The sequence below is a fragment of the Trichoplax adhaerens genome, genomic scaffold (assembly GCF_000150275.1).
Source record: "Trichoplax adhaerens TRIADscaffold_3 genomic scaffold, whole genome shotgun sequence".
Classification (NCBI taxonomy): domain Eukaryota; kingdom Metazoa; phylum Placozoa; class Uniplacotomia; order Trichoplacea; family Trichoplacidae; genus Trichoplax; species Trichoplax adhaerens.
Window position 1 is genome coordinate 944,379 of NW_002060945.1, and position 121,896 is coordinate 1,066,274.

The window sequence follows — 121,896 nt, forward strand, 5'->3', positions numbered from 1 at the left end:
ATTAGAGACTCATGGCCCATTAAGTTGAATGTTTTATCTTAGCTTTTCATGGGTACCACAGTCATTCAGAAAAGAATAATGAAGATATTGCTTATGATCGACATTTTAATTTGTTTGAGGTTTACTATCCTAAACCCACGGCCAAAGATTGCTTTTATCTTAGCTTACTTGACTGAGTTATAGATTCAAAGGTGTCATCGTGAACAAACGACTATAAAATTGGATATCTTTAATCTTAGACCGTATGAATGTGACTATCATAACTGCTAAAGAAGAAAAACATGATCTTCATTTCTTGAAGTAATATTTTAAAATATTACGGTAATTATATCGCCATAATGCGAATTTTAGTTTGTGTGAGTCTATCTTGTGTGAACGTTATTTAGAAAACACCACTCTGCTATATCATGAGTTGGAAGTTTTACTTTATTTTATGGGAAAATTAAACATTGAAAGAAAAGAATGGAAAGACTGTTCTATAAAAGAATGATTCCATATTATTTCGTACGGTTAAAGAATTAGCTTGAAGCCGTCCATAGAATAGCATCCAAATGGGTATTCTTGTTTTATTTTATGCTGGCATTTTGGTCAAAGAAAAATGAGTATATTGCTTTAAAAGTAGATATTCTGATATCAGAAAGTGAATAACGGGTAATAAAAAATCCCTGCATATCAATTCTATTATGGATTTATTGTACAATTCTAGAATGGGTTAATACTTAGGGGTGAACTAGTTACTCTTCTATTGATTAACTAAGTTGGCAAGGTCTGTATCAAGTGGCAAGCGGTCCTCTTTTTTGGCTTGGATAGTCAATATGAATTAATGTACGAGTACAGTCATGGCTGGAAAAAGAAACTATCTCGTGACTATAAATATAGCCGTTTCCGCCTAGAGATATATAAATCAGGTATAGACTATTTGTTCATTAAGCATTGATACGATGTACTATGTTAGTATTGAAGTAGATATTTTTGTAGCCTTCTTTTCGTATTAAAAAGAGGCGGCAAACCTTGAAGCCACCGCTTACGCAATCAATGATTTGATGTGAAGATTTTAGAAAATAAGCCATCAAATGTGCCTTTTAATAGCCATTTTAATCCTTTATTAAGTTGGAATTGGTTATTTCTACCCTATAGAAAGGACCTATTAAACTTATACTTTCTTTAACTCTATTTATTAATTATCAATCTTCTCTAAATTCAATCTTTAAGTTTATGCTTGTAACTAAGACAAGTGCTATGAGTAAATTAATTAAGTTTACCTTAATCGAGAGATCAATTGTTCCTACTAGGGCAATTGATCTTTCATATTACTGTAATGTCGTAATTGTCCATCTGACATCAACATCCAAGAACTATTGATTTAGTTGTATAATACAATTCCTACTATTGATTCGTATATTTTATACAGTAGTAAAATACATTGCAGCTAAGAGCGATTGAAATAGTTAACAATTTGATATTAGTTTTACATAGAAGGTAGCAATTTGGTCATTGATCCATTTATACAATCGACAATAGATTGATTCTTACTTAGCTAAAAATGGATACCAGTCTATTAAGTCACCAATAGATGCATTTTTTCTCTCCTTGAGAACTGTCTATACTGTAGTATTGAACTGAACTAACGTTAGAAAATAATATTTTTACCTTAATAATACCGTTAATGATACTTTTAAGGAGGAAAAATAGACTTGGATGGAGACAACGTTGTGGAAAAATTTAGGGGAAACACGGCTGATGAATATTTTTCAATCTTTAATTCTACTAAAATAACGGTGCTTCTATTGATTGACGACGCTTTAGAAGATTAGATGTTGATTATAGTATACTAACATGGGTATAAGCATATGGAATTCATTTCTTCTAATAGCGCCATTTCAACCAAAGTAGGACTATAGGAGGAATAGTAATAAGGCCTAATTGATGTATAAGTAATACAATTGCTATTCTAGACCATCAGATCAAATTGATCATCATCCGTAGAATATATAAACTACTTGTGGAGAAAAGCAGAGGGTAAAATGACTAATCAAGATGGTAAGGCTTTGAAGAAAAACACTTTATTGTGTAATAGCGGTAAGAAAAGAGAAACCAGGAAAGAACAGCAGTATCGACACCACCATTTATAAGCGACATTTGATAAAGCCATTGCTGAATCGTATCAGAAGACGATAAAGAAATTTGAATGTCTTAATAATAACAGTGGAAAATGATTGATGACTGTAGTTGGATTATAATGCCATTAATCCAATCAATTATATATAACCCATCTACTAAGAGAAAACTCCTTTTGGACAGAAAACTTTATTAAGCTAGGCTACAGCAATACGATGCTATAAAATTAAAGTTGAAATCATTATCTGATTTACAAATAGACTGAAAGGGATACGAGTGATTTTCGTTTAACTTTCAGAAAAATAAATGTGGAAAAATTCAAATATAGATCATGGATGAGTCAAAATTCTTTGTGGTTTAATAGGAAATCTCCTGTTCAATAGCTGTATAGACCAAGCGAAATTCATGTAATAAGGCAACATTAAACAGTCAAAGTTCATAGTGATTCAATAAGAAATTCTCCTGTTCAGTAGTTACTTCGATCAAGTAAAATCCATGTAATAAGGTAATGTTTAACCGTAGCTGAAGTGATGACTCGGTTAGCTAATAATTTTGTAATAATAGAGATACAAATTGGTATAAATAGGATTAAAAAGAAACGAAGAAACAGATAGAGGGTTGACTGATTCTCCTTTCCTTCCCCCGGAATTTCTAGATGATTTCATAGGAAGAATCCTTTAGATCGATATTTGCTATGTATTAAAAATATGTTTAAAGTTCTATTGCAGTACTATACTATAATTAGAAATAGAATTCAATTTACTAATAGATCTAAAAGCGTATAAGTATTCAATCTCCACGATAAGAAAGTTAGGGAGAAAATAGAAGATAAGATAATGCCACTGAATGCTAATAAAATTTCACATGGTTTACGGTTAAGCTCTTTCAAGATAGCTGCGTCATATTTCCACATTATACTGTTGTTCTAGTCATAGCCCCATCTATTAATGGAATGGCAAGGAGTAAATGTCTAATATAAATAAGCATGCAATCATAAAGAAGTAAAGAAAAGTAGATGATAGGTGATGTCATTGGCTAGCAAAGGATTATTCGAATGTTTTCTCCATCATACTTTCAATAATAAAACCGGATAATCGAGTAAAAATCAATCTAGTCAATACATAAAAAAAATAAATTATAATTTTCTAGCGTGAATATGAGAGAAAATAACTATCATATTTTGATAATCATACAGATAAAAAAATTGGCCACCAATTGAGTTACTCTTTGAAAGTGCCAAAAGGCGATGATAGAAGTAGCACAGCTTGGACAGATGGCAATATATTACGGCTAGTAAAACTGCAATAGAGTCTTACAATATTAGAGGACGTTGCTATTGCCGATATTGATTTTAAGGATAGGTAAATCAATATTCCTAGCATTTACAGATGGATATAACAGCATCAGAAAGTGATGGAGAAAGTAAGATGTCTTACGATATCGTGAATCTTCAATAAAAGCTAAATCAGATAGCTTTAATTTTGAAGTAGCGACAAGGGAAAAAATAGGAAACTGCTTTCAATAATATTGAGTTGAGTATGAGAAGATCACTAAATGTGTATTATTCACAGTTATTGGGAATGGACTTTTTTTATGCAGATTAATCCATCATCAATTAGATTTATCCTACATCTAAAATGAATCAAATAGATTTCCAGCCAAGACTACTGTAGTAGCACCGTATCCCTTGACTGGAGAGAGCCTATACCCAATCTGTCGATTGATTTTATTTTTAAGTCAGAGTATGGCGCATAGTATATAGAACAATCAATAATTATTGGCGATTAGAGTAACAAGGAAGATCCAGATAAAAAAAATAATGGAAAGATAGAAAATTGAATTTTGTTAAAATTTTGTTCATTTTATAACTAGTTTATATCATAGTGGGAACTGAGCTTCGAGTTAAGATCTTTTAATTTACCTATGCTGGCGTTTCATCATGTTTAGATCAAATTGAAGCAATCTGAGTCATGAACCAATTAAATATTCACCCAATAATACCTCGATTCACCTTGGCAGCGAGCCACTTCTAGAAGAAGAATTTTCAAATATCTAGCGGATATAGCCCAAGAAAGGATCGACGTATAACTAGCTAAAAAATAGTCAAACAGCTTCAGTTTAATAGAATACCAATGGAATTGAAGATCAATGCCAAGATGATAAAGATCGATAGACTAAAATGTGTCAATACTTGCCCCTGAATGTTCCTATTGAATGTGCTTAAATTTCTTTTCTCTTGACTACTTTACCCTTCAAGCCTTTTCTTTTTTACCCTGCAGTTGGTTATAAACTTGATGTAATACTAGGCCTTGCGACGCAATCCTGTTGGTAGATATAATAACCTTCGGTCAATAGCATCAACAAAATTTGTTCCGTTATTCACTTGATGATGGCTTTGTTCTATTCTAATTATATTGTTCAAATGATGTTGGAATAGTGTATAGAATAGCGTGGATATCAATAAACAACAAGATCATATAGAAATCATGATAATAATGGATATTTTCTTCAACTGTATTTTCAGTTCTTTTCATCATGGTCGTATCTATTCATCAAGCAGTTGTCAATATTGTAAAGAAATTGGGAAATATATTCATTGATAAGTGAAAAATACCAGTAGCCCCTAAGGATACGATCCAGCCTTCATATCCTCTATCGATGCACTTTTAAATGGCCCAGTTATGTGCTACAAAATGATACTGAATGGCTGAATATTGAGAACAAAGTCATTTGATTATGGATGATTTTTTTCTCACCATCTCCTAATTCAATTCAATTTCCTTCCAACCAAGTAAATAAAGTCGTTTCTCAGAATTACTATCATATTAATTATAATTTGTCCATGCAATCACAGATAATTCATAGTATTGGAGCACTTGGCTATCCGTTAACCTATTATAATCAACAATCATTTATTCCAGTAAAACTTCAAAAGCACATTGATAACTATCGTCTTTGCGTCGTACAATTTGATAATCTATGATCATCTTCATTGACTATATTATTAATCTTATACATTGACCGCTTATATTAGCTAAAATGGAGCTAGTATACAGGCTAAAAGCTGTGTAGAAAACGCACATTTTTTTCTTATGATTGATAATTATACTGTAATAGTTATTCTCCAAGACAGATAAGGTGTCTTTGCATTACTGACAACTTACTATTGAGATCAAGAAAAGAATTAACTTAGATATCCTTCAAATATTCACTGATTATGCCTATTATAGACAGAGCTACAAGATGTGCAATAATAAATGATCCTAATGACTTTAAAAATCCAATCTTCTTATATTGTGTAAATGCGTTATTTTTGATGATTTATGAACACTAAATTACATTGTTAGTAAATGCCTTTTCCAATTAAGTAAAAAATTAATTATAAAAGATTAACTGTGATATGGTCCTACTAAACATTTGCTGCTTATGACGATTAAAATGTAGTTACTAAATGCAATTTGCTCATGGTCTAAAAAAGTTTTCCAATATTTACGTTACTGTAAGGAAAGCAATCATTTCTTCAAAGTCTGCAACAATTCCTCTTACAATTCGTATTCATAGGCTTCCGGAATACGTAAGGAAATAAACAATCGATATGCAATCAATTCTAATATCACTCCCTTAGACCCACCTTTTATGTCTACTAGCATACAGTGGCTTTTGTTTCACTAAAATCCAAACATTTGTTCTACTCGTCTAAGAAATTGCTGTTGTGCAGGATTTGTACAACATTATCTTTCAGCTCAAGTAAAGAATCGATAGACTTTATTCATTTCATCTCTGCTCTATTATTATCAGTAAACGGAAGATACCCTTATATTAGACTATAACCATGTAAATCAGTAAGTTTCAAATGGATCGATATCATGAAGGTTATTATGTCATAATCTCAATTTCCATTAGCTGCAATATGTGCCGTAATCTACAAATGAATTTGAATAAAAAGATGGATGTTACTCAATTTTTCCACTAGTCATAGAATATTATTCTGTTTGTTATTAAGTTAACCGATAAATTGAGGGTATGAGCCCCTTTCAGAAATAAAATAGTTCTTGCTTTGCATCCTTGAGCTACAGTGGATACCGCATAGTATCATTATGATCGATTTTTATTCAAATTGTCTACTATTTATATGCATTTAACTATAGCCATAAAGCGAAGGCAGTCTGGATGGGAAATTGTTTTATGATATTAAAAACAGATTACACTTAGGTAATATTACAGCGATCATTTCAATTTTTATCCACTAGCTATAAATTTCACGTTTATGCCTAACCCGAGCGATAGAGAATTTTGATAAGCGTATTTCTAAGAATCGTTAAACACCCATTTTGGTGTACATAACGGACACTATTTGACTAGAATAACATCAATTTACTCCATTTTAGTCGTTCTATACTGTATTTAATTAAGCATCCAGTATTTGTGCAATTATGTGTCTACCTAAATGACTATGACCTTAATTTTTCCCATATCGGGATAAAACGCTACTTTTGCACGACCAAGGATACTGAGGTATACTTTTACGAATCCTAAAACCCGGACGTAATCATGTTAAATCAATTATTTTTCACTTTCTCATTTAAGGTGAAATAATGCAGTTCGGCTGTTATTTCAATGACCGTATGATATCTTCTAAAAGTTATGATGGTAATTGTCTAGATAGGTAATAAGTATTCGATTGCATATTCGGAGAAATTATGACTGATCTCATTTCGATATAAGAAGTAACCCATAAAAGCTAAAAATTACCTTATTATTCAGGTTTTACCTTCGAATTAATAAAGAATCAATTCTTTAAACTTTGAAGTAATTTCTTGCTCGATTTTCAGAAAGGCGAAGACAACAATTGACAGACGATGATACAGTTGATGCAATTATGAAAATACCGCTACTCTATCTTAACAACTGTTATAAAGATAATTAGATTATAACAAACATCTTATGAGCGAAATATAGCAGCCAATTTTGCAAACGGTCATTTTAATTCATAATAAGATCAATTCTATAACTATTATCAATTTTGACCAACCAATAGTGCTATTAAATTAAATATTACTGACTAGTTAGCGCCCACACGTTATAGTCTGTTGCATAGTTCTGGATAATAATTGTCTGATATAGAAGCCTTATCATCATTATGTAGAGAATACGCTTGATGATTATAATATTAAAGGATAGTATATCCATCTTAATAATCGACCGTCAAGATTTCATTATTCCTGCGCGTCTATCCAAGATAGCATTTCTTGTATAGATATTCAATACAGAAATATAGATACCAAGAAATTGGTAAAAATTTCTTGAAGTAAGAATAGGTTAGAGCTAATTGATACTTATCCTTTCAAACAATCATCGAGTAGCTTGGACAATGTTATGAAAGGCCAGCTGCAATTTAGTGTTTACTTACTAATTAAATATCGTATTGTTAGTTATGGAATCCTTACACTTTTGTTGCTAAGCAATAGGGTGGATATTTCTGGTGTTCAGACAGATATATTTGAAATTCAATTAACAAAAAATCTCATTTTTTATCATACCGTCCATCATTTATTTCATGCTATAGTTCCTGACCATGCTGATATTGAGCTTGTTAGTAAAATTATTCAGTATGACATTATTTTAAATTCATGGCATCATACAATATATAGCGTAGTATTTGTCATAGTTGCAATGCAAAATGCTGGATATTCGATAAATAAAAGTCAAAAGGTTGACCGAAAGAGATTAATAAACGGTGGAATATTAATTAAATGTCATTCAATAGGAGCAAATATTACTCGTTAGGATAATTATTTATTCGATATTTTAGTTCGATATTTGCTACTAATTCATTAATTATGAAAAGATTATATCAGATAGTCTAGATATTTTCTGGATCAAGTAATATTGAATCACATCGAGTTTTAGCTACATACATCATAGCAAATTTAAAATTGTCGTAGATTAGAGAAGAAATTGAATATCCAGATACGATCTACACACTGGTTGTTTGTAGAATATTTCAATGTTGCATTTTTTATTGCTATAACATATTCTGCGTTTAGTAATTTATAAAATCCTTTCAATATATAAAGCGCCACGTCATATATATGTTTAATTATTAATATAATAATAGACTCTTATTATATATATTATATTTATGTTTTTCCCAGTATCATGTTATATGGTTTTTAAAGGAAGTGATTTCATAAAATTATATTTCTTTAGCATATAACATTGATTTGGATATGAAACTTGAAAGGTTAGGGATAAAGTTTAAGCTTTAAAAAGTTAGATTATGAAATGAATCTTATAAAAAAATGCCCGTAGTGCCTAATGAACTAGCAAGTAGAATAAGTAGCTAAGTCCTACAAATGATTTTAATGTTAGTTGTTCTGGATCAAATAGTATTAGGGTCGAATGCTATAGCTGTTGCCTGATAGTTTTTCTTCCTGCAATCGAATACTAGATGTACTCGTATACATTACGCCACTACCATGGGTAACATGATACGATTTTAAAGAAACATTTTACATATTTCTTTCATCCCAAATACAATAAGGTAATTGTTAATTTAAAATAAAAATAAGCTTAATTTTACTGTTGGATAAATGTAGGTTATAACAATTAGGCTCAGCGTAATGATCCTGAAGGCCATATTAAAATTAATTCGATTGAATAGACAGCATTGTTAGATGTTGTGACCAAAATTTTGTTATTTTAAGTTACGCAAATTACAATCTATCACTTTGGAATAGTATCACTGATCAGTCTCTTGCCCATTCCAAATCTAAATATAATGATGAAAACTATTGCACCATCAGAGTAATAAAAACTTAATATGAGATGAGATTCTTATATCATTAACAATAATAATGCTAAATCATAGCTCTATTTTAGCCTTTGCTGCAGAGAAATTGCTAATATCAATACTTCGACGAAATTAATATAATATCTATGAGATATTCTGTCCAATAATTTACCATGATTATTCAGTATAGTAATTTATGGAAATGATATTGTGTGAAATCTTACAGATCCAATAGATTTAAATTTAATATATTCGTATATTACAGGACGATACAGTACCATGCAATCCCTAACATCGAACAATCATTAATCAACTGATTTTGCATTTTAAATTAATATCGCTTTCTGATGTACTGTATAATTTGTTTCTATTGTAAAGGGATTGGCTAAATGAAATAAATACAATTAGCAGGCAGAAGGTGACTTTATCTACATGATGGTTAGCAGAACTTGTGAATGATAGCTTTTATGTACATTAAATCCATAATTGCTGAAAGGCTATTTCTTCTTGTTTCAGAAATATTTTATACGCATACGTTCAATTCCCCATTTTTATGTTATTTTTTTGGTGGAAGAAGGCTTTAATAAGACTACTATCTAATATAGAGTACACTCTTCCTTATTCGTACATTCATGCAGAAGTGCTTGAAAGTTCTTGGTTATTTCATTCCGTCTAATACTAAGAAAAATTAAATTGGGGTGGCGATGATAGGATAACGTAAATAATTATTTTTAATTAGCCATGTTGTGATTAGTGCATCAAAATATCATCTTACTAGGCCTTAGTTGATGTTGATTACATTTACAATCTTAGAGTATCTCCAAGAGGTATATGAAAGAAAAAACAATCAAAATTTACTGACTGTTTATAATGAAAATGGATATCGTTAATAGTAAATGAAGAATAATATCAAATCGTTGCTTTGTTAAAATTTGTTTACATGAACATCTGCCATGGTATTAATTAAATTAATCTCTCTTAATGTAATAGACAAGATAATATTGGTTTTATATTTTACATTTTTAAGGCTTACTTTTGAGTAGGATGCACTAACATTTATTTCATTGCATACTTGATATGTACTTTGTAATATATATTAGGTCCTTGTACTAAGTGTCCTGAATGCCTTAAATATTTTTCAATTTTTCACTTCCTGTCATAAAATTGTTAAGATATTTATGCTGTATAACAACTTTGCTAATAGAGTTTGACTACAGGGTAAATTGACTCTAGGTTAGTGCATGCTGTAATTCTGGCTATGATATTGATAGAATGACAGCATGAACAAACTCAAACCGAATTATGTTGATAAGTAGCTTGAAGTGATAGGCAATAGATTAATAGAGGAATGTAGTATAGTATATAGATATTACTTATTTGTAGTATTGTGATATTTTAAATACGTTACCGGTAATTATTTTATAGCCTAGAGTAAGATATATGATCGCTATAAGCCTGGACATTCTTTACATAGTTCTTCTAAACCCGGCATGGGAAATTTGTTTTGATAACTATTATGTATAGTACTCATGGGTATATGCATATATGGAATATTGTGATATAAGCGACTATCAATTGTGGATTAGTGGACAGTATTCCATATACCTATAGCATAGTTAACTATATTTTACGTAATGTGACAGATTACATGAAATAATAATGATATAAGAAATAGATTCTATAGCAACGTATATATCTCTGATGATAAATAGTAAGATAACGGTACCAGTCGCAGATGAGTCTAGTAGTATCAAAGGTGTTACATTTAGGCACTAGGATAGTCGAATCCTACTAGTAAGTAATTTAGAGACGAAAGCTATAGCCTTAAGTGTGAATAGAAGACGCTTCGATAGCCGATATCAGCAGGTATTATTAACTAACGTCTGATGGGTCCAGAGTGAGGGATGGTGATCAAACCTGACTTAGGATCTCTCACTCTAACATACCATACTAAATGTAAGAGTTGAGATAAGGGAATCTATAAGATAGATTTCGATTATGGTCTACGAGAAATTAACTAGGTTAGCTTGGTTAATATGTTGCTATGAAAGATATAAATGACTGACTCCTTTATAAAGGAGTTCAGTCTAAGAACTAGCAGAGCATCAGTTACGTTATCTAAGTTTTACTACTGTAATATACGACAACAATTCTGATATAATATACTGCCTTGGACTACTAGATGTAATTTAGCTGTCCATGATGCTGCTTCATCAGCTATGACCGCAATCATAGTGCAACTTAGCAATAATGCTGAATTATTATAACTGGTTTGATTGCCTTTCTTGGTACGAGATGCTGTGTTAATTTTAGGTATAATATCTGACTGAATAACAGGAATAAATAGCTAAAATAATTTATTTATGCTTTAAGTCTGTTGTAGAGTGCAATGTAATGTATAGACATTTTCATCACCAAGTATAAAGCACTGTTTTAAAATCAGATATCTCTCACATTTATACGAACAATTGCTGATACCTAATTTGATTTAGACATATTACCGTCCGTTAACATCTAAACGAGAATTTCTCGTTTGCATTTTGCACGTATGAGGGAAGAGTAGAAAGAAAACAGTACCTACAGTTTATATACATTTGTCGGTAATATTGATTAATTAAACAAATTTATTTTTAATAGTATGCGTATGATCCTATATTAATATATCATTATACAATAAGCACTTGCGTATGATCGCTGGGCATCGATTAAGCAAGCAGCTTTTATTATCGTTCTATCTACACGTCTATATAATGTGATAAGGTGAGAACGTTTTAGAATTGTCACAATATAGATCACCAGATTGGGAAAGAATTTTATAAACTTAAAACTGTACGCAATTATTAGATTTAACCGAATTCGCTAGTAGTAAATATAGTTTTTGTCGTTTGTTTTTTGATCGGGTGCTGAATAGGTGTTTATAATAGTAGAATTTTATGACGATATTTTGTTTTTGAAAATATAGGAAAGACTCAATTTTCTACCGTATGACCTGCTAATTGGATACGGTAAGCTGAAATTGGACTAATCAATTGCTAGTACTTAGCATAAACGGTAGATGGACTAATCGAAGATAATAAAAAACACTTTTAAAGATTCCTTTAAAATCAACAAGACGATGTCATACTATCACGGAGTCGGAAATGTCGTAAAATGTGACTGTGTACTAATTAGTACGTAAGTCAATCTAGTTGTCAAATCGTATACCGATATTTTTAAATCTATATCATTTTTGGCAGTAAATTGTAATGAAACTATCATAGACTTATCGTTGTACTGGATTATTCAATAGTAGTTGTTGTTATAATAATAAATAGTCTAGACAAAGTCATATACTAAATTCGATGCTTAGTATTGATCCTATAGCTACTGATGTGGTATTTGTAATAATATAACTAGCCGAAATCATAGCCACTTACAAACTTGCTTTAGATCGTAAAATGTGCTAAGGAAAGAGAAAATTAGTTTGCTCCTAAAGAAAGGATAAAATTAATAGCTGATGGCGAAGAACTACGAAAACTCGAAGTATTAAGGTATTTATGCCATAATTGCATATATACTAATTTGCACAGTTTACGGAATATTAGTTTATCACTAGTTAACATCGGGATTAAATGTAGAAATCTATGTGAGTCCATCTAATTTTAAAATAAAGTATCAGTTGCTTAATTTCTTCACGAATCTTTACCGTAAATATGGATTCTTAGGAAATTAGGGCCAATAATTAATAGATCTAGGTGATTGTATGAATCAGAAACGAGCATGATTGCAGTAAGATACTAATCAAATTTGATCAATTTCAAACTTTAAACTTACCAGATTTAAAATAGTACGGTACGTTTTACAGATTACTCCGTAGGAGAATGTAGTTTTCCAGTTGAAATTTTTCGTTAGTACTAAATCTAACGTAAAATCGAATAATTTTAGATCGATTGCTCAGAATTGATGTTCCATGGGAAAATCTATTAATTTACCGTAGAAATAATATGGAATTATTTCATAGACATTAAAGTTTAAAGGAGTGAACTAAACTATCGTGAGACCCTGAATAAGGCATTTTGGCTTCGTTGTCATCTATGCTTGGATAACGTAATGCGAAATAATATTATCGTTGTAATAGCCACTAGATAATAGGTCTAATAGTAAATTATTCAATTTTCAACATGAAAAATGGCTATGACTTTATAAATAGGATAATAGAACGGCTATACAGTCCCAAATTACATATAGCATCGTTCTGTAGCATTGACATCTGATACTCAGTCTGTGACAGGTGCGATATTATACACGACGGGTAGAATTCAGATACATCTACATAAATATATCATATTACAAGCATCGAACTTGACAATGTAATCGATGAAAATTATATACTTCAAGCACAGCTGGGTTGCTAATCCGGCTGATAATTTACTAAAATAATAATTATACTGTATGCAGTCACGCTTTAAAAAAATTAAAACTCTATTTATGCTGCAGAATCTTGAAAAAAATCGATTTCCGATTTTTTCCAGATTTTCTTCGTATAAAGCACCGCCTACTCGTTAGCTAGAGATCTTTAAAGAAAGAGTAACATCTCTATACCGGATTACTTGGTAAACTGTAATTTTAGACTAAATTTGAAACACTAATGCTGTAGGAGTGGTGTTATAGCGACAGTGATAAGGTGGAATTACTTTCTCGCATTGTCTTAATCTCGACAAATCTTCTAGTTCGCAATACATAGCGCTCATAATGCATCGTCAGGCATAGGAATAGCATACACTGCACCAATAGGTATACATTATTTATTAGCGAGATACTGCATTATTTGTTTGCATACTATCGCATAGTACAAAGACCAGTAATATTATAAGATATGCAGTAAGCAATGATTGAGATTAGTAAATTAATTATGGATTTATTTTATTTACATAAAGGATAAGTTAATATGCTTACTTTAATTGCTACATTGTCATGACTCATAACTTAAAAAGTTACTAGGTCAAAGTGAATGGTTGAAATTTGTATATACGAGCAATAGTTAAGAAATCAAGTATGATACTTTGTAACGGAACCTGGGGAGAGGCTACTTAAACGGCTCTTAAATAGGGGTGTAATAATTCATAAATGCGATAAAGATTAATTTTTTTATTTTATTTAATTAAAGTCTGTTTTTATTTGCTATTTTTTTACAAATCAAACTATGATCTTCAGGAGCGAAGATTTAAGCGATAATTTAAATAGCTTATGTATTAATTATTCAGATAATAGCTGTGATGATTAATAGATACTATAAAGAATTATTCTTGCTGCATTCTATTTCATTAAAAGATGACCCCTTACACTCAATTTGACTGCTGTTATATTATATACCCAAAGTCGATACTTTTAACAATAACACCTTAAGAGATAATTTAAAGATAAAATAATATTTGGTAATATGCAGCAGCTGCTGTATATGCTGTGAAATAATTGATTAAACATTGTTAGAAAACGAAGGTGGATATTATGAGTTGATTTATGCTAGCGTAAGTGTTGGCAGGGCTACATTGATCAGGATAACAAATCACGTAAAGTTCAGATCATAATTATTATTAGACTTTGCTTCACTATTTACAATAGTTAAAATATTAATAGCTGAATAGAGTATTGTTTATTTATTTTTTTTGATTTCTATTCGATTTTTAGTATCACCGAAATATGCTGGCTAATTATAATTGTTCTGTCGATTATCTTTCGAAGCAAAAAATTGATCTTAAATGGAACTTAGTTAATAACTACGTATGGCATTTTTGTTGTTTTGTTAATTTTTACTTGTATAGGTACACCTATACTGTGGAGCCAAATAGGAAATAATAGAAATAAAAATTATAATTGTTGTGGATCTCCAGGCTATCAGTTACTCTGCTGTTATGTAAAATGTTGATAAAAACTAAAGTGTACGGACAATAGTAATTGTATAGCTTTGGCGATAAATTAAAGTTCACTAAGAATATTCTATTCTATGCTCTCATAGGGTTACGACTTTTCCTGTATAATATTATACTCGTACAAGTTGGGTGCTAGATTAAGAGTTCGGAGCTTTAGTCACTGATATTACTGTTTTGATATTGTCTTTTATTGCATTCATTCTATTATCTGTCGGATATACAATACGTACTGTAGATGAATCTTCTATGTCTAGTCATTAACTATGATAAGGTCCAATAGTTTGCATTATTTAATTTAGTGATGGTGTAACGGGCTAATTTCTTGGCCGTAATAAAGTAAACACATGATAGATGGACTAACTAATGTTTTAACGACTGTGAAGATTATTTAATTCAAATTTAATAGTAATAGACATAACTAAAATAACAGTAGATTGGAATTCTAATTTCAGATGAAGAATAATTATTAATTATTAATTATTAATTATTAATTAATCGTAAGAATCATTAATCTAGCGACGATTATATTGTATCTTATTATTATATTAGCAACCATTGCATCATAATAGGCAAATTATGGTGGTGGAAAATCTCTTTGTCAGATTTAATTATAGGTAGATTTACATAATTTGGTATAAATTACTATAGCAAAATATCGCAATGATTGCACCATCAAAGTACCGTACTAGATACGAAAGGAAATGAAATATTTCATTGAAAAAGTTATTGGATATAAGTTGCACACTAGACCAATGTCATTCAGGCCACTAAAGTAATTCAATAGGCTTAATTATTACAAGCTAGATAAAACAGCATATTTTTCGATTGTGATAATATCCTTACTGTTAGTGGGATGTCTTAGGAGTAGTACACCGTACTGTACCTTATCGCTATTTTAATTTGACTTAGTTAGTTGACATAAGTATTGCAGTCAAAGCTAGCACAATGATCATATTGACCAAATGACTAGATTAATTTTATTACAGTTTTGTGTATATCTTGGGTACGAGGTTTTTTGCCTTCAATAATCCATTTGAATGTATCTTTTATTATAGTACTTGTATGTTAAAATATATCGCGTTATGAAAAATAATTTATACTCAACAATTTATTATTTCAAGTATATAATGAAAATACTTTGTCGTCTGATAGTAAACGGTTATAGATATTTATGCAGTACATAATTACAGTCTATATACAGTATCATTTAGTGTAATAGTAAATTAATTGTATTTTACATATTTTTTGACAAATAGCAGATAATTTTGAAGCCTACGTATACGTATATGACCTTTAGTATTCGATAATCAATCACTCTATCGCAATAGTAAGTAGTTGTGGGTTAATGTTCCAGAATACTTGTCTTTTGGTACAATTAATTATAATATTTACATGGTATTGGGCTACGTTGTATACGGGTATACGAATATACTGTAGCTTAGGAAAAGATTTATTCAATTTTTAATATATATTCGGCACATGTTTGAGCTCTCTATACATGATTTCGGTGATAAAATGACAACGGTATATCACGATAGCCTATAATTTTGAGTTTAATCCGCATCTTTATGCTCTATGTCATGAGGATATCTGAAAGTAAGCCCTAATTCTACGTATGTAGGAGTATATATGTACAATTATGGTCTTACTGTCTTTGATTTCGATAATACGTTGCATTTTTAGTTGGAAAGTAGTTAATTTCTGCTAACGAGCATAATACTTATAATCTAATTTCATGCACTCTTTTGTATATTGATTTATTTGTCACGGATACATTTCTCTCTTCTTTTGTACTGTAGTTGGTGCTCTCGGAAATGATTCATATTTTAGATGCGCAGATATATATAATGTAGACGACTTTAATACCAAGAGTGATACGACGTAATAGGAAATGAAGTCATGTTAGTGGATTTATTTTTAAAAAATGAGTCATAGGAATAAGAAAGAGGCAACAGTCGCATTCTACGAGGATCTAACGATTTTATTCTTTTAAACCAAGTAGACAATTTAATATGGAAGGATTAAGGATATGTGTTAAGAAATACAAAGGTTGTTGCCTAGTCTGTTAATAGTATTATCGTATGCGTAACCTTCGTGAAAGTAAGAAAGGATTAATTAGATATTACCCAAGTCAAAACTTTATAGGGGATCATAATTATCGTGAGAGTGAATGATTCACATGTGAGTCATTACTGTACAATTGTTTATTGGAATCTTTCTAAGGTGATGATTTTAATCTCAATCACTAAGAATTACAATGCGACTGTACAGTAGATAAAATAAATATGAACGATGTCGATAGGACGATACGTTCTTTTATTTAGGCTTGTAATAAAGTCATTTGTTAGCTCCGAAAGATTGGATTTTGAATTGTTCTTTTATAGCTTGAAGAACTTTTAGCTTTTGAATTCGTATTCTACCCAGTTGTCACATAGTAATCGTGCCAATATGTCTGTTCGATCCTAAAGGTGGAACTGATTGGATCCAATTTATTCATCATGAAAGATATTCTACTGCACGCATACCTACAGTTTAATCGATTTAATTTGATGACATGTACTGTATGTGTATAACTATAATTGTATTTGAGAAGTTACCACACACTCGTATTTCCAGTTTTATACTTAAAACTAGCCGAACCAGTACACAAATATAGAAGTATAACAATTTATGCACCATCTTCATTTCATATTGTAGTCAGTCCAAGTTTTACAATATGCAGTAACGTATATTCTACGACGATATAAATCGCCACATAATTGATACAAGCTGTAACTGAATTCTTCTGGTAAGAATGCTTTGTTGATATTACTTTAGTCATTGATTTATGAGAGTGGGCGGTTAGGGTTAGGCACCAACAGGTAAAAAAAGTTAAGGTTTCTGTAACTTATGCATCGTACCGACTGAGAAGGCCAGTTAATAAACTAAATTAATGTCCCGTATCTAATGAATTAGTTTTTATTTAATTTACTGTAAATAGATGTAATCGTAGACATCATTCTATATTCGTATAACAAAATCTGTTCTACTAACTCTACTCAGCGTATAGATCACCTAGAAAATTTTATACGGTAATAATCGACTTTATTACTGATTCTTTAACGATTGAAATACGATAGAGATACTATATAATGGTATAAAAAGTTCTACGGATAAGAAAAAACTTCTTACAACAGTAGATCTTAGAAAAGAATGAATAAGAACAATCACAACAGCAAAACGTAGCTACTTAAAATAAGCTACTTAACTTATTTACAACATAAAGGTTACGAAACAAGTTCACTCATATGCTTAAATTATCATAAACATTACTCATAGGAGCGTATACCTAATACTGTCAACAGCCTTTATTTGGTGTTATTTTTAAGTTATATCTAATAATTTACTTCTACATAACACGTTGATAACAATAAGTTGTACTGTATAACAGTTTCACTATAATTCGTGATGACTAACCTATTTCCGTGTTTATTTAGACAGGACCAACTGAGAGTTGGCGTATGGCGCAGTTTTCGAGATAGAAAGAAGAATCCTTTGAATCGTTTGATGGATGTTTATCAATTCCCTTTATACACGTATAGGTCTTTTTGGCTATTAATATCTGTTCTAATAGTCACGCATCTATAATTACTAATAAAAAGTCAAATGCATCAGAGAGAAATGTTGGCAATAGCCTTGCTTTGCTTTCTGCTTCGTTTAGTCATATTCCATCGAATAGTGATCATTAATTCACTGATTGATGCGCAGCTTGGTGTTCTACTATTGTCAACAGTAGTGATTTTAGTCATTTGATTTCCATGTCGTATTCAATTTTGGGCTACGTATTATATGAGAATATAACATATATATATTGGCATACATGGCCGATAACATATATATTATTATACGTTTCAATTTTCAATATTTTATTGAGTATGAGGCGGAGTCTAGCGGACAATTTCAGATTAAATTCTTTCTTTTATTTCTAAATAGAAAAAAGTGGTAGTGGCGCACTTTCGATTTAATTTTACATCAAATTTATTTAGAATATACGGGTATAGTAATGGTTAGAAAAAGTGGACTATAAAACTTCATCATTTTTAAAATCAGTGACCTACAGTACCTGCGATTTCGTTTACTGCATTATTAGCAAATAAAATTGTGAAATTTGATAACTTCTGAATCAATACTATTATTGCTATAATAGTATTCGATTCTGGTTGAAATTTATGCTCTGTGCTGCGTTCATATCATGAAACAGGCTGTACTGTACTACATATACCTTTGGCAAGAACAGAAATTACTGTTGATGCTCAGGCGTTGGACTTTGCTTCAACGCTTAACAATAATACAATGTGATCAATACTACACTCAATCAATTTCAATTTTATGCTAACAAATATAGCAGCAGATGGTGATGCCAATGGTAAAATTTCGATTTTAGTCAATTGCTGGAGAAAAAATAATGCCTTGCCCTGATCTTCTTTCTATACTAAGTTATGAATGACATAAGGGCTCTCTTTTTGTCAACATCGTGACTCTAGCATGTCCCATGTTCCGTGTCTGTCATTGTTTTTCAATAGTATTTACAAAAGGCATACTACTAGAATAGAAGTTATTTTTCTAGTAATTTATCGTTACAAATTAACAATAAAATCGGCTAGTGTAACTCGATTCTGCAAAAATAATTTCTTTTTCCTCTTCCTACGTATTGTAAATATACGCCCGAGGTTTGCACAACAGTCACGTTCAGTACAGTAGTAACCATATGATAATAACGCACTCTTGAAAGCGGACAGTCTAGTCCATTACGCCAACTGTCTACTGTACTGGTAGTCTAGTGCTATGTACTACAAAGAGGAGCAACTTTCAGGCTTTAAATAGTCGCTGAGTATCAGCATCCTGGATTATTATAACGTCCGCGTACAAATAGAACTACGTTTACAAGATGGCAGCTAGAATGAGTAGTCGATTGATGCGATCAGTTTTAGTTGGTGAAAAAGGATCATTAACTATCGTTAATGATACTCCATTACCATCACTTAAAACTGGCCAAATCTTAATTAAGGTAAGATATCAAGTTTTTCGATACTGATATGAAATGATCTGAGACAAGGTAAGCATACGATGTCATGTGTTGTCTTGTCATGCAATCTCCTTGGTTATGGCCAATTTACGCTAGGTAGACGAAGTTCAATATGATATCGATCATGGTTCAACAAGATATTGATCATATCATTGACAGTATGAAGATCAAATTATTATCATAGCATTATTATATCCCTCTTGAAATAGACTCGTAGTAATGACGATCTCCCTATAGGATACGGCTGAGGCAGTAGTTTGAAAGAGTGTCGAAATTTGGAACTAAAAAGGAATCACATTTCATCATCAGTCACCCTCATACTGTCTACTGGACTTTTTTTTGCATAGGTTGCAGCTTGTGGTGTCAATCGGATGGATTTATTGCAAAGATATAATAAGTATCCTGTTCCCGTTGGAGAGAGTGAAATCTTAGGTGTTGAAGGTAAAAATAACGTAAAATTGAACATTAAAATTGAGATAGATTGATTGAGAATGAGTTAATGTTGCATGCAAAGTCGCTGCATGATTCATTTCTGTAGCACAAAGGTGACGAAAAGATAAATTCCTCATTGACTTACTCCATTGATTTGCTTATTTAGATTAAGTTTTTACGGAGCTTGTTTGTCATTTTTTCCCCACTTGTACTATAATATGGCATCTCCAGTAAGATATCGTGATACTTAGATAACATATAAACCATCACTGCACTGAAAGGCGAGTAGGTTGCGTGACAACCCAACGGCTTCCGTGTTGTTAGATAGGGGGTGTTATATTGTGCTGACTTCATCTTCTGTTTTATAGCTTGGCGATGTTAATTTTTTTCTTTTTCTGCTGCTAGTTAACTAATTCTAGGCCTTAGTACGAGAATTATTTTTATGATACGTATCTTTTAGTTTGAAATATTGTTCATTGCAAACGCTTTGAAATGTACTTGATATTTTCAATACTAAAAAATTGAAATGAGGATATCTACGAATCCTTAAATAGTTATATATATATATATTGACAAGCAGTTTATTACAGCTAATTATAATTATGGCACACTTTTATGTCTGTAGTGGCCGGTACCATTGCTGAGATGGACGAGGAGGCTTTACATCATTCCAATTTCAAGGTTGGCGATCGCGTGTGTGCATTAGTTGGAGGAGGTGGATATGCAGGTGATCCAATTGCAACGCGATTATACTGTACTTGTCATTTATTTTGAGGAAATTCTTAATAGAATTAGAATTAATAACAGCACCTTTGTTATACTGTATACATCTACAGCGAACGGTTGTGTATTAGTACTTAGTATATGTATATACATCTTTATACGTATCATTTATTTTTTGATTAAATACTTAAATAGAGTTAGAATGAATAACAACATCTTTCCTATACTGCATGCGACTGATGCAAACGATTGTACAGTAGTACCTAGTATACGCGTACATCTTGCTATCTGTATGATATTCTACATTATTCAAGTTACAGTCTTCCTCATCGAAATTAGTGTTTGCATGCTTCTCATGAATTACAATTTCTATTTGCTACTACAAATCTTTTTAATTCTTCTTATTTCCTAAATTTCTATCATAGATTTTTGTGCGTCTCCTCATCAAACAGTGATGCCGATACCTAGATCCATGAGCTTTGTTGAAGCTTCCGCAATACGTTAGTAAAAAAATGCTAATATTTATAAATTCTTTCTTAGGTATTGTTGTCCTTCTTAAAATTAGATAGACAACAACTTTGTTATCTTAAAATTAGATTGATAGCATTCCCTCTTTATGTACTAACATAATTGTGTTTTCAACAGCTGAAGCTTTTTTAACTGCTTATGCTGCTATGTTCCTCAGTGCTAAATTAAAGAAAGATGAGTCTATACTTATTCATGCTGTAAGGCTAATATATTGTAACGTAAATTACAGTGTGTAATAACATAGATGTAAGCGTTATCATGTAGATTGTTTTTTCAAGTAGCAATTTAGGTGCCTAATTTCGCTTTTATCTACTTATCATTAGCTTTCAATTTATATATTGTAAAGTTATTAATAGAATGTAATAATAATATCGATACATGCAAATACGACGCCTGATATTATCTTGTTAATTAATAAAAATAAAATGCTTTTGTAGGGTGCCAGTGGTGTTGGCACTGCCGCCATACAACTCGCTAAAGAATTTGGTAACAAAGACATTTTCGTTACTGCAGGTAGAAATTAGTTCAATATTGTTCTAGTGAATTGTTAGGATTATCTTTTCTCGTGATATGAATATGGTAGTTATTTCGCTTAACTTTATACTGTATCCAATCAGATACCATAACTTTTTAGAGGATTAAATTATCTTTCTCGTACGGACGTAGGATAACTTTTCTCGTAATATTACTTAGGCTAAAGCATAAGAATATATTTTTATTTATATAGGATCCGAGAAAAAGCTAGCAATGTGCCGAGAACTTGGTGCAACTACATTAATTAATTATAAAACACATGACTTTGCCGAAGTTGTTAGACATACTACTAATAAAAGGGGTTTGTATTGCTTCGGAAATTATTAAACGTCAGATCATTAAGTCTAAAAATATTTAGGAGCATCCGTTACTCACATTTTGTAGCCTGTTTGAAATGTGTAACATATAAAAGTATTTAACATCAAAATTTTATGCCCACAACATTCTCTTCATACTCATTTAAGGTGTTGATGTAGTCGTTGATTTTATTGGCGCTTCTTACTGGGAAAGGAATATTAAATCCTTAGCTTTGGATGGCCGTTTAGTTCTACTAGGCTTGGTATTGCTATTGTTTACATATAGTTGTGGCATATTTTATAACTGTGATATCAAATTAAGTTAACAGTTACACGAACTGACACTTATTGGTGTTTCTTTTTTGCAAAGCTTGGAAATACTGCAACTGATGGCATCCACTGTAATACTGGCTTAATATTGGCCAAACGATTAACAATTATTGGATCAACTCTAAGGAATCGAGATATAAATTACAAAAGCAATCTTATTCTTGATGTATGTGTATTCCAACTACTCTACTTACATTGATTATGGTAGATATACGTGTAATGACTGTATTGAACCAGATATTTAAGTTTTCATTTCAAATTTTTTGACAGTTTACACGTAGTACAGTGGATGGCTTTCAAAAAGGCAGATTAAAGCCAGTTCTAGATAGCACTTATACAATTGAAGAGGTGGAAGCTGCTCATGACCGGATGCTGCGAAATCTAAACAGTGGAAAAATTGTACTTACTATGTAGCATAGATTACTTCATGAAAATTTATGGTTGAGAGTAGAAATTAAAGTAGAGCATATTCTCTATTTCTGTTGTTGAAGATGTATATATGCAGTAAAAGCTTTAACTAATATCTTGTTACAGTATATTCATTACTATAATTGAAGACATACATATTTTTGCATTGGACTCAGAACTTTTAAGTATTATATAGTCTGCATAATTATCGTAAGATTTGAAATGTAAAACATAAAGTAATTACAGCTAGAGTGATGAATAGTGATGTTGACGAGATATTCCCATAGACTCTATCAACCATTCCATATCTATGTAACTAGATATTTTAAGCGATCACCTGCTCAAATATCAATTTGAAATTTTTTCCTAATCGTGCATGATAGCGGATACGATGCATTCGTAGCACCTATATATAGGCTTACGTCAGTTTTAATGCTGTACACTGGATAGCTATCAAAAAGCTATTACTATCTGTAAAAGATGTACGATTATGTGTTGCTACCAATGATTAAAATAACAATTAATTTGAGTATTGTCATGATCATACTAACAAAATAAAATATGAAAATTTTGCTTTAGTATTTAATGTAGTAAGCTTATGCAAGGGTTATAAACTGAGTGTACTTTAACTGTAACGTATTTTGTCGTCGAACTTGAGCAAAGAATTTAAGTGATATACGATATACTGTATGTCTTAAGGCGTTAAATTGTAAAGTATTGTATGTTCAATTTCTAGTTATATGCTTCGTGAAAAAACTGACAATACAGTAGTTATTATATTGGTACCAATTGGACATACCGATATTCTAAATTTGCTGTCTCACAATTTGCTAAAATACCATACTTTTATTATAGTAGTTAGATTGAAATTTTGTAAGTAGGTCGTTTTTAATTTGTAAATGAATGAATGTAATAACATTAAACAGTACAGCATAGTAATTGGCTTACGATAATGTTGATTCTAATATCTTTAATTGCGAAATAATTATTTATCTGATGAGTGTGAATTAACGTCGATTATCTTAGTTTAGTAAGTATACATATTTACAATAGTAATAACAAGCTTGTTTCATTATGATTTTTCTCTTCGTGTTAACTGTCATTGGGAATTATTTCGATAAAATTTCACAGAGTACAAAACATGAACTAGTTCTATGATCTCTTTATCGTTATTTTCCTAGCATGACTAATAGCTGCAGTGATTATATCTTTAACATGACCATACCATAAAATTGTAACGATTTCGACCAATTATTAGTTTTCGCTAATGATTGAAATTAGAGATTAAAATCAACGTCAATTCAGTTAGGGAGCATCAAATCAGCATAGCTTGCGCTCGATATCTCTTATTCATATCAACATGTGTATTAAGCATATATTTATAGTATATAACATGCCCATATAGTGTATGTCTATATATCGGCAGTGTTTCAATATTTTATTATAAAACTAGATGAAAAATTCACTATTTCATTGATTGAAATATGTTTACTATTGAACTATGACCTATTTACCATGTCAATTCGCTTCACCAGTTACGGTGTGGTCTAAATTTTGGACATTGAAAATTTTTTAAGTTAATATTAATCCTTTCACTGTATGTAATCGTAACTCTTCAATCTTATGTAACAGATCTCCTTCAAGTATTTTTTGCTTGGTTTCTAACATTGTACGCATTGTAGCTAAGTTATCATGAGTTGCATCGAATCCTTCTCTACATTCTTGGCGAAACTTATCTATTAATGTGTTTTGCTCTTTTTTGAAATGTTGAACTTGTTGCTGGGCAAATTGAGTTTGCTGTTCTTGTAATTGCTTTATTAATTGTTTAACTTCTTTTTCTAATCCTTTAGCTATTTGAACCATCTGATGTTCTAATTCGTTTTGTCGTAATTCTGATCGGTTGGAGATGACTTCAGCTTGGCGAATAAATTCCATAACTTGATTAGCTTCTGTTGTCATCCAACGCTTAATGTGATCAGTTTGATCTTTAGCTTCTTGCCTTATAACAGTATATTTTTCTTCCCATTGGGTGTCTAAATGTTTCAGAGTATCGTCTAAGGAATCTTTCTCGCCTAGCTGTTGGGATAGCTGTTGAATAGTGGTCTTTTTCTCTGTTAAGTTTTGGCGGCAAACATTCATTTCATCTTCTAACTTACTTAGTCGCTGATTTACATGATTTTGATTTGTCGATTGATTCTGTCTTATCGCATCAATTTGTCTACCTTGATTTTCTAATTCATCTTTCAAACGCCTAACTTGACTTTGTAATTCTTCTCTTTGGTCGTGTCCATTGTGAACTTTAGTTCCAATGATATCTAGTTCTTCTTTAATTTGCTGATGACTACGTATGAGATTATCAACTCTAAATGTATCTTTTTGGGTATTTAATTGTAAATTACTTATTTTATGTTGTTGTGTTCGAACAAAATTATTATAATGTTTGACTAAAGGCTCTATAGTATTGCTTAAGCGTTTGACAATAGTAGCAATGGCTTGAATGAAATCTTTTAACCACGTTCTAGCAGATTTGCTATTCTGGTGAGTAGCTTGTATAAGATTTAGCTGATTGACGAGATCTTCTTGAACATCAAGGGCAAAATCAATTAGTTCTGATGTTGTTTTTTCATGTTCTTCTATACGACTATCTAGTGATATTACTGGATTATGATTATAATTATTTGGTAAACTCTGCGATACTAGTGCATCGGCGTTATTAGCAAATACTGGTGGTAATCGATTAGAAGTCGATGCATATAACCGATTTTGTTTATGGCTATTGTTTGCTTTTAGTAGTGATTGTTTCTGTAACAATCGTGCGAATCTATCTCGTTTTTGTTGGCCATGATTATCTTTTAGCTCTGTGAAGGCCATACTTTGATCAGTAGGTAAGCTTAAATTTTTGAAATCTTCGTTTATCAATTCTATCATGAATATAAAAGTGATTGGGAAAAGTAAGTAACTCTGTTGTTCTACATTTAAGCAATAATAATGGATATAAATCAAAAAAATTCAAATAATAAAGTAAAAAATAGATAAGAATTAAATATTACAGCTATTCTATTACTATATAAGTAATCTTTTGTAGTAATTAATGTTATCAAACAAATAAGATGTGCTTCGATCCGCTACATTTATCAGATTAAATTGATTTCATGAAGCATGGCATTAAAAATGACAGCCTAAGTAGATAAAAATATGGCGGTCATGAGTTTCTTACTATTGATCGAATAAAATTGGATTAAACCATATTTAATAATAGTACATTTTTCAAGACTGTCGAACGGTAGTTTATTGCTAGGTAACATTTTGATAAATCATTACCTTAAGGCTTGCATTAATTATGGTTTTATTAAATGAAAAATGAGCGATGATTGTAGATTTTTAGCAGCATTTGAATAAAATAATTACCGTTGTGATTTCATTTGATCGTGTAGTATTTCTTATTCGATTGTAAGTCCAGCAATTTTGATTGTGGTCAATGTAGGATATATGCTTATATTAATTTTTTAGGGGGTAGTTTTTTACTATCAAATTACGATTTGGACACTTGAATATACTATTTAGGCAAAATTGCATTGCAAGAAAAGTCGAAATAGTCCAGTGAGATTGATGGATCATGAAGCCTACTACAGTAGCATTAGGCTCAATAATGATAATAAATGGCAAGGTTGTTTAGATTAAGCCTATCAACTGGAAGTTGTAGACTACTGTAAACTATCCCGGCATGAATTTTTACTGTATCATGATATGACTCAAGAGGCGTATCAGTAATACGTAATAAAGTAGCTGTCGATCAACTTCTATGTATATATAGTGTATATGCCACCTACAGATTTGGCACAAGTGGATTCTATGAAGTGAATGTACAGTGAGATTTTGGATAAATTAGTCGCCAGTGTTACTATGGCAACAAGGCCTCTACTACTTTTTACGGACGCTGTATCGTATTTGTTATGTATATCACTATCTAGAGTTAATGTAAGACTTACTACTGTATTAAAAGCATTTGAAGATTAGCTCTACTCTCAATTAGCATCTATTATAATAGTAAATATATCGCATTAGGTACACGATTGAATAAATAACATCAGACCGGCTAAATTTCCTAGATGCAAGTATGGCTACTAGAAAAAGAGCGAGTCAATTTCTGTGATCTATTCGGCACCCCTGGTGTAGTGTGCGTACACTCGTACCGTACTCTACAGTAGTAAGTAGCGTCGTCCAGAAGGGTCCGGAACATACAGTACAGTACAGTACAGTACCACTAACCCTAGTACTGTACATAATTTAGATAGTACTGTAGGGTCCTGTCACCCATGTGGACAAACTTATGAGCACTATACTGTACAGTGTGCAGTAGAGCCGCAATTTAGTAGTCCATTCGCAAAATACTGTACTGTACTGTACAGTGCGCAATCAGGTTGACCATAATTGGCAAAAGCAGTCCGATAACGCCGATCACTTCTCTAGTGGCAAAACAGTAAACTGAACAGTACTATACTATACTGTATAGTAAAGCTTATACTACACTTACTATACATTCTGTGAGATATGCTGTAGTATCCTTCTACCGTCCTAAATCGAATGACGATAATATGTTGTGAATTATTTTTCATTCACATTAAAGTAATGACTAATATTGTAAGTCTTGCATTAGTAGTCAAAGCAGTCCGATAACGTCAATCACTTCTCTATCGGCAATACATTATACTGTACACTGTACAGTACTGTATAGTAAAGCTTATACTACAGTACTTACTGTACCTGCTGTACTGGAACTGTGAGATACTGTACAGTATACTGTACAGTACTGTACTGTACTGTACAGCGTACAGTAGTATCCTTCTACTGTCCGAAATCGAATGGCGATAACGTTTCACTATGTTGTGAATTATTTTTCGTTCATATTAGAGTAATGACTCATATTGTAAGCCTTGCATTAGTAGTCACAGCATTTAGCACCTGTTGTAGTACACTCAATGAGCATGGTATCGTCGATAGACTAAGGACCAATGACACTTTAGAGCATACTTTGGGGGTACTTAAGTACTTTAGAGTGAGTCTTTTATTCCATTGGGGTTGAAAAATTCTCAACGACTTACAGTACAGTACAGTACGACTGTAAAATGAGTGGACTGTAGTAAGTCGTTTACTACCACAAGAAGGCAATAGGGGCTAGACCTGAATTTTACTGTACTGTACACTGTACACTGTACAGCATACCGTCCACGTCCTTTGTGGTACAGTACTGTACGGTGTGAAATGAGCCAATGAACCTTAAGCAAATGGGGACCCACAATTTGAAATGCAGTCCAATACGGTACTGTAAGAACACGTAATTAGTACAGCTGGAAGTCCCATAGTGGACATACGTTCAGACTTCATACCGAGATTCAAAATTTTTAAAATAATATTTACACGATCGCTATTTTTTTTTCCAGTTTCTACAGCACAAATTAGAGGATGGCGCAAATCGGTAGGGGTGAAGTACAAATGAGGCTACGGGAAAAAGACGTCCTTGATCCAGCATTAACGCGACGGGAAATCTCAGGTTGACTGACATATTGATCATTTGGATTCCACTGTAATCCAGGCCTATCTCGACGTGTGACCTCCATCCAAATATCACATTGTACTGTAGTGCCTTTTTTTTTTTTTTTCCTCTTGGCTTATTTCAGTCAAATGAATTTAGAATTGAGGATATTGACTGCCCACCAATTCTGAATGATAATGATATGCAAATGGTGGAGACATCTTTTACGCTATCTCTCCATCAGTTTATTCCTATTTATACTACTATGGGAGATACGCCTTCAACTGATCTTCTACTTACATCTTGATTTTTTTCTTGTACAGTACAGTATAGTAAAATGCAGTCCATCTCCTAGACTTGATAACGTGCAATACTGTACTCTGGACAGCATTGCATCGGACATTGCAGTCGTAGTTGCTTTTTTTTTTTTCCACTATCATGATGAGTATGGCTGTCATTTTATTGTAGTGTTATAAAGTGGTCTAATTAAATTGAATATAGACATCATTTGACTGGATTACAAGTCTAGCATTAGCTTACTATAGGTCTGAATTGTCCAACATTTTCTTCTTTTGTCATTGAAAAACCATCCTTTAAATGAGGTATTGTAAACGTTGATTACACCCATTACTAACACTTATTTTTGATTAATTACGATAGGCTTACGTTCTCGTGTCCAAGCAGCAGAAATTATGGATGAAGAACGGCAAAAACTCATTGCTTACCAGTACCTTTGTCGCTTAGCAGAAGCGAAAGAGTAAGTAAATCTGTACTATACCATCATTCTTTGTCATCCATGGGAATAGTCGGCAATGTAATTAGGCTGACTGCTGTCATCATAATTGCTACGCTGCCAATTGCTTATTCGAGTATGGATAGGCTGTACAACATTGGTATTGCGTCGAAAATCGACACTGTTGCATGTTTTAAATCATTGTAGGATAATTTTGTGATGAGTAGTTTTTTTAAACTGAATCAAAACAGAATTACACTTATCATCTGCTATATGTACTGTAATACTGCAACAGTGTAGTCCACAAAGTAGCTTTTGATAAAAAAGGCTTTATAGTCAAACACTAGAATGAAGTACTTTCGTCCGATATAGAGTACGCATACGAGCTACGCTGTCACCAATCAAACCCATTATACTCTCCTACTCGTATACATAAAGTAGCTGCAATGCGGTTGCGATAGTGGCAGTTTGAAATAAATACAACTTTCCTATGTACCATGATCTAAAGTTGAAGAATACTGTAAAAGTGGGATTACAATCGATCGTGGCAGTAAAGTACTGGTACATAGAATATATTTTACAGCATACCAAACACAAAGGTATATTGCTGTATGAATACATCGAATGATTCTATTTATATTTGCCGTATTATTACAGCTGGATTGAGCGATGTATTAGTGAAAACATTCCGGTATCAATTAGCGAGTTTGAGAATACTCTACGAAATGGCATATTGTTGGCAAAGCTTAGCCACTCGTTTGCTACTGATGTGGTCCCGCTGAAGAGGATCTACGATGTAGATGAAGCAAAATATAAAGTAAGCAATCTTGCATGATATTTGTTGACTTATTAACCTAAAGTTCAAGTTATATTATTGATTCGCAATCTGTTTCGAAAAGTGTAAAGGTTTACTGCTTTCCTTGAACGACTTATGATAGTACCTTAATCTTTTCTGGCATTCTAGTAGTCCTTGATCTTGCATATGTATGCTGATCGAGTAGTCATACGATGCATGTATATAATACAGTTGACTTTTTTTAATGACTGTGTTAGATTGCCATGATTGTATTATAATTTGTGATAATTGATTGAATAGTGCAAGAAATTAACGTAGCGAACTTTTAATGTACCATCGTTAACTATATTTATACTGATATTAGGTTAAAGGATTACATTTTAAGCATACGCAAAACTTTAATTACTGGATCGAAGCATTGGACAGTATCAAATTTCCTAAGGTACAGTTAAGATATTCCAGTATAGAATTTACATTAATCTTTAGTCTAGTCGTAATAATTTCTCGTCAATAATAGCCTACACGTTTAAAGTTTGCTAACATGGAGGCATGACCATTGATTAAGTTAAAAATAGGATAGGACAGTTTAGTGTAAATTTATAATTAGTAGACGTCTTAAGGCTATAATTGATGGTGTAGTGTGGTTTTGTATTAAAAGAAAAAGATATAGAAACCAATTTTATGATCTCTATCAACTTGTAGGAATTATTTAAATCACATATATTTCTTATCAAGAGTTGGATCATATTATCGCTCGCTATTTGTACTATATAACTTATTATATCGATTAATCCCTTGTAAATTAATGCTCTTACGATTAAAGCTTGGATTTTCTTCGATATAACTAATGTATCACATACAATATGCCACGTACAATATGATCAGTTACTATACCATTTAAGAACGAATGTTTCTATTTTGAAAATGGATTGATGAAGATTGTGATCGGCAAAAAAATATAGCGGATCGAAATCTTAATACCGAGGACATTTTTACATGATATGTCATAGATGGTATTGGTAGATTACGGTACTATACTTTCTCTCATTAGTTTAGGTGAAATTATCACAATGGTGTGAGAATTAAATATCTGTGCGCTGGGCTATATGGAGATGTTATTTTAGTTCCCGTTATACCATGATTAATACGCATAGATGCAGTTGAAATGTATTTCGTCTGTAGCTACTGTTGTAACGTTGAGTAACTTTGATCATTACAGATTTTTCATCCTGAAACTGTCGACTTATACGATCAGAAAAATATGCCCAAAGTAATCTACTGCATTCATGCCGTTGCGTAAGTTGTTCGTCAAATATTATTCTATTTAGCTTAACAAGATCGTTTATTATATCAATTCTTGGATCTTTAAAGATTACTTACCATGTTCAATGATTAGATTATACTGTTACAAGCTTGGTAAATCACCTGCTATTACTAGCCTTAGTGGTAAAGTTACTTTTACAGGTATGCATTCTTTTCAATTTGTAAAATATTTTAAAAGTTACAGAATGGAATCAAATATTAAGTATAGAAAGATAAGTAGTGCTGATATCGGTTATTCTACGTTAAATTGCGATTCATGTATGTCTGTGTGAGTAACTTTCATTGTACAAGGAAGCAACAAACTTTAATTCTCTTTATTACGTAAACTAGATGAAGAAATTTTAGAAAAGAGCGTTGAACTAAAAAGCCGTGGTGTGAAGATTCCGATGTTCAATCGTATTGGCGGGATTTTAACAAAAGAGGTATACCTATCTAGATTATAGCTATCCGTAAAGGATGTACGAGTATTAAATTTTTTCTCTTATTATTATCGCTAGCAATTTATTCAATATCATTATCCTATTCGACTATTTTATTTCTAGATAAAAGTAGACGATGAAACTTGTAAGGAGATAGCATTTTCATTTCCTATCAGAGCTGTCAACGTTATAACATTATAGAAGACATTGTAATAATTATAAACTGTTTAGTTTTCAAGGCAATTGTAGCAGTAAATCGCGCAATAGATGATGAAGACGCGCCACAAACTGTAGTTGCAATGAATCATATCGCTGCAAGATTGGTTGACATAGATCCAGATTATGCTGATTACTATCAAAAAAAATTATTTACGGCTAAAAATATCAAAGTATCAGAAGCGGCTACAGATGAAATGGAAGATAATACAGAGGTTAGCTAGTGTTTTAGTTTTTGTTGTTCATACATAGATTTGATACTGTTATTGATATATCTTTATTCTCCATATGTAGCTTACTGAAGAAGATTATTATAAGACAAATCTAAAGCATGACCAGATTCAGAGTATTGTCAGTGAAGTTAACGAAGAAAGAAAAGATTTCGAAAGTAAGTTTATAGCGCAAAAATTTATAGTATTAATGGTCAGTGAATGGTTAAATTTTTTTTCTGTTGTATTTATTACAATCAAGTGAATATGGCATTGCAAGCAGTTATCGACTCCATCGAAGATGGAGATTTGTTAAGGGCTCTTAAAAATCCGCTTCTACTGTTTTCGGGAGTTGATTCCTCAATCATACATATATACAGAAATCATCTTATGACTCTGAAGGCAAAGGTATGTCTTTTAAGTAGTATTAATTTTAGTTGATATAGTGTAACTATCAGCCATTATTAATTAAATGTCAGGAAGAAATTGTTTAATTATATTTTAATGTTACTATTCTAGCGTAATCAGGAAGATGCACAGATCACTTACGATGACATTCAACTTACAATTAAGAATGCTAATGCAGAGATAAAGAAAATGAATTACCAACAGTCTATTTTGCAGATTCTTAACAACTTACTTGACAGTAATCCTGTAAATTGTGCAAAATTAAAGGAATGCCTGGAAAATGAATATTTCGAATTTAGCAATCTTAATCCTGCATTCATTGAACAGTATAGTATTGTAATGAGGCGTGGTCGTTTAGAAAAAGTTGTCATAAATGGCTATGGGGAAGAAGGTTTGTTAACATCTGACGAAATACAGAGTTTAATTAATCAGGCTAATCTTTTGCGCGAATTAAACGATGCTCTGGATCGAGAGCCAACCGATAATCAAAAATTGGAAGAATGTCTAGGATCGGACATACTTGGATTGCGTGACGTGGATTTCGTATGGCTGGAAGTTTATTCGATCTGCTTGAAAAACAGAAGAATGGAGAAGTTAAAAATTTATGGTAACGGTAATAAAAGTCTTTTATACCTGGATGAACTTCAACGTCTGATATTGCAGACTAACTGGTTGATCATCTTAAATGAGGCTCTGGATAAGAATCCTTCTGATGAAAAGAAGATTAATGAGTGTTTATTGTCTGAATATATAGATGTAGATGATGTTAACTCTGATAATATAATGCAATACATTACGATGCTTAAGTTACGTAAGAAAGAAAAATCGGCTACTAGCAATGATTTTAAAGAAGTAATGTTGACTGTTAAAGACATTCAGGTTATTATTTCTCGTGAAAATGCGCTCTTGACTTTGGATCGAGCGTTGCAAGCAGAACCGATTGAAATTGCGAAGCTGAGAGAGTCTTTAAGATCGAAGGTGTTAAATTTTGCAAATTTACGTATGGAGATATCCTCAATGTATGCTGCTTCGTTGAAGGAGGGACGTGATAAAAAAGGCGTAATTAGTGACGACATTCTTCGTGAGAATGAGATACAGTGTTGTATTGATGAAGTGAATGCATTAATTGCTTTAAATGAGTGTATCATTGAAGATCCCGTTAATATGGAGAAATTGAAAGGGTATCTATGTGATGATGTGCTTAATTTATCGGATGTAAACGTGGAAAATTTATTTTTATACGCACCCTCATTAACAACGAAGAGAAAACAAAAAATGAAGGATTATATTGATCCCATTAAAAATCTTTTAAGTAAAAGCGAGGTGAATCTAGTTATTCATTTTTCAAATATCATTGTTGCTATCAACGAGGGTTTAGAAAACTATCCTTCCAACAAAGAACAGTTTAGTAGCTGGATACTAGATGAAACATTAGCGTTCGATGGATCACAGTCTCATCTGGTTACGCTGTACGTCGAAATATTAAAAAGAACGCAAAAGGAGAGATTAGGTAGTGATGAAAGTTTCTTGAATTATTTGGATATCCAGAACTGTATTACTCTTGGGAATGAAATTCACGATGCAAATGTCGCGCTAATTAAATGTGTTGCCAAAGTTAATGCAACAGTCGAAGCGGAAGACCATGAAGCTGTATTATTGGCTTTGCAGAGTGAAATTCTGTCGTTAAAGGAAGTAAATCCGGAACAAAGCACTGGCTATTTGACATCGCTGAAGGCGGCCAAAGACGAGAAAATTTCCGATTGTCAAAATGGTTGGGTCAAGCACGAGATCGAAATTGGCGGTCACATATATTATAACTTATCTACTGAAGATTTTATGTATGATGCTCCTGAAGGTTACGTATCAAATGGAAGGTTTCTGACTAAAATTGAAATTGAGGTCAGCGCTTCTATAATTAATTTTTAGAGAATTTACTGCAGTATTATAATTGTAAATTTTTATTCTCATTTCAGCAAGCACTTATAGCTGAAAATGAGCGCTACAACTTATACGACAGGCAACTACCGCAAATTATTGCTATTCAAGTAAGATCTATAGTGGCTTCTATTCCGGTATTGAAGGTGATTGAAACAGGTCTCTTCTAATTTACTTAGGCTCTTGCACGTGGCTATCTTGCCCGGAAAGTTATCAAAGAAAGAAACTATGAGCTAAAATGCTTGCTACCGGCTGTAATTCAGGTATACTTTGAAGAAAACGTCTTACTGTACTTAATTACATAGATTTAGTAATATAGATCGTATTTAGAAATTTACATCAGCTAAATATCTCTTTCTTACTTTTAATAGATTCAGGCTGCTTGTAGGGGATATCAACAAAGACGCGCCTATTTAAATAGACTAAAGTATTATGCAATAAATGTAAGTATTGTTTATATAATATAAAAATGTTAGCCTTTGACTTTTTAAAATTTTGATAAAAATTACTATTGACTTCTAGGAAAAGGCAATCATAAAAATGCAAAGCGTATTTAGATGCTTAAAAGTTCGGAAATACTATGAAGGACTAAGTAAATTTTATTTTGTTATAATTAAAATTTTAAAAAGTTTAGGAATATATAATATCATCTTACTTATCGACATTGCTATTTTTTTATGACACATTGCTAGAATCACTCGATGTCCCGTTTGCAGCAATTAGCATGTTCGTTTACTTACTTGACGAAACTCAGAAAGATTTTAACGAGGAGCTTGGTACGTTATTAAATTATGATGAGATTAAATTTTGTGATACTATGCAATAATACCGCTTATATTCTGTAATCTGTATTAGAATTACAAAAATTGAGGTCTCACATTGTGACAAGTATTCGAGCCAACTTGAAGCTAGAAAAAGACTTAAGTTCAATGGATGTGAAGATCGGTTTACTTGTCAAGAATCGAATCACATTGCAGGTATAATCACTAGAGTTGTATTATAGTGAAGCTTTTAAAAGTAACATACGTATGTATATATATCAAAGGAAATCTCTTTTAAATTGAAATTTTGTAGATGATCAGTAATTATACAAACGATTTTATTACAGGACGTAGTCCATCAAAATAGAGCACTTAAGAAAATTAATAAAGATGTTACAAATGTGAATGGGATCGATGTATTGATAAAGGAGAGAACGCACCAATTAGAGGTAGCACAATTATCTGATCAAGTCATTACATTGTATTTCATTAATTAATTATACAAGTATTACTGTACTAACAGACAATTTATCATTTCGTTAAGGGATATCAAAGTTTGTTTTATCTATTGCAAACTGAGCCGAAATATCTAGCAAAGTTAATATTTGAAATGCCTCAGAGTCGTAGCAATAGATTCGTCGAAACAGCCATCTTAACCATATTTAATTACGCTGCAAATACCCGAGAAGAATTCTTACTTATTAAATTGTTTAACACGTCCTTACAAGAAGAAGTATTGTAAGCACAATTACTTCTATATAATTGTGATAAAGAATGATATCATAATAACCTTGGCTATTATTTCTTATAGGAATCGTGTTAATTCAATTGAAGATATTGTTGAAAATAATCCTTTAGTTGTTAAGTTGGCCGTCCAGTTTAATAGGTTGATTTTGTGAATAATTAATATATTAAAACTAATTTTATGACCATTCTTATAGTCCTAATGCATATGAATTTATCAAGTAACTGATTATTATGTTAGAGGAAATCGAAGCCAGAATTGCCTAAAAGAAATTTTTGGCTCCGTAATTCAGCCTGTCATTAACAGCAAGGATAGTTATGATCTAGACCCAATGAATATTTACAAGGCCTGGCTTCACCATTTAGAGTCAATTTCGGGAGAAGCTAGGTATTATACTTTATACTTTAGCAATCCCCATATCTTTTATTTTGTAACATGGTTAGTGATCATTCTATTTTAGTCAATTGCCTCATAATATTAATACGGAACAAGCACTTAAGTATCCTGAAGTTAAAAAGAAACTTGCAGAATGTATTAACAAATTAAAAGCCTTAATTGCCGATATTGTAGGAGCAATTGTACCTGCAGCCGCAAAGCTACCGTAAGAAATTATTTTATCAGATTGTACATTACCATCTGGTCTTTTAACGCGCTGTGATGAAGTTATACTGTTCTAATCTTTGATTTATGCAATGTTTTCTACATTCCGACTTGCGATTGTAATCGATAATTTTAGATATGCGTTGCGCTGTGTTGCAATGACTCTCAGGAAATGTCTAGAAAAGAAATTTCCAAACGATAAAGACATTGCCTTAAAAGTTAGCATCTTGGGATAGATCTTTTAATTCCAATGCTTTACAGATAAATACTTAAAAGTAAATACGTAACTGTTTAATTATAGGCTGTAGGACATTTCATAATATGTCGTTATATGCATCCTGCTTTAATTGCTCCTGATGCTTTTGACGTTATTCCATTCAATGTGGAAAACCCTTTAACTACTCATCAAGTAGGTTTATACCTGTTCATGGTACTGTTATTATTAAATTGTTATAGCTTTTACTCGTTTACTTAAATTATTGTACTTTCAGAGACATTGTCTTGCTTCTGTTGCAAGTCTTTTACAACGAGCAGCAATAAATAATACGGTAGGCACTTTTATATCTGCTATTATGGCTGTGTACAACAGTTGGATTAAATAATTATTGATCTTTTTACTATGGCGTAAAAAAGTTTGGTAACGAGAGTCCATACTTAAGTTCAATAGATGATACTATATCAGAATCATTTGCGAAACTACGGTAAGTGTTTTTAGATTTTGTTCTTAAAGTTTAAATTGCCTTTAGTACCGTAGCAATCGTACTTATGACAACTATAAATATAGTATCATGCCTCTGTCTTTATTAGAACATTTTTGTGCGAAGCATCGACTGTGGAAGAGCCAGGGGAACGCTTTCAATTAGATCAATACAGTGAATATGCAATGCTTAGAAAACCAACTATTTACATTTCTATCAGAGAGATTTGTAACATTCATAAGGTTGTGATACAGATGCCGAATTACCTCATTCTAGTATGTAATAAGTTTTGAAAAAGATTAATTCCGATTGTTACAGTTGGTAGCCGACTTTGAAAATGAAATTGCACCAAACACCGATGATCCACTTCGTGAAGTTTTATCTGACCTAGGCTCACCTTTATCTGAATCTGAGTTAATCGGTTAGTCGTCAATGATTTATCTTGTTGTTAATGTATTGAGTTACCAAATGAGTTCTTTCATAGATGTGCCATCGGATACAAATGATCCAATTGCTATTGATGCTGTTAGAGAAGATTTGGCCAAGACTGAAGTTTGCTTGACATTAACTAATAGATTTGATATTAAAGGGGATAATAGGACGTCCGATGTATCATCCCTATTTAACGGGTTAGTTAGATAAAACAATGCTAAAAGATAATGAATTATAGATGGCTATTTATTATTTATTATAAATGATGATATATCCATGTTGGCTATAGGACTAAAAATTTAACAGCGGACGTGATCCGCGTTCAACGAGGATCAACCCTGGCTAGTATACTGGATACACCTTCGTCGAAGGAAGAAGTTAGATACAAGAATAGATTTTTATTTATTCTTTTAAATTATTATGAAAATAATATATCCATACGTTAACAATTTCAGTCTGAGAAATATAAAGCCATCATCAGCAATCGAGCTAGTAAGATTGCTTTAATCAGCCAGGTAACACAAAGTCAAGTGAAAGGCACGCAAAAGAAAGAACCAGGACCTGAAAAACAGTACGTCCTGTTTTGTTTATATATCTGTGATTCTTTAAACATATAATTTGAAGCAGTTTATTACAGTATAATGATCGTTATTGTATTATGACTTGCTTTATTCGTAAATTCTATTTTATTGATTTTTTAGTGCGTCACTGGAGAAAGTTAAGATTAGAATTAAAGAAGGTTTGCAAGTACTTGAAGAAAAAGGTCTTACCTCTTCTAAGAATGGATACGGATCTGTATTAAGGGAAATTGCAAAGGTAGTACGGGAGCTTAGATTAATTTGAACGGAATACAATTATCATCATGCACCAATAAGAAAAATGGGTCATCATCTTTTTATCCAGGATATACTTAATAGACGGTTATATCGAAAAAATCGTAAGATTGAAATATTAAGACTGCGTGAGGCTCAGGTAGTCTTGGATGACAAGATCAAAGATTATGTTGAACAAATGGATTATTATAATAAGTATATTAAGACTTGCATCGAAAATATGGCCTTGTCTAGTAAAAAGTTAGTAAATATTTTAACTAGAAGCTACTTACGCTATTAATTCAATTTTTAATGGGCATATTTTTTTTCGTCTTTTATCAGGAAAAAGGATAAAAAATCTTCTGCCTTAAAGTATACCGCAGCACGATTGCACGAAAAAAATATAGTTTTATCGATCGCCGGTTTACAATCACACCAGTGAGTACATGATGAGATTTTCTATCAAAACACAAATATACTCAAAGGTAAATTGTTGTTTGTAGATATAAAAATGTAACGATTGAGATTGCATCTACTGACGATTCATCGAAGTTTAAAATCCATGCCAAGATCATTGGAACAACAATGGATTCGATTTTGCTTGATTTTGAGGTATGACCTAAGACGTCAGTTCCGATATCTTGATAATATAACGTGTAAGTTACTCGGAAAGTAGAAGCTAACCATTGTCTTTATTGGTTATTTATTTTATATTTACAGCATTTGCTAGAACTGCAATATGAAGGTATTCCCTCAATTAAAGTATTTAATGCTGTTATGTTTGATGTAAACTCTTTAATCGGTCTCTTAAATAGAAAATTTTATGGTAAAGATTAGTATTTTTTCGTATCGGTACTGGTGTGCTTATTGAACTTGTACGTTACTTTATAAAATTTTAATTGGTAGACATTTTATTTTCTGCCTCTGAATTACTGATTACGCTAATTTCGTTATGCCCACCAATCTAAAATTGCAAGCGATAAAGTATTTAAATGAGATTACTTAGTTTCCTTAGTGAAATAATTTTAATAAATTTAGATCGTGCATTTTCTGATATCACCGTTATGCGCAAAAGTTTGCCTTCATTTAATTGGATTCATTTATACTCAATATTCAGTTATAAATCAATCTTTGATTGATAATAACTATTATCACATTTAGCCAAAGTTTTATTGCAGATTTTTTGCACCTTATTTATTTACATTTATTCTTAATGTGATCAATGGGTTTTTCTGTAGAGGTCACAAAATATTTTCAATTAAATAATATGATTGCGTGATGAATAAAAGAAAGGTAGAACACTACTCTCATTGATGTTGTAAAGTATAAATTTGCAGTATAATCATGTGCGTATATGCACGCATACTGTAGTTAGTGGGAATCCCAATTTTCCAAGGTAGGTAGCTGTATAAAAGTATGCCCGTGATAAAGTCTTCCAAATGAATAGTGCGACAAGAGCTCTGGTTTCTTATTGATTAAATTTAACTTTTGTTATATAAATCTATCAATAGACATGCACAATTTTACTTCTATCTACTATCTAGATATCAGTATGATCTATCTAGGAGACTGCACTAACTTGCCTATATTCGAAGTGCAGCCTATTATTGTAATCCATGAAATAATCACCCTTGTGGTATTCAATCTATGGCATATAGAATCACATCAATTAGATTATCACAGATTTGCAGAATTGGAATACGGAATGTCAGGCATGCATTTTATAAGTTAGCGTTTACTATAAAAATGTCAGACTAGACAATTTTGCAAATCGTATACTGTACAATATCCAGGAAAATGTCCTTCCTGTATATGGTAAAAAGTGGTTGTCCATGCTAGCAGCCGAGTCATTTCGCACCTTTTACCGTCCAAGTGTTTTTTAATACGATAACGAAACTACTGTGTGATACATTAGATTATGATAGATAATTATGGATTTTTTCTGAAAGGCTGAGGCGTTTTCTTTCTGCAGTATACAGCAGTACTGTACAGTATAGTACAGTGCAATATGCGTATATTGACTGCATCCTTCAACAAACGTTTGCCGGTGTTGATGATGCAATTGTACATGAGGTATCTAGTCGTTGCTGCTCTCAGAAAGGAAGCGAATACACAGTATGATGTCCTGTTTTAACTGTTGAGTCGTACACACTAAGTAGGTAGCAAAGTATCGTCGATGGCGACATTATTATGGTGCGAAATGAGAGTGATTGGTCAGGTATATGAGCATACTTATTGTAATTACTCACTGTCATCCATGTGTCTTACAGTATACGCCTACCTATTGCTGGATTGTACTACACAGACTGCTAAGAAAAAGTGGATAGTAAACAAAAGTGACAAGAGAATTGGCATGAAAAATTACGTCGGCAAAGTACTATAGCATTTCACTGCATGTGCGCTAAAAAATGATTCCATTTCAATGTCGGTAGTGTACTACATGTCCGCGTGGACTCTGTGGTGCAATGTAAAATGTAAACAAATAAAAACAACAATAATAATAATCTGAATGCTGTGCCACTGGATTCATTTTATCAACAGGGAAGCAGGCAGAAAATGGTTTACCATGAACTAAAAGGGGAAAATGAATGGTAAAACACTGTAGTCAATAACATTGGAAACGCCGAAAATGTTCATTGATGACGAATTGTGATTTCTGAGTTCCTTAAATCTACCGTTTGTACTGACTGTAAAATCAATCAATCCCCCCAAAAGAGTAAAAGCAGTTTTTGACCTAGTCCCACAGTACTACACAACGGCCTGCGTTACCATTGTGCCTACTGTACAGTGTACAGTATGTTGCGCAATGTGCATTTTACATACTGTACACTGTACAGTACTGTACGTACTTGCCACTCACGGACTACTAGAATGTCCTCTTCCAAGTAGTTGGAACACTTGGAGTACAGTGTACAGTACAACGGCACAGACTGTAGCCAGTGTACTGTACATTGTAAGTAGAAAGAGACCCGTACAGTGTACAGTACGCTGGTACAATGCAATACTGTACTGTAGTGTAGTCGCTACTCACCAAAGGAATGAAGAAAAATCACTTTGAGCGATGGCACTCGCTCACGCTTGACGTGCTGTGCTGTTCTACATTGAAGGCACGGTCATATTGTAGCAACCAAGTCAAATAATCGAGGTTTAAATGAGATATGTGAGGTCTTACTTGTTTTGCCTGCAGGTCAAATTTGACAAAAATTACCTGTAGACTGTAGTGTAAATAGTGTACTGTACAGTACAGTATTTTACAGTCAAGTACAGTACTGTACTGTACACTGTAAAGTACAGCGTACTGTACTGTGTACAGTAGACTTCTGCATACAGTACACAGATCTTTTTTCCCTTCAAGACAATCATCAGGATACTGGTACTTACAGTACTTTTCACTGTACAGCACTGTACCACGCCGTACTGTAGGTAGACCTGATCATGACGATCTCCAAGTGGACGATTACAGCGTGGTACTGTATAGGCCAACTGTAGTGTACAGTACCGTGTAGTGTACAGTACCGTGTATTCCGCTGACAGATATCCCACCTCAAATACGGTTGTGGACAAAAAAAGCATCTCCAAAATAAAATGGCGAATAACCGTAGATTTGTTGACAGAATTGCCTTTCACCAGACACGACAGGCCGAAGAAACGGCTGAATTTGAACAAGTGATGCGCGAAGTTAAGACTACCAAAGATACCGCTACAAGGGTACGATTTCAATTACTTTATCTACTATCACCAAAGGGTTCTTTTTTCCTATTTCTTTTCTATTTTTTGCGGGGGGGAAATAATGCTACAACAACTTCATCAGTGGGTTAGCATACTGTATCAACGTGGTGGTACAGTACTACTCTAGCGACTGGTGTATTTACAGTACACAACGGAGTAAAAGGCGATCACGCATCTCCGTGATATTTCATGATCGAGCGTTATTTTTACAGTATAGTATTAAAATATCAGCCAGTTCTTCATCGTCGATGACTGCATCATGTTAGAATAAGATCACTTTCTTTCTGGTAGATTGCCACAAGCTCTTGTCTCAAGTATTACTTTGAAGGGGATTTTGATTATCTTGATGCCTTCTTTCTACTTGTGCTTGCGGTAGCAATCGTTTTCGTTTGGTCCTTTCTATGGGTTGTTAATGTCAACCTTAAGTGATTATCAATCTTTTCCAAAGTAGATGTACAAATTGTGTTATTTTTACCTTACACAATATATCAAGTTGAGTTACCGTTGATGTTACAGCGAGCAAAGTTGGATATTACGTGTACAATTATCCTTTCTATGGGCTATGAATTATAGTTTGTACCCGCAGACGTTATTTTAAAAATTTTCCATCAGCATAAGACAAGTAGGAACTCACCATTACTCTAGTAGGTAATCCACTTTTCATACGATAACTGCTTGCTTGTACAGTTAGCGCATTCTAATATCCACTTTTTGTCAGCACAGTTGAACGTTCAAAGTTTTAGAAGCAGCAGTCATCCCGAATTTCATAATTTTATATAGACTGGACGTATATGGATAGATAGACTTGGTTAGTCGACATCACTAGAGTGGATGCAGCCTAGTAATAATTATACAGATTGAAGTCGAAACGATCTATAAAGGACTGTAATGTACAGTAGTTGACTGGATAGTAAAGTAATAATAATATTGATGATAGCGATAGCGTGCTCCTCGTTATTACTTAGCATTCTTGATCCTAACTCTGTGTAGTACAGTAGTGTTTGTATTGTCTAGTAATGATTTTGAGTCTTATTCCATAGGTGAGGATAATTGTTACGTTTACCATAATCTGCCAACTGCCTAAGTGTTATTAGTGTATCATCGATTCGATTGAAGTTTTATGCGCATTTTAAAATAGATCCAATCCAGCTGCAATGCACCATACTTGTAGATGCGGTATTAGAGGGACTAATATCTACTACCTAATTATTGACTGCATTCTTTTTGAGATTTGAGTTCAAAAGTATTGGTAATCTTAATGAATTGTGCTCTGCATCATATACGGCGTTATTGACGATTGTACAGCACTCTTATATCTTTCCATTATAATTGATAAAGTAATACCTAGTTTAGAGAAATGAACTACAGTCAGTATTGTATTTTACACTCAGATTCAACCGCTATAGTTGGTGTACTGGGGTCAAAAGAAGAAATGGCAAATTGTAGCTGATTTGCTAAAACAGTTTTGGATATTTATAAAAAGTGATTAAAAAGCTCTTATGCTAGAAGAATGTACGTACAATACGAATAGTAGAGAATTACTATTGGAGTGGACATAAGCTAGACTGATCACTATATCCTATCACCTATTTTTTCTACACTTATTGTCATCCTTTATACAGTGTATCTTGCTTCGTACTTGACCTTAGCCGTTGTACATTGATTGAATTTTGTGATCAGGTTGATCGCTAACGAGTGGAATAAGCACTAGACGTTGATCGATTAATTAATTATCATTGCTACGTTGTATCTGCAACACTTCATGATATCCTTGTCCTGTCATAGTACATTGTGAACGAGTTATCCAGTAAGTTTGCGCTCTGTTTGTAAACTTATACCTCTCATAGAAAAGGAATTTGCTATCAACCACATCTCTCGTCTCACTTAATCCTCGATTTATGTAATACTTTGGAAGCCAGTAATATTCTAATGAGATGATACTTAAAGAAGGGAGATGGGTGTCGTCGATTGATGTATTTACTGTATAGAGTATCTTTTGACTTGTTAATCAATCTACGTAAACGTGCAATTTTTATAGGCTATTACTCATCCTTTACAGTACTATACGGTTAAATTGATGCACGATGATAGTAGCATAATCCGAGTAAAATTGAATGTTGTGCATACGGTGATGCAGTTTTATTTTTTTGTTCCTCTCATTTAATTTTGACGTTATTTTTCCCTTTTAAGATGGGTATCTATACACATTAATTCCTCTTGCCATTGTCTGTTTTTGCTTCCTACACTTATAATGAGTTTTCTTTTCAACAGTTACATCCACCATATAGACAACCTATCATTAACAATTGCTACAGAAGTGAATCGCTACCGAATATTGGCGGTGAAAACAATACTATCGATTTACAGGTAAAGCCTTTTCTATTTGATACAAGAAAATAGAATATTAACCAATTTATTACATCCAGTATACTTGTACCATCTCCATTGCCCTATGATACGATATCACTGACGGTGACTGAATATTGCGGGTTGTATCAAGTCATGACCAGGGACTCCTAAAGACAAAATGCAGGATTTTGTCTAAAAGTCCCTGTCATGACTCCGAGACTACTTCCATTCTACTGTACAGTACTATGTTGGGAGGATGAACGAGTTTGAGTAGACATTTTTGTTGAATTCAATTGATCGATACTGTAGCTCGTGAAATAGAAGGCTAAAAGTGATGTAAGTCAGCAAGAAATGTCTGGGCAATAAATTGATGATGGATGATAAATGATGAATTGCTGATTATTAATTATAATTATTATTGTATACTCTTTTACCCTCCTGCTTAGCGCTTAGTCGCTTATACTATGCAGTTGATGGAGACGACATGCCGTGCTATCGTTTTGTTATCGTCAATTGAACTGGTTACGATATTTCTACATTGAAAAAATGGTTGAAAAAGTTTTTAGCATAAAGTCAGTTATTGAAAATGATGTTCTTCTAAAAAGCGATAGAGTACTGTACTTGCTGTACTTGTTTACATCACCAAAAAGGCATCATTTTTATGCATGTTGTCAGCAATGGACGTTAACTTGAGAAATAACCTGGATAGCTGTCGTCAAGTCTTTGTGGGATAAAATTAATCTACTGATCAAACGAGTTGGCCATTCATGACGGACCTGCTATTTATTTATTTTACATTATTTTCTAAATAAATTTTACTATACAGTAGTACGTAGATATTTTTCATTTTTGAGTCGTCTATGATAGTATCTTTGAACTCTACTCTAGTCCAATTTCTACCATTAGTGTGCTTTTTGCAGAGGCGTCTTTGGCTTCTTCATTCTCCTACTGTTGCTACGGCTATGCGTTGTACCTGTATCGTAGCGATAGACTGTAGTATGCAACGAATGGAAGCGGCTTGAATTGTACGAGTGATTTTTTCCTCCATCAATCCACTACTGTACTCTTCTATTGCAGTATGAAGTTTGATATAGGCCAATTGATCGTGGATAGTTTCCTTTCTATGTAGAAATAAATCAATTTCAATTTTGGACCATAGAAAATTGATGGGCGAAAAAATTTCACTGGCTGCTGGCAAAATATTGCACGCCATTGTACTGCATGTTGTACGATCTACCCCCCCATCACCCTACTCTACTCTACTCTACTGTGACGCAAAACGTACCGTATACTGTAGTGTAGTGACTTCCTCATGAAAGACTTGGACGGCCAATACTAGTCTTGGCCGTCCCTGATACCGTACGTACTACAGTACGCAGCTACAGTACACATGGATGCCTTGTACTGTACACTGTACACTGTATAAGGAGGGTGGTTACTGTATCAAGTGAGACTTGACACCACAGCCATTTCTAGCGTATGGCTGCTGCCATAGGCGTGAAACTGCGTCCAAATCCCAAGCCACTTTGCGCTTGGGTTCCTTATGAAAAAAAAAAAAATCAATGTCCAAAATTGTCTTTCAAAATGGAGTTGAATGATACAATTTAGCTGATCTTAAATTGAATTACTACGTTAAATCAATGACAGTATTAGCTTACTACCCATTATAGCTACGTCATCAATTTTAAATTGCTCTGTAGCAATGATCACTCTGGAGAATCAACCTACCGTAGGTAGGCAGGAGTTTGATAGCAAAGGCAAAATTCATGTTGTGCCTATTTGCTTTCTGTCGTAATGGATTCATTAGATTGCTATTAATCGACAGTATACAATAGTCATCATTCGATAGGCTAAGAAAATACTGCTGTAATATTGTATGAGATTCGATTGGTGAAAAAAAATCGGGACATCGGACCTACTCGACCATCATGACTGACGATTGTAGCGATTGACTTGGATTGATTGCCAATGGAAGATCTTCTTTCTCTCCCTTTCTTAGAATCGACAGTATAATAGTATAGAATCTACTGTTAAGTTAATAGTGTACAGTATTTGCAAAAGTCGCGACCTCTACCTATGCCAATGTACATGATGAAGAGTGGAATATAATACAGTACCATACGCTAACACCTTGCATGAATAATTAATAAATATTGCTATGCGTAGGCAGTAAACTACAGCTACGATACGCTAATCGAGTTTATTTGCAATGGACGTCTCTCGATACGACTGCTACAATTCAATCGATTGCGGACGGATAGACATTATTACTCTATTCAAATTGAATTTAATCTACTCTGCAAATGGACATAGTCTACGACCGTGTTTATTTGTGTGATGATCGATAACTGCAAAGTATTGCTGTCAACATGAAGAAAAACATCAAAATTGACTTTGATGACTATTCAAATGAATATAACAGTAAAAATGAACAATTTTAAATTCATTATATAGTACTGTATCCTACTGTATACCATAGCTGCTTGTCCCTATGTTTGCGTCAGATGTTTTTTGTTAAGATTGTATCTAATCGTTGTAGATATAAAGACTTAAATTAAATGAACTTAAAAGAAAAAAAAATGATTAGCCAAGACACGATCTATGTCTTGTTAGTAGTATGCAATACAGCCAGCGAGCGTTTTAGATGATAGGATACAAGTTGACTTTCTACAGTAAAGTACCAGAAAAGGACTCTACTGACTATTGGACAACATCGGCATTTCTTTTACTTCTTCCCCTATCATTACATACAATGAATTATAAGGCTGTATGTAGAATGCAATGATAAAAGTTGCCGTCATTTCACTCTTGTTTTACTTGTAATCCTTTGATCGAGATACGACACCCATTTTGGCATGAATATCAGACCCCTCGAGCATGTGGCATATGCTTGATTCTATATTCTTACTATCGACAGCAATGGGCTAGGATTAGCGTATCTACTACAGTAATACACTGTTAAATTATCCGATAGACTACATCAATCGTTATGTTATTTCCAATTGATAATTAAGGTGTTGTATGTTTGGGGTTACATTTCTATTATTTTAATTAATAATCTTACCCTTTTTTCCTTCTATATGATGAATAGGGAGCCTTAGATAATTTAAATCATTTAAGAGCAGGACATTCCAGTGAATTATTGTTTGACAAAAGGGACAGACCACGCAGTACAAGTCCACGTCGGTCAATTTTAAATGATCGTCCTCGAATAGTATCCTATATTAATTCTTTTTAAAGTTGTATTCATTTGCTAGGGTACCATGACTATACGGTAATCATAATATAGAAGAAATGATGAAATGTAAAGACGGAATTTTATACGCAAGTGCTTATACAGATTCCATTATTCTAAGTTATTATTCACTTTGGATTACAATATCCTTGGTATTGATTCCATTTTCTTACTCTACATTATTTTCATCAATAAAATAATATCGAACTATGCTTGACTTGGATCATCGATAGAAACGATATCTACTACTTCATAGTCATTACTTATATTGTTTGTATAGTATTGGTATAGCGGATTTCGTCATTCTCTACTTACTTTAGAGGATTAAACAAAAAACCAGTCGACTCTGTCTTATTCTTACAGTATACAGTTAATTGCAGTATCTACCGGATATTAGCGATCATGAATGTTTTGTGCCATTTTTAAAGGATAGAAAAAAGATTTTTGCAATACTGAATTTTACTTATTATACCTTGTGTTCATTTTGGACACGCACCATCTATTTTGTAGTAGCTTCTATTAGTGTTGTGTATCAACCATTTATGATTGTTATACTGTATTATAATATTTCATCGTGTTAATGGAATTTTAACCAATAGTATGCTTCAATCATCTCGAATATTTTTTTTAATATTGATTCATAGTATTGCAATTATAGCCGCACTGATCGTACATTGTAACGTATGTACAAAATGAGTTACTATTATAGTAATTTGGATTTATGCCGTTCTATGTTAGCAATTTTATAAAAATTCTATACGTATAAGATAACGGTAAATAGAAGCATTTTGCTTTGCAAAATTTTCCTTAACCAAAGACAAATAGAACGATTTAAATTCTCCTTATCCGCTATATTTGTCGCCGCCTGCAGAATCTAGTTGGAGAAGGTAAGTTTGAAGAATTGTATAGAAGAATGCAATAGTTAAAAAGAATAATTCCAAATGTCTCATATTTCTGCGTTATGTTATTTATAGAAAATGTAGAGGTAACAATAGTATAGTGCGTATTTAATTGAAAAATTGCATTCTTAGAAATTTTATTATACTCTAATGACAATATATTATTGAGTAAAAGTTATTTAAAAGTTTTATTGGACAACGACGTTATAATTGACATTTTACTGTATAGTATTGATCCTAGTCTTAATACCGACATCTTACTAATGACGTTTTTGTTCATAATATGAACAATATTTTATGTTTTTACCATCAATTCATTTTATTATATCATTATACTTTCTCCGTATCCAATTAATCGTGTTGATAAGTGATATAATTTCAGTCTTTAGTAACCTTATGCCTACAAAGTGATAATCTATACATCTATAACGGATGAACTTTGGCGAGATTAATATACAGTAGTTTACCATAATATGTTGCATTATTAATAACAAGTAGCTCGATATTAAAACATAATTTATCCTCGTTGTACTCTAGTAACTTCATTTCTATTGTTTTTGGACACCAAAATTTAGTTTTTCTACGATTGTTGTAACAATTTTTAAGATTAATTGAGTCAATTAGCTGAAACAACGAAAAATTGGAGCGTATATATTCGTACTAAAAGTACCAATACCTTTGTAGTGACAATTAGTAACTATCAATGTTATCAATATTGTGCACTCAAAGATATTTTTACGAGTACTTGTATAATTTGGATAATTTTTATTGCTTGACTTAAGAGGACTACGTGGGATTAGAATTAACATGTTTTATCTAGCAGTTACATACAAAATATTACTTAACAATTTTTGTTATAGAATACAGTACTTAGCATGTTGATGATTATTTGATTTCCTATTAATAACCCAATAATGTACAAACTTAAAGTAAAAATTTAAATTTTAAAGAGCGCTATTTCAATATTTTAAGTATAAAAGGCTTTAAAACACAGGAATATACAGTATACTGTAGTATTATTGAGTGCAGTCTCCCTAACATTAATACTAACTTAGAAAATGCTTCTGGTAACGAAATTCAGTTTTCTCATACGCCAACTGAAGTATTTGCGTAGGTAGATCAAATACAAATAACTTAGCAACCTAATTACTTATTGATAAACAGTAAAATTCTTGCTATTCTTAATATTCCTTCCCACGTTTATCTATATTTGTTATTGTGATTAAGTCAACTCGGAAATACAGTACAAATAGTAACGCTGCTAAAATACTACCCTAACTCTTTATAAGGACTGCAATTGTAATTAATACATTACTATACTTGCTTGCTTAAATGTTAATATGCAAATTAATACAGCACAAGTTTTTATATTACTCATACGCGACTCGAAAATTACATGATTTTTACAACATGCGTGTTAAACTTCTTCTCTATTATACCATCTTTCCAGAGCAATTGTATTATTGATTATGAATTTTTTGATCATTAAGTTAGTGACTGTTAAACTATTGGTTATACTATAATGATAAGCCTACAATACATATCATTAGTATGTAACGTATAATTTATCACCATTTCGAAAAATGATTTCATTGACATATCAAGAATTTTAATGTATGCAGTATATACGAATATACGATTGCATGTTATAATAGATAGCGCATCAGGATAGTGATTATAATTATCGATATCATCTGTTAACATTCTGTTATTATTCAGTAGTGATACTTCTCTTTTACTGTCGCTGTTTATTGTAAGATGTGATTGATATAATTTTTCTCTGTGCCCCTCTAGTTTTAGTTCTAGCTCACATGGAACAATCACCGTTTGCATTTTGTAATTTGTCAACGTACTTTATTTTGATCACGGTATCTGAGACAATATGACGCTCACATTTTAAGCACAATTTTTTACTTAAACACTTTCAATTTTACTCAAAATACTTTTACCAGCTAATAATGTTCTTATATATTGTTGATTTCACTGAAGTATTGCTAAAAATAAGTTTTGTTATCCTTGATCTACGCCATCGCTATGCCATTTTTTGGTTATCTGATGTTGTTTTAATAGTCTCATACGATGATTCGATGTTATAAAATATAAAAAATAAAACTTTATGATATATAAAGTATCGCTTTGCCTTTGCTCGTATATAATTTATTGACTTTTTAATTGTTGCTTACTTCTGTATGTACTAATCATTGCAATAACTTATTGACAATGGATATATTTCAGAACGATTTCAGATTCTGCTTTGCATAGGAGCGCTATGTCACCAATGTCTGACAATGGATATCCACCAGATAATAATCAAGGTAGTAAAGTTATCCATCACCCAGTTATTAATTCATAGCGCTCCAAAGTAGTACAGTACTGTTAAGTAATTTTGAATAAGATCCTAACTTGTGAACAATTTGGTTTTTTGATATATTACTAGATTAACGTAGAAAATATATTAAATGCCTTAGAGCTATTATTTTTCTAAGGCAATACAATCTGTCAGTTAGTATGCTAACGTGATAAGATTATACCTCGTCTTTAAATTAGTTTAAAGGTCTTGCAGTTATTTATCTACGTACCAGTTATATGTAAATTTGATATGTATCTATCACTCTTGCTATAATTTTAGTGAGCTAATGAACTAAAAAATCTATTTAGCGGTTACTAATTCTGTGTGATTTTTTATAGTACCAAATTTATTCTACTAGTTGTAATTTGTCGAAGATGCTTTCTATACTGTACTGATTGATGATCTAATATTTCTTTTCATTGCCCTTTAAAGCAATGACAGGATCTCCAACTCCATCGATAGAGCTATCGCAGCAACTTTGGAAACAGGTCTGTTACCAGCTTGGATAATAAATAATCGTTGAACAGATCACTTACTGACTATTGATAATGATTAAGATGTATTATTTATGACATGCGAAGATACTGTCATTTTTTAGGGAATTATAGTTCTTTTCTTTTCGTTGCAAGTAATAAAAGAATTACTATCATTTTTGAATCATAATGCAACAACTATTCTTCGTAAACTCGGTCAATAATTAATTAAGATAACTATTTTATTATAGTCTAATAAGAGGTAAAATTTAGTACCTAGTGTGATAGATCAAGTCTTACGATATTAGTATAAGAAGTTAAAATACTTATTGAGTACTTTATTTTTGCTATATTTTTTACTTTTTATATACAATGGCCTAAAATAATATTATTTCTGTTGATTGTATTATATTATATAGCAGCAACCAGTGGCTTCAGGCAATATGAAAAGGTATATTAATTGATATAATAAACCTAGTGTAAATAGTAAAAGTAATATATAAATTAGATAGTACGATATGACTGAATTTTCTTTACGTTGTAATTGTTGTTATTAGCCTTCCACCTAAGATGGCACCAGCTGCTGCTCTAGAAATGCAGCAAATGGGATCGGCGAATACTGGCTCCCTCCCAGATTTGTCTAGCCTTCAGTTCTGCTCGCCGTTAAAAACTCCATTAGATCCACCGACTGATCCGGATGACAGCGTGGGTAATCTGCGACCAAGCGGAGCGCTTCGTTCTCGTGCAGTTCGTCAAAGTTTACAACGTCGCCATACTCATAGCGGACCAAGTCCGCTGGTTGGACAACCCCGTCATAACATGCAACAGCTAAATGCTGTTTCAGGAGAGCCTGTGAAACAAGAAAAATATAATCAGCAGTATGCACATTATCAACTTCCAAGGCAAATGCCTCCAATGATGTATCGACAGATACAGCAGCAACAGCAGTCTCCAACTACTCAACAACCAGTAGAATTCACTTTACAATACAGTGGTAATAACCCTGTTAACTCTATCAGCCCATCGACTACTATGCAATCGATGGGATCTACTAGACCATCTATGTCCGCTTCGAATAACAATTACTATCAGCAGCGGCAACAACAAGTAGTATTCACCAATTCCATGCAGTCGCAACTAGAGCCAGGCGGTTATAATAATTCCGTGGGCAATAATTTATCTCAGGTAAGTCCTTTATCTTGATCTAAATTCTTCTTCTCTTCGACTTATTCACACTTTTTTGCTAATAATTTTACTAATAGAGACCCTTTTAGCATTTCTAATAAATATTTTTTATTACCGTAAAATACAGCAACAAAGGACAGCAAGCAATCCTAATCTTTCTAATGGCTATAACATGATGCCTCGGTCAAATGTAGCCAGGGATACCGGTAGCCATATACCTAATATTATTTTAACTGGAGAAATTGATGCAAACCAAAACTCTAATTACTTGTCGAATGAAATGGATAAGGAAGATGATGTACTTGTTTCCGATGCTAATATGGGTACAGATCTATTTAATTTCCATGATCTCGATTCCATTGATTACGCTAACTTACAGCTATTGGATAATCCCGAGTTTATCGCTGACTCAGCTGCAGAGGCTGTATTTCGGTCAGATAGACTAGGATGATCCTATTTATCAAGTTACCAAGCTAAAGAGAAACTTGTACAGCATGATCAGTATGACAATTAAGTTAGTTTGCGACAATGTACATATATGTAATGGTAACAAATGTTGTTGTAATAGATAAATCGATGATTGCAGAAGTTCTTTGTTACACACTGCATAGCGCTGCATGGATGCATGAATATTATTACTATTGTATCACTTTTGCAATAACTAGTAAGTTACTATAATGCTACTATACCCTATCGCTGCTCTAAATTGTTGTCTTAGCTCAATTTCGACCGTCAAGTCCTATACTTCGTATTGTAAATAATGTACAGATGTATGCAGTTTAGGCAGATACGCCACAACATTTGTATTCCTAAGTAGATCTGTTGTGTCTCTTTGCTCTTTTTTAATCACATCAAAGAGAATGGGGTATCTGGTGGTCTATAGATTTTAAAAGTAAATATGAAAGTTAAATTATTTTCCTTAATTAAGACACTTTTCTTATCTACCGATATTATGATTGTAATGAAAAAATTAGCTTCAGCGCTGCCGTACTTATCAACTTTGCTAACTACTCTATCTATTGTATATGCAATTAGAATTTATGTGGTTATTGCATGTCACCATATTGAATAAGGTGTGTGTGTAAATGCGGTTTTACTACATACTACTAGTAGTTAGATTCTTCTTTTGTAAAGCCTATAGATAAATTTGATACCTTCTACATTATTAATTATAAACGTAGTAGTTTCAGGCTAACATGTATGCGTAATTTTAATTGATTGCAGTTATGATTTTACTGATTTATAGTCAATTGCAAGCTAGAGTATTGTACACCATATTATAGACAGATATCGATTGAAATTGACTTTGCTTTTCAATATAGACTGTCGTTATACCATGCTAAGAGTATCCTATAAACTTTTCACATGTTGAAAGTTTCACTACGCAAAAACTTTATTATTACTATATACCAAATCACTTTATAGGTACTGTTTTTGCAACTATTTGATGTATTATATCTGTATAGTGTATTGTATTGGTTATGTGATCAATTTTACATCCAAATTTAAATTAAAGTAAATGGAACGTTGTAAGACCAAATTTATAACCTATATCATCATTCATTAAAATCTATGAACGATTAGAACCTAATATCGCAGTATTTTAGTTCTTGTAAGTGATGTAAGATGCATCAAGAAGTAGTATAATATTACTCCACAAGGCCATAATGCGATGTACCGAGGTATTTACCGCAGAGACTTACAGTAGCAATTTAATAAATTCATATGATAGTACAATTCGACAATTTCGTAAATTAATTTATAGTTTGTATTTATTTATATTATTGCACTATGTAGGTATGTAGTAAGCTGTAGCATGATTTCACAGATATATTAACGGGAAACGAATATTTCTGGCAGTCAATGATGATACACTAATTGAACTATTGCAGAACACCATGTATTTCTTTTACTGTCACATTCATAATTAATAATTTACTTCAAGTGTGCATTACAGTATATACGCACGTTCCCTATGAAATATCACCAAATTTCCTGTAACTGATAACTAACTCATTGGATTTGTTGTGAAAGTTACCTTAGGGAGAACTCTTTATCACTTATCATCGTATACAGTAGTTGCACACCCTTATTTCGTTCCTTAACTGAAGTATTACAGTATGAGATGCCTTTCTTTAGAGCTAGACATGAAATAGTATACGTACTGGATATGTGTATATAGTAGTGAACCATGCTATACATTTAAAAATAATAAAGGGTGTCCTGTATATTTACTATTGATTCACGGCTTTAGAGATAGATAGTTGGTTCGGAATATCATACACTCCATCATATCGGTCAATTTTGTTTAACTTGGGCTCTACTGTGTAATTGCATGTTTATCATAGTAGTAAACTTCCGCCCTACAATACCTGCGTACTTCTTATATTTTATTTTACATTAATGGCTAGTCGTTCAAATACTACTAATTTTTTCATTAATTGTTTGATCTTCATCAGTACATTAGATCTTAGTTGCAAGTCTAGCAATGAAGATTGTTCAATAACTTTTAGAATTTCCTTTCTTAACATCATCTTCGAATCTTCAAACTGCTACCAGAAGCCAAGTAGAACAAATTGTAATGATATTTCATAGATTTATCATGCATACACGTATGATTAATTTTACCAAAAAGATGCCATTTTACGAATATAAACATATATAAATTATCAATGTTGAACAATGCCTGAAACAGAGAATCAAGGTAATGAATATAACGTTTTATTTTTTACTCAAGTAATGTTGCAATAACAGGTTATTATTAACAATTGACATAACGAAACGATGTAATTAATTAAGTATCGTAGTATCCTTTACAGTAAGTTTCATTTAAATTAATTATAAATCTTTTTTGATAGTAACATTATGTAAATTAGGTGATACAGTAATTAATTAAACATTCCAACACATAGTAACTCTCATGCTACATAAGGTTAAGCGTATAAGTGCATATTACTAATAACAGAAGTGATATTCACAGCAATATGCTTTTCACATAGATAATTACTACAATGGATAATGGTGTAGGTCATATCGTGGAATAAAAACAGCGGTATTAGTTAAAGAGCTAAAATCTGGAAGTAAACTTCATAAGGTCTGTACAAGCAAATAAAAATTTACTAAATTGTTGATTAAAATACACACAATTGTAACTAAATACAATAGACAGAATATACTCAGTAACTTAAGCAATTATAGTTATTCACAGTCGCTCGAATCATATTTAAATTGGTAATTGATTCTTGAATAAATAGCATTTGCACGTATATTATACTGCAATGATAGTCAAACTGTAGGACTTGGAATACGAAAATTTGATCCTGTTTATAGTAATTTTATTAGATAAGGTCCTCACATTACAGTAAATAAATAAACACGCAATTTTTTCTTATCCTTCAGATTTTGGAGGAGTATACCATCCTTTATGAGCAATTACATAATGCAAGCACAAAATTCTTAGTAATCCAGTGGGAATCAAAATTATGCTATTGTTTCAATACAAAGAATTAAAATTTTTATCGTTAATTTAAACTAATTTATAACGTACCGTTCTTCCCATGCAATTTAACCATGGATTGGAAAGAACTTTGCGCTCTAAAATAGCTATAGGAATTCTGATATCGAAAAAATGTAGAATTCAAGTTAATTTCCTACACAAAAGGGAAATTTAAAGATTCACAAGAATATAAATGAAATGCTGCATTTACCGCCGGGGCTGAAAAATCAATGCGAGCTTTGCCTTGCACCAGCGTCGCAGCAATCTGTATAATAATGGCATCAACTGTATAGACGCTGCTCCATCCCTAGACATAAGCAAAAGGTGAATGGTCGCAACAATAGTTTGGGGAAGGGCAGCATAGTTTTATATTTTATATTTGTCGTATGTAACACACTTAAGGTGATTTAGAATATATAGCGTGAGTATAAATAGTGCATTTAATATTCATCTGCAAACCTGCGGTGTAAGAAGTTCCATACAAATTGCTCCACCGGTCATAACGTACCTGATAGTGTAGGAAAAATAAGATTCGATGTTTAAGAATTTATCTATTTACAATGTAAATACAGTACTCTTATCAGTCGTATGTTAACGTTTTACTAACCCTCCAGTAACTATAGGCTCGACCACACGAACAAATGGAGGATGAAGCGGGTAAGAGTCCTAAAGGTAAATTTGAGTTAAGTTAGTCACAATTATTGTACTTGAAGCAAACTATCATCGAAAATAGATCACTATCAAACCTTAAAGGTAAAATTTAATAAAATATGGGAGTACTTCAGCTTTTTCTTTAACTTCTTCAAGTCGCTACATAAATGGCTATCTGGGTCAACTCTACATTTAAGATCGTAAATTCATAGAATAGATTATTATGATGGTAAAAAGCTAGATAAATTCTGTTAGCTCGTAAAAATGAAGAATACAAAATAGAAATAACCTTAGAATCTTAACATTCCACTCATACAAGCTATCATTAACAAGTTCTAGAGTGTACGTTCCTGTATAAAATTATAAGCAAAAACGGATCTTAAAGGTTGATACAATGTAAATTCTTAACAGATCATTCTGCAAGTTATAATTTATAGCTATTAACCATTTTTATATGCAGCTGACTGGTAAACATCTTTTAATTCTTTCATTAGCCGATCAGAAGCCGTTACTGATCCAGATACTGTTCCCTAGTATAACAGATAACGAATTCGGTAAATATAATATCTGATGCATGTAAAAGTTTACGATTGATTTTGTAACAAAAATGTGAATTGATCTAAAATAATTTATATCAATATAATACTGTTAAATTGTATATAAATCAGAGTACATTGCTATTGCCTTAAATATTCTTTTTTATCAGCTACTATAACTTATTTTACTGACGGCATCTTCGTAACATAATGTATTATCTTATGAGCAAATATTCAAAATGGTGCGTAGTACGAAAATATCTTCGAAACAAATTTTAAACCTTCAAGTAATCATCCATTTGTGTCTTTTTAATCTTTTTAAGTGTTTCTAATTCTCGGCTAGATAAGCTCTCATTTTCTTTCTTATCCATAGAATAACTACATTTTGATGCAATAAATAGGTAACGGAAAATGACAAAAGTTAAAATAATCGATAACATTTTTTAGAAGTTGTACAAAGTACATCTATGGCGTAAACAGTCTACAATATGACACAAAAATAGCTCCATTTATTTCATGTAATATCTATCAGCTATAGCTATACGTACTCGTCATCGTTCATATCTACAATGAAGCGTTCGGTATCCTGCTTTTTGATCAAATATAGTAGATGCAGTTTAATAACATCATTTAAGATTACATATTAAAATATTATATTGTACGGATAGTAAAATTACATCATCATCATCTTCGAATTCGCTAGCATCGCTAGAGTCTTCCTCAGCAGTGTTATGGCTATGTCTGGTCTGCACAACTTTACTAGCCCCTTTCACTCGTCCCGAATCCTAAATGTAAATTCGTAGATCAAAGTAACTGGATCATCTGAATTACCTTCTAACCATAATGTAGTAATAGCTATTAAATTTCTAGAACATTATCGTACGTTATTATACCTGTACTAATAATTTCTTCACATTCTCATTGATAACAACGTCAAAAGATTGACATAACTTGCTGCACAATTCATAAATCATTTGCAGTAGCTAAAATAAAATAAAAGAATTATAAATAAAGGTAAAAACTGTCATAAGGGATAAGCGATCGGAGATTAGTATTTTCGGATTATCTTTTATCGATAGTAAGCATTTAACGATTATTAATTATGACTGAATGGTTATTCTATATAGATTGCGACGAAAACATTCAAATCAGGATTGACTTAAGGTTTGATATATAAGCACTTTGTAAAGAAACTTATTGAAAAAAAAGCATGACAGTTCTCTACAATTTGTTATTAGGCAGCAAATTCGAAAAAATAATAATCATAGTCTTACTACTATTTTCGAATTTTGGATAATATAAATACAAATATAACTAAACAAAATGTGACAACGGTATGAAGATAAAGACAAAAGTTTTAGAGGTACAATATACGATAGCAAGTTCAGATTTACGAAGCAACCTTTCAGTAATTTTTTACTACTACAGTATTAAAATGTCTCACAATGCAGTTACAAAAATTCTTCTTCTTCACAGTAGTAGTAAATGACTGCTAATCTGTGGGTTTAAAATAAATTGAAAAATGATATCAGATTAGTACTACAAACCAAATTATTTCCATTACTATCAGCCTTTCCATTAATGTCGCAAATGCATTCTAGTATTTTAGGATCCTCGGTATCGCAAGACCAGATCGGGGGATTGTTCGGATAATTATTCTATTAGAATAGATATTCACATAATTAGCTCTCAATAGCAATGAGACACTTAAAGCTTAGTATAATGTAGCAACTTTAATATTAATCGTGTAGATAATTTATAGTACGAATTAGATTGCACGTTTACTTATTATATCTTTTTATATGACTATATAGCAATTGTCCAGTCCGACGTTAATGTAGCATTAATTTATTAGGATGAAAAATTGATTGCATAAGATTGAGCTTTCATAAATACGCTATATTTTTTAGCTTGAGATCAAATTATAATAACAATATCGCATTTTTTTTGACAATGTCAACATAGCTATGTTCACTCGTAATAGTCTAAGTCGTAAAGTTAAATAACATAATTAATACTCTATTTGTGAGCAAAAACATCGAGTCGATGTTCGTGAAAATGTATTTTAATGTTGGAGAATGGTTTCATTAATAAACTAGTAACTGTAATACAAGCATGATAGTTGAAAAATTGGTAGTATCGTACCATCCGCAATTTTATGATAGGAACAGGAGTGATTTATAGTTGAAAACTACATTATCTCTCTTACTGTATGAATGTTCTATTAGTAATTATTACAGAAAACATTTATTCATTATTCTTTTTATGAGCTGAAATAATTAAAAAAAATTTGGTTTTTATCGATATACTTACAGGTATATTGCACGTTAAGATATATTTTTTATCTTTTCCAGGCATAAATTTGACAGCAATTTCATCACTATTAACCCTTACTACTTGAAAATTAGAATCAACTTTGTACAATGTCGACTTAATACGTTCAAGTTCACTTTTCAAACTTAGACACCCAACGGCCATTGTCACTTTCTAAAAGAATGAAATATTCCTGATTAAGAGGACAATCATAAGTTGCAGCTTTTAGTCATATACACATAATATTGTCTGTACCACTGGTATAATAAGTAATCGGTCATTTATGTTTTCTACAGCGACCAATACGCTAATATAAAATTACTAATAATTGCAAATGTAAATTCGAATCGATCAACATGGTTATTATTTAAATTGCAGTCCCTTCTTTTTGATATGTGGTATGTTAATTCTATCGACAGTTTACAGTTTAACTACAGTATAAGACAGAATGGCGTTGAGATTTTAACAGACTTTCAACTTCAGCTAGGGTGTAATCTCCTGATTTTATTTTAGTTCCTGTTACAATGGGACATCTTTCTTTATTATTTTTCGAAACTACAATATGATCAACGAGTAAATGGAAAAACAGATATTGTAGAGGTGTTTATTGCACATACTATGTATTATTTTCCCTTTCTGACTCCAACTATAGAGGCTGTTTGGGGTGTAACATAATCATTTACATTACAGATAATAACTTAGCATGGTACGGTTAATCGAAAAATTGCAATTTTATACTTTAGTTGAATTAATTCACTTGACTACCGTAAAATCACCAGGAAGAATTAGTGATGATATGCTTTGATTGTGAAGTTATGATCTATATCTTACTTGAAGACGGAACAGCGAAAGCATTCATGTTTACCGACAATTTTAATCAGAACTACTATATTGTAAAAGTTTACTGGGATTATCGACGATTGTATTATGTTTATATGTGCGATAATGGACAGGTATTGGTTTGTCCAGGTAATATGAAAGAATGGAATATTTGTAATAGGGAACAAATTTAACATGTTGTAAACGTAATAAGGTTACAACAATATATAAATTTAATCATTTACACACATGCGGAACTAGTAGGTTGAATGCTTTAGTCAAAAATGATTATCTTGTACGAGAACTATTGCTATTATCCTGTTTTAACTGGAAAGTTTGTAAGAGATCAATCATGTTGTCAAATACGGTAGTAATGCAAAATCCTATAACAAGAGGCAGTATATTTTCTTGGCGTATGCTTTGATAGCTAATATAGTACTCATAAGAGGTATAATAAGCTGCACTGGTCTTTCTTTCTCCAAAAAGTAAAAGATATTAATACTGCCATTGGCAAAAGTATAGATTATAGATTTGAAAGAGCAAAATAATAATGTACTTTAGGAAAATTAGCCAAATGATGTACGTCACCTACAGAATCTACTTAATGGTATGATTGCATTCCATTTAGGCATTGATACATCTTGAAAAATGTAATACATATCACGTAAAATTACTGTAGTTAATGCGTTCTAAGATAGGAATAATATATATATATATAAAATGTTCATTGATCACTTTTAAAGGTTCATGACTAGCTATTCGACTCTTCCGTGTTATAATAATGAAATAATTCACCAAGAATAAGGTATACGTATGTAGTATGTTATTTACCTTGAATGTACACGATATTATTTTTAAAATAAGATATAGTGCATTCAAGTGGCCGTAAGATATATCGCATAGAATTGCGTTGTTCACTTACTATACTGCTATTACTTCTTTAAAGGTAACAACTAGTAATAAAATTCGATCATGGTCTTGCAAAAGAGTTAACCAAGGATAGGGAGTACAAATAGTATCTTCAGGGAATACGGCTTGATACTTATGAGATATTTTAAGGTACGAGAGTAGTGTATGTATAAGTTAATTCTATTTTATTATTGCTGGTCAATTTGCGAGACGTGATCATTTTCTAGCCGGAACGTAACGTAGTTAGCAGTTAGTAATTTTATCGACACATGATCTAGAAAGATCTTGTTGACGTATTAGAAGGGTGACAACGAGCATTTTCAAAATCTCTGTTGAAAATATGAACGTAGGTATAGATATCGTTTATCTTAAAATAAAGTGGATACCGCAGAAGAGATTAATGTAATTTAAGAATATGGATAAAGTGCAATATGTATCCGATGCATTTTATGATCGAAAACGATGAAACATAGACGTACTATTAGTAGACTATATAAGAGTATCCTTGCCACTTCATAAAGGTATACAGTATACATCCTATTTACAGTACTACCAACATAAAGCTTTCATATTCATCAGGAAAATTGAGCGAGAGTAATAAACACTATAGGCATAGAGATGTAGTATTGTATTTACCTTCAAATGGACGGAATCTTCTATGAAGACAGTGTTTGTTTCAGCTTGAATGTTTCCTTTTTAGCAATGGATTTGCTATCTTCTGTAAAGAAAAATTCAATACCGCTATATCAATACATATTACGGATTTCAAAGAGGATTGAAGTGGATAAAAGGATAAGATAGAAATGGCAATACGTCGAGATTACAAGAATGATATTCTTCTTCCTATATGATGCTATTTGAGTATTACAGTATACTTGTATGAAAAGGATAGCGTGGCAAAAAGTTAGGATAGACGATCACTTCAATCATTGATCGCTAAAAGAGAGGAGGCCAATGTATAGAAAGTAGGCAAGGTAACGAAAATGAAATGAATGATATCAAAGTTAGTCCATGTGCTTTTAATGTCGTTCTTACTATCAATGAATAGTATCCAATTTTGTTAATCCATACTGATGGAAGGAGAACTTTGTTATTACTCCATACTGCAAGGACAATATTTTTATCACAAGACGAATAATAACAACAAGTACATATATATGATGGACCACTTGCACTGGAGGCAACAACACCAATCGATTCAATTCAATAGGATACAGTACATGCAAGCGCTATTCTATCGATATTAGATCATACATTGGCTGGATATTTGTCGAAGTGCCTTGATACTGTACGTAGCACTATAGTACTGAAACTGAAGCGACTTTTCCCCTTTGACCGGGTCGTCTTCAATGGGACAGTAATGTAGTTTTGGCATTTTTCTACAAATTGAAAATGGGACAAAGTGAGGACTAGACTACATGTATAGTATACCATGACTTCAGCGCTATTACTATCAATGCCATTGGAAAATGTCGCTGACTAATAAACATGAATAAAAGAGTCTATCAATGATAGACTCAAAAGAAATGTCATTTTTTTCAAAGATTGAAAAGGACCTTTCTTAAAGCCACCGTTCTTTTCACTGACAGGATTTGACTGGATCACTGAGGAGATTCTTGAACTTTCGATTCGTTGGCATCAAGCGTTCCAACCCATTAAGTTAATGCTAACAGCTTTAACACTACCAAATAAACTTTCACTCTTGATTTGTCGCAATCTGCTTCCACTCAATGAACTAAATCTAGTCAATAATGAGAAATCCAATCATGCAGGAATGGCTTACTCAAACACATTAGCGACTAATGAAGAGATGTGGATCTCCTCTGCTTGGTTGACGTCGGAGTGAGTGGATTTCCACCAGCTACATACGCTTACAGTACACTGTCTACAGTACAGTACAGTACAATCTTTTACAGTACATGTACTGTACCTACAGTACTGTACAACATGTACATACTGTAGACAAACCAGCACGGGTGTTACGTGTTGGACGAGACGTGACTGCTGGCATCGCTTTGTATTATTACGTACCACTTGGTACAGCCATTGTACTGCTGTATGGTAGTGTAAACGGTAGGAGAAGTCGATGCCTGTCAACGTTTTCAGTCGTGTGAAAAATGACGTACCGTACCGTGCCGTGCCGTACAGACGGTACGTTTCAACACAAAGCGCATCGGCGACAGCTGGACGCTCAGTCAAGTCACTGGTTCAATCCATTGCTATACAGCTTACATATTGCGGAGGAGGCTAAAGTCGAGTTACGATAGTGACGTTGCTCAAGCAACAAAGATTTCCAAAAATGATGTCACCCGTGACAATGACTTTGATGTGTGACATCTTTTTGGCTGACGATGCTGTCTGATGAAGTAGTGGCACTCCAGTGTAGGTATAGAAAAAGACGACTATGGATTGGAGAGTCGAATTGGGTAAACTGCATGAATTCACTTTGGATTTCACAGGGAAGAAGAAGAAGTTGCAAGGCACTGCCATGGACTACTAGAAATTACGTGTAGTCCATGACTAAAGCAGAAACTCTTACTGTACAGCAGAGAATTTCTCTTGCAAGGAGAATCGTGTAGTTCTATTGTATCCTTTGCAAAAATAATGTCGCTATGATGTACCTGTGACAATGACTTTGATGGGGTGACATTTTTTTGGCCGACGATGCTGTCTGATGGAGTGGAGGAACTCCAGTGTAGGTACAGAAAAAGACGACTATGGATTGGAGAGTCGAATTGGGTGAACTGAATGAATTCACTTTGGATTTCACAGGGAAGAAGAAAGAAGTTGCAAGGCACTGCCATGGAAATTACGTGTAGTCCATGACTAAAGCAGAAACTCCTACTATACACTACAGTAGAGAATTTCTCTTGCAAGGAGAATGGTGTAGTTCTATTGTATCATTTGCAAAAATAATGTCGCTATGATGTACCGTGGGACTAGTGAACACGACTCGAGAGCGACAATAGCAATGTGACATCCTTTTTGAGACGGGTGAATCTCATTGCTGTCACCATGGAACTAGGCGAAACATTTTAGTGCAGTCTACGATGACACGGTCACTAACTTACTGGCCCTAGTCATCTATTAGTTCAAAAGAGCTCGAAAATGATCTAAAATTAAAAACACTTTGTAAAATTGGCTCAGTATGAAAGACTAGCAGAAATTAGCCATCAAGTCTACAGTATTTTACCCAGAAATCAGTACCGACCAAATAAATACTGTACAGTACATAAACAAAACAAAATATACAGTACTGTACAGTAATATCAAAAGCATCCACAATAAATACTGCACAATGCCAATCTAGTTGTGAGTCAACTTGCGACTCTGAGTGACGAAGCCATGATTTACAGCCGTCCACTGGCTCCTTAGAAGCATCGCCCGACAAGTTACCAGTCTATCCTGTATTCTTAAAGTCATTGCAATCGAGCTGATCGCCTAAAAGCAAACGATTAAAACTACTATTTTAAACCGTGTTCATTCAACTCGGTGGCCAATCATCAAGAATATTCTATACTATAGTCTGTAAGACACTATGTGGCATGTATCTGTACGGAAGTACGGACAGACTGTATGGCTAATGCGCTATGCTGTACTGACTGTATCCAGGGACTTGGAAGAATTCCCTGAGTCAGTAGTGAATAAGGCAAGATTAGTACGGTACGGTACAGTATAGATCAAGCTGGTCGTCAAGGATTAACTACGCATGCTTGCAACGTTGTTACCTACTGTACTCATTACTAGCAATAATTACAGTGTTCTTGCCTCACACCACTGTGGCCACCGATCGACCGACATCTTGGATTTTACCTTGGAGTATGTTCAAGACGCTCAAGCATTAAAAAATACTTTATTGGATGTGGCAAAGAATTGAATATATTAAACATTTTCAACGTAAAGAAGTGAAATTTGGAGTCAGATTATAGTTTATCCAATAAATCATGTCTACAGGACAGGTTGATGAATTATACGATGTTCGAAATGGTTTCTACTTAGGAGCTTATTCTCAATGTATAAAAGATGCTCAAAAACTACAGGTAATGTCAAAGATGGCTTTCGTATCGTACACTTTGCTACTCTATGGTTACAATGAATTACTACTTTCATTATCATGGACAAGATCTCAGTATACATCTGTGTTATGAGTGTGTTTCGCAAAGTGCATTAAACTTGATAACGATGACATGTAATCCAGTATGGTGGCTAGATAGAATTGGCAAGACTGTTGCATTATTTCTCCAGTATTGATCTCAATGTATCTGATCGGAAATAATGTTCCATTTCTCTATATCAACTTAAACTAAAATTTGCTGTTGAACAGTATAGTTGGAAGGTAAGGCAGTAATGTACTGTATATCCAAGAGTAATCGATCTGAGTAATATTCAATTTCTCCATATCAATTTGAAGTTTATTGCTGCTATACAGTATTGCACTATACCATGACTGTAGTGTACTGTACACTCTCAAGTAAGATGGCGATGTCCATACATACGAGTAGGAGGTCCAGGTACTTATGAATAGCATCGTTGCTGTCTTTCATAATCGAGATTAGAGAGTAGAGAATTAGCGGTGCTGACATTTCTGTATTTTTTCCTATGGATTGTTAAGTTCAGCTGGGTAAAATATAGGAATAAGTGTGAAGATACCGTATATGAACTGTAAAATAAGAATAGCTCTACCTTCTACAGTACAATATATACGCGTATACATACGAGGTTATACTGCGGGTTCGTCTAGCAATAAGGAATCTGCCATTTCATTTTCTACAAACTACAGGTATTTGATAGGAAGTGTGAGTCAAATTGCTTTACAATATCAACGTAAAAGAGAGAGAAATTAGACAGATTGTTGTGCCATAGAGGGAATAAAATAAACGGTGTAATAATTAGAATTGATTTTCTACGTTACTACTTCTTGACTTTATAATTGATCGGAATTGACTGTATAATTTCACTGTATTAAAAGTAGACAAGTTCTGTACTCACTTATTCTTTCATTCTGTATGAACTTGCATGAATGTTTTCAACCATCCAGCATTTTCATTCTTACTATTCTGACAGCACCAATATAGTATTTTACAATTATATTTCGTTTATTAACTTTGATTTATTACTGTAAATGCTCCTGAAGCCATACTTATATGTCCTATGTGATTTAACAGTAATACAGTATCATACTACATACGTTTCTAGAATTGAATGCGGTGCAACAGCTACAATTTTTACGCTGTGTAGATCATGTCTTAGTTAGTTTTCCATTCTGAAAATTTGACTTAACTAGATACCACCTTTACGATATGTATTACAGCGCACTATCCGATTGAGTTACTTGCGAATTGTTGACTTGAATAGTAAATGCGCACTTATTTTACAGTAATAAAGTCCATGTTCACAAAAATATTCCCATGACATGTTTCTATGTATAAAAGTCTGCGGTTTTTCTATTTTTACTAGCTGTCAAATCCACAATTGGCCGTCCAGCGAGACTTCTTTGTTTACAGAGCTTACACAGCACAGGTAGGTACAACGAAGCTATGTAAAGGACAGATTTACCACCGTTGACGAATTGTTGCTAAATATTTGCTCTAGTTTATTTTACAAGTTTCGATATTTGGAACTAAAAAATAAATTTCCAGTGAAATAATCATATTCTAATGTATGGATAGTTCTAATAGTGGATGTTACAAATTACGATCGCTTCAATTAAACGTTGTAAGGTTAATTTTATTACGGCGACTAGAAAGTAGAAGGACTTATTGAACCACTGTGTAATATATCTCCTAATTTACGTACAGCAATAACTCTTAGTTTACAATACTCGTAAGTGTACTGTATTCTTGAAGTAACTCTTGTAATTATGCCTTTTAATTACCAGCGGAAATATGCTGTTGTACTGGATGAAGTCAAGCCCTCATCACCTTTAGAATTGCTAGGTGTGCGCTATTTAGCTATGTACCTATCAGCAACTAGCGAAGCCGAAAGGTGATTTAACTACACACAAAAAATGATTCATCACCATTGACTACAACATATGATGTATTGATGTCGATTTGTAATTGATTTCTTTCGTAAGCTAGTAGCTGCGAAAGTAAGGTATTAAACAATCGGTGATTTATCTTACAAAATGTATGATATTGAATTTCACATAGAGAAAGGACTATCAAAGCTGTAGAAGATAAAATAAAGGATGGTTTACAAGAAGGCAGTGACTCTTTCTTACTGATGACAGCTACCATGTACCTTCACAAACATGTACGTACTGCATACTCATTGTACTTTATAACCTATAAACTGATAGCATCTTATTAATTATATGCTCATTATTTCTAACTTTCTCATACAGGATTATGATAATGCTTTAAGATATTTAAATCAAGTCGAATGCTTAGAAGGGTAAATTTTTACAAAGTTTTCAATTAGATCTCGCAAGCGTCTTATAGCCTATATAAAGTAAATAAGAATAATTAAGTACAGTATTTTATCAGACTAATAATGGTAATTATTTGACTATGTAGATCTTCCTTAGCAATCCAAGCGTATCTAAAGATAGATAGAGTGGATCTAGCCAAGTATGTCAGCCATAAGTTACATTTAAACATCATGATTTTTAGCAATTAAAATGGAATCAATTTTATCTTTAGGTTGAAACGTAAACTTTAAGGATATTGTTTCAATAAATCTTTTATTTGATTCACTCAGGAAAGATTTAAAGAAGATGCAGGATGAAGATGAGGATGCCACTTTAACTCAACTCGCCCTTGCTTGGTTCAATTTAGCTATTGTAAATACTATTTTAGGCTTGATATTTGTGTCCGCGCCTTTATCAATTTACGATCGTACATTCTCTCGATCCAAACGAGCTAGTGCCATTGTTTTGATAATTTATTATATTTGTAAATGATGTTAATTAAGGGCGGTGATAAACTTCAAGATGCCTTCTACATCTTCCAAGAAATGGCTGACAAACACGGAGCAACTGTTTCATTATTAAATAGTCAAGCATGTTGTCACATCTTGCAAGGAAAATATGATGAAGCTGAAACATTGCTACAAGAAGCTTTTGATAAGGTATTATAATATAAATACTACTGTTTAATTGTTAAGTTTTAAAAAATCAATTCGTTAAATTTTGTATTAATCCATGATTAATCGCGCCTATTATTATTGTACCAAACAATAGGATAGTAATGATCCTGAGACATTAGTAAACTTGGCAATGATTTCTCAGCATCTAGAAAAAGCTCCGGAGGTTATATAAATAACGTTCTATTTTAAGTATCAGTAATCGTCAGTATACTATATGGACTGAACTACAGTACATGCTAATGCAGAGAACATATTGATATTAAGCGTGTATACATTTTTTCGTTTTCAGATATTTAACCGGTATTTGTCCCAAATTAAAGACGCCCATTCTGATCATGAATTTGTTAAAGATTTGGCAGCTAAGGTATAACCACCACACATAACAGCTTACTGTATATTTGTGTAGTGATGCTGACAGTGATAATTAAGACTGGAAACTAAACTGCTATCTTGTAATTTATAGGAAAAAGAATTTGATATTATGCTCGAACATACACGATCATCCTACACTAGGTGAAATGTGTATTGGTTGCATTGATTTATTCTGAATATTAAGGAAATGATAAATAAAATAAAACAGTTATCAAAATATATTACAATGCTGCCATGACGACTATTCTCTGTGCTCGAATATCTAAGAATATCGCATTTTCTTTCAGAGATATTCTTTAGTACTGAGTATAATGTTAAGCCACCTCTCTATTTCAGGCTGTAAATATTTCTAATATATGTAGACGAAAGGACGGGATACAGTACCTAGGTCATTGTCTGTTACCAATTTACTAGCTGTGGCTGTCTACACCTTCCAACAATTAGTTAGCACTCGTAATCGTTTCTTACTTAATTTACCAGGTTTTACTTTTGCTAACGTTGAAGAGACGAAATGTACGAAAACGATTTTAACGTCATTTATCGACTGTAGTATTAGAAGTTGATAAATCGCGAGATCTAGTTATATGCACGTGGGCTTTACTATAATATTTTTAAACTTTATTTACTGTTAATTACTATTAATTGGAGAAGCAATTTTACATTTTGTTAAAGGTATTGCCTTGGAAGTATAGCAATTATCACAAATCCATTCGGCATTCTCTTCACTAGTTAAGTAGCCGTACGCAGACTGACTTAGGCCAGTGCAAGCGCGGTGAAACCAAACATCACAGCCACTCTCGCATAAAATAGCATCATCGTTATCATTGACTTCTTTGCCGCATGCCCCACATGGATAAGACGGTTCGTCAGGCTCCTAATTAATACGTATCAATACGTATTTTAATTCAAGATGTACTAACATTACTAAATAACATTTAGCAACATAAAAGTTTTTGTTTTCGAAAGTGGTAGCTGACGACAGCCTTATTAGAAATAGAAAGAATAAGGCAAATACCTGCTGAGGCGGTGATTCAAGTGGTTTATCTTGCTTACGGTTTTGCTTTTTGCTCCGCTTATTACTTTGATTTCCTGTGGATAGAAAAGTTTATTACGGAGTTGCTGATTTAGTTCTGTACAGTAGTATGATAAGCTTCTGAGTTACACTTCTGAGAGGTACTATTGTATCTCCTACAGTACAAGGAGATTGTTGTTGTTATTAATAGTTCAGCTCGAACAATTTTTGCATGCCATAAATACACAATTGGTGTTACATTACTGTGCTGTATCTACAGTACATGTCGATACTCGTGTAAATGAAGTTGAGGTATTGATCAATTTTGGCATTTACTGCAGTTGATCTGTCTTAAATTGAGAATTTAAAAAATTTTTCACCTTTGAATGTATCTAGTACTGTAAATTAGCGGTAAAAATATTTACAAATGCTCTAAGAATTACGAAAGAGGCATTTATCTACATAAGCAAAGTTGATACTTGGTACTTTTAAACAAGAGCAACTTGTGTCCAAAATTCTGACGCATAAGCGCAGTCAAATACAGTATATGTACATCATTTATGGTAAATCGATGTCATGTTCAGTAAAAATTTATTTGTCTAGAAAGGATAATTGTATAGTTTTCATCGTTTCTTAGCGCACAGTAGATTTTACGCCATACAGATCTAAATTACGAATGTAAAACATTAATAATTGGAACGATTTCGAATTCATTCATATGCTGTGCTGGGTCGTCTGAACGTTCGTACTGCCATCATGTTTGCTATTTACCATGTTGCAATACTGTACAGAAAAGTTGCCCCACTTTCAAACGTAGGACGCAAAACTACTCGTTAGTCAATTAAAACTGACAAACAGACTTGATTGAGCACTGTTATCGTGTTTCGATCTTACGCGTTTTTACGGTGAGTTACTGTAACGGTATAAATTGATTTACCATCTCGAGTCCTATTTTAAAGGCTAGACCAAGATGAATCATTAGACTATCTTTACACAAGGCTATGGCTAAGTGTTAATCGTCTAAAGCCTTTTACGAATACGATATACACTACTAATGGACTAGTTTGCTGTAATTCTATCATAATAGATAATAGGCTTCAATCACTTCAATGAAGGTATTACTATTCAGTTTAATCAATTTTCATTATGGTAAACTGTAAATTTAATGTCACCATGCTATTTCTGAAAATGATCAATCAATCTAGACATAGAGAGATTAACAAGCATTATGCGCTGGAAACATTCCAGAGGGCCACTACAGTATCGAAAAGTGTTGACTTACGAGTGCTTTGATTTTGTGAACGCGTTCCTTCTCTAGGCATCTCGATTAGGTGTTCAATAAATAAGATAAAAAGAGAGATTCCACTTAAAGTATATAGAAAAATATTTTACTATTGCCAATATTAAAAGGATGTCGAATAGTAGACACAAGAGTAATGTAAAAAGAAAGTCTTGCAACTCTTTCAGGCTTTGTCTACTGGCATCACTTTGTCAACTTTCGCATTTGTTGCTTAACACAGTCAAGTGGAGTGAATGCGCCTGTGCAGTGTGTCATGATGCAAAGCACGGACGTTGGGATGGAAGTACACTGGTTGTAGAGTACAAGTACTGTACTCTACCGTACCGTACGATCAGATCGGGCGAGATCCGGAATCCGGATGTACGGATGTATCTCACAGATTTCTATCTTCATCCAGATTATCACATTCAACCCTACCTAAATGGATACCTATGCATTGCAGAAAGTGAAATTGCAACTGAATAATGCTAGCATTCAATGGCAGGTATATCAATCATAGATGATAATGTTGCTCTTATAGGACGGGTATATTAAAACGATACTGTATGCTATCCGCTTAGAATCTCTTGTTTACAATGTATGTAACTTTACTCTTTGCACATCGTTAGTAGGGCTTGAGTTGTGCAGTGTCGATACAATCGACAAACATCTTCTTATGATTAATTGTTCAGCTGCAATTAAATGCTTCGATCGAATGTGATAGTATTATACAACATGCATATATAACTCGATATATTCAAATTAGTAGACGACGGACGTTTTCTACACTATTACGAGTGATGACAAGCGACTCTACAGAGCTTTGTTATTGATGAATCAATGAATAATATTGTCGTTGGAGAAGTGAAGAGATGTACAATTGAACATGCTACATGGATAGTTAATGGATTCACAAAGGATATTTATATTTTGCTATATCATTTGGTAGCCAATTACGAAACACTGTACTATAGACATGATATCAATCCGATACCGATGATTACGTATTATGAGTAGATACAACGGCTAACCGATCTAATGTTCATATTATCGTGTATAATGGTGAATTATCCTTGAACCTGCTTGTACTATAAAAATACTGGCTAAACTATGCTAATTTTAGAAATTTATGACTATTTTACATGATTCTTGTACTGAAGTGTGGTATACGATTGCTGTAATATGCAGCTGAACAGTATCTGCTAAAATGTTTCTTCTACTATGTTATCAATCTTAATCATTTTATTTATGTGATAAATTCTTAAAACAAGGCCATAAGCGAATTATATAATAGCATTCGACAAAAACAAGATAAAATAACAACTAATACCGAAACCAAGGTTAGTTGATACACTGTCCTTGTTTAACATTTTATGACATATCCTATTTACTAAAAATCAGCCGCACATTGCCATCATATCGTAAAATATGCCTGTATCTCATCTTGATAGTACGAAGCAATAAAATTGTTATGGGAGAATGTTAAAGCCGAAACTGATACTGCTAGATCAGCAAGTTGTTATTATATACTGAAGTTGATCGAATGTGGCCAAATGGACTACCAGTATGCAGTACAGAAAATGATCAGTTATGCTATATTCATAAAGTAAATATATCTTTCATATAAATAAATTTTTACATTTTATGATACTAGCTCCATTTCTCGCTTTATTAAACTGAGTGATATAGTGATAGACGTCGACTTACCTCATTCAAATATTAACTATTATATATATATATATATATATATAAAAATTAACAGAATAGAAAAAATGAATGTAAAGTATTGTACTGTCAGTACGTTTAAAAATCGAACAGAGTGCAAAGTAATATGATGTCGTTTTTATAAAAGTAAATAAATTCTGTTTTTGCAATATTACAGTTACTGCACAACAATTCGAATAAATACTTTAAATACCCTATATATTCTGTTATGAAAGGCATCCTTCAACGGCCCTGCATACCATTTCAAAGATGCTACAACTTCATCCAATTAGCAACGTACAATTCAGTGAAGGAAGCAATTTAAACCAACTCAGGTTTGAAAAATATTTAATAAAGATATTACAATTTTTTTCTGGCTAAATAACAATTTCTACATGTATATTAAATTTTATTTTATATAGCGTAAATATGTCGATACATTGATATATAATTCGTGTAAAATTTCTTACCTTAGATTCTCAAATCACCCTTTCATAACGCTATTAGTACAACGGGATAATTTATGGCCAATGGTCATGACAGAAATTGAGGAAATTTTATGCTCACGTGATAAAAAGTAATCAATCATATTTTTATCGTATTGACATTATGCTTCATAATATTATTGACTTCTATAATAATCGAAAGTTTTGAACGTTATGAACGGCTTATGTACTCGTACGGGTACATCGAATGTAACGGACATAACGTATGATTCTACTATGATGTAAAGATAAAATCTTAATCCAAGGCAGTAAATATAAAATAGCGTTCTATTTAAGAGAAGCACCATGATACTTACTATAGAATTTAATTTACATAGTTGTTACTAAATGATCTGTAAATAAAAAATTAGATTTTTTTGGTTAAAATTATACTTACCTATCAATGTTACCTGGGTAAAAAATATTTTCAATTTTCCAATTAATAATGAGTTCAATCTAAAAATACTTCACTATAGGATCGCCCAAGATGCATTGGAGTTATTGCAACCTGTCCTAATCTATGTACTAATCAAGCCTGCACTAACACCAAACTTACAGTTAATGAAGCAAAGATTACAGAACCTACTCATCCATGAAGTCATGCGTCACAAAAGTAGAGGAGACTTACTAAATTTTCTGTTAAAATTGCCGCCGATAATGCTATCTTACCGTGTAAGTTTAATCTTTCTAATAATAAATATTTTACCTTACAAGTAATCGATTTCATCTCATTTTTACTGAATTTATATAGTTTGAAAATGATGATTCACTTTATGATGCCGCTACATTTTGTTGTTACCTTGCTGACTGTACCCTTTGTTTGCCACGCCTGAATGGTATAAAAATTTTTTACCCTAATTATTATAGTACTGCAATAGTAAAAATTACAGGAGAAATAGCGACGATTTCGTATATCAAGATTATTCCGTGAACATTTCTTATTATTCTTTCAAATAATATAAAATACTTATTTTTTCGTTTAGTAAATAGTTTACTGATGGTAAGGCGATACCTGATGGCAATTTCCTCCGAATTTATACAAAGGCATCATTATAACATCTCGGCCTACATCGATTTGCTGTTAAAGATTGCCTTAAAATCGCCCGAGGTATCTATATCTATAAGTACTATTGGTATCTATAATAAGTTACAGTATTAGACTTAAGAAAAGACATGGCTCCAACTTCGTATTGATTCAATCACTCTTTTTGATGATGTGTAGTCATCATGAAATATAAAATTGAATGATTAGCTCTCTTATATATTATCTGCGAATGTTTTAATTCTTGTAATATATCTATCAGGTTTTTACAAATATGGCATCCATTTCATTTATTAGTTGGCTCCTACTAGAAGTACCAGTTGATTATTGTCTATCCGCTTTACGAATAGGTTGTATAAAGCATTAGATATTACATTATATCTCAAATTTCTTCGAAATAAATTCTAAATTTTGATTCATCATTACTACTTTACTACCAACACACAATGTAGCTGATATCATCACTCGTTCGGCCAAACAGCACCATCCTTCATTAATGCCATGTTTGGACATATTTGTGTTGCCATTGGTCAACCTTTTATCTTTACCATCGCATGACGATCAAAGTTTTATCTTCGACCACGTAACGGACATTAAGCAGTTATCATATCAGCTACTAGATACAATAAGCAATATTTGTATAAATACTTCTTATGAGATGTTAACTAGTACAGAAATGACTGAAGATGAATATAAAGATAATGAGAATGAGGTAATAATGGTCTATCACTCGTTACGAGAATCGTACACTTTGAGATCCTGACCGTTTATAGCATTCTTGAAGTTTTATAATACTTTACTGTTCAACAGGATGAAAATTTTTCCTCCATTACGATGGGAAACTTGCCTACATTTTTCTGTTTTAGTAGGAATATTGAGATAATCAAAAGGTGAATATCTACCCTTCTTACTAATGTATATTAATATTATACTGTAATATTAATCTTGACTCTCTCCGTTTGTTAACTAATAGGTCATCAATTGCTTCTGTGGCCTGGCTTGATTCAGTGGACAAAGTTTCTCATGATATCTTATCTAAACTTTGTACAATTATCATAGGATCATTCCTATTTAATCCTCAAGAGATAGTAATCTCTGCCGCTATAAATGCAACCACTAGACATTGCCGAAATTGTCCAGATCAGGTCAGTGTTCTTGGCTATTCCTATTTTATAGATATTGTCTGGTATTATTACTTGATATATGATATTCAAACCGTTGATTCTCACTGCAACTTCACGATCTTGGAAATTACAGGTCCTTTATTTCCTTTCCGCAATGCTTTACAAAATCAATAGCGACTGCATGCCCGCTACACGTCTTAACATACTATATTGTATTCCGAAATTAGCCACACACAAAGTTTGCTTACAATTGCTTAAGTTGCTTCTTTATAATCAGGTCTATAACTCGTTGATATTTTTTAACCTTTTTCTTACTTTCTATTTCCTAAGGTTAATACAGGACCTGTATTGACAGTTCTTACTATAATGGCAACGAATAATGACTTGAAAGCTATCGGAATACGCTTACTGACAGAGTTATGGCTACAAGAAGTATAACTAATATGCGTATTTCGCAAACCATGAAACTTAACTTTATATCATTATTCTATCTGAAAATGTAATTCAGAGAATTTTTTTAAATTTAGGAGCGAATCTTTCCAAATTTATTAGATATACTTGAAAGATGTAATTATAACAAACATGAACAGGATGACTACCAAATTGCTTGTTCATTATCTATTCGAGAAATATGCAAAATCAGGTTCTCTAATTTTCTGTTGGAACTTTTACTTACGGACCGATATTGCCCATGTTTAATTGAGTACACTCATAACTGATTACCTATTGTCAATAGGCCGAATACCTATGGCAAAGATACTCTACCATTAGTGGCTAAAATATTGGCTCCGTCCAATGGTGAAGTAAATATTATCAGTAAAGCAGCGGCACTGGAAGGGTTGTATTATCTATGTGAAGCTAAGGTTAGCTTTGATAGAAAACAATATTTCTTACTTTCCTAAATTAGTCTTTTTAAGGTGTAATCATAATATGTTATATAATTAGAAAGCTGAATACGATATAACTAGAAATTAGGCAATGCAGATCATTTTATAAATTACGGACAATACTTCTGGGTAGGTCGTGGACCTAGTTACCGTCTGGAATGTTTTCGTTGTCCATTTATCTGGCGATCACCGGTTAGAAGTCGTCCTGTGATCTCATTAGTGATTATAAAAAATAATATTGTATGATGTGCGGACAAGACAGTAACAAGATTATATTATTTAGAACACCCGTCGCTACTCGAATGTGTAATTTATTGTCGTTACTTCCAAGACTAGCATATATTCAAAAAAGTGCCAAATATGAGGTAATGGCGGATACTACAGTGATGTACAATTACTTTCCACCAGTTTTAAGTACAATATTGATAGATACATTTCATTTGCTATGTCTTGACGCGTTTTCGCTTGGATATCCGACTATTGCGAAAATTATAGGAATTTAACAATCAAGCATTACAGAAATTATGGCATTACACATTATTTAAGGTTAGGCGTTAATAGATTGGATTCATATTTAATTATGTACTTTTTAAAATTCATGAAGTTTGCCATACTTACAGGAAAAAGAGATAAGACTCGCAGCATTTACGGCATTGGCAGAATTTTCACTAACACAAATGAATATCACTTGCTTGCCGACCATTTTGAAAGAAATTTTGAAAAGAAGTTCAAAAGACCATAGTTTGGAGAGCGATGAGACGAACACTAATCAGTTATTATCTGGCCAAGATATCTGTAACCTCATTCTTTATTACCCTAATGATTGTTTGCCAGGTATTCATCGTGATGAAGTAATGTAGCCAATTCTTTTTCTCACATTATGGCGTAGCTTATCAGGGAGTTCTCTATAATGTCATAGGTATTGAACCTTGGATCACTCAATTGATAAAAGAGGATTTAGAAGCGCTATGTCATGCTGATATCTATAAGGCAAACCGCAAATCTGAGCAGGGTGACGCTAACTCAATTTACGAATCAATATCAGTAAAGTTATGGAAGGCCTATCAGGCTTGTAACAATCAAACGATGTTATCCAATCTAGCAGGTAAGTAATGCTCCTCTAAAAGATTTTACTGGAGGTATCGCTACAGATTGTTCTTTCTTCTATTTAATAATTAGTTGTTGATTGCTTAGATTTAATAACGATTCCAAATGTTAATTACACATATTGCAAGACTAACTTTATTTTTTATATTGGCAACGCTTTGATCACTTAGGAGGTCTACTATTCGCATATGATCCACGAATTAATTACGATTCTGTAGATGATGAAAAAAACTGTCATTATTATCTTAGTATGCTAGAGAGCGCATTGTTTGAGGTACTATCCGCTGTAATTTCTTATTTAAGTTAAAATTATAGACAACATTATACTCAATATTAACATTGTCTACTTTGGCATCTTTGTTAGATCACATTCGATCCAACAGACTGGTACGCTATTATTCATTTACTAATGGCTTGGAGTGATTTTATGAATCGCGTGATGCAAGCTTGTATTGAGGTATGTGTAGTTGTGCTGATAATAAATTTATAAACACAATCAGAAGGAATGCTTATATTCTAAGAAACGTAATTTGAATACTGCTAGCACTTTCATGTGAAATAATTCGTTAGCGTAAAATCAATAAGTAATAATGATCTGACCCACATTTGTATGCTAATTAGTACCATAAATCTCAAATACTGATGCGCTCTACTAGTGGAGATGCACAAAACGAATTAAAGGATGAAACGGAAGAAACATTGTTTAGGTGTTGTTTAGAAATCTAATAATAATCGTCCTTATGTTAGAATTTACATTCAGTATCGATATGTTCTTATATTTCTTATAGAACTACTGTGTTAAGATCTTATCTGTTTTATATATATTCTAATGCTTTGCTTCAGAGTTCGAGAAGACATTGTCAAGCGATTGAATGCGGCATTTAAGTTAGTAATGAGCAAAATCACTTTTTCGAGTCATACGTGAACGTATTTTAGCTAATTACGGTAATGTAGGTAACATAGTAATACTATCCCTCTGCCCCACATTAACGAAATGTATTATAATAGAAATATCAGCAAAATCCAAGCTAATGTAATATTGGCCCTGGGTGGTCTAGCTGTGTCTCTCTTAAATCATATCGAATCAAGTGAAAGTGATCGGACGAATCATCGTGAATGGTTGATAGCATTAGCTGATCAACTTTTAGATATATATAAAGGGCAAACCACCTCAAAAATTAGTAGTAACTTAATTTTAGAGGTATTCTAGTAAATTAAATTTTAAAACTACATTCAATTCATTTTATTAACGGCAAAACTGTGTTTAACATGAGTTATGATAATATGTTTGAATTATTAAGAATTACTCTTCCGTGATGTCACCAGTCGTTCGAGGGTGTGCTGCTCTTTCACTTTCTCAGCTGATAGCACATTTAGCAGAAATCGAATCAGAAAAATCACAGCTTGTTATGTATGCTTTAACAGAAGAATTTGCAACTACCAATAGGTGAGATACGACGTGAGAAGAATAAGCTAACAGTAAAATTTACATAACCGCTCAAAAACTTTTATGAAGTTGATTAAACTACAGTTATCTAGAATTCTGTATTGAAATGCATGTTAGAGAAACTTTCTATGTCATTAATATATTGGCTCTTTTTAACCTATAGGGATAACAGTTCTCCATTTCTGCTTCTATCGAATACTGCATTAGGGTGTCTGATAAACAAATTACTATCAGCTCCTAGTAGGTAAGTTTTCGCAATCTCCTTTATAAAATAGATTGTGACAAAGATGACTTGCAATAACTTTTTTTATCCCGATTTAAATTTAGTGTGACCGCAAATCCAAAAGTAAGTAGTAATATTTCTTTATTTAAGTTAAGGAATTGCTTTATTTATCGTAACTAGCACCGGCTTTCAGTGATAGTGACTGAATAACCATACTATTTTTGATAACCTAGTTGCATATCAACATATCCATAGCCATAAAATCGCTACAGGATGCTGTGTGTGATGATACCTTTAAATTCAAGTAAGTCAGTAGCTTATTTTGATATCTTTGATGTTATTTGGTGTGTTTAGCGTATATCTTATATCATAATTATTCACAATATGTCTGAAGAAATGAAGCTGCTTGCAGCTTAGCTATTGCTGTCGCTAAATTTTCACGGCATGAAGACAATTTTAAATCCGTATCGGAGATTAAAAATATCTTAATTCAGAAGCTGAGTGAATGTAGCAACCAGTGTGATCAAAATCTTGTCCAAGTATGTATTGATAGTCGGAAACTATCTCGTTTTTGCGAAATTGATTAGTCAATAAGTGCATTATTAAAATTTTTGATCTGAAAATTATCAGAACCTCACTTATTCTCTAGCGATGATAATTTCGACAATGATACGAAATGAATGGATAAGTGCTAGCGAAATTTCACAACTAGATGATATGATTTCTAACATTATGGCTGGAACCGAGTCTATAAATCAGCGAGCTATTGGTATGCTGATGCGATCGTATCAAGTTTTGAATATTTCGGAATTAAACAATAAAAGTCTGCAAAAATTGCAAGAATGGGGAAATATACTCAAAGGACAGGTAGATACCATAATTAGTCAGCCGTTTATCTATATATTTTATAAGGATCTCGGCATACCTTGCGTATTACAAAAATGGAGCTGCATCTGCTTTATTTTGCAAATTTTTTTTGGTTAGATCGTTAGTGCAGATGCTGAATTATCAATACTTGCAGGTCTGTGTGGATATTTTGGCAGTGAAAACATTTGGACCGTAAGTAAAAATTAGCTCGCGTACTGTTAATATCGCAAGCAGGCCTAGCCAAAGTTATGAAATAATAAATCGATTTTATAAATTAGCTCATGTTAAGTGGTTAATATTGCGAAAGTGCATACAAACTTAACGAAGATTAATTACGATATAGCGTCAATCGCAAGTCCTGTATACCGCTAAAGAGCTGTTATTCATTAAAGGCGTGTACCATAGATTAAACAAGGTAAGTTATACTCGCTACGAATCTAACTACATTCATCAGAACAGTGTCTGACAGGTAACACTTGGTAATTACTGTTATTAATGTTGTCGGCAGTTATTAAAAAAATCTAATGACTATCACCAATCTGGGAAAGCTGCCTGGCTGATGGGAATCGTTTCATCTGTGTTAAAGCCGGTTCTGAATGTTAACATAAACTGTAATTGATTTCGGAATTGATATCATGGTTTTAGCTTGTTTGTGAATTTATAGAGCCTATACTATTTTAGAACTAAATCTAGAGTAAAGGGTATTTCATGTTTTTAATTTCACTACCGTTGCGATAGTTTGCACTGATTACCAGTACCTGGTACGAGCTGATATATTACCCAATATATTCGAAACATTACGGCAAGCAGCTGCAAGTATTAGAACCAATAATTATAATTGATATATTTGTGTACATATACTTTCTAATTAATACGGCTTGCATAAATTTTAATGCTTTACAACTGAGATACAAATGCACTATGTGTTATGCATGATAGAAGATTTTGCCTCTATGCCTGCAGAAAAGGTCAAAGCAACATTATCATGCTTACTTGAAGCTACTAAGAATGAATCCGTTTCCCTACCACCAGCGGACTGGTCTTCTATTCTAAATCATATTGTAGAAATTGACAGTAAGTTATGACTAGCAAACTTGCAAATACTTTTGTAAGCATCTTAATAGGAAATAATACATGTAGACTGAAAGGTTTTATTTAATTTTTTAAATCAATTGCAACGTACAGGAAGCCAGGAAATGGAAGATATCTGCTTAGAATTTGCACTGCAGAATATTAAATCTGGAGCTCTAAAATTTCTTCATGATAGGATAGCGCCATCTAGATTTCGCACGCTTTCGGTAGTAGTTTTGTAATTTCTATCATTATCATCAATTTATATGCGTTTGGCTTTAAATGTCAGACATTTATCTTTCTGTTCTATCTTTAGCATCGTTCCAAATGTACATTGTTGTCATCTTATTTCACTATGATGACTGCCGTACCTGAATGGCAAATACAGTCTTTTACTGAAGGCCCATTCCGAGATTCTTTCGATCTTTTGGTAATTATCAGATATAAAGGAGCAATATACTGTAAAAACTAGCTTTCTTTTTAACTAAGATTTTATCTTTATATCCGATTTTTAACAATTAGAAATCCGATTCGCTGTTGGTTACCAATGCTTTCATAGGATTAAGTCAAGCACTGAAGAATAAGTCGCACATTTATAAAAATTGCATGAACTGTATCATTAGCTGCCTTGATTCGATAGTTAGTAATTGGACTATAGAACAAATTACGGTAAGATATGACCAAAATTTTTCAATGGTTAATAATAGTAATTTAAAATCGGTACGTCATATTGAAACCACTACAATCGATTTTATAGCATCATAGAATCTTTTTCGAATGTTTATCCTTGTTATCGGCAGTAGAGATTAGGCTATTATTAAAGGTATGAATAGGATAACCTAAGTAAGCTATGATAAAGATCATGTAAATAATAAAACTTTGTACGCATACTATACTAGACTGTATTAACCTTGATTTTGATTTATTTATACCATAACTTTGATAATGACTAGGGTCAATTTAGTAAAGACATTAGCATTTGTCATCACTTGGTTAAACTATATAATTATCCAGTAGAATTTTTGAGTGCCTATTTGCCATGGACAATTCAGGGTAATATCGCGCTACAATGTATACGAGTATATTACAGCCTCGATAAAAGAAATGCTAAGATTGTTTTTCATGTTTTTTGCAAATACCGTCTTTAGAACATCATGACATGACTGAATTGGACATAGCTTTGCTAAGTACTATCGAAACCATACTATGTTCCAGCAGTAATGCCATCGATACCCATCAGAGTCAATTTACATTGGAATGGCTTGTAGAACAATTAAATCCCATGAGTGACTTTTTACTAAACTTACAAGTTACTTCCAATGATTTATCCAAGGTATAACCTACCTTTTCGCTAGTTATGATATATCATGGAATATAGCTTACAGCAAATGTAATAAGTATTCGCTCTGTTAGTGTACTATAACATTTATTTTGTTTTAAATAGATGTTAGAATGGGCATATACGTACGAGTAGAATTTTTTGTTCTTTCTTCGCGTGTTAAAGCCACAGTTATTTATATTTATTACTTTCAACTAAGTAAACTTACTATGCTATGTAAAAGTCTTACAGTAGTCATTTATTGATTTCTTATTATAGGTAATAGTGGATTTTCTGGCCGTTATCTGCTCCGTTTTGATTTGCTTAGATCAACAAACGAAGATACTATTTTACTTTTATCCTTTTAATTGTCAGCTCCAGTTACATGATCGATTTGTAGGTAGTTCCACGATTGTAGAGCGTCTCGCTAAATATCTACCCGATCGCATTAACCAGCTTTCAAGTCAGGCCTCTTTATATCTAAGTCAACCGGTATATACAGTAGTTTAAGAAGCTTATATTTTTGTTCTACTCAAGTAATCAATCAATATCTTTAATATTTCTAGTTATTGAATTGGTTTACTGATTTGCGTCAAAACTTTGGCGATCAACTAACGAAGCCATTGCGTCTAATTTTAAATGGTAAGGTTATTAAAGTAATTGATGAAAACTAGTTTTGTATAACTGTTAAATCATATGCCTTCGAAATAATGACAAGCTATTGCTTGCGATATATTCAAAGTATATATATGATACATACCGAACAGATGTATTGTATGTACTGTACACGTATCTGCTAATTTATATTTACAAGATAATTTTTACAATTCATTCTTTCATACTGTAGCATGTGAGCAAAGCTGCCTTGGTACTAATAAAGAAATTCAATTGAAAAATACATCTAAATATTTATCCCATGTATTTCATGATATAATATCTAATTGATTCAAGGACTACTCGAAAATGGTAATCTTAATTCAAATACATAGGCAATTAGGCATGCATTGCATACCCGACTATCCACAATGAAATCTATCAAAACCATTTATTGTAAACTGTTACCTAAAAAGCGCATAGAAATCAATAAACTGGATATCAAAATTTTTAATTAAGCGCAATGCTTTATTAAATAATATCTAAATTTATCGATTTTAGCAATATAAGTTACGAATGGTATTCGCCCACCTGCCTTAAATAACGAAACTCTCATGTTGAACATACCCTATTCTAGGATACAAAAATGAAAAGTAGTAAAGCACAAAATGGATGGTTACAGAACCGAAGGAATGCGTGCATGCTGTGTTTCACACCAACACATTTTAAATTACGGCAACAGAGTACAATTTGAAGTATTCGCACTGTATAGTAGAAATTTTGATGATATACATAGCTATTCCTACAACGAAGGTTGAACCGATATACAAACAGCAGCAATACAATTTATCACACATTACTTGATTAGATAAAGGATACTGACGGCTTTACATAACATTGAGTTTGGAATTCCCATAAAAAGATTTATTAATTCAATGGTTACTACTAAAGTTATCACTTTGCTATATATATACCATCGAGAAAATACGCTTATCAAAAATGTCGCAACACACACTACAATCCATTATACTTGTATTCATATGCTTGGTATCTAGTCAGTGAAACTATTACAGATGTAAATTATATTATGAATGCAAAGGGTCAGCAACGATCTTAGCATTGTATTTTCTACCAATCAAGTCAACTTGTAGACTTTGACCCGCTTCTTTAACTAGATGTGGTGGCAAGTAAGCAAATGCTATTCCTTTCTTGGCTTCATAATCGAAACCACCGGAAGTAGTATAGCCTTGAACCTAAAGAAAAGAATTGAAATAGATTAGATTCCCAGTTAAGAAGGACGGTATTTAAGGAACTCAGTATTGCTTAATAATATTGTCTCTCTCAATATTAGGTGAACGCAATTACTAAGTGAGAGGATCTTAAATCCAGTCTTTCATATACAACAATAATGTTGCATAAGTACAGTATAATTAATTAAGAAATGTAGCTAAGGTCAGGTTAGATATAAAACTGGAGGCCATAGCAAGGATGTGAAGAATACTTACCGCATCGTTGACCCAAATAGATTCATTTCCTTCAGCGTCAACGTCAAAGGTATCTACGTTTAAAAATACCAACTGACGTGATGCTTCTTTAAGCTTTTCTGCTAAAACCGCTTCTTTTCCAATGAAAGGTTTTGTAAAATCTATGTATTTTTCTAGACCAGCTTCTATAGGATTGGTATTGACACTAAACTAAAATTATGAAATACATTTGACAGATAATTAACTCCATTTCACTACTTCGGCATCTCTCATGTGACCGCGTGCATATTAACACCGTAATTTATAAAAAATTTAGTATTCTTGTATATGAATCACCTCAAGGCCAAGAGCTCTAATACCAGCTTTCACTCGCAAATTACTTAGTGCATAACTACCAACATGGCCTATATCAAATTCACTTCCAGCTTCCCACAAGTTGTTATGAAGGGCTTCCATGTCACTAGATCTAACATAAAATTCCCAACCAAATTGTCCTAAAAAAATTCCGACCGGCTTAGAACGAACGTATTAACATAGTAGCTAATATATTGCATTTTTAAACCTGTAAACGACATAGCTACAGCTCCAACTTCGACACCATTAATTAGCACCATCTGGCAAGTGTGATTAGGAAAGTTTGCTTCACTGAAGTTAGAACTTCCAGTGGCTTTTGCTAATATTTCGCGAGATTTTGGCCCAGAAATTGCTAAACAATTCCATTCTTCAGTTACGTTGTTAATTTCGACGTCGTATTCTGCAGAGTTTTCTATCAACCAACTACGTAATAAAAAATTAATTAATACGCTATAGGAGCAATTTTGCTAATTTGAACTATGTAAGTAAGAAAATAGAATAAATCTCGAACTGGTACCGTAAATGATGCTTCTCAGCTGCGGCTCCACAAGTCAAAAAGAAATTATCTTCTTCAAGTCTTAGTACTTCGTATTCACCATAAACGCGTCCTTTTGGAGTTATCATGTGAGACACATTAACTTGGCCAACCTGAATAGAAGCGTACGAGTGCAATATTTATTTTTTAAATAATTGTAAGATGACGAATGCTGTCATGTATTGCTAACATGACTTTCTTTGAATGCATTATTTATATACCTCGGGTAATTTGTTAGCTAGTACTTTACTTATAAATTTGGCAGCATCTTTGCCCTTCACAGTAACTTTACCATAAGATGAAAGATCGTACAAGCCAGCCTTGTTAAGAACAAAGTTACATTCTCTACCAACAGGCCCAAACCAATTTGTTCTTTTATAACTAGGTATATATCCAGGTACATCACCGGGAAGACAGAACCAATTTGGAACTTCCCAACCAGAACGAAAGCCGTAAACAGCACCATGGTTAGACAGACTAGAATAGAGTCCACTGACTCTCGATGTCGGACGCCCGGCAGGTCTTTCTTCTTTAGGATACATAATCATGTTATTTAAACCATAAGATTCACTAACTTTATCAAATAGATAATCCCTGGATAAATAAGTAAATGTCAAATAAGTCAATGTATCACTTATATCAATATCCTAATTATTTGATATGCAATATTGGGAGATCGTTACACTATGGCTAACCTAGTCGCCCAAGAATCAAAGCGAGCACCATCAGTCTCCATTAAATCGTAAGGAGGTTCACCATCTACAATCCAATCTGCTAAATATCGGCCAGCACCACCTGAATGAATGATACCATACCCAAAACCAACAGCATTCCAATAATTTCTTAATTCTGAAACAGGTCCGATTAATGGAATATTCTCTGGTGCAAAAGTTATAGGTCCCGAAATAAGGCGCTGAATGTCAGCATTAGCAAAAGCCGGAAAGCGAGACATGGCAATATTGTAGTGATCGACAATACGATCAATATCAGATTCGAATAGTTCTTTGCCAAAATCTGGCGGAACACCTTTATCATACCAATCCTTGCATACCACCATTTTATGAGGAGCTTCATAAGGTCCTACTACTAAAGCATCTTTCTCTTGTCTGAAATAATACGAGCCTTCCAGATCCCTCATAACCGGTATTTCACGTTTAAAATCTTTAAACTCTGGTATGCTACCAGTAACACAATATTGGTGATGAATAGCGACCAAAGGTAAATCTAAGCCAACCATTTGTCCAATCTTTCGACCATAAAATCCAGCAGCGTTGATAATATGTTTGGCAACTAGCATGCCTTGATCAGTATGAACTTCCCATCGTTTGTCAGGTCGTTGTTTCAAGTCGGTTACAGGTGTATTGACATAAATTTCTGCGCCATACTGTCTAGCACCAATGGCTAATGCCTGAGTCAGTGAATAAGGGTCAATATGACCATCATTTGGGTTATACAATCCAGCTAAAACCGAATCAATATTGATAATTGGACATAATTCTTTAATTTCTTCGGGTGAAACTATCCATTGAGGTGCTTTGTTCCATCCGTGACGACTCATGTGATAGTAGATTTCATTGACACGTTCTGGTGTTGTAGCCAAGCGTAGGCTTCCAGGCTTATGGAAACCAACGTCCTAGTAAACAATGATTTTGTGCTCAGCTATAAATTCTATTCATTTTATAATAGGAGTCTAAAATTTGTTATTGATTTCTTTTAATTTTTCAGTAATAGAGTATGATATTTAATAATTAATTGCTAGTCTTGCAAATGTACAATAGTAGTAATAATGGATATATTTTACGTAGTAGAAGATTGTATAAACATAAAATGTAATAATCGATACTTACTTGGCCCGTTTCTGCTTCTAAAACATTAAAGAGGTTAATACTATCCCAATGAATTCTTTTAAGATTAATACCAGGATGGAAATAAGTTGCTAATCCAGCCTATAAGTAGATTAATTTTGTAAATAATAGCATAATTGTCAGCAATACGCATAGAATAGTAAATAAGGGTATATTTCATAAGGTAGGATATTTGATTGATGTATCACTTTTATTTTTTGACTATTTAATATTTATTTTTTAGGGGATAAATATGACTATCTGGTAGTATAGCATCATATACGCGTAGAGATACAGCATCGACCCACGAGTAATTTCTAGATCATGGGCTACTAGTACTGTAGTAGGTACTTTAAGTTAATTATCAAGTAATAGTATAAGTAATGTTGGCTATTACCGTAGAGTAAGCATACAAATACGCATGCAGTAGTGTAGTTAAGATAATAATTTCCACTTAACATCATTAGAAAGAGTAATGATATAGGGATAGTACGCGTATAGGCAATTAACGGAGCTGTCATTTCACCCATGAATATAATTACCGCGTGCCATGTTGATCCAGCAGTTAATTCTGACTTTTCTAGCAAGACAACATCTTTCACTTCTCTCTTGGCTAAATGATATGCAATACTTGCACCTACAGCTCCTCCGCCAATAACAACAGCATCGCATTCATCGCTTTGGCGTTTGCTTAACGATGATCTAGAAAAGGAGAACCATCAAGATCTATATCGACTGCAAGGTATTCATACTTAACGGTGATCCTTGATTAATTCATTATTAGGACGACTTTTGTATGTCTTCATTACATGCAATAGGCATACAATATAAGTAAAGCTACATTAAAAGTAGATTTAACGCAATACAGTGCATAGTGCATATATACGAGCTACGTCTGATGGCAAATCAATCATATCATTTGTTATTATAGCATGCTATTATTTTGCTGTTACAGAAGAGGTAGAGTGCTTTACATCCTTGTATTTTTTTTCCCTCTTTTAATGTCTTACCCTAGTGTCGAAGCGAAACGCTGAGGACCAAGCTTGAGTAACGACTGGCTCTTTAAAGCAGCCCTGCCACAATTTCTCAATGATGCAATGGATAGCATAGTTACTGCATTAATAGAAGATAATAAACAAATACCCGTTCAACATGATTGACATGCCCGTGTATAAGCGCTACAATCATTTTGGAAAATATTGAACACTGCAATCCGTTTCCTTTCATGTACAATCTCAAGACTAGCACTAAACCCATACGAATATAGTTGTAGTACTAGTAATATCATGATTTGTGCTATGCATTGGCTGCAGTAGAATACAGCATGTCAACAATATCAAAAGTTCAAAACACTTTTTTTACAGTATTATTTGCTGCGCAATTTTATCTTATCCTAATGAAGGAGTAGGACTGTCTATTATCTCCTCTCTTGCACTTATTAATCTATTTATTATTATGTTATCGTCAGCATCAGCATTGGTGATCTCCTGTCGTATGGGCTTGCACTATCGACTGTATTTCTCAACTATCAACATACTAGCGTTCGGTAGAAAGTAGCGTCATGATGCGATTTAGCACTTTAGCAACAGCATCCAAGCTGCAAGAAAGAGTAGGTCAACATTTTGTCAAAGCTGTAAAAATAAATATTACTATGAAGTTAAGAGTACATAACTATCTATCCATCATTAACTGGATCCTGATAAGCTTTTAATCTGTTGTATTCCATGTAGAAACAAGAAAAAAAAAATTTGCAAATCTCAACTTACGAGGCTTTAGGTTGGGATCAGCAAGGCTGCGGCGACGAGAAGACTCTTAAGAGTTGACGCCTGGAACTGACTTGTACGCAGTTCAATTTAATAGTTCACTGCTACAGTACATACTTGGTGCTTGCTTGTGGTCTTTCGTACTTGGTACTTTTCTCTCATAGGCTAGTCCCTGTTTGGGTGCAGGAGGTCTACTATACAGTACAATCGAGTACAGTACTGTACACTGTACACTGTATAGTACTGCTTGAAGTCATATGGGCGCTGCCTCTGCAAACTGTAAAAACTGGATTTTTTTTCCACCAACAAGAGCATCAATTAATTATATATTATACTGTATTGATTTATTTATTTATTGAAGAGTATAATGTCGATATACTGCATAAAGAATGATGATCATCATAATAATACAGGAATAGTAATAACTACCAGTACTTCTTGTTTGCACTCTATTAACATAAACAGTACTATACGTATGCCATAAGCTAGCGAATTATGTTCCCGCTCACCCGCCCGTCATCAGGCGACGATTTTTACTTTATTTGACATTTGATGGGAGGCAATTTCTACTAATCTGTGTTGCTATTATACAGTACAGACTTTAGATGCCAACCTTGTTGCCGTATGAATCGATTCCTATAATCTATCCTAGCAACTTATGGCAAAAATAGACTAATTCATTGAATCGATGTATACCTTATGGCGAATTGATTAGCGTACAGTATATTGCATATGCAACATTCTGCTGATCTCATTTCAAGGGCACCCTGCAGAACAACTAAGATTGCACAACACAATTACCCAACAACGTTTTTTTTTTTTTCCCCTCCGCACAACACGTGGATTCATTATAGAATTATAGGAAGAGAGAAAAACGTTTTACGGAGTACTGCAGTCCCGAAGTCGACTACTCTTCCACTTAGTGCTTGTCTCTTTTTATTTTGGGATTATTTTTTTATTTTTTTTTGGATTCACTGTCGTCCTCTGCCTTTACGGTGTAGACCACTATTATAACAGGTGTTAGGTGAGTTGGCAGAGATGAAAAAAAAAAAGAAGCATCCTATGTCTCCATTTCTCCGGTGAAATCAGTTGCACCAAATTGCAATAGCATTTGTCTTCTTGTGCCAAACGGTAATGTTATTATTGACACATGCGTACGTCATGGCTTATGTTGACAAATCAAGTAGTAAATTAATTAATTCAAATAGGGCCAGTGAACAGCTCTCACACCGGCGTCGTGTATTGACTCACTTCACGGCATTGTACTCTAATCATGGTGTCAACCTACACTATGGTCAAGTACGATACATACGTGTACAGAGGGCTGAACTGTACAACAGACGCCCCCCCAAAAAACTCCTCTTTTTATTGTTTACATAACCAGTTATACCGGTTGCAACGTTCCAACGAAGACATGGTTAACCACTGTCCATGTTGCTCATGATCAACCGACTGTATCATAATACTGCAAAACAATGCACCACACATGCGTAATACTATTATAATATTATTATCTACTATATTATAATGTAGATATATAATCTACAACAAATTAGTTATGGCGTTGGAAAATTGCAAGCTACACTCATAGATTGGTAGACACTGGTATACTGGATGCATATTTATCCTTGTACTGTACGTGTACTTTTCCAACTGGAAAAATTTCAATTTCAAAAATAAATAAATTTGAAATTGTTTGACCCAAAAACGGCAATAATAAGCCAGTCAGCGTTAAGCTCTACGTTTACTCGTCATGACACTGCATGAAGGACTGCCTTGCTTGTCCGGTCTTTGCTAATTGCAACCAATACATTACTCTACGTTATGCATTTCAATGACAATCATTAAAGTACAGTATGCCAAATAGTGTATCACAATGACTACTGGCAATGACCAAATCTGCTTTCTTTCAAGCAAGGTAACTGTTGTAGTCCAATCTTCATTGCATGTCTTTGTTTCGCGGGCTAACTGACATTAGCATTGTAACTGTATCGTTCAAATCGAGCTAACCAGCCAGTGCTTCATGACAATATTGAATTAATCAAGTTTTATGCTTGCATTCAACATGAGCTTTTACTACAACATGCAAACTAAATAAAAGATAGTTTTAATATATAGTCACGTATGTCGCGATTTAATTGGTGTGCGCTATTATGCAAGCATTATAAAAATTCTTTCTATTTATTTTATTTTAACCTATGAGTTCAACTCGGTAGGCTCGTGCTCAATAAGTTCTGTGTACGATGTACACTTATTGTACAGTATGTGATAATACGTCGCACAAAGGCGACAAGTACAATGACTTGTATGGCTTCAATTCAATCTAACAAGACATTGAAATTGCTGTCATGTATCCCCATGAAATTCAAATTTTCCATCTACTATCCAACGTAGTGGACGGTGATGATGGTGCAATAGTAGTTTTTATTTTATGTTTGTTATGTATTTCTACACTAGCACCATTTCACTGTTGGACTTTTAGCGCTTCCAAAATGATAAATAATACAAAGAAATGACTGGCTGAAAGTGACATGAAATGACGGACGCTATAGCACCAGTTTACTGCATCAGTTATTCCGACATTTCTGTTGTCTATTCAACAAATGCCTAGAAACCTGGATAGAGCATTACTGCTCGACCATAAGTAAACTTCCATGTGAATGTATATCAATCCAGCTAGAGACTCTACCACCCACCTGGTCGGGGCTTTGAAATCAAGTAGTTGCCGTAGCAAATGAATACAGGAATAGCACGATGTTTATTTACAAACAGTGCTCCTTTGCGAGCTGTGAGTAGTAATTGGAGATCAAGGTCAGGATTCATTCCACTATGGAGTGTATGATACATTGGTATTTTTTTAACTGGACTGTACTGGACAGAATAGTCGGAGTTTGTCTTTGCAACAGCAACACCGTCTACCGTATGGGTCAGTACTGTAGACTATAGTAGAAACGGTACACAACGCTATGCTATAAAAAGTAGAGTAACCGCTTGAAAATTATTCTTCCTCTTTCAGGATTTCGCATCAGCATCGACTACAGCAGTAATAGCGAGCTGGAAAATCTGTCCTAGCAGCGTTACAACTGATTCTCTTCACATTGATTCCAATTTTTCATCTTTTTTTCCTAACCAGGTAAGAGTATCATTGTTAAGAATAAAATGATGTATTGAACAATTTATCTTGTGCAAGCAATTCACTGGCGTTGAAGTCTTTACTTCCAATTACTCTGCTTGCCCTAATGATGCAAAACTTGAAAGAAGTAGTGTCATTACTTGATGTAGCGAGTATGGTGTACCCATTGAATTAGAATGTGTTAGCCGTTTTTTCAAGATATATTTGCAACATTTACCAGTTGGTAAAGGAGTAAATGAGCGACGGTTGTCTTTGAAAATATTGTATATTTACCGTCATTGATTGCTATTTTCAATTTGAAACTAAAAGTCCGTTGATAACTTACGGCTACGATATGATTGCCGTCATTGTTCAACTGGAAATATTGTTGATGTACAATGTACGTTGTCCTTGAAAATATTGTATATTTAGTGTTATTGCTATTTTCAATTTGAAACTAAAAGTCTGGTGCTAACTTACGGCCACGATATGATTACCGTAATGGCTCAACTGGAAGTATTTGTTGACATGCAATTTACGGTCCATCTATTGCTATTACTCTACTCTACTCTACTCCGTAATTGGACACATTTGATGCGTGGTAACAAAGTTGATGCATAACCGTAGTTAAAAGATATTCTATATCTATATTGAACGTTCCAAATCAGTGTTATGCTAGTTATTGATGGCTACGCTGGAAAATTAGCATAATTAACATCAACAAAAGAAGCCATTAGGGTAAATGCAGTTTTAATGAATAACTTCAGTGTTGTCTACAGTTGAAGAAATTTCCATGATGGACTGTGCTGTGCTGGGTTTGACATTGGACGCACTGTACCATACGGGCTGTTACCGTATTTTACTGTAGTCTGTGACAAGATGCGTACTGTACCGTTGGACTGTACTGTACTGCGCAGTGGCGTCAACAAGAAGAGTTGAGGCGTCAAAGTGTCAGACCAGTTTAGCAGGTTTTCAATAGTGAAAAGAGCTTGTATTGTAAATAAACATACTGTAACCGACGTTGTCGCATCCCCTGCGGTAGTAGTGGATAGTATAGCAGTGTAGTAATGTAAACATCAAGCTGGCTACAAGCAATGCTTCAAACGCCGGTGTAAACCTAGTCAAAATTCAAAATGGACCAAATAACGTAGTGCAATCATATTGCGTGTGAACAAGAACTTCTTTCACCAGCATCAATTTGCAACATGAGGAAAAGGATCCATTTTTAGTTGTACTAGAACTTGGATGGTAAAAGCCAATGCGGTTTTTACCTCTATTACACCCTGCAAAAAAGAGCCGTCGTATTAAAGTAATACAAGTCAAGATAAACGGAAAATAGTAGAGGCAACGCCCCATGTTTACTCTTGAATGTATTTACTGTGTTAAAAACTGCATTGGGGTGGACAACTTTAAACTACAATGGACAATAATACTATCTCTATTTCCAGCCCTGATGAATTTGTGAGACTGCATCTCGCAGACAAGCAATTTCAATCCTAGGGTGTTGGTCCCAGTTTTCAGCAAGCAACATTCTAGTTCTTCCATCCTAGCACTTGTAATTTCCAATTATCAATCGTTTTCTATTGAATTGTTAAGGTTAATTGATCAAAAATAGTGTCAATATTAAGCCAGTTCAAAAGGCAAAGCAGAGTGAACATTGTCAACTTGCTTTTTTTATTTTGATGGTCAATCCACTTCTCTAGTTTGACTTGCCGTTAACCACTTGCAATTTCTTTCCACTTTAGAACCGAATTATTACAATTTCCACTACAAGATGGGCAAGGTGAGCGACATTGTAGTTGTATGTGACTTGTTGAAATCGACAAATAAAGCAGCAGTATTGTAGGCAAATCAACAACCATTGTTTCCTTCTTGCAATCCAAACTAGGGAATTCTTGAGCGCTTGAATGAAGGTGTCGTTATTGGAGATGGCGGTTTCGTATTTGCTTTAGAAAAACGTGGCTACGTCAAGGCTGGTCCATGGACACCAGAAGCCGTTATCGAATATCCAGAAGCCGGTAAAATATGTAGAGATGTAGACACTTACCACCGCTATCTTACTCTAACTGTCAGCGTAAATGGTATCGTTTCACAAAAATAGGCAATGCCTTAGTTTCTGTACTTTGAAAGACAACTAAGATTTTGAACGCAAAAAATAAATACATTGACTAGTTTACGTACAGTACAATAAATTAATACTGAGTGGTAATAGCAGAGATTAATTTGGTAGAAGTAGTACTATTTCTGATCAAGTGATTGATGCTAATACAAATGATCCTTTTCTCAGTCAAGCAATTGCATCGTGAATTCTTAAGAGCCGGATCGGATGTTATGCAATGCTTTACCTTTTATGCCAGTGAAGATAAATTAGAGAATCGTGGTAATAAAGCGGCTCAGCATGGTGTAAGTATTCACTTAATATCGTACAGTATTTTTCTTATGCTAAACTATTCATTTTTATGGAGATCATATGAAAGTCACTTTTACTATGCATCAATATGTAGAGAGCTAACCATACGGCATAGCCAGCGTAGAAAGCCACTTTCAATGTCATCAATAATTGGTAATGACGCTGTAACTAGAAATGCATTCTTTGCGTATCTATAGGTCGGAGCAGTGAATGAAGCCGCTTGCAAAATTGCTCGTGAAGTTGCTAACGAAGGCGATGCTTTAATCGCTGGTGGAATGTGCCAAACCCCAACTTATCTATCTGGGGGCAATAAAGAAACAGTCCAGATAGAATTTCAAAAACAGGCAGATGCTTTTGTAAAGTGCGGTGTAGATTTTCTCATCTGTGAGGTAAAACCTATTCTATCGTGTTATTCAATCATTGATTTCCATTCAATTTTGGAAAACTTTTTTATCATAGTACGTACAATGATTTTAAACAACGCTACTCTCCTTAGTACTTTGAACACGTTGAAGAAGCAACTTGGGCTGTCGAAGTCTGTAAAAAGACCGGCATGGCTGTTGCCGCTACATTGTGTATTAACGATGAGGGAGATATGCATGGCGTATCCACCGCAGATTGTGCCGTAAAGCTTGCTAATGCTGGTATGGATTACCTAAAATATCAAACACACAATTCTATGCTACTTAAGACAAGTTACAATATGAGGGAGTAGTCGTCGTCGTTATCTTAGCTCCTATTGCCACTTTTACCTATTATAGGAGCTGATATTATTGGAATAAACTGCCATTTCGATCCTGATGCCACCTTAGCTGGAATTCGTGAAATGAAGAGAGGCTTAGATGAAGCTGGCTTGAAACGTCATTTGATGAGCCAACCGCTAGCATTCAAGACACCAGATGTAAACAAGCAGGGATTTATTGACTTGCCTGAATTTCCTTTTGGTAGGCTATATCCTAAACATACACAAATAGAGAAATGAATTGTTTGGTAATAAAATATTTTAACAATATTCATTTAGCTCTGGAACCACGTATACTTACAAGATGGGATTGTCACCGTTACGCCAGAGAAGCCTATGATCTCGGAGTTCGATACATTGGTGCTTGTTGTGGATTTGAGGTAGGTGACTACTATACCTCAACTAAGCAATATATATCGTCAGTCACAAAATTAATGCCCTGTAAAATAAGCTTTAACAATACCATTACTATTACTTAAATTGATCTATTGAATAATGATTCCTTCCTTATTCAGCCTTACCACGTTCGAGCTATTGCGGAAGAATTATCTAAAGAACGAGGATGTTTACCTGCAGCTAGTGAGAAACATGATATGTGGGGAGGTGGATTGCAACTTCACACCAAGCCTTGGGTTCGAGCAAGGTAAAATATCAATTGGTCTTAACATATGGATACATACTATAAGCCACAAACTTCAACAAATTACTAGTAGTACTGTAATATTTTGTTATAAATGCAACGACGATGTATAACAAAGATATTCACAAAACATTCTCTAGAGCTCGACGTGATTACTGGGAAAATCTAAGTCCAGCTTCTGGCCGTGCGGAAAGTTCTGCCTTTTCTAAGCCGAATGCGTGGGGAGTAACTGCTGGCGACGATTTATTAAAACAACAAAAGGAAGCAACCACTCTAGCAGAAATCTCCAATCTAGCTGGTAGATCATAAAGAGTTATATAGGAATCTAACTAAGCTAAACTAACTCCATGTTGATAACATCTCGATAAGCAGCTGTTTGGATTTGCATCTATTCTTTTATTTAAATGTAGCTATGTGAACATCTGTAATCAGTAAATTATTCTCCAGGCTAACCGTCACTTAAACTTGCTTGTTACATTTGTAGCAATACTTGAGTAACATTCATGAAGCCATGATTCTTTGTTTGTTTACCTCATGGTTAAAAATATCGTCAATTTATTGTCGAAATGCAATATCACTCATATGTTAAATATTGGTATTTTGAATATTTAGCTAACTGTAGTTGTAGCCCAGCGTGATAATAAACCAATAAAATACCAAGTTAATAATCCGCGGTTTGTGGATGATTTTGGTGTCTTGCTTTCAGAATGAAGCGGCCTTTGCTAATTGAAACTTGAGTATTTATCTTGATGCTAAATACCTTGAATTACCTGTGCTGTTGTCTCTACCGCCCTTCGATAATTTATCATGTCGAGTTTAGCGAATAGCTTTCTTCGGTACAGCATATGCATTAAAGGCTAGAGAATACTCATATACTCTACGCTACGAATCTATATTAGCAAAATTTAACTACAGAGTATATAGCATATGACAGTTTTTTATAACGTTTTCTTTATAAAAATGTGATCATACAGTAAGTTCAACTGAAGCAAGCATTTTTACTCAATGAATCCGTAAAGTACTTTATTTATATCTTGATATAGTGCTAGGAAGTACACTTTTGCATTGTACCCTTCAGCTGTTTTCTAAGGTATTCAAACAATTCCTTCCTAATAGTTATCCAATTAACACTGAAATTACAATTGAACCTATTACATGTCTAATACTTTGAATAATTCTTTCGTGAAAAATTAACTTTCATAAAGCTAATTCTGTTTCCGCCATATCGTAAATATGTTTAGTTACTGGGAGGTAGTTTTCCCTGAGGGCAATTGTTTGGGGAATTTTCCTAGAATTATTTCCACTATAACAATATTAAATTGATACTTGCATGTAGCAAGTGTGGCAGCGCTATTGTACGACAAACTGAACGCCAGCAGGACTTGACTAGTATATCAGAATAAAGGCACTAAATGAACATATCGCTTGGATGATCAATATTAAATACTGGAACCGAAATTATGATCCGCACCGATTTGTTAGCCTGCTTTCTAGCAGTAAACTAAGCTTTGAAAATAAATGGATTATTCGGCATATGCAGATGGCATATTTGCAATGTTTTGGATAGTTATCCACGTTTGTAATATTTCAGATGAAATCACACGAAACGCTAATCATTAATAACTAATACAACAAACAGAAAGAAAGTCCTATGTTGTTTAATACAAGTAATTTGGCAAAGCAAGTAGTAAATTCAAGGCCGTAAGCAGCTCAAAGTCAACGCGCGAAAGCATTTTATTAAATAAGAAATTACTTAACTTACACATAAATACCACACTACAAGGACTAAACCATAAAAGTAACTAAGATATATGCATTTGCCGTCACATTTCCGTAACAAAACTTGTACCGTAATAAGAAAGCCTTTAGATATAAATGATGAATCCATTTATATCTAAAACATCGTAATAGTCAAAGCCTTCATTTACAGTATTACTGGTGCGACATGATAATCTATAACTAGCAGTTGCAAGATTAATCTTAGTACTGCTAATTTGATTCATGCTCTAGTCATCCGGTACTTCGTTAATCAGTGATATCGTGAGAACTAGGTTTCGAGTACGCAGGGCATTCTGGTCGCCCAGTAGCAGGACGCAAGTTTTCCCAGTATTCGCGAGAAGCCCTATAAAAATACCGTACACATTAACAACACTTTAACACTTAATTGATCACTTTAATCGGTTACAGGGTAGAATCATCCATCTTCGATAAAGCTTGAACATTGATTTTAACTACTATCGATATTACAGAATCCTTTCTGCTGTGGATACGCATGCTTAATTTTAAATGTGAGACCGATAGTTCGTGAAGATAATTAACTGTTTAATAGTAAAATATCGTACAAAACTCTTTAATGCTTCGAGTAAGTAAATATGCTTAAAATAAAATTATTCCAATTGTGTATGAAAATATAGCTACAATCATACAATATTACTTTATAAACGTTTAGCGTTAAATCTTTCAGCAATTGCACCCTTACCTAGCGCGAACCCAAGGTTTAGTATGTAATTTTAAACCTCCTCCCCACATTTCATGCTTTTCACTGGCAAGCGGCAATTTACCCCCCCGCTCAGTAACTAGCTCTTCAGCTATTGCTCGGACATGGTACGGCTATATACAAAAATAAAATAATACATCTATCACAAAATAGCATTACTGCTTTAAAAATTATTTTTTTTTCCTTACAAACTCAACAAACTTGCTATTCTATATCGCGCAATCGAGATGTACACAGTACCTCAAATCCACAGCAGGCACCGATATATCGGACTCCTAAATCGTAAGCTTCTCTAGCATAACGGTGACAATCCCATCTAGTCAACGTGCGTGGTTCCATAGCTTAAAAATAATAAATTAGTACTATTACTTGAACGAAGATTTGAAATGACAGTATTTTCCAGAAAGGAATTTGAACAATAATATACCGAAAGGAAATTCAGGGATATCGACGAATCCATGTTTGTTTGCATCTGGAGTTCTATAGCCTAACGGTTGAGTTATTAAATGCCGTTTCAAGCCAGCTTCTTCTAAGCCTCTTTTCATTTCTCGTACTCCAGCTAGTACAGTATCCGGATCGAAATTGCAGTTGATACCAATGATATCAGCTCCTAAAATAAATGTTATCGCAGAAGTTCTTTAATATCTTGAATAAAAATCTATCTATAAGAAGCTATGCCATTGTCCGACATAACATATCAATGACAATTAATTCGTATCGTAATACCGATCAGTAACAACACTATCAACACAACATAAGTTATCCATGAACAGAAACTACATAAAAATACCAGCATTTGCAAGTCTGACAGCACATTCAGACGTTGGAACTCCATCGACGTCTCCTTCCTTATTAATGCATAAAGTAGCAGCAACAGCCAAGCCTGTTTTCTTACAAATTTCAACAGCCCAACATGCTTCTTCAGCGTGTTCAAAATACTTTGTAAAGGTATAAATAGTAGAGTAAATAGCCATTGCAAGCAAAATCAATCTTAAATATACGAACAAATACTGAAATTGTACCGGCAAGAGCTATAGACAATGGGCTGCATAATAAAATATAAACAATACCTCACATATCAAGAAATCAACGCCGCATTTGGTAAAAGCATCTGCCTGCTTCTGAAAATGTTCTTGAACGGCTTCTTTGCTTCCACCTTCTGCATATGTAGGAGTTTGACTCATACCACCAGCAATCAATGCATCACCTTCATTAGCAACTTCGCGTGCAAGTAAGCAAGCAGCTTCATTTATGTTGGTAGACTATACAGTGAAAATAAAATAATTTCAATATATTGATTATGTAACATTGGATTTTTATCCGCGTCTAGACGATAGTAATTTTATTGGCAGTCCAACAACTACAATTACGAAGTAATTGATTTTTATAAGATATTTAAATTATTAGAATATATTAAAAGTTAATGCGTTCCGTATAGAGCATACCCCATGACGACCAGCCTTGTTGCCTCGAACCGTCAATTTATCTTCGCTAGCATAAAATGTAAAGCATTGCATGACATCGGAGCCAGCTCTTAAAAATTCACGATGTAACTCTAGTACTGTTTAATGTATAATAGGTCAAGATATTTAGTAAATTATTTCGCAGCAGGTACAGTAGCGTAATTAAGCTATAGCATTGCACATATAGTAAGATGCCTTTAATATACGGACTGTACACTGTGCTTAGTGACTAGTGATTAAAAACAAATACGTGTGCATGTCTACGACAGTACAATTCATTAACCATGTAGAGATAGACCAGGCCGTTAAACAATTTACGCAAGTCACTTTTAAGTTTTTATTGCCTATTCTAGAAGTCACCTACGTTATGCATATATGAAGGATATCCTAATCTTAATTTAAGTTAAACTTTCCCTTAAAACGTTTTGATTTTCTTTGAAGAATATTAAATCTCGTTTTACACTATTTAATCAAATAATAACTTTTTACAGTAATTATACACAGTTATACAGTAGTCCATAATGCGTTAACACGTTCGAATTCTGTAACCATTAATATACATTGGATATATATTTGCTAATTTTTGACTACATCACCTGCTTCTGGATGCTCGATAACAGCTTCTGGTGTCCATGGGCCGGCCTGAACATAACCACGCTTTTCTAAAGCGACGACAAAGCCTCCATCACCAATAATGACTCCTTCATCTAATCGTTCAAGGATTCCCTAAAGGCATATAAAATTGGGAATATACGGTTACCGTACATATTTTAGTATAATATTGTCCATAATCTATTCTAATAACAATTGTTTGTAAGAGCTAAGGACTACAGAAATAATTGTAAGATCTATATGAAGAGTATAACTATACTGTAAATACTTGTATGAACGAGTATATTGGATATTGCGATTAAGTTGTACTACCATACTCAAATATCGCGTTACTGCCACTGTAATTATTATAATCATTCATTTCAACCGCTACTTCATTGGTATGCGCTAGTGCAAAGTATTGTATAACGATAATAACAATTAGTTATTATAAAGTGAACTAGTTCATTGAAAGCAATATTCTCACCTTTCCCATTTCAACGGTCTTGAATCGAAGGATAGAAAATAGAAAATATCAAAGATTACCGATTAAAATTGACTCACAATTCTGAATAAAATGATTTCACAATACAACTGCGGTGAGAATAACAAAGATTATAGAAGAATTCTCGGTACAATTTCTATTGAATCTTATCCCTACGCTGCTTTATACGTATTAAGGTCAGACATGAGATGTATATTGGACATCACCGAAGCGTAACATTACCATCGACAATTTTTTTATCTCTATCCATTAATGCTCATCGATGTTATCCATAATTATCAATATCGCGCTGAAAATGATTGATTTTAAATTTATATTTTAAATGTCACTGAAGAGTAGGTTTGATCTAAATGGTACAGTACTTTAATAACCAATTGTTGTTTCATTGTTGCAAATTCAAATTACTGTGATAGCTCAACAACATGGATTACTAGAACCGTTGCTTAATAGTATTTTATACACGACGGTCTTGGCTATTTTTCCCTCAAAAATGACATGATCTACATATGTACAAACGGTTAAAGTAGGAGATGATTATACTGCAAGATAGATTAGTGAATTCCGTAACGACTGTACTATATGTTACAGTTCAAATTTCACACCAGCCAGCTATACTCCATACTCTACTGTTCGTCTTTTTCTAAGATAAACATGCAAACGGTGTTGATTTACTCAATCTCGGACGGTGTCGAAGCAGTCTTCGGCTCGCTCGATGGACAAAATAGCAAATTGATCAACGAATAAACAATGATATTGATAACTATGATAATGCTTACTTATCGTTAGCTGTAGTAATTAATCAAGAATAAAGGCAAGTGAATAAAGTTGTGGAGAACTGAAGACTTCGCCGATGTTAATCTCCTACAATGGAAGCTAAGCGCTTTTTTCCAACGTAGTCGTCCGCGATGATAGCGTTATGACAAGCCGATTGTTCCGACGGTAGTATTTACGTGAGGGAGGAGAACAAGATGCCACGGTGGATAGGTTAAAACTACTCTATCACACTGGTGTTTCCGCCACATTCGGTTATAGAGAAGCATTCAAATCACAATTGATGTCATGGAATAAATGCGCATGCATCACCTTTAACCTTTTAATGGCTGTGTTCCATTTCGTCAAGATGGTGCTATACTGTACGTCGTAGGATGCTGTTGTTTGCAATCTGAAGGCAGACTTTAGAACAGGATTAAGATAGGCGTTGCCTATTTGCCAAGAACTTTCCCAAAAGAATTAATTAATTCATTATGGATCAATTACTAGTCGTTAATACGTTCATACGCGTGCTTTGACTACCATCTGACTAGCTACGTCTTTGGTCTCTGTGGAATACTGCTGCAAGCCACGCTGGTCAAGAAAATTGTCAATTATGAATTATTCATCAATCCATTGTACTGTATTTCTACTTCTTTCTGACTGACTTTGTTTGTAGTCTCTTTGAAAATACTACAAACAACGTAAACAACTCCATTAACAGTGGAGTACGATCATTGATCGAGATTATGCACGAATACTGTTTGCCAACTGCCTAAAATGTTGCCTATTTACAGCTCTCCATATAGTATACACAACATGGCACTACTGTTCAGTAAACCGGTACAGAACAGGATGTTTCGGGTGTGCAATGGCTGTTTACTTGTTGATCATCAAGAAATAGTACTGGCATCAATCAGTAATCTGATAATGCAGCACTTTCAGAAATATAACAGTTGTAGCGGCTCATGTTTTCTTCTACTGTAAAATTTCAACAATTCTCTTAGTCAATCATGGACTAGTCACTAGTCGTAACGATTGAGTAGTCCATCATTGTCCTCAAACGAAGATGGAAACCTTTCCTAATTTGATTGCAATTCAAGTTGTAGTTCAGCATGATAACCATTCAACTAAGTTCAAGATCAATAGTGTATAAACAATTTATAGTATAGTATACAATACTCGACAATAATAAAACCGCAGAACTCCAGTAGACACAAAGCACCAGCAGACACATGGACTAGACTATGGAATATGCCCTCGAGAACATACGCGTAGTTAGTAGTCCCATATGACTACAAAAAAAAACTGAAAGATCTCAGATGGTCGGACATTTTAAACCCAATAAAAGTGGAAAATGTTTAAAAATACTGGCTTAGTATCAATCTCTTGAAGAGTATCTGTTCTCTTCCTCATTCAAGACTATGTTAGACGGTATAGAACTACTTTCAAGGAGATTCTAGGTAAAATAGAAGAGGATGCAATGAATTATTGCTTTCTTTAAAGCAATAATTCAATTACAAAATCCAACATCTGCTTACTAAGGCTATAACGAAGAGAAAAACTGTATTTGCAATAGTTTCCAGCCGACATGACACCAGTTATCCGACCGTCCGAATTCGGTTACAATAATACATTGATTACTATACACTAAAAACATGCCGCCGAATGGTTGCTGGTCATTTCAAGTGAAGCGTCGATCTGAAACGATACACTGCAGTATGCTGTACACTGAGTGTACAGTACTGTCGACGATTGTAAGCCAAATTACCGTCGCTGCTGGGTTAGTTTTGTACTCGACACTGTAAGCCTGTTCGAATTTTAAATTTGGTTCAATATCCAATTGCTTTACGACTAAAATGTTTCAAAATGCAATAAAATCATTTTCTATCTAAAAATTGTTACCGCTTAGCGAACTAAAAACACGCGCAACCGTTTTTTGAAAATGCTTCTGTTGCTATTCGTCCAATCTACAGTGTACAGTACAGACCCTTATACTGTAGTGTACAGTACAGTATACTGTAGTATGGGCTTTCAGTCGCAGTGTAACAGTACTGTACAGTACAGTACAGTACAGTAGACTACAATGACCAGAAAATGATCGGGTAGGCGCGGCCCACCCCCCATACTGTAGAATAGTTTTTAGCAAGTAATGAACAGTCAGTTCTCATCCACTCTCTTTCTACTGTACATCCGATAAAATCATGCCTACGTGTCTCCATACAGTACTATCAACTACTAAAGGAAGACCTTTTAGCAGTCCATTCCACGCTAATACAAGCACTATTGACGACAGTCCATGTCATACAGAGAAGGCAACGCTCTGCCATGGACAATAGGAGAAGTCCGTCCATCCGAGGAAAGTGTTCGATCCAGGTATGTCCAATGGGGGGACATACCTGGATCGGACACTTTCCTCGGATGGACGGACTTCGCCTACCCGTTGAAATCTTATATCACTGTTTTCTGAATCACTCGTATTAATTTCATTTAAATAGCATTTATGGTCTAATTTACTGCTTCCAAGCAGAGCTTAGCAATACTTAATACATCACAATGTGATATTACTTCATTCATTTAAAAAAATCAGTCAATTCACAATCGACTGTCTGCATACTAAAGTACTGTCACAACGAAGAAGTATTGGGCTGAATGAGGCCAAAAATATCCGTCCGTCCAATAAAGTGTTCAATGTTCAGTCCCGCCCAAGTATTCTTCTTCTAGTGGTCTATGGCTATGCAGTCGATGTGCGCAGATTCTTGTCAAGTCTCCAGAGAAACACTTACTGTAAACCTGCTCAGCAGTTGGCCATGGAGGATATGGTTTAAATTACTGGCATCCATTTTGATTCTATTTGTACCCATCCTACCGGTATATTGGCAGAATTTGCCTACTGCAGCTTCCTACTGATTCAATGGAAGGGGTCAATCTTCGTCAACGAAATTCACGCCCTTTAGATGAGCTAACCAAAAAGAAATCTACCTCTGGCGAGGGAGGTGAGCTACTCAATCACCGGCATGTGTAGAAATCTTTCCTCCTTTTTTTTGTCTCCTAGTTAATCTGCTTATTACACAGAAATTGACACTATCCAATTGGATCGAGTAGTACATAGAGTTGATCACTGATTCGCACGATTATCACCGTAGCCATGAGTTTACATAATCATTACAATGTTTTTATAAATGGAAATTTGGTTTCGTTAAGGATATAGTCATTGAATACATTAGTCATCCTTGCATTTCCTGTTTTATAAACTTGACTCTCGCCCAATTGTCCACTATTCCCATGCAGAAAGAAAGACATTCCATTTATAGCATAATACGGAACATAGCCGCCATATACAAGCTAAAAAAATGATACAATACAGACAGTATGTATACTACAGTACATCCTTCATGAATTGGGATATTGTCCAGTATCCAAGGTATTATAATGCGATAAATCTTCATCAATCTTTAGTCAAACAATTTAAACTGTTCGCAATCTATTGTTATCGATGATTCGTATCTACTGTAGTAATTCATGTCATTCTAGAATAGAAATAAGGAGTAGTTCAATCAAGTGTAAATTGATTGATGAACTTATTACACTTGTAGGGACACTAGAGATATTATGGAGACATTGACTTCCGTCATCGAGTAGGCTACGATAGGAATAAACTAATAGTCTCTCGATATTGTAGATATCGCTGCTAATGATAGATAGTACAAAAACGTGCGATTCTCCATCAACACATGGACCATGAATTTATTCAGGGCGTCCATTCTTTTTATGAACATTACAGACATAGTGTGTACATCTACTTCCATCATCGAGTAGGCTACGATAGAAATAAAGTAATATCCTCTCTAGAGTGTACACGTCGCTATCAATGACAGTACAAAAACGTACGATTCGACATTAATACGTCGACAATAAATTCGATCAAGATAAATCAGTTAATCTTTTATCAATTGTAGATTAATCATCAAAAAAAGAAAGGATTCTAGAATCGCCTAAACGACAAAATTTTATAGTAGTATTTGAGGAATGTCGATATTATTTTTCAACGGAATGATGGCCGCATTATACTGTACATTGCAGTATAATCTGTTTGATGGACTTGCAGTATACGTGTGTATATATATACACATATGGCAAAAATGAATCATCGCTGAAAATGATGATATAACACAGTGTTGTTTACAATACAATTACTTGTGATTGCAAATCACGCTAGACTTTGTGGTTGTCCTAAAACTGTAAAATCAAAGTCATTGGATAAAATGCCGCTCAAGGAGTTTACATAAGCTATAAACACCAATCGAGCAAACTTGGACAAATAAATACCGCTGTAGGGCAACTTTTGTCATCCTACGCATTATCAGCAATCTGCAATAACGAATGCCTTGCTAAAAGATAGAAGAGATACGCACTGTAGATAGAACTGTAATTTTAGACTATTGCTTGCAGAGTTTCAGTAATTGATCTTACTCATCTAATTTTTCATCACCTTTTTCAACACTTTAGATAGAAAAAGTGCTCTATATCGCTTTACAACAGCAGGCAAATTGATCCTAACTGCTAATCTATGGTATAATGCAATTCCTACACAAAATTGCGATGTCTTAGTCACCTTTCCAGAGAAAGCAGATGATTATGATGTCATGTGGATTTACAATAGAATAACAAAAAGAGCTCCGCAATTACAAGTAACCGTACGCCGCCATGCTAATATTCCAGTATATGCCTTCTATATTACAGCAACCTTTGAGAATTTGCTACAAGCCGCTGAACAACTAAGTATGAGAAAACGACTCAAACAATCGCATGGTGGTGGTTGGAAAGAATTTAATTTAGAAGAATCTAAAATGTTTCTTAATATTGAAAACTCCAACGATTTCTTTACTACACGAGAACGTCAAACTATTGTCTTCAAAATGGTAGAAGAAATTCGAGCTGAACATGGGGATTCGGTCGGCAGACTTGTCTTGATTGAAGGAGAACCGATCGGTAAACTAAGTGTTATTTCATTCATTATCAACATACATGCTATTTTTGTCCTATTTATGCATTTACATATTATTAGCATTTTACACGTACTCATAGAGTCAGTATCTCAATCAATCGTATACCTTTAGCAGTAAACTATGTACTAGACGCATACAAGATATTCTCATAAACCACTATCCTAAGTTTCCAAAATTTTATTTCCTAGTTCCCAAATGTTTATCTAAAGGCATTATAAAACAAATATTACCTCTCCATTCCAATACCGATTTAAAGAAACTTGAAAAGGATTGGGTACAAGCATTTTTACGGCCTCAACCGTTAGGTAAAACCAAAAATGTGCAACTATTGTCCTATTTATTGTCAGGAGTTGCTGTAACTATATACACCATACTCTTGCTTTATACAACCTAAACGTTATAATTAATCCATAGGCTAAATAAAGTAAAATTAGTCAATATCATTTACAATAATAAAGACCTATGCCACCAAGCAAACAATAATAAACCCGGTGTATTTCTTTCACATATCCATTATAGATGAAATTAGCTCCTACTTTGGTGTTAAAATTGCCATGTACTTCGGCTGGTTGGGTTTTTATACAAGATCATTAATAATACCAGCTATGATTGGTCTCTTATTCTATTTATTCGATACCGGTGATGCACTTTCACAAGTTATTTTTGCTGTATTTAACATTATATGGGGTACAGTATTCTTGGAAGCCTGGAAAAGAAAAAGTCAAGAATACGCATATCGTTTTGGAACTTTAGATCTTCCTAACAATTTAGTCACAGAACCGAGGCCTTTATACCGGGTATTATAAAAATCTTCTGTAATTGAGGACATTTCCATTTTATAAGATAATTATACTAACCATGTTAGTGTTACAATTTAGAAACTGAAACACTCATATGAACACTGTAGTATCAAACGATTAACTGTACAATTTTGCGCTAGGGAGACTATCAGCCTAGTCCCGTTACCGGAAGACTAGAACCTTACTTCCCTACTTGGAAACGAAGATTAATATACTGTGTCACCATTCCAGTTATATTATTTTGTATATCAGTGGTATTTGTGGTAATGCTTTTATGCTTTAAATTACAAGAATTTTTCAATGAACATGCACCTGCATGGACGGTCCATTTTCCTAAAATGTTATTAGCGTTATCAGTTTCTGTTATGGATGACGTTTATAAAAAAATTGCAGTTAAATTAAATGATTGGGGTAAGAAATTTTCAAAACTATAATCATGTAATGATAATTTAATACTAAAAGTATAGATGTCCTCAAGTTACATAATGCCATCATTCGCCAGTGTTTTTCAATTTTACTAATTTCGGCCTTATTTCAATAGAAAATTATCGACTTGAAGAGACTTACGAGAATCACCTAATTGTAAAACTGCTTTTGGTAAAGTAGATGATTGTACAGTAAAATCTTAATAACATCACCCTTAACTGATCTATCATTCTTTCATACTCTCCTTCTTAGTTTCAATCTGTCAATTCTTTCTTGTCGCTGTTTTATATTGCATTTTACTTGCAAGATTTCCGTCGATTAAAACAGGTTAGCTACTAACATACGAGATAGATTACCATCTTCACATTTTATAGGATAATTATTGATGTAGCTTATCTCTATGAGCTACTGTAAACATTTCAAGTATTGCTACAATATACTTTCATCTTAATTAAATTTTAATCACTTAAAAGCAATTGGTAGCATTGCTTATTGTTCGTCAAATTATTGGTAACATCAAAGAAGCATTGGTGCCATATGTTATGCAAAAAATAAAGTTTTATCGAATGTCGAAAAAGATGGAAAAACTCGAACAGCAATTATTAGAGAAACATAACAAGGGAGGCGATGAAACTGAAGTAGAAGATAAGACTATGCTTACGCAAGCTGAAGTAGAGTGCCAAATGAAAGAATACGAGGTACTCTATTAATCATTCGGTAATTGAATACAGATAGCGACTTTGTTTGAAGTACTGAGATTTCAATATCTCTCTACTCAACACTAGGACACCTTGGAAGATTATGCAGAAATGTTCATTCAATTTGGTTATGTTGTCCTTTTTTCATCCGCATTTCCACTTGCTGCGGTTTGTGCACTTCTTAATAATGTCATTGAAATAAGAAGTGATGCGTTCAAACTATGTAGCTCGTTTCAAAGACCATTTTCTCAAAGTGTTCGTGGAATCGGCGAGTGGCAGGTAGTAAACATGTACTAGATTTACGTATTACAAGATCATACCTTAATGCACCACAATTTTTCTACGATTTTCGATAGGACATCTTACATTTCTACTTAATTGTTAATTTAAAATTGTCACTAGTTCATATCGAGATCCAATTTAATTATTAAAATACGCGTATAATCATTAAAACACAGTGGCTATCTACATTGTTGCTAGTCAAACTAAATAGTAAAAATTTTTACTAGTTTGCTCTAGAATCAATGGGCAACGTTGCAGTAATGGTTAATTGTGCATTACTTGCACTATCTGGTATCTTTCAAAAAATTTACCCCGGAATTACTCCTGTGGGAGTGGTAATGGTAACCATACTCCTTGAGGTGCTTAGTTATTGTTGTAAAAATGACCAGTTACAATTTTATGAATTAATATACGTAAGACATTATACGATCATACTAAGATGATTACTGTATGTCGTAATTTTTTTGTACTCCACTAGCATCTTGTCTTCGCGATCAAGATTTTGGTAGAGAAAGCAATTCCGGATGTCCCGGAATGGATTGAAACAGAATTGGCTAAATTAGAATACAGAAGAAGGACTGCATACATGGTTATTATATTGTATACATTAATACGTATCATATATATGGTTTCTTGTAGCTCCTTAACCAGTTTGATCGATAAATGAATACCACAATGTACATTAATTTACTCGTATTTACCGTATTGTATCCTTATTACTAAAACATAAAATAGGAATCTCAAACGGCGAAGCGCCGCAGCAACTCACCAGTAGTAAATGATGTACCCTCCGGAAATACCTCGGAAGAAGCTGGAGTACAACTATAGTTGTACTCCCGTCATCGTCAGCTTAATTTGATCATATTAACTGCTTTCACAATTTTGAATTCATCACGTTCGGCTCAGAATTCCGTGTGTTTTACTTTATTTCGTAATTATCCAAACTGAGCACAACAAGCTAGTCTATTTTCAATATTTAAATTTTAATAGTACAAAATTACTACAAATAAATGGTGTCATAATCAACAGAGATTACATGCAATACTGTGTTAAAGGTAGCTTTAGATGTACCGAAATTTTTATTTATTCAATGTTCTAAGTATAGATTCTACACTTACATATATTTGAAAAGGTAACGCATAAAGGGAATTTTTATAGCTGCTATAAGAATCGTCCATGATCCATCTTAATTTTTATCACACAAATTATTTTACACTCCACTCTGAGTATGGCAAGTATATACGCGTATTTTAGCAATCGATGGTTTATGTTCAAGCCGGTTTATATTTACTAATTTATTCTTACTATCAATCATGGTAATAACAATAAATGTTGAAGGTTATATTATCAAATATTTACGCTGAACAGAGTGGTGTATTTAAGTATTAAATCATGCAATTATATTACAATTCTGTACCGGAGTTTGTTAGGTGAGTGATAAGTTATCTAGTGTATTGATTGATACTACTAGCAAGAACAAATATCTCAAGGTAACCATCGCTCATTCATAATACTATTTCAGCATACGATTACTACACTGGAACATGTAATATTTTTATAAAACAACATGTAGCGATAGCTTATATTAGTAGCAAGATTGCAGGAGATAACGTGTTACTCTATTACGCTTGAGGACAACTATCCTATCCGTATGCCGTAAGACAGTAATAGCATTCTTTGTGCTAAGATCCATTTTAAGTTTTCCATTTTCACGAAGATCCTCATCGGTAATGAAAATGAAGCCTACAGAATTGAAAATTTCTATTAGCTTTAGAACATGATTATCGACTAGCTACCAACGTTTTACGCTTTTTAATATATATACACTACGTTTACGTACAATAAAATTAATAGTTATACTGTGATTGTATTATTTGTATACAGTATTTTCACAGAATGGATTTATTTATAACAGTTTCTTGCCTGCAGTTTCGTCACATTCGGCATCCTTGAATTTCTAATTTACGTAAAGGAAAAATGTCAAAGGCGTGGTATCACAAATATGCATCAATTAGTTAGCCTTCTACCAATCAGTCATTCATGTTTACCCTGAATTTAGCCAACGTTTGCTGATTCATAGCTGACTTTGGTTTATTTAAAATTTTATATTTAATACGTGCAACTTTTAGGAGATTTTCCAGTGTTGAATTAACAAATTTTAATGACAATCGGCCCCTGATGTAGCTAAAGATTCGAATATCCGATACAAATCAATTAAAATATGACTAAAAAATCATAACTTGACCTAACAACAATACAGCAATTACGAAAATCTTTTCAAGTACTAGCTAATTTGTTTTGTTCATATATCACCATAGCTTGCAATTGAAGCTACCCTAATTTGCCTTACTGTGGTATTGAATCCAATTCTTCAGGGGTTACAAGTTCAATTGCAGGAAGAATGTCTTGTTTCTTGTTTACTTCAGTATTACATACTGGTATATTCGAAGCTGGCTCATCCTTTACGTTTTCTTTTTCATCCTCACACGTTGAACTATTGTATCAGTAGAAAGTGTTAAGCCTTTACTGAGCTGCAATTATGTTTAATAAGACTTAACGTAGTAAATATGAACATTATTATCAATTATGCTGCAACTCTTCCTACAGTACTACCTATGATGTATAAGTGATCCTGTTTTACTTAACGCTAAACTACTCTATTTTATTATTCCATATCCTATAACCTTATGATGCAAATTATCATGTAATTAGTCTACAGTAAGTATAGCGTAGTTTTTTCGTCATTTTTTGCATTTCTTATTCTTTGCTCGGCACTATTCTACGTGATACTTTGCAGTATATCTAGAGATGCACAGATAGATGATGCTTATCCAACATTAAATCTACCCCGCATGTATTGCCTATATGATAACGAGCTAATGATATGTACTATTGCCTGGATAGTATAAATATAAGGTACAGTATTTCTTTCTTTTAAAATCATACATTTGCCGAAATTAATTTTACATTCTATCATTCTAATACCCGATCCGTATATAAACAATTTTAATCCTTAAACAATATCTATTTTTTTAATTTTAATAAGCTAGGTAGAGCAGAAACCAAAAATCCATATGTATCAATATAAAGACAATAATGTACGTCGCGGTCATTAGTTACAGTAGATACCTTACTGTCGATAGCCTTTCTAAAAGTTTAGCCGGTACATTGGCCTCTAGATGTTTGAAAGATTCCAAATTTGTCTTTAAATCTTGTTCTAATTTCTGTAATAGTGCGAATGTATACAATCAGTCCTATCATGTAAGCACTTGACTTCAAAATATTAAATCTAGAAAGTCATATAAGTCACAAGACTACTTGAATCATGCAGTCTATATCTCAAAATACTAATTTCCGAATGTGATAAATAATGGCCATCTATCGTAAATTTGCAGCGTAAGTGTATACTGTATACGTTAGGTGTTCATCTATCTTAAAATAATCTACTAAATACTCCACAAGTTGTTCAATTCGATATTAGAGGAGTAAATGCAAACCAGAGCTTGGTTAATAATTTCTAATTTACCGTGTTTACAAAATGGAGAAAAATAATCATCATGATCATTATACGAGTATTATTAACCTTGGCTTCTCCAATTGCATCTTTTTCACGCTGGATACATTGACTAAATTGCTGCAATAGTTGATCAATCTTATCCAATTCATGGCTTACTAACTTTAACTCTTGAAGGATCTTATCTTTATTGGCACCTAAAAAATAATTAAATATATTACGATTCTCTTTTTAACTCTATTTGATCCAAATACATCATGCACTCTAGTAATCGAATACATCGTACGATTCTGTACTCTAAGAATACAAGTTAACATGTTCTTTCTCATCAACATTGCACTGTCAGGGGCTAAATCTACGTTGATCGTTAATATGTAAGGGACAGTGAAATACGAGTACAGTACTGAGATGTAGTAAGAGAATCGCCATCATCATGTCGTACTGTATTTCTGTGTCTATAGCAGTAGGACACCGCCGCGTCTAACATGTTGCTCCGTTTCATCAAGTACCACTATAAAATCTATCTTGTCCAGTTATACAATCCAATAAACAGCATGGAGACCACAAAGGTGAGAATAAAATATAACTTGGAGTAAACACAGATAGTATCCCTAGTAAGAGATCATTTTCTACATCCGTAGATAGCTAATTGAACTAGACGATGTGGAGGAAAATGGTTTAACGGTACATAAATAAAGCTAAATAATTTTTTCAATCGTGGAGAAGACGCAACAGCTATTTCCTAAGAGAAAATATCTTCATCTCCTTCCACAAATACTCACCCTTTGAATCTTGGCTATGATTTAGATACGCCAATACTCTTAAATGTTCATCTTTAGCTTGAAAATAACTGGTTAACTGAGAAAGAGCATTGGCCATTTCCGTATTTTCGATTCGATAGGCTTATTTAACGAAATTAAGAACGAATCAATCAATCTTCCGATGTTACCTTCAATTTCAGATCAAGATATCAAAGAAACCAGCACAGTATTTACTCGATTGACTTAAGACTAAGCAACGATGGTAATATCATGTCATGGGATCAGTATATATCGATCGGGGGAATTATCCAGATTTTTATTTACAAAATGCTGTCTCTAATGGAGGAAAAAACTGCTTCCTACTGCCACTTTGATGCTTGCTCAGCTACTACGTTTGGTGCTAGGTGCTACTATACCGATACAGTACTCTCCAGTCATATCAACTTCTAGCAATAAACAGCGAAAAGGGTTCCTGTATCACTTTCTTGTAACAGCAAGACCGCGAATTTTTGAAAATCACGTGATCGGCACCGGGTGGATGGGCGGACAGCCTCATCTCGTCCTAGTTCGGTTGCAAACACTTGGATTCATTATGAGGTCAGTATGGGAAATGCTCGTCTCCGAATTTGACTTCCTTTTCTAAAGAAATACTATACGAAATCTCTTCCATTTTATTACTCTTTAGCTCCCAAGCTATACAGTACTACAGCCATTATGTAGTGATAGTCCAGAAATCGACTAAAAAGGTCGCAAAAGTAACAACAAACTTAAATAGATATTGCGTCTTGAGTCATCGTACAACCATTTATAGCTCACAGCTGGTCGGATGTACAGTACTATACTACAGCAATGATGCAGTGATAGTCCAGAAATCGACTAAAAAAGGTCGCAAAAGTAGAAGAAACTTAAATAGATATTGCGTCTTGAGTCATCGTACAACCATTTATAGCTCACAGCTGGTCGGATGTACAGTACTATACTACAGCAATGATGCAGTGATAGTCCAGAAATCGACTAAAAAAGGTCGCAAAAGTACAACAAACTTACATAGATATTGCGTCTTGAGTCATCGTACAACCATTTATAGCTCACAGCTGGTCGGATGTACAGTACTATACTACAACTATTATGCAGTGATAGTCCAGAAATCGACTAAAAAAGGTCGCAAAAGTAGAAGAAACTTAAATAGATATTGCGTCTTGAGTCATCGTACAACCATTTATAGCTCACAGCTGGTCGGATGTACATGTACTATACTACAGCTATTATGCAGCGATAGTCCAGAAATCGACTAAAAAAGGTCGCAAAAGTACAACAAACTTAAATAGATATTGCGTCTTGAGTCATCGTACTACCATTTATAGCTCACAGCTGGTCGGATGTACAGTACTATACTACAACTATTATGCAGTGATAGTCCAGAAATCGACTAAAAAAGGTCGCAAAAGTAGAAGAAACTTAAATAGATATTGCGTCTTGAGTCATCGTACTACCATTTATAGCTCACAGCTGGTTGGATGTATAGTACTGTTATTCCTTACAATTGGTTATATTGCGGTATTATACTGTAAGGTGATACCACCACGTGACTACCTTATAGACTTGTTATTACCATGGATACCATACCGTAGCAGCTAATTCTGATGTCAATCGTAGACAATATACAGTAGTATACAAGTCTAGTTGCAGATATGCGATGCAGCTGAAATCAACCGGTAAAATAATCGGCCTGCACATTTTTAGTATAGTGAACGACCGCTTTCCATAAAATTTTTAGGCTTTGCAAATGTATATTTTACCCAAAGATAGCTGACTGTAGCAGATAGTTAACAGGTAGTGTACAGGAGAGACTACTTAGCACTTTCTAACACTATAACAAAACAACACGAAAACATTCGCCATTGACCTAAATAATGTGACAGTAGTTATCGCAAAATAGTTTAACTGTCGAGAATCTCCTTCATGTTCACATTAACCTTAATTCAATAGAGTCGCACCTTAATTAAAGGACTGTCAATAAATGTTGTCATAGCCATGGCTAATATAGTATTATAGAAGGAAATGTTGGCTTTTCCGTCAGTCCAATTATTGCTCAAGCAGAGATTAATATCTTGTGATTTTAAACTTAGGGTAGTATCTTAACTACGAGAAAGATGTAAACCAGAGTCCTCCAATGGAGCGAAAACGCAATTCGAACCCGATCAAATTGGTCATTTTCTAACCCGAAATGAGTACAATCGCGATAAAAACACTGTATCACCACAGAGATTCTTAACCCGAATCCCGCCCTCGAGTCAGGTTCAAGTCGGGTTTCGGATTGACTTTGCAGGATACTGATGTGAATCTTTCAAATGAAAGCATGATCTACAATATGGGATGATGTTGATGGCTCTTATCCTTCTAAGCTACCTCACATAATCGAGACTGTTGCATTTTTTTTTTTCAATGCCATCACTCAATCTGCAACTTACTATATCAATTCAATATTGTCAGGAAAAATAAGTACTAAAAAGAAAACAGTCCTTTGATTCCGTGAATGACAGCTATAGACTCCCTCTACAACAACAATATAGTACGGTAGTTATCCCATGCTTCAGGGCTAGCATTGGGCTGCGCTGTTTACTTGCATGGCCTGATAGAATCGTTGGAGAAATGCCTTTTCCTTATGAACGCTACGTAGCATAAGTACAAACTTGGGAGTTTCTACTATCTACTTTCGATACTATTGTTGGTAAATCAACCAACAAATGATGCAGTTCCGTAAACAACTCGAGATTATTCTAAGGTGGACTTTAAATCTTCAACACGTTGTGTATGTAACATGCATTATGCAGCGGACTCAAATTGAAGAACTGATATAGCAGTTCAACTACATGATCGGTATGAAAACTTCCTAGGAAGAAAAAAAGGGGTGCTACCCATGATGTTCGCATGGCAGGTGTGGTAAATGCTAACCAAATCAAATAATTTACTACTATATTCAGTACTGTACAACATAAGAGTTTGATCTTTATAACATCGTATCAGGCCTCCATGTCCACTCCACCCTCTTAGTATCAATTGCTGTATTTCAATTCTAAACTCTATTCCTGGACTACAATCCTATCCATTCGTTAAATAAATAAATAATTCGGAAACGGCGTTCTATTTCTAAGTATTCAATCATAAATTGTATTCGATACATATACTCGCACATATAATAATCTTCGACGTAGAATAAAATACTTAAATTGAAATACGCGTAAAAGAAATCGTACTGTGGAAAAACGAAGCGTAACTTTCCAAACTGGATTGTTATATTCAGTACTGTGGTATACGTAACAACTTATAAGTATCAAATTATTCCATCCTTAAAAAAAAGCTGGTCACGAAATTGGAAAATCGATTAAAAAGGGATCTAGTTATGTCAAACGCCTCATATGTCGATAAGGATGTCAATCTAAACTACCTTTATGATGAGGTACATATTTTACAAGTCTGGCAGAGCTATATTTTACGGGAACTGCAACAGGTGCGATTTTACGTTGGTCACACAGTTGATGGCACTTCACAAGATGGTACCTTGTCGCATTTATTGGATAACATGTCTCTATCTGGAAGAAGCGGTGCGTTATTAGTCACTAGCGATGGTCAATTATATCAATGTGCTGATTATTCTATTTCTATCTGCGGCGCTGTGAACTACGAAAGTAACATACAAGGCGGGTATGATGCAGTCACAAGCAATTTAGAAACCGTATTCAAACAAATAATAGAATGGAATAATTTGAATCCAAGTGCTTCCATCATCTCACAAAAAATAATTTTTCCCCTTCAAACGCATTATAACCATTGGACCTTAGGTTGTCTCATACTAAACTTTTCAGGCCAATCTTTGCTCAATAAAGCTGAGATAAGCGTTTATGATCCATTTGGTGAAGGTAGTATCCGCGATTCGGTAAAGGTTAAAATAGAAAATCTACTGAAAGAGGTCTTTAACTCCTCAAATGTTCAACTCGATATGAAGGATAATTCAGATCATATCAGACAACAATATGACGGTACCTCTTGTGGCGCTATTACTGCAGAGAATGGTAAAGACTTGTTGAACGGCGGTAATGAACGATTACAAAAGCAATACTGCAATCATACATCGAGCAATGATCTTCGCTTGCGACATTTGAAAGACGTCAGTACTCCTCAATTTGCTCAAAGGCAATGGCAAGCACAATATAGTGATATAAAAGGCGATAAAGAAATCCAAAACAAAGAACAAGTCAAGAAATCTTTGATAAAATGGATTCAAAATCTACAGGTCGAAGATAAATATCAAGTAAAGATGTCATTCAGAGCTTTATACAACATTAGTAAAGAAATGATGAAAGATAAAGGAGAAAACCTGTTTAAAAGATTAGCTGTCTTACGGAAGAAAGAAAGGGAGAAACCGAATAAAAAAAATCAAAAAGAGTCAGGAAATGGCGAGACGAAAACACTAAATCAATCAGGTTTAACTACCGCAGAAATAAACGAGATAGAAAAATACCTTCCCATACCATTCGGTAATCCGGGCCAACTTGATGCTTTATCTCAAACTGGTGTAGACCCTGCCAGATTGATATTGACCAATTTAAAAAAGTTTTTTAATAATCATAAAGAATCACTAGTTCAAGCTAATATTTATAGTTCAATTCTGGACGGCGCCAATCAATGGCAAGAAGGTAGCAGAAAATTTCTTGAGGATTTCTCCAAAACGTACGAAAATTACAAAAACGCAGGTGTTGCATCCGCCAAAGGAACTGACCATCAAACCAGACAATTAAAATTAAAACTATTCTCTTTCCCATCGCTAAATTCACTATTTCAGGATTGTGGCTGCTCTAATGCAAGCTGTATTCAAATAGAAAATGATATCACTACGATAAAGTCAGATGATGAAACTGCGATTAATCTTCTACGCAAACAGATTATTCTTGAACTAGAAGACGACATAGCCGGTCTTGGACAATTGGTTTACACCGATAGTGATTATCAAACTGGTCTTAAAGAACTGTTAGATGGGAAAATCATTGCACAAGCCCAAATGTTCTCTCTAATCTTGAGTCGAAAAGTGACAGACTTGCTCGTTAAGAGTATCGATATATATTACCAAAGACAAATTGGAACAAAACTACATCCCCCTTCACAAACAGGGCAAGCTGGGGCACACTTAGAAGAAAACGCGCAAGCCTACTTTTTAGCATTCATGATTACCGGCACTGTAGATCCTATTTTAGAACGAGATGATTATGACAGTTTAACACTGCAGGCCGCCCCCCAAGGCTTTAATACAGATGATTTTGTTGTTACTTTTGGAAAAGAAAGTGAAGGAAATAGATCCCGTCTCCTATGCCAAGTTAAACGTTCCTTAAAGAATGGTCTTGGGAAAGCAATCAGCCAGGCTTGGGAGGATTTTGACAAGCCAAAAAAATTTAACCCCAAAAGAGACTATATTGTATTTGTGACCGAAACGCACTCAGGATTAGATCATCTAAAACAAATGATAAGCAGCGCTCATTCATCGAGCGACGATGTAAATCACTTTCGCAATAGCATTTTTGGAGAAGTCGAGAAAGCATATAGTAATATTCATGACATTATCTTAGAAGAGGCATGCATAGATAGGCATGACGGTCAGATTAATCAAAAAGTGTTCAATTTCTTACTAAGAGTAAAAATTTTAGAATTTACCCAAGGTCATATAAGTAATATCAAAACTATAATAGGCAATTACAAAAATTGCAATACAGATGAAGCCCTAAAAACGTGGAACTCACTGTGTAAAGAAGTCGCCAAAGATAACGAAAGGGCTGGAATAATCACTCGCGAGCCCTTACCGGAACGCTATGAAAAACTCTTCGCTAAAATACAAAACGACCCTATATCAGACATAGATTTATTTGGAGAAGAAAACTTTCCACCAGTAGATGATTATTTTACCGGCAGACAAAAGGACTTAATAAAAATGAAAGAGAAGCTATTCTCTCCAGATCCTAAAAAAAAGGAAGAAGAGAAAAAATTGCTCACCCTTCTAGGTTTAGGTGGAGTCGGAAAAACTTATTTAGCGCTGAAATTTCTTCATAACGCCAAAGACCACCACGAAAGCATAAAATGTAGACTATTTTTTAACGCCGACGATGAGGAAACTTTAACCAATTCATACATTGAATTGGCTCGTCATCTAAATATTCTATCAGGAAAGTTGCAAATAGTAAGTCAAATCAGGAAAGTCAAAGGATGGCTTTGTAATAATACAGGCTGGATCATTTTATTCGATAATGCAACAATGAAATATAAAGACCTCATTAAATACATACCTCAAAAGGGAGGGTATATTGTTATCACAACACGCTGCGATAGCTTTGATGTCAACAAAATCCAAATTGATATAATGACAATAGAGGATTCCATCGAACTACTGGAGAAGGAAATAGGAGATTTCGAAAATGTCCTTGAAATGAATAAAGATGAACTCAATGAACTAGTTCAATTACTTGACTGTTTACCTTTAGCACTTGTTCAAGCAGCAGGCTATATTAAATTTAAATACATGAAAATCAGAGCATATATCAACTTATATAAAGAGAACTATGAGAAGCGAAAAGAAATGCTGGAATTTAATACCCCGGAACGCCCTAATCAACATATCCCAGTTTATCTCACTTGGGATATGAGTTTCAATGTAATTAAAAACACAGACTATGCTGAAAATATTATAACACTGTGTGCCTATCTGTCACCTAATGGTATCCACGAATCACTCTTGCTTCCTCTAACAGAGGGAAATCACAAAGCTCTAGATGAAGTATTAAAGACTCTATTCAGTCTATCATTGGTTAAAAGAATAGGATATGAAGTAATTAGCATTCACAAAGTTTTACAAGAGGTGATTCAAGTCAAACAAAGGCAAGACGAAAAACATAAGCAATGGATCGAGAAAGCAATAGATATTCTTGCCGAGAAATTCAAATGGGACAGAAACAAAAAGGACTCTATCGATTTAGCTAAAAGTTTAATTGTCCACATTACATGCGCCTTAGATCTGGCCAAAGAAGCTAATCTTAATTCTAATAAAATAACGTTTTTATTACATAGAATTGGTGTCTACTATTTGGATATCGAAAGCCTAAACTCACTGGCTGAGGGCTATTTAAGGCGTTCGTTAGAGGGAAATACTGGCGACAGCGATATTAGGAAAAGAACATATCGACAACTATTTAAGTGTCTAATTCGTGCAGAAAATTATACTGAAGCAAAAGAAATACTTGAAATAATTTTACCGGCAGACGAAAAAAATTATTCAATAGATGATCACTGCAATTTGGCTCTCTTATTAATGAATTCCAAAGGCGTACTAGTTGTCAAAGCTATCATTGGATACTTCACTTTATCGCCATCAAGGCATGGATCAGTCGAGATCTATTCGGGACAGAAAAAGCGAGAACATTTAAAGGAAGCGCAAAAGCAACTAGGCGAGGCACGAAAAAAGATTGAAGAAAATAACAGTCATCAAAATGGGGCGGTACATGCCAAGGTACTTCATTACTCAGGCCTCTGTTTATATAAACAGAAGCAGTATAATGAAGCAAAAAGTTTTTTTGACAATTCCTTGAAACTAAAACGCGATTATTACAATGAAGATCACTTTGAAATTGCTCGAACCCATCATGAAATTGGGCGTTGTTACTATATACAAAAGCAGTATGAAAACTCTATAAAAGAATTCGACGAAGCTCTTAGAATCAGGCGAAAATATTATAATAGTACGCAAACATTATCCACTTTAATTTATTTAGCTAAGTCATATAAGAACACCGGTGAAGTAGAAAAGCGTAAACTGGCAATAACGCTATTAGAGGAAGGACTCAAAATTCAAGAGAGATTAAAGCTTTCGCTAGATATTACATTGATATTGCTTGCAAAAATTTCTCTTGATTTAAATAGAAGAGAGGATTGTATCCGTTACATTGAAAGAATAAGCAATAAAAGTAAATTATCTAGGGAACTCAAGTCCGTTGGCGAAACCGACGTTATTAATTTTTCTAAACAAGAACCCAAACTCTCAACTGAAGAAGCCTTAACTGACAACTCCGAAAACACGGACAGTGTAGAAATATCCGATGATTAACGTATTTAGACGCGATCATCTGCATACCCTGGAAAAAAATATTACAAAAAGACCTTCAATTTCACTCCATCCAATAAAATAACAGACGCAGTCGTTGCCATAATTTCTCAATGATCAACTAATTTACGTAATTTAAAATAGAACCTTAGTCTGAAAAGATGACGCGCTACAACCTATTAATAGGTACACTTAATTTAAATCAAGCTAGCACCGTAAGGAAATTTTTTCACTATCCTATCTGAAGACTAGCAT

General features: G+C 33.5%; 15 protein-coding genes across 15 annotated transcripts; 9 read left to right on the top strand and 6 right to left on the bottom strand.

The window, feature by feature from the left end:
• Positions 1-19,774: 19,774 nt before the first annotated feature.
• Positions 19,775-23,142, top strand: TRIADDRAFT_23019 (uncharacterized protein; the record flags this gene model as incomplete). The annotated part of the gene is made up of 10 exons (XM_002110242.1): positions 19,775-19,867; positions 20,233-20,326; positions 20,943-21,044; positions 21,466-21,540; positions 21,686-21,765; positions 22,006-22,081; positions 22,296-22,403; positions 22,567-22,661; positions 22,769-22,894; positions 22,999-23,142. 10 exons carry the CDS (start codon positions 19,775-19,777, stop codon positions 23,140-23,142), a joined length of 993 nt encoding a protein of 330 aa, XP_002110278.1.
• A 1,566-nt stretch (positions 23,143-24,708) lies between these two features.
• Positions 24,709-26,007, bottom strand: TRIADDRAFT_54113 (uncharacterized protein; the record flags this gene model as incomplete). Its single annotated transcript, XM_002110778.1, has 1 exon — positions 24,709-26,007. The coding sequence occupies one exon, from the start codon at positions 26,005-26,007 to the stop codon at positions 24,709-24,711; it is 1,299 nt and encodes a 432-aa protein (XP_002110814.1).
• A 3,345-nt stretch (positions 26,008-29,352) lies between these two features.
• On the top strand, positions 29,353-39,593 carry TRIADDRAFT_37304 (uncharacterized protein; the record flags this gene model as incomplete). The annotated part of the gene is made up of 35 exons (XM_002110243.1): positions 29,353-29,426; positions 30,060-30,219; positions 30,563-30,640; positions 31,418-31,494; positions 31,595-31,662; positions 31,852-31,943; positions 32,064-32,085; positions 32,172-32,329; positions 33,101-33,886; positions 34,097-34,672; positions 34,747-34,818; positions 34,888-34,971; positions 35,080-35,151; positions 35,231-35,314; positions 35,343-35,484; positions 35,564-35,685; positions 35,817-35,918; positions 36,014-36,207; positions 36,281-36,355; positions 36,455-36,601; positions 36,675-36,815; positions 36,951-37,032; positions 37,116-37,223; positions 37,306-37,362; positions 37,448-37,515; positions 37,622-37,754; positions 37,831-37,937; positions 37,986-38,141; positions 38,234-38,321; positions 38,400-38,515; positions 38,646-38,760; positions 38,848-39,017; positions 39,099-39,194; positions 39,260-39,368; positions 39,477-39,593. Exons 1-35 carry the CDS (start codon positions 29,362-29,364, stop codon positions 39,591-39,593), a joined length of 4,839 nt encoding a protein of 1,612 aa, XP_002110279.1. The 5' UTR covers positions 29,353-29,361.
• Positions 39,594-52,361: 12,768 nt separating this feature from the next.
• TRIADDRAFT_54115 (uncharacterized protein) lies at positions 52,362-53,427 on the top strand (the record flags this gene model as incomplete). Its single annotated transcript, XM_002110244.1, has 2 exons — positions 52,362-52,976; positions 53,104-53,427. The coding sequence occupies 2 exons, from the start codon at positions 52,362-52,364 to the stop codon at positions 53,425-53,427; spliced, it is 939 nt and encodes a 312-aa protein (XP_002110280.1).
• A 2,937-nt stretch (positions 53,428-56,364) lies between these two features.
• TRIADDRAFT_21996 (uncharacterized protein) lies at positions 56,365-58,030 on the bottom strand (the record flags this gene model as incomplete). Its single annotated transcript, XM_002110779.1, has 9 exons — positions 56,365-56,396; positions 56,524-56,590; positions 56,684-56,779; positions 56,932-56,980; positions 57,080-57,138; positions 57,219-57,309; positions 57,413-57,473; positions 57,569-57,653; positions 57,941-58,030. The coding sequence occupies 9 exons, from the start codon at positions 58,028-58,030 to the stop codon at positions 56,365-56,367; spliced, it is 630 nt and encodes a 209-aa protein (XP_002110815.1).
• Positions 58,031-65,644: 7,614 nt separating this feature from the next.
• On the top strand, positions 65,645-69,376 carry TRIADDRAFT_37307 (uncharacterized protein; the record flags this gene model as incomplete). Its single annotated transcript, XM_002110245.1, has 11 exons — positions 65,645-65,740; positions 67,158-67,220; positions 67,579-67,685; positions 67,859-67,955; positions 68,047-68,096; positions 68,219-68,272; positions 68,403-68,484; positions 68,616-68,771; positions 68,884-68,952; positions 69,079-69,153; positions 69,253-69,376. The coding sequence occupies 11 exons, from the start codon at positions 65,645-65,647 to the stop codon at positions 69,304-69,306; spliced, it is 903 nt and encodes a 300-aa protein (XP_002110281.1). The 3' UTR covers positions 69,307-69,376.
• Positions 69,377-69,789: 413 nt separating this feature from the next.
• Positions 69,790-71,495, bottom strand: TRIADDRAFT_54118 (uncharacterized protein; the record flags this gene model as incomplete). Its single annotated transcript, XM_002110780.1, has 3 exons — positions 69,790-70,035; positions 70,177-70,250; positions 71,456-71,495. The coding sequence occupies 3 exons, from the start codon at positions 71,493-71,495 to the stop codon at positions 69,790-69,792; spliced, it is 360 nt and encodes a 119-aa protein (XP_002110816.1).
• Positions 71,496-75,359: 3,864 nt separating this feature from the next.
• Positions 75,360-78,527, top strand: TRIADDRAFT_54119 (uncharacterized protein; the record flags this gene model as incomplete). The annotated part of the gene is made up of 14 exons (XM_002110246.1): positions 75,360-75,395; positions 75,494-75,573; positions 75,657-75,828; positions 76,138-76,239; positions 76,335-76,450; positions 76,544-76,670; positions 76,828-76,886; positions 77,026-77,059; positions 77,190-77,240; positions 77,315-77,528; positions 77,614-77,799; positions 77,972-78,075; positions 78,166-78,258; positions 78,423-78,527. 14 exons carry the CDS (start codon positions 75,360-75,362, stop codon positions 78,525-78,527), a joined length of 1,479 nt encoding a protein of 492 aa, XP_002110282.1.
• A 590-nt stretch (positions 78,528-79,117) lies between these two features.
• Positions 79,118-83,672, top strand: TRIADDRAFT_54120 (uncharacterized protein; the record flags this gene model as incomplete). The annotated part of the gene is made up of 18 exons (XM_002110247.1): positions 79,118-79,248; positions 79,412-79,492; positions 79,576-79,594; positions 79,705-79,775; positions 79,866-80,010; positions 80,102-80,338; positions 80,456-80,530; positions 80,682-80,753; positions 81,247-81,412; positions 81,524-81,636; positions 81,726-81,839; positions 81,932-82,078; positions 82,167-82,232; positions 82,363-82,462; positions 82,558-82,742; positions 83,007-83,219; positions 83,294-83,369; positions 83,575-83,672. The coding sequence occupies 18 exons, from the start codon at positions 79,118-79,120 to the stop codon at positions 83,670-83,672; spliced, it is 2,109 nt and encodes a 702-aa protein (XP_002110283.1).
• A 734-nt stretch (positions 83,673-84,406) lies between these two features.
• TRIADDRAFT_54121 (uncharacterized protein) lies at positions 84,407-90,576 on the bottom strand (the record flags this gene model as incomplete). The annotated part of the gene is made up of 12 exons (XM_002110781.1): positions 84,407-84,574; positions 84,827-85,015; positions 85,142-85,299; positions 85,368-85,582; positions 85,677-85,807; positions 85,916-86,288; positions 86,390-87,327; positions 87,542-87,640; positions 88,081-88,240; positions 88,549-88,651; positions 89,419-89,473; positions 90,553-90,576. The coding sequence occupies 12 exons, from the start codon at positions 90,574-90,576 to the stop codon at positions 84,407-84,409; spliced, it is 2,613 nt and encodes an 870-aa protein (XP_002110817.1).
• Positions 90,577-91,177: 601 nt separating this feature from the next.
• On the top strand, positions 91,178-96,863 carry TRIADDRAFT_63716 (expressed hypothetical protein; the record flags this gene model as incomplete). Its single annotated transcript, XM_002110248.1, has 10 exons — positions 91,178-91,219; positions 92,318-92,434; positions 94,302-94,431; positions 94,701-94,816; positions 95,021-95,212; positions 95,320-95,467; positions 95,585-95,767; positions 95,845-95,945; positions 96,081-96,208; positions 96,346-96,863. 10 exons carry the CDS (start codon positions 91,178-91,180, stop codon positions 96,512-96,514), a joined length of 1,326 nt encoding a protein of 441 aa, XP_002110284.1. The 3' UTR covers positions 96,515-96,863.
• Positions 96,864-97,861: 998 nt separating this feature from the next.
• Positions 97,862-101,252, bottom strand: TRIADDRAFT_63717 (expressed hypothetical protein; the record flags this gene model as incomplete). Its single annotated transcript, XM_002110782.1, has 9 exons — positions 97,862-98,327; positions 98,685-98,815; positions 98,943-99,043; positions 99,130-99,312; positions 99,493-99,640; positions 99,773-99,964; positions 100,148-100,263; positions 100,762-100,891; positions 101,244-101,252. The coding sequence occupies 9 exons, from the start codon at positions 101,250-101,252 to the stop codon at positions 98,231-98,233; spliced, it is 1,107 nt and encodes a 368-aa protein (XP_002110818.1). The 3' UTR covers positions 97,862-98,230.
• A 5,288-nt stretch (positions 101,253-106,540) lies between these two features.
• TRIADDRAFT_22642 (uncharacterized protein) lies at positions 106,541-109,893 on the top strand (the record flags this gene model as incomplete). The annotated part of the gene is made up of 10 exons (XM_002110249.1): positions 106,541-107,003; positions 107,209-107,325; positions 107,540-107,817; positions 107,961-108,231; positions 108,362-108,417; positions 108,499-108,573; positions 108,720-108,944; positions 109,032-109,223; positions 109,454-109,585; positions 109,705-109,893. Coding segments are annotated over 10 exons (1,998 nt in total), but the record flags the coding sequence as incomplete, so codon positions are not given.
• A 911-nt stretch (positions 109,894-110,804) lies between these two features.
• TRIADDRAFT_63718 (expressed hypothetical protein) lies at positions 110,805-113,619 on the bottom strand (the record flags this gene model as incomplete). The annotated part of the gene is made up of 7 exons (XM_002110783.1): positions 110,805-110,969; positions 111,150-111,183; positions 111,275-111,410; positions 111,577-111,720; positions 112,356-112,450; positions 112,810-112,937; positions 113,523-113,619. 7 exons carry the CDS (start codon positions 113,617-113,619, stop codon positions 110,812-110,814), a joined length of 792 nt encoding a protein of 263 aa, XP_002110819.1. The 3' UTR covers positions 110,805-110,811.
• A 2,813-nt stretch (positions 113,620-116,432) lies between these two features.
• TRIADDRAFT_54126 (uncharacterized protein) lies at positions 116,433-121,644 on the top strand (the record flags this gene model as incomplete). The annotated part of the gene is made up of 2 exons (XM_002110250.1): positions 116,433-116,444; positions 116,863-121,644. The coding sequence occupies 2 exons, from the start codon at positions 116,433-116,435 to the stop codon at positions 121,642-121,644; spliced, it is 4,794 nt and encodes a 1,597-aa protein (XP_002110286.1).
• Positions 121,645-121,896: the final 252 nt, after the last annotated feature.